Source organism: Quercus robur, chromosome 5 (genome assembly GCF_932294415.1).
Source record: "Quercus robur chromosome 5, dhQueRobu3.1, whole genome shotgun sequence".
In the NCBI taxonomy this organism is placed as follows: Eukaryota; Viridiplantae; Streptophyta; class Magnoliopsida; order Fagales; family Fagaceae; genus Quercus; species Quercus robur.
The window spans coordinates 76,545,280-76,688,761 of NC_065538.1; the positions used below are offsets into that span (position 1 = coordinate 76,545,280).

Consider the following 143,482-nt stretch of genomic DNA (forward strand, 5'->3'; position numbering starts at 1 on the left):
CTGATATATATCAACTAACTTTTTAAAAATTTTATACATAATTTAAATAATATAAAAGGGCTAGTAATATATTAATTAAGATTTTTTTTAATATAATAATTAAGTAAAAACATCATTAACAATAAACATAAACATGAAAAAATTATTTTTTTAATTTGACAAACATGTGTTATTATTTATTTAAATAGAAGCATAGAAAAATACGAAAATTTCAATGTCAACATTTGAATTATATAATGCATGAGCTACAGGCTCATATTATGTGGCTTCGAAATTAGTGGACCACTTCACGATACTATTAGGAATCACATTTAGAAGATCACTTATTAGTATTTATATAATGCACATATGTAAAAGAAGTCAAATGATTATAAGTTCAATATTATTAATGATCATGGATTTACGGTTTTTAGCTTTTTGATATCCCTAAAATAGGATCTAAAGCTTCACCCTAGATTTCCTTACAAATTGTTTGAATTTGGGTGGGAGTTTAAATGTTTGTTGGGATTTTACACAAATTTCTTTAATACATTTAGTACTTCATTTCCAATATCGAGGGTTTCTTCTCTCCCAACAACAAGGATAGTATAGGAGATCAATTAAAAAAACATTTGATAGGATAAATACATACCACAATTGCAATAATAATAGTGGCAAAGTGTACAATTTTATATTTTAATTTAAATAAAATATTACATTTCAGAATGTCATTTAATTTTAGTTAAATAATTATAATTTATTTTATTTTACTTTGTATGTTTATTGTCATGCTTTGCATATAATCGTGATATTTGGCCAATTTTTACACATACCCTTAAAAAATAACACTTGCTTAACAATGCCTTAACTACTTACGTTTGTTTGATTAAACAAAGAAAGCCAAACGACGAAACCAAAATATAGAATAAACCAAAGAAGTCAATTTCGTACTAGAGGTTGTTTTGATTTGGTTAGAGGAACAAAGTATTTTAATATCAATTGATACTAATGTATAGTTTTGGGATCACTACTATTTATATACTTTCAAACATATGTTTTTAATTATGTACATATGTATGCATTTATTTTTATGTTTATAGGAATGAACCTTATCAATGTAGAATTACCAAGCCCTATATGATAGAACGGTTACATATGAAGCTAGATAAACCATATATCACCTCGTGTTTAAGTGGGCATGATATAATAATAATAATAATAAACTCGGCAAGACTACATGTTTTTATCCACATACCATGCACACATGGAGAAATTTAATCACATGAAACGTCCATGCACCCAATAGAAATTAGAACATCATATACTCCCTTTTCTAGCTAGCCATGGGCACACCAAAAAAAGTTTTAGCTACTTATTGTAACCTGAGTAGGTGTTTCAAAATCCCAAAACCTAAAGAATGAAAGGGCCTAAGACTTGTTATTCACCATAAATTTCCTTACGGTAAAAATAAGTAAAAAAAAATATCGTAAATATTGTATATATAGGTGTCTATAAATTTGGTTGTAATATATGTAAGTAAGTTTACTTTGAAAAGTAAAAATGATAGATTGGTTTTGAAATTAAGGTTTTCTTAAGAGTCACTTAAGTGAGCCTTATGTGGTTCATTGTTGATGAAATACTGATTAACCAACAAATCACTTTTTATGGTGTTGATCGGTGAGGAAATAAGCCTGTGTGAGCGAAGTTGAGCGGGGAAGCTGATTGAAACCTAGTCCTGTCAAGCATCATTAAAGCGTGCTTGAGTAGAGAGTAAGGTATGCTTAAGCAATCCCTAGGTAAAAAGTTTTATTTTATTTTATTTTTTTTATTTTGTAGAGTATGAGTTTTTCTTGTCTCAAGCAACTACTAAAGGCCTTAAAATGAATTTTGGGACTTGAACCAACAAAGTTGACTCTCCAAATTCATAATTTTACCAAACTTTTCCACCAATTACCAATAATTTAACAAAATATTCTCTTAAGTTGCTACTTACAGTATTCTTGGCTTAATTGTACCCCACAGACAAATTGGCAATAATCTTTTAGCGACACTTGTGGTAGGGGCAAATATTTTCTAAGAACAACGTTGATTTGTGCCTCTAAGTGATTGTGCAATGGTTGTAATTATAATATCAAAATTTTGAAAACTACTTATACAATCAAGAGTGTAATGAGGCTAACTTCAAAAAATTAACACCAAAATAGCATTGAAATCACAAAATTATGTTTTGCAATTATTTTCAATTGGAATTTTTTGTTGTTAGTTTTTCTTTTCTTTTTTGGGTTTAAAAAGCTTCATAAAATTTAAATGTTACTAAAATGTTTAGATGAGTGACTAAAATATAATCAAATAAAAAAATTAGAAAAAGAAAAAAAATTGGAAAGGTGGTAAAGAGATAAAAGAATTAATTACCATCTATGTAAGGAGAAAATTTTGGGTGAGACGGGCGTATACGACACTCTCACTCTCACCTAATACCTTCCCCTATGTAAGAGTGGGGAATGGAATTGGTGGAGCCAATGCCAGGATTAGGCTTGTACCGGAGGCTAGAGAGGTATTCAATTTATAGGCCTCAATCATTTACAATTCACATTAAGGCTATTCTCTAAAGGAACGTCTTTTGAGTTTTCATTCTGCAGTTTTCTCCTTGCTAGTGATTCATCTCCATCATCTCTCTCGTTGTTGGGGGTGATACTGATTGTTATATTTAATATCCAAATTGTAATTGTTGCATTTACGGTGTTGAGAGTTAAACCTGTGTTTGTATAACCCTTAAATTTAGGATTTTAAAATTTTTGGTTTTACTTATTTATATCCCATGAGTTTCAAACCTGTAAATGAGTAGAATGATGGTATTTTGGGCATAGAAAAGAAAAATTCAAAAAAAGGAAGTTTCTTGAATAGTAGTATAGAGTATATAAGAAAAATCACATGTATACAAAATTTGAAAAACGATAATGTAACGTTTACTCAATGACCAACCCTACTAATAAGTAATAACCTCAGAATATATAATAAAACTTATCACTTCCATAAAATAAAAATAAAAGACTTATCACCAAGTAACAAAAAGAAAATTGATTAATTATTAGTTCTTTTTTTAACTGTATTTCAAGTATAATACAAAACTTATCACCAAGTCACAAAAAGAAAATTAATTAATTATTAGTTCTTTTTTAACTATATTTCAAATATATTACAATTTGAAATGGCACATTAAAAGATTTGTTTTGTTTTTATTTTTTATAGAATAGAATTTCAAATGATGATTAATTTTATCACAAGACTAAGATACTAGTCAATTTTAAATAAATAAATAAAAATTGAGAGATAATTACATAGGCCTCAATCATTTTGTACATGGGAATGTGTAATTTAGCTACAAGAACCTTGACATTATGTCAAAATTTTAAAAACTACTTAGAATTTAAAATCTAATCCTAATATAACTCAGTCTTACCTAAAACCGAAACCCAATAGAAATAGGAAATAAAATCTTAAAGCGAAAAAAATAAGTTTCACAAAGTCCTAAACTAAATGAAAAACTAAACATTAATAATAGGCGAAACTACACTGTTGGTCCTTCAAATTTATCCTATGTGCGCAATTGGTCCCTCAAGTTTCAAATGAGCGCAATTGGTTCCTTAAGTTTTCAAAATGAGTCATATAAGTCCTTCTGTTAACTTCCGTTAGTAATGTTGCTTACATGGCTAATGGAATAATGATCTATAATTTTTTTTAATGACATGGCATTTCTTTTTATTAACAAATTAAAAAAAATAAATTTACACGTAAAAGAAATCTAACCTGTTCCAATCAATTCTATAATTACACTATCTTCGTCTAAATACAATTAGAACAAGAGAAGGTATTACTAAAGTTTATATGCAAAAATGGCCCCAATACCACTGGTAGAAATTGCCAAAACAACTTAATCTAAATAGCTTAGCTAATCAGATTTCTAAACAATACTAGAAATTAACATATTCCTATACCATGCAAAAGAACCTATCAAACTCAACAATCGTTATCCCTAAGACCCTGACTTCTCAACTTCTCAAAGTCACCAAGAGCTTCCATTGATCTTTGCCACAGGCACATATAGCCTTTGACGTAACACATTCTTTCTCTCTACAACTTTTATTCTCTTCATTTTCTTTGTGTCCCAACCTCCATATCTGAACCCCTGTTTTCTCTCTTACGCATACATATGCCTTTTGACACTCCAACAATCTTCAAAAAGTCTCTAAAAAGCATAACAGCACAAGAACCATATTCCTATCCATAGAATCCAGTCACTACCGCCACCACCACCACCACACCTTTGCCCCGCGGCTTTGCCGAAAGTCGAAGTGAGATCCAACCACCCCGCCAAGTCGGAAACTCCTTTGTCTCCGGCCACCGAAAACAATTGTATCGTTCGGTTGTTGCAAACACTGTAGTCATTCTCATCTTCTTCTTCTTCTTCATGATCGATATCGAGCTCTTTCTCTTTGCTTTGAAAGATAATGGCCGGCTTGGAACGGTTCAATATCGCTATTGTGGGTTTTACTTGAATTAGAACAGGTCAAAATTTTTTTTTTTTACTTGTAAATACATTTTTGTAATTTTTTAATAAAAAAGTACCACGTCATTAAAAAAAATGACATATCATTATTCCGTTAAACACATAAGCAACATTACTAACAGAAGTTAACAGAAGGACTTATATGACTAATTTTGAAAACTTAAGGGATTAATTGCGCTCACTTGAAACTTACCGGACCAATTGCGCACACAGAGTAAACTTAAGGGACCAACAGTGTAATTTTGCCTTAATAATAATAGAGTCTTGTCCCAATTAAGTCTGTGTGTCTAGTATCTGCTGTTTATAACATTAGTCTATAACTACAAAAATTAGGTCTTTTGTAGTTATACTCTGATTAAATAATATATTATAAACCCAATTTAAAACACTAATATTACTATTTTCGTGTGTGTTCTAATAAGTATTATTGTTTACTCAAAAAAAATTTACAACATTAAAACCAAATAAAGTAAAAAAAAAATAAATTAAAATTAAAATTAATTTTCAGAACACTCACACAGTCGGTGGAACTCAGTCGGTTTAACTTGCAAACCCTAGCTTGGGGACCAAGCTAACGCAATCTTATAAATTAATTCTCTCATTACTATGTCTTAATTCGTCTAACATAACTCAGTCGGTGTTGTTGTTCTTGTTCTTTTTGTTGTCGCTGTTCTACTCTCTTTGTGAAATCTTCCGATAATCCACCATGACGGATGCGCTGTTGAAGTGGGCTGATCAAGAATGGAGTGAAGGAAACCAAAAGAAAGCCTACGAACTCGTAGAGATGGCCATCAAACTCGACCCTTATTTTGGAGGCGTGGCCAAGTACTACACTGCCTTATATATCCACCATGCCGGCGAGTTCAAGAAGAACAGGGTCGGCGGAGTTGATCTCTACGCAGTCCTCGGCTTCACGGCTGCTGATCACCTATCAATCACTCATGACTCCATCAAAGAAAGGTATTGCAAGTTCGCAAAGTTGGTGCATCCCAACGAGTTTCCCTCCCCAATGGCAGATGGCGCTCTCAAACTCATGGACATGGCGTGGGCGATCCTGGGTAACGAGTATAGCAGAGAAGACTATGATGTTCGTGTTGGTCTTCGTTGTCCAAAGCCAAGGAATATTGATATAGTAGAGGAGACTAAGAGTACTACTACTGATCAGATGCCAAAGGTGGTTTATGTGAAAAGGTGTGCTGTTCTTGCGGCTAATCAGTGATCGGATGGTCCGAGTAAAAAATAGGATTATTGTTTTCCTTGTTTGTATCTGTACAAAGAAAAAGATAGAGTGAACGAGTATCTCGTATACATTTATGTAAACATTCTTTGAATATTCAATGAAATTTTAGATGTTTTTAGCAAATTTTCATAGCAAAACAAATTGTCCACGGTTTAGCAATACATTGGTTATTAATAGTGATGTGCATCTAATACATCAATCCAATTAAAATTTATCCAACCCAACTCAATGTTGATTTTTGTGTATTGATGATCAGTTACGTTGGACCTAATTTCACCCATCATATATATAATTTTATCTTATAACCTTTATTTAAGTTTTCTAGTTTGATTTATTTTGGTATTTTTAAAAAAATTGTTTTGATGATTCTGTAAATTTGTAACATAATTTAGACGTATTATTTAATACAATTTTATTTTTAAAACAACTATGGTGCTGTTGATCATGAATGCATTAACTCATAATTGAGTATGCTCTGAGTCTCTGACCTTGTGAACTGCATTTAGGAAAAGAATAAAATTCCAATATCATGTCTCTCTCTCAAAAGTACAAAATATTTTATACAAAATTTTAAGTGTGTTCTTATTTTTAAGATGGTGTAGAGATAAAATGAAATTTCCCAAATTTCCTTATTTCTTAACTTTCCTCAGTGATTAATTTAAATTCATAGGCAATTTGGCCATAAATAAAACAGATATATCATATAAGAAAGGGCCATATACTCGGAATCTGTCATGATACAAGCCCACCATAACATCACCTGTCACAAGTCACAAGTAAAATTTTCTCATGAGACTTGGTAGATCAATCAAGTTGGAAAAAGGAAAATTATGCTGTTACAGAAACAGATCACTTGTACTTGCTGCATGAATTTGATTCTCAATTACGGATCTTTTAGCTAAGTTGTTTAAAGAAGATTGGGGATACTTATTCCTAATAGCTGAATGGTTCAATAATTCAAGAACTCTTAACTGCATGGTCTAGCTAGTCATCTGCTTGTATATAGATGGTATATGTCATTGACTAATCTCTGCTTTTCATTGTTTTCAATAGCTATTAAGTTTCAATTTATCATGACCAACGTGAAGGAAGATAAAAATCTCAGCAACGAATGACAAAGTTGCAAAGTCTGCATTAATTGTTAGACAAATTTAAAATTTAGCAGGAGACAAAGGGTTCAAATGGCCAGAATGACTTCTAAGATCGCATACTTGGTAGTAGTGCTGAAATTACTGCAAATGGATTCAATTGGCCAGAAAATCTTATGTTCAGACTTCACACTTTACACTATTGGGAGTCTTCTACATTTAGTTTATCTTAAATTACTGCAAATTTGAGTAATCATGTGTTACATGGGAGTGAAGAGAGAGGGACTATTGATCATCATATAAAGATTAGGATTATGAATTATTGGAACATCCCTGAGCATGAGTATGGTCTTGTTCTTAGCGTGAGTAGAGGGTTTGCTTTTAAATTGCTAGCTGAATCATACCCTTTTTATACAAACAAAAAATTGTTGACAATGTTTGATTACAAGACTTAGTCTGTGAATTGAATGGCTTAGAGTGCTACAGAGATAGGTGCTAAGTGTATAGTGCATTGTTCAAATGGCCAGCATTGAAATTGTTCTCCACTATGTTACAAGCTTAAACAGGACTGGAGAACGGAAAATATGTTATGGGGATATGCTCATGTATTTGAGAGTTAGTGCTTAGTGGTCGATTTTTTGCATGGGTTTAGTTGTTAGTGGGTCTGTGGGTGTACTCGGATAATTTGAGCTTTTTCTGGACAAGCTGCAGCATTTAAAATATTTGAGACAATTAAAAGGAAGCCACAAATAGATGCTAAGGATACTAGTGGCCTTAAATTTGATGATATTCATGGAGATATAGAACTAAGGGATGTGTGTTTCAGTTATCCTGCAAGACTTGAAGTCTGAAGAACAAATATTCAATGGATTTCTCTTTCAATGCCTGGTGGTACAACTGCTGCTTTGGTTGGACAGAGTGGAATTGGGAAATCAACAGTTATCAGTTTGATTGAGAGATATTATGACCCGCAAGCTGGTGAAGTTCTTATTGGCAAGATTAACCTCAGAGAGTTCCAACTAAAATCAGAAAATGGATCAAACAGAAAATTGGCCTCATCAGCGAGGAATCTGTATTGTTACATGTAGCATTTAAGACAATATCGCCTATGGGAAGGACAGTGCAACTACTGAAGAGATAAGAGCTGCTGCTGAGCTTGCCAATGCTGCTAAATTCATAGATAAATTTCCTCAGGTTTAATTGTTCATCTAATCTTTCGTTTAAAATGATTTATTAGTCTGCAATTCCTCTTGGAATTTTATATTTTTTATACATGATTGTATTCTCATGTTTGTATTTACTTTCTCTGTAGAAAGATAAACATATATCTGAATTGAGTTTTACAGAATTTAAAGTATTTCATAATGTGGTTTTGTGTCTGACGTATTGAGGGACTAGACACTATTGTTGGTGAGCATGGAACTCATCTATCTGGGGGCCAAAAGCAGAGATATCATCTAGGTAATCATCACTAATTTGTTTTGAAATGTTGAATTATTTCCTTATCATTGTCTTTTTGTATTCTATATAAACCCTAGCCTATTCGGGCTCTATGTAATGCATCTAAAACTATATCAATAAAGTCTTATTTAACTTATCCTACATATATAGTATTAGAGCAGGTTGATCCAGACCTGTGAATAATCTTTCATAGCTTCAGCATTTACATTTTTGTTACCCCCAAACCTCTCATCTAATGAATGCTATATCTATCCTCCCCAAGTCCAACTACACACACTTTCATCCATTCATGCATTCACAAAATCCATAAATGTAATTTTTTTTAATTGTCTTTTCATTTGAAGATTCTGTCATCAATTCTTTGGGCATTACACTTTGAAGTTGTTCAAGTTTCTCTCTTGTTACAACTTTCTAGAAGACATGTTCCAAAATCCGTATCTACCTTATTCTCTCTCTTTGTTTGAATGCCAGCTGTTGAAATGAAGATGATTACTTATTCTCTCTCCAAAATTCATTTTTATTTCAGATACCAAAGTCCACCAAATCTATAGTGATTACATCCTTAGTTTCTCCAAATACCTGAACTCTTTTAAAGAAGAAAAATAGTTGAAAGAACCATCCACTTTCTAGCATTTCCCCTCCTCTCCATTAGGCCAAAATATATACAGAAGAATAGAGGAGACGGCACAATGCAAAACTACATGTTTTAGCCCAACCCACGTACCATCCATACAAGGAGAGATTTAATCACGGGATATGTCCAAGCACTTAATAGAAACTAGAGCAGCATATTTAAGACATCTCTTACTCCATTTTTGGCCAAGGGCACATAGAAAGCAGTTTAAGCCGCATATTTTAAGTTTGTAACTTGAGTAGATGTTTCAATATCCCAAAAACCAAAATAATGAGAGGAGTTGGGACTTGGATTCACCATAGATCTCCCTATGATAAAAGAAACAAACAATAAAAATCCTATAGTATTACAATTTAATCAGCCTACTGGCAGATCCACATCCAAGCCCTTTCAGGTGCACAGCAACCAATACGTAATATGAATTTTGAGCCTAGACGTTCTTGGGAACGAACATTGCATTACACATCACAAGGATGACACTTGAAGCTCACAAAATATATCTGCATAGCTTGAAGGAGTCAAAGCAACCAACACATCAAATTACTTGAAGAGTTGAAGAAACAGAATCACAATAATTGGCAGGATGACAAAGGCGAAAGGTAAATTATGAAGTTAAAAAATATACCATAGTTTTTGATGTGTCAGTTAGCAACAATATGGAAACTTGAGAGTAGTGATGTGTATTTGATTGAAACCCAAAAAGAAATCTATTGCAAAGCTTATTGACCGTCTGGGGAACAACAGTATCTGTTTATAAATTTCCTTTTGCTTATTTAAGCCCCCCTTGATTTGAAACGGTATTCATCAAAAACAATGAATATCGTTATTGTGACTTAAAACATTATTTATTCTCACACATTATATAGGTCTGCGACTAGTATATAATAAAACTTATCACCAACACCAAGTCACAAAAAGAAATTTGATTAATTATTAAATTTTTTTAACTGTAAATTTCAAGTCTAATACAATTTGCAATGGCACAATAAAGGTTTTTTTTTTTTTTTTTTTAGAATAGAATTTCACCAAATAGGGTTCACTTCATGATGATTGATCTTATTATATGACTAAGACACAAGCCAATTTTTGCAAAATATTTAAAAGCTTCATTTATAGTTTAACTGAGTAATTGCTTGGAAAATAATGGTATACTTTTAGCAAAATATTCACAAAGTCCTAACCTAATAAATGAAAAACTAAACATTAATAATAATAGATTCCTGTCCCAATTTAGCCTCTTAAAAATTACAACATTAAAACCGAATAAAGTACGGAAAAAAAAAAAACAAAAAAAAAAATTAATTTCCAGAACACTAACACAGTCGGTGGAACTCAGTCGGTTTAACTTGCAAACCCAAGCTTGGGGCCCAAGCTATCGCAATCTTATAAATTAATTCTCTCATTACTATGTCTTAATTCGTCCAACATTACTCAGTCGGTGTTGTTCTTCTTCTTCTTTTTCTTCTTGTTGCTGTTCTTCTCTCTTTGTGAAGTGTTCCGATCATCCACCATGACGGATGCACTGTTGAAGTGGGCTGATCAAGAATGGAGTGAAGGAAACCAAAAGAAAGCCTACGAACTCGTAGAGATGGCCATCAAACTGGACCCTTATTTTGGAGGCGTGGCCAAGTACTACACTGCCTTATATATCCACCATGCCGGCGAGTTCAAGAAGAACAGGGTTGGCGGAGTTGATCTCTACGCAGTCCTCGGCTTCACGGCTGCTGATCACCCATCAATCACTCATGACTCCATCAAAGAAAGGTATTGCAAGTTCGCAAAGTTGGTGCATCCCAACGAGTTTCCCTCCCCAATGGCAGATGGCGCTCTCAAACTCATGGACATGGCTTGGGCAAACCTGGGTAACGAGTTTAGCAGAGAAGACTATGATGTTTGTGTTGGTCTGCGTTGTCCAAAGCCAAGGCATTTTGATAAACTAGTTGAGACGTCAATGACTACTGCTGATCAGAGGCCAAAGGTGATTTATGTGAAAAGGTGTGCTCCAGAAGAGGTGTAGAGTCTGTAGACTGAGTAAGGCCAAGAGAGGTTTTGGGGGTATAGCAAGTAAAATAGATAGGATTTTTTTTTTTTTTCGTTGTTTGAAATTTTCCTATTAGTTTTCATCTGTACAAAGAAAAAGATGGAGTGAACGAGTATCTTGTATACATTTATGTAAAGATTCTTTGAATATTCAATGAAATTCTAGATGATTTTAGCAATATTAAAAAATAATAATTTCCATGGTTTTTTTTTATTTTTTATTTTTTATAATTTCCATGGTTTTAATAATACATTAGGGTGTTCAGGTTATTACTTATTAACAGGGATGTGCATCTAATCCACAAGTTGGAATCTTATTAATAGTCCTAACTATATATACAACTTTATTTACTGCTTAGTGGTTGATTTCTTCAATGGGTTTAAATATTAGTGGGTCTGTGGGTGTATATCTATCCTCCCCAAGTCCAACTTCACACTTTCATCCATTTGTTCGTTTCTTTTATTATCCCAACTGGGTGATTGGATTCACAAAATCCATATGGTTTTTTTTTTCTCTTGAAAGATTCAATCATTTCTTTGGGCATACATTTTGAAGTTGTTAAAGTTTCTCTCTTATTCTCTCTCTTTGTTTGAATGCCAATTGTTGAAATAAAGATGATGTGTATGAAGCATTGCATTTTTCTTTCACATACCAAAGTCCAAATCTATAGTGGTCACTGGTCACATCCTTAGTTTCTCCAAATACCTGAACTCTTTTAAAGAAGATTATGGTTGAAAGAACCATCCAATTCCTAGTATTTCACCTTCTCTCCATAGGCCTGTCCTACATGTTTTAAACCAATCCACGTACCATCCATACAGGGAGAGATTTAATCACAAGATATGTCCATGCACTAAATAGAAACTAGAGCAGCATATTTAAGACATATCTTACTCTATTTCTGGCCGAGGGCACATCCAAAGCAGTTTAAGCTGCATATTGAAGTCTGTAACTTGAGTAGATGTTTCAATATCCCAAAAAACCAATATAATGAGAGGAGCTGGAACTTAGATTCACCGTAGATCTCCATAGGATAAAAAGAACCAAACAATAAAAATCCTAGAGTATTAGAATTTATTTTACCTACTGGTAGATCCACATCCAAGCACTTTAGGCGCACAGTAACCATTATGTAATATGAATTTTGAGCCTAGATGTTCATGGGAACATAACATTGCATTACACGTCACAAAGGTGACACTTGATGACCCGAAGCTCTCAAAACATAACTGTATAGCTTGAAGGAGTTAAAGTAACCAACACATTAAATTGCTTGAAGAGTCAAAGAAAGAGAATCACAAAAGGTAAATATGAAGTTAAAAAATATGCCATAATTTTTCATGTTTCAGTTAGCCGCAATATGGAAACTTGAGAGCGGTGATCTGTATTTGATTGAAACCCAAAAAGAAATCTACCGCACAGCTCATTGGCCCTCTGGGGAACTCAGTATCTGTTTATAAATTTCCTTTTGCTTCTTTAAGCCCCCCCTCCTCCCTCTGGATTGCAACATATTCATCACAACCAATGACAATCCTCTCCAAAACTGATGCACTCTCAACAAAAATATTTACTGCATTCATCTCATTTTCATCTCGCGGAAATTCAGAAATTTTGATAGTCTTGAGGTGTGTCGCAAAACATGCAGGCACTGGATCCAATACCCAATCATAATTTTGATCATATGCGGGTAGGCAGACCACCTACATGGTTACCAAACAAAACAAAATTAGCTGCAGTGCCAATTCATAAGTGGTCAGGCACAGTAACAAAAGTTGCAGTTCAAACAAAGTTACCATTTGAAACTCAAGAAAGTCAAGACAAGGAGAGTTCTGGAGTATGGTCTGTACTGCTCCACAAGTAAACAAGGTTTCCAGACTTTCCAAGCTGAGTCTCGTCAATTTGTAAAATACAGGCAGATGGGCAAATAACTCTTCTGCATGATTAAGAACCTATGATAATAGAAAACATCACAAGAAGTTTCAAGAGACCCCCTTAAGAAGTGAATTGATAATAGAAATGGCTGCTACAAAGGGACACATTTATTCATGTGATTAGCAGTTGGGAACATACCTGAACAGTACCATCATATATTGCTAGCTTTTCCACACTACTGAGCCCACTAAGAAGCTTAAATACACGATGAGCATCTTGGTAACAATCAACTTCGTTTCTTTCGAAGGCTTCAATAGATGCATCAACTATTGAGGATGAGTTGTAGAAGCAATAATCATTTATGAGTTCACCATCAAAAGCAAACCATTCCAAACTAGTTCCCAAAATCACAACTAGACAACCATTTGAATCATTCTCATCTGCATCAGCATTCAGGTCATCTTTATCATCATTTTCACCATATTTTTTATTGAATAAGTATCTATCACTTATGAACAACCTTCGAAGCATTGGAGAAGAGATACAAACAGCCTTGACATATTTCCAAATGCAATCAATTATAAATAAGTCCTCCAGGATTGGGCAACCCGTAAAGAGCTGTTGTGTTGAATGATCATCAGAAAATATAACTTTCTCAAGAGTCAATTTCTTCAGACAAGAAAAACTAATACTTGAAGGGAGCTTGAGAGAGTGGAACATGTGAAGTATCAATACTTCTAATGATTCACAAGTAAATAAGCAAGGTGGCAATGCTAACGGTTCTTGAAAGTTTCTAAGATACAGATCTAACACTTGAACCTTATGCTTCACAACAGAACGCATCCAACCATTGATGCAAGATGTATCATATTGCACATTACATGACAAAGAGAATCTTTTTATGTTTGAGGGACCATGAAGTGCAAGCACTCTTTCCACAAATTTCATGAACATCATCCTCCTATCCGGTGCCCCTTCATTAAAATCAATTTTGGGGATGGATGTCCATAGGTATTTCCATCTTTTTGATAATATGCTCGTTCTAACAGCTTCTTTGGTTGAAAGGTATGACAAAATGTGCTGAAGAATTGGGTCTGGTAAATTGTTGATTCCCTTTCTGCTCTTATTAGCATTCTGTTTCTTTCTGAACTTTTTTTTCTTGGCCTTGTCTAAAGGAAAACTTACATCCATAATATTGATGATTCTCCTACGACACATAACCCATTGTCAAATAAGTCTCTAGCTATCATAACAGCACCTTTTGGCTTTTGACATTCTGCAAAGAGTTCTAGAGAAAAAAAAGCCTCTGGGTATGCTATCAAAGTATGCATTCGCAAAATAATTTTCAGGAACTTTTTGTGAAAATACCGTAAAGGATTTACAACAACCAATCCTTATTCCCAAAAGCCAAGAGCCTTGTAGCCCAATGGCATCGCCTGCTCTCCTTTATGGGTTCTAAGTCCCTTTCCTCCATTGTTATAATGATCAAATCATCAAAAATAAATAAAATTACTCCCAAAATTTTGGGGTAGGCTATAGATGTATAATGAATTATTTTCCACCATTCTATTCTAAATCCAATCCTCTAACACATTGAAGCTTTTATTAAAAGAATAATAATTATAATAACAAATGGAAAACTAATATTGGAAATTTTCAACATTCTAAATCCAACCCAACCTTTGTTTTTCATTTCTAATATTTTCTGTGCTTCTCTTTTCTCAGAACAGATGGAAGAAAAGCTAAAGCAAACCTAAAATACTAATACCCATAAAAGTTTTCAAGCCCCAAACTTTCTAAGCAAAGTGAGAAAATTTCACTCAACATTACCATCAAAACTAAGTTCAGAGACCCACGAAGCAATTCTTATTCATTTGCGGACAACAAATACAATAAAATAAAAATAGAAGAACTGACCTGAAAGCACTCTTATTTATGGTCTGAATGTTAACCCATTCCCTGAAAGAAAAAAATGAGTCACAAAGGGCCCGTTTGGTACATGTGTTTAAAAACTGAAAATTGTTGTTTAAAAACTTTTGTGGAAATACGTGTGGGTGAAAAAGTGTATGAAAATACGTGAAACGTTGTTTAAAAACTGAAAATTGTTGTTTAGAAACACTCACCAAACACCCCCAAAATGTTGGTTTTGGACTGGGTTTTCACTTTTCACTCTACCCAAGTTGGAGTATCTTTCACAGACCTCTGCGGTACTGGTATGCTTTGAAGTATGGGAGCAAATATACATGAAAATTTTCATATATATATTTTATCAAACCTTTTTTTTTTTTTTTTTTGCTCAAACATGGTTTAGTGAAATTTACCCGATTTATTAATACTTAATAGCATTCTAATCTCAAAATTTTATGGTATTTTTTATTTTTATTTTTTGAGAAACAAATTTTATGGTATTTTAGTTTAAGAAATTACTTTATTTATTTTATATTATATACTTAAAAATTAAAATAATCCAGCTTAGATTATCTATTTTACACTACATTTCATTAAAATATAAATTTTTTTTATTTATTTTCTTTCTTTCTTCATACAAAATACATAAAATAAATAGTGTTAATGCAAATATACACAATACAATGTAATAATCATATATTTTTGCACAACTTTACATTGCTTAATACAAGTGAATTTTGGGTGTAATTAGCTAAAATACAGTATATTTTTTTTTAATATACAAGCACTTACACGAGAATACTCTAATATGGTATCGAGATTGATATATCATTACTAGAACATTATAAGGCAACTATGAATTGTTCTTTTAAATTGTTTTGAAACACAAAAAGGTGTTATGGTATTAAATAAATAAAAAATAAAGGTGTTACAAGTTCAGTGCATTTTAGGTAGTGTGCCCACACATGCATACAACGGGTTTTTCCACACACACAAATATATATATATATATATATATATATATATAAGTTGGTATTTTGTTTCAAGTTACGACATCAACCACATTGTTACTACTAAATATATATATATATATATATATATATATATATATAAGTTGGTATTTTGTTTCAAGTTACGACATCAACCACATTGTTACTACTAAATTTAACAAAACTGTTGGTTAGTCCAACATGGAAATCAGATTGTTATTTAGTCATCATTCGCATAGGAATAGGATGCTCCAAGCCTACGTTTTGGCCCTTTTAAGATGTGAAAAATGGATAAAATTATCGGGTTTATTTCGTGGAATTCATATAGTTTCACCACAATGTTAGATTTTTTTTTTTTTTTTTGAATCCAAACTTCCATCACTTTAATGCCCCCGCATATGTTATAAGTTCACGTTACTGAACTCAGCATATTGTCTAAATTGGGAAATTGGTTTTTATGGAGTTCATGCAATCATTTGATAGAGAAAAACAAATATCATCTACTATGAATAAAATGATAAATTTATATGAATTGAATAGTTTATGTACACTTACATGATTATTTAAATTTAAGGTACATTGCTAAGAGTCTTCTGATTGAACTAGCATATTATAGTGTTTCCTAAAGAGATGTCCAGGATTTAAATCACCCTCCCCTATTGTAACTATCGAATTATCCAATAATAATAATAAGGAATGTCCTTATTTAATAAAATTTCATAAAACTAAATTTTAGTTCACATCCTTAATATTTGAGGTAATTTTTATTTGCTCCTTAGTTTTAAAATTTAGATTCATACCCCTAAAATAATTTACCAATTAAAACTACCCCTACTGTCCATGTGCGTTGATGACTAATCTCCACCCCACCCCATTTTCCTTACCTCTCTCTTTTCACACCAACCAAACAACTAAAAATCTCATTTTCCTCTCCCATTTTCATCCTCTATTTTCCATTCTTTCCCTTTTCACCCAAGAAGGTGAATATTTTTTTTTATCTAAATTGTGTATTTTTTTTTTTCTCATAACAAAATTAGAACATTCTACCAAAAGAAAAAATAAGGGAAAATGGGAAATTAGATATAAAAAGATATTTTAAAAAGTGTTAAATATTTTGTTTATGGACAAAGTTTGGAGCCTTGAGCTCCAACCTCCATAAGAAGATGACAATTGTCCTTATCATAAACAATGCACATGACTATTTAACCCAACCAACCAAGAGAGTCATATGTATTGTGCATAACATGACTTATATCATTTTCCTATTGGTGGTCAAAACTCAAGGCTTCAACATGTTTAAAGAAATATAAAAATATATATAGTTATAGTTATAGTTATAGTTATTTATTTATTCATTTATTGACATGGACAAAATAACATAATATTTAAGAAATAGCTTACCAAAAGATATGGATACGAGGGGCTTCTTCCAAACGTTCACTAATGTTAGGAGTACGGATCAAAACATTAATACTTTAGGGAATAAAATCAAAATTACTTTAAATTTAATGACGTAATCTACAATGTCACCATTTCCTAATTAATATTGTTGTTTTTGGATAAGTACAATAAGATTTCAACCTAATTAATATTACTCTTTAGTGAATGCAAACTCTAACAATTTTTTTTTTTTTTTTTTTTTGGGGAAAGTTTACTCAAATATAGATTTTCTTTTTTAAAAAAAATTATCCATAATTGATTAAAAGTAATGATTAATTAATTTTCTTTAAAAAAAAAATCCATAATTAATTAAAAGTAATGATTAATTAATTTCATCACATTTAAGATTATAATTACATTTTTTTCAAAAAAAATTAACAATCTAACATGATTTTATACTAACTAATAAGCAACTTAACAAAACCTTTCAATTCTTAAACTAATATTTTTTTTATGAGAATTTCTTAAACTAATATGATATTGAATTAAAACTTTCTAAGAGTGATATCATAACTAAAATTATGTGTTTAAGACATTAAATATATAATACACTTTTACTTTGTTAGCCAGCACTAAATCATGATCAACAAAGTACTCTTAAGAAAGAGATACATTAGGGTGAGGCTAGATAATCTTTGAGCTTGGAAAATATTTTAAAGCTTTAAGACACGAAAGATTAGGCCTTCAAAAAAATCTACCCATGCACTATGGGTCAGCTTAATATTTTTTCATTTTTATAAATAGCGTAATAAATACCAACTAACTTGTTTCTATTTTTAAACATAATTTAAATGGGTTAGTAATACATTCATTAAGAATATTTGTTTAATATAACTCTTAATCAAAAACATCATAAATATAAACATAAACATGAAAATAAATATGTTTTATTTGAACCCACAAATATATGTTATTGTTTATTCAAATAGAAGCATAGGAAAATATGGAAACTTCAATGTCATCATTTGAATTTTATAAAGCATAGGCTACAAGCTCATCTGCTCATATCATGTGGCTCCTAAATTAGTGGACCACTTTATGATACTATCAAGAATCACACTGAAAGATCACTTATTAGCATTTATATAACGCATAGGTGTAAAAAAAGGCAAATGGTCATAAGTTCAATATTAATAATGATCATAGATTTAAGGTTGTTAGCTTTAATGTCCCTTGAAATTGGATCTAAAACTTCACTCTAGATTTCCTTACAAATTATTTGGGTTTTCTCCTTATGATATTTATTATTTTGGTTCTCGAAATCAAACCGCCAGGGATATCAATAGAATAAGTATATACCATACAGTTGCAATAACAATAGAGTCCAAATGATCCAGAGTCTAAACAACATACCTACAAAATTAAAATCCCACAGTAATTGTCAAAAAAAGAAAAAATACAACAGTAATAAAATTGGTTTAGCTTATTCATAGACGTACCCTTTATAACATGAACGTTAAATTTTGCAAGGAGAATCGTGTCATTGTATCAACAGATTATCCCCTCGCTTATCTTAAAGAGAGCTGCTTGAAGGAAGTACAGTTCAATTGAGATACTACAGTTTGAGATGGCAACCCCAGCAATTGATGAGTTCCTAGTTATTCTGCTTATAATGATTATGAAGTCATTCAGTTGTAGTGTCTTGGTAAGGCTGAAGTAATCATTGAGGAATAGTCCAGGGTGTATAATTTTATATTGTAATCTAAATAAAATATTACATTTCATAATGTCATTTAATTTTAGTTAAATAATTATATTTTACTTTGTATGTTTATTGTCATTCCTTGCTTATAATCATGTTATTTGGCCTATTTTTACATATACCCTTAAAAAATAACTCTTGCATAACAGTGCCCCAACTTTTATTTGTTTGGTTAAACAAAGAAAGTCAAAGCGAAACCAAAATATAGGATAAACCAAGGAAGTCAATTTCATACCAAAGACTATTTCAATTTTGTTAGTGGAAGAAAGAATTTCAATATCAATTAATACCGATTTATCATTTTGGGGTCACTGCTATTTATATACTTCCAAACATATGTATATGTTTTTAATTATGTATTTATTTATTTTTAATTATGTTAATAGGGGTGAACTTTATAAATGTAGAATCCACCTCTATGTAAGAGAATGATTACATATAAAGCTAGACAAACCATATACCATCTCCTATTTAAGTGGGCATGATATAAAAAAATTTAAAAAAAAAAAAAACACAATATGATAACAGAAATGGAACTTTGCAAGACTACATGTTTTTAACCACATTCAATCCACACATAGAGAAATTTAATCGCATGATATGTCCATGCACCCAATAGAAATTAGAACATCATGTATAAGAAAAATCTTACTCCATTTCTAGCCATGGACACACCGAAAGAAGTTTAGGCTACATGTTATAACTTGAGTAGTTGTTTCAAAATCCCAAAAACCAGAAGAATGAAAAGGTCTAGACTTGGTATTCACTATATATTTTCCTAGGGTAAAAAGAACTAAAAAATAAATATTTTGTATATATAGGTATATACAAACTTGGTTGTAATATATGTAAGTAAGTTTACTTTGAAAAATAAAAGTGACAAACAAGTTTTGAAAATTAAGGTTTTTTTGTGAGTCACTTGAGTGAGCCTTATGTGGTTTATTGTTGACAAAATACTGGTTAACCAAGAAATCACTTTTTATGGTGCCGATCGGTGAGTAAATAAGCTTGCGTGAGCAAAGTCGAGCAAGGAAAGTTATTGAAACCTAGTTTGGTCAAGCATCATTAAAGCGTGCTTCAGAAGCGCTTAAGGCATGCTTAAGCTAACCCTAGGTAGAAAGTTATTTTTTAAAGTTTGTAGGAGACGAGTTTTTCTTGTCTCAAGTCGCTAGCAAAGGCCTTAAAATGATTGTTGAGGCTTGAACCAACCAGGTTGACTCTCCAACTATGCCTTTTGAAGGACCATGCCCCCATTGTTTATAAATAATACTTCCAAACTATTTTTTTTACCAAACTTTTCCACCAATTACAAATAAATTCACAAAAGTTCTTTTAGGTTGCTACTTATAGTATTCTTGGCTTAGTTGTATCCTATGGACAAATTTGCAATAACCCTTTAGTGGCACTAAAAGCGGGGGCAAATATTTTCTAAGGGCAACGTTGATTTGTGCCTTTAAGCCATTTGTCCAATGTTTGTTTCATTGTTAACCATTTGAGTTCCAACACTCAAGTGCTAGCTAGCATTTATTCCACCTTTTGGTAGATCCACATCCAAGCACTTTTTAAGCTCTACTACAACCATGTAATATGAATTTTGAGCCTAGATGTTCATTGGAATGAACGTCGCATTGCGGGTCACAAGGGTGACAGTGACACCTGAAGATCTCAAAACATATACTGTACAGCATAACCTAGTTAGAGCAACCTACACATCAAATTGCTTACTTGAGTCAAAGAAAGAACCACAAAATTTGGTAAGATTACATAGGCAAAAGGTTAATAAAGAAGTTTAAAAATACGGCATAATTTTAATGCGTCAGTTAGCCACTATAACGTGGAGCCTTAGAAATACCCAAAAGGAAATGTACTGTACAGCTCCTTGACCCTCTGGGGAACAGCAGTATCTGTTCAAAAATTTCCTTTTGCTTCTTCTTTAAGTCCCCATGGGAATCGAAATAAAATTCATCACAGATAATGACAATCCTCTTCAAAACTGACGCACTTCCAAGTAAAATCTTTACTGCATGCATCTCTTTTTCATCTCCACAAAAGCCAAAAATTTCGATAGTCTCGAGGTTTGTCACGAAACATGAAGGCACTGGGTTCATTATCAAATCATGATTTCCACAATATGTGGGTAGGCAGACCTGCTACATGGTTACCAAACAACACAAAATTAGCTGCAATGTTGATTCAATAGTGGTCAGGCATTATGATACAAGTTGCAGTTCAAATAACGCTACCGTCCCAAAACTAAGATAGTTAAGACATGGAGAGTTCCGGATTATGGTCAGCAGTGCCTCAAGATCAAATTCTATTGGAAACCCACTTTCGAAATTGAGATGGGTCAATTTATAAAATACAGGCTGATGGGCAAATAACTCTTTTGCATAACTGAGAACCTATGATAACAGAAAACATCACAACCAAAAAGTTTCTGGTGAGCCTCATAATAAGCGAACAGATAAAAGGAATGGCTGCTACAAAGGGATACATTCATTCATGTAATGAGCAGTTGGAAACATACCTCAAGAGCACCAACATCTAGTGTCAGCTTTTCCACATTACCAAGCCCGCTAAGAAGCTTAAATACACGATGAGCATCTAGGAAATCATATTCTGCGTCTCTTTTGAAGAATTGAATAGACGCATCTACTATTGAGGATGGGTTGTAGAAGCAATAATCATTTATGAGTTGACCATCAAAAGAAAAGGATTTCAAACTAGTTCCAAAAATCACAACTTGACAACCATTGAAATCATTCTGATCATCTGCCTCAGCATTCAGGTCATCTTTATCATCATTTTCATCATCTAATAGGTATTTATCAGTTATGAAAAACCTTTGAAGCATAGGAGAAGAGATACAAACAGCCTTGACATTTTTCCAAATGCAGTCAATTATAGATAAGTCCTCCAGGATTGGGCAACCCGTAAAGAGCTGTTGTGTTGAATGATCATCGGAAAATATAACTTTCTCAAGAGCCAAAAACTTGAGACGAGAAAAACTAATGCTTGAAGGGAGCTTGAGAGAGTGGAACATGTGAAGTGTCAATACTTCTAATGATTCACAAGTAAATAAGCATGGTGGCAATGCTAACAATTCCTGAAAGTTACGAAGATACAGCTTTAACACTTGAACCTTATGCATCACGACAGAACAAATCCACGCGTTAATGTGAGATGTATCATATTGCACATTACATGACAGAGAGAATTTTTTTATATCTGAAGGATCATGAAGCGCAAGCACTCTTTCCACAATTTTCATGAACATCATCCTCCTATCCAGTGCCCCTTCATTAAAATCAAGTTTGGGGATGGATGTCCATAGGTATTTCCATCTTTTTGATAATATGCTTGTTCTAACAGCTTCTTTGGTTGAAAGGTATGACAAAATGTGCTGAATAATTGGGTCAGGTAAATCGTCAATTCGCTTTCTTCTCTTCTTAGCATTCTGTTTCTTTCTGAACTTTCGGTTCTTGCCACTGTTTAATGGAAAGCTTACATCCATAATTTTGCAGATTTTCCTACACCACATAACCGTCTGATTTGTCTTTAAATTTCACAGCAGCAACTTTTGACAGTCTGAAAAGAGTTTTAAAGTAGAATAGGCTGCTGGATATGCCATAAAAATATAGATTCCTCAAACAATTTTTAGAGACTCCTTGTAAATCCCTCTAAATCACAATGAAAAATTTTAAAATGGGAAAAACTAGCATTGGAAAATTTTCAACATTCTTCATCCTACCCAACTTTATTTATTTATTTATCTTCTTCCCTCTGCTTCTCTTTTCCCACAACAAATGGATGAAAAGAAAAAGCAAACCTCAATTCTCATTTCTCACGCCCAACGCATTTACAGATTATCATGAATACCCACAAAGGTTTTCAACACCTAAACTTTCTAAGCAAAGTGAGAGAACAAATCCTTCAAAATAGCTCAATAAAAGCCACCATTACCATCAAAACTAAGCTCAAAGCCACAAATTTTAGCAATTTTTATTCATTTGATGCCAAAAAAAAAAAGCATTATAAAATGAAATTATAGCATAGAAACTGACCTGAAAGAGCACTCTTATTCCTCGTCTGAATGTAACCCAATTCCTGAAAGTTCAAAGAAAGTTCGAAATCACGATTCTTGGTTTGGGATTTCACTTTTTTAGTGGCACCCAAGTTATGGAGTAATCTTCCACAGAGCTCTGTTTGGAAACTCAATTCCATAAAAATCAGAACTTTATTTCCTGTAGAGCTTTGAAGTGTGGGAACAAATATACAAGAAAGCCATTTGTTTTCCCGCATTTTTAATTTTTAGGGCTATTCTACTGAGTTCTGACTTATCATTTTTTATTCTTTGAATTTTTTTGAATCGGAAATCAGAAAAGGCCTATAGGAACAGGGTTATGCGACGTTATCTCACAAAGGATCCGTTTGTTTAAAGGCTTGTAAAAATAGCATGATAGAAAATTGTGAGGGGATGAAAAATTGAGATAATAAAAAATATTTTTATTTTCCTCATTTTTCTTTGATTAGAAGTGGAAAAATTGAGGGATAGAAAAATGAGTTTATATAAATTTATCCTTATTAAAAAAATGATGCCCAATTAAAACTCAAAAATTGATAAACAACCAAAAAAATCAACCACCTAAATTTATTAAAAAATAAAATTCATGTCCATAAAAAAATCACATCTAAACAAAAAAAAGAGAGGCAGGCAACGCCTGCCTAGTAAATCAATAGTAAAAAGAAGAAAAAAAAGAGGCAAGCAACGCCTACTCTGCAAATAAAAAAAAGTGTGAAGAAAAGCAACTTGGGTGAAGGCACAATTGTACTAGAGTCTGTTTGGATACTGCTTATTTTGTTAAAAATTGAAAACTGAAAACAATAAAAAAATAATTAAAAAGTTACTGTTCACTCTGCGATTACTGTTCATATGCCTTGGTGCACTGTTCATGGGACATGAACAGTGCACCAGGCTCTGGTCCAAAAAAAAATCTGAAAACGCAAAAAACGCCAGACGCAGGGAGTATCCAAACGCATACTTAGGCATTTTCGTCTATAAATAATGTCCAATTTCTCTCCATTTTGGAGAGAAAACTTTTTAGTGGGTTAGGGGAGAAAACACGTGAATTCCACCATTTATTTTCCTTCCTCCCCACCCCACCAAACACACTCCAAAAAAGTTTTTCTTCACATTTTCTCTCCAAAGTTTTCCATTTACCCTATTTCACCTCCAAACAAATATACCCTAGAACTACATAATTTTTTATATACTAGCCTTTGAGCACGCACTCACGCGTGTGCTCAGAGGCTCTTTTATTATTTTGGGAAAAAATTAATAATTTACATCAATTATAATTTGGAATTACTACATTTTCCAATCACAAAAATACTTAGGTGTGTGATGAAAAATTATTTCACCTGCTAACGCATAATACTCATTACACCTCTAGGTTTTTTTGTAATTAGAAAATGTAATAATTCCAAATTATAATGAATGCAAATTATTAATGTGGGGCCCGACAACAAATGGGCCAGATCCACCTGTTCACAGGAAGGCTTAAGGCCCAAGCCAAAGAAGATAGTAGTCCAAACCCAATAACGCAAAGCATCAATGGGCCAGAGAAGCCGCCGAGGAGGGTACAGCCCTCGGCTGGCCCAGAACTACACTAAGGAAAGGGGCAAAAGTGGCATAGGGATAATCTTGTAAGAAGTCTAAAATATCTAGAAAAGGCTGCCCATACTACCTGCCCTAGACAGAGCTTTGCCTCTCACAGAGTCGTGTTTCTTTAGCCTACTCAACCACTCCCCAACAACTCGGGTCTAAAACTGATGGGACAAGGATCAGTCTTGAAAGGGTCGACCCTACACGTGGACGAAGGAAATTGAATGCGTGCGAGTATAAAAGAAAAAATATGTAACCTAAAGAGGGGTCTCCTCCAGTCCCACGGAGAGGAAAAAGGGCTCCAGAGGCAAATATACTGGGACCATGCATAAATATCTTAACAAAACCATAGCCGGGTAAACACGACTTAGCTTTTCGATCCCACTCTCTACAAATGATATTGTATGGGCCCATTTACGTGTGAACCCAACTCAAACAGCGGTTTAACGCAAATCGTGTCCCTACAATTAACTTTTTCCTAAAAAAATAGTAGAGCTTCTGAGCACACACTCACACTCGTGCTCAAAGGCTAGTATTCCGTAATATCATCACCATCAAAATAGATTGTAGTGAAGAATCAAAGTAAATGGGATTAAAAGAAAAGAAGGAAAGGGAAATAAATATGGAGTGGAGAAATCGAAGAATGGAGGAAATATAGAAATATCGGGTTGGGATCCGAATGTAACGAAACAAAAAGGGAAAGTATAAAACAAGGAGCTAGCTCCTAGTTTTAGGGTCCATTTGGTTTCAGGAATGGAAATGTGAGAGAATAGAAAATAAAAATAAGATAAAAAAGTGAGAGGATAGAAAATATTTTAGTTTTCCTTCTTGGTGTTTGGTTTAGGGTATGTTTGGTTGGAAGGATGGAAAAGTGGGAGGATAGAAAATGCAGAGAGGATAGAAAAGTGGAAGAATAGAAAAAATTTTAGTTTTCCTCATTTGTGTTTGGTTGGGAGGGTGGAAAAGTGGATGAATGAAAACTTTTTTGTTTTGTTGAAAATAAAGTTTGTATAAATTGACCATTATATCCCTATTAAATAAAATAAAAGGTAACACATTATACTTTTTTTTAAAAGGCTTTTGTTAACGGGGTTGTTTAGCACCCGTTAAAATTGATTTTTTTTATTAATAAAGTATTGTTGCTCTTCAGGAGTAGAAAAAAACTAGGTAAAGTAGCAATTAAAGTGTCAGTGGAGCATAAAAAATCGCAAATTTTACAACATGACCGAAATACCCTTTTAAATTTCTTCCCTCTTCCTTTCCTTTATCAACATTTTCAACTTGGTTTTGTACTCTCTTTTTTTCCCAGATCTACAAAACATCCACTCAAATGCCCCAAATTTCAAACCCAAGCCAAATTGTCAAAGCTTTTTCACGTCTCAAATTGAACCCAATCACCAAAACAACCTAGATACAACCAAAAACAGAGGAAGAAAAAAGTAGAAATAAAGGCAAAGAGAAAAATGGGAGGCCAACGGTCACTAGTGGTGGTGGTGGCGCAGGTGAGCACCACTACTAGAAACAGTGGTGGAGCTCAAGGGTTTGGCCATGGCTGAGACGAGAGAAAGAATCCAAGATAGCAGAGAGAGGGAGTGAAACGGATCTGGTTGTGGAGGGTTACAAATTTGGTGGTTGTGGTGGTGGTGGTGTTTTTGTTTCTTGGATTCAAACATGAGAAAGTCTGAAAAAGAAAGGAGTGAGACAAGAAGAAGAAGAAAGAGAAAAGAGCAGTTTTAGACGTAGCAGAGACTAAAGAGAGAAAATTGAGAAGAGTTAAAAGAAGAAGAAGGGTATTTTTGTCTTATAATTAGCAAATTTAACTTTTTAAAAACGTTTTTCTTTCCTCAGTAAAAATACCTCCACATATAATTTATTTATTATTAATTTCCTTCTTAACGGGTGCTGCAACAGGACCCTTTAGAAAAATTATGTATAGATAGACACTAATTAAAGTATTAAAAAAAAAGCATAACAAAATGTTTTCAAAAAAAAAAAAGAGAACAAAAAAAACCAACCAAAATTAATGAGAAAATAAACATATGAGCACAAAAAAAAAAAAAAAAAAAAAAAAAAAAAAAAAACCCTACACATCCAGAAAAAGTCAAAGAAAGGAAAAGAAGCTAAGTTCAGACAAAAGAAAAGAAGAAAAAAATAATAAAAAATGAAAACCATCACTTCAATATCAAAAAAAAAAAAATCAAGGAAAAAAAAAAAGTCAACACGTCAGTAACAAAGGAAGAAAAAATGAAAGGAAAAAATAAAAAGCGAAGACATTGGAGACTTGAAGGTGAATTTAAGGGTATTTTTGGAAGCTCATTTTATGAGTTTCTTTCTCTCAGTTTTCTCTCCATTTTGAAGAGAAAGCTTTTTGGTGGGACAGGAGAGAAAACACCCGAACCCTACCATTTATTTTCTTTCCTTCCCACCCAACTAAACATACTCTAAAAAAGTTTTTCTTTCTATTTTCTCTCCAAAGTTTTTCATTCTCCCTATTTCACCTCCAAACAAACACACCATTAAGGTGAAAAAATGAAAGAATAAAAAGTGCAGTTTGTATAGATTTACTTTTATGTCCCTACTAAATTATAATAAAAAAGGGATGAACTCAAAAAAAAAAAAAAAAGAATAAAACGAATGAAATATGAAGGAAAAAAAAAAAAAAAAAAAAAAAAAACCAAAACAAAACAAAAACCAAAGTAGGAAATGAAATATATTATAAAATATAAAATAAAAAGTAACGGTTGAACAGAAAATGACAAAAAAAAAAAAAAAAAAAAAACCAAAGACAAAACCCAGTTTGCTTAAAAAAAAAATTAAAAAAAAAAAAAAAAAAAAAAAAAAGGGAGAAAACAAAACCCAGGTAACGTTGAGGAACAGTTGGGATTTGGGTATTTATATAGACACGGACCCATCACGGCGTTTTCTATTTCTCGTTTGAGCTTGTTGAACAAAAAATTTAAAAAATAACGGTAAATCCTGTGTGTCCGTTAGCGGGAAACCGTTGAGAGAGAGTGAGGACTGTGAGAGTACTTAAGTTGATCAACAAATGATCTTTTTTTTTTTTTTTTTTTTTGAGAAAAAATAACAAATGGTCTTAAGCAGGGGAGGACAGTAAGGGTCCACATGTCTAGGCAACGTAAAATTACTAAGACGCTGGACTAAAGGTGCCGTTTATTTTGTTGAAAATTGAAAATAATAAAAAAATATATTTTGGTTATTGTTCATTAATAAAATCACTGTTCATTTGCCTAATACTTGTTTTTGGTGAAACTCAGGGCTCTTTTATAATTTGTGACAGTTTCAGTGTTTAAACAATATTATACGTATTTTTACACACTTTTTTATTCACACGTATTTTCAAAAAATACAAATAACGTTACTCGAACAATATTACCGAACAACTTAATATTGTATATTTGGCGTGCGTTTGGATTGAGATTATAAATGAAAATTATTTCACTATTCAGCTTAAATTTGCTATTATTCGTAGGCTCTACTGTACTTTTGGCACTATTCATGAATTTCACTGTACTATTTCAACTAATTTTTACCTTTATCTACCGTACCTTCAATAATCATTTTTCAATTTTAGTAAAATAAGCGGTATTCAAATAGACCTTAATGTTATAAATTAGAAATTATTTATTTGTTTATTTATTTAAATAAATTTAGTTTGTTTTGAATTAAAATATTTTTATTTTTCACAAAAATATGACTTTCTCCAGAGTCAATCTCTTCAGACAAGAAAAGCTAATACTTGAAGGGAGCTTGAGAGAGTGGAACATGTGAAGTATCAATACTTCTAATGATTCACTTGTAAATAAGCAAGGCATTAATATGCTTGTTCTAACAGCTTCTTTGTTTGAAAGGTAAGACAAAGTGTGCTGAAGAATTGGGTCTAGTAAATTGTTGATTCCCTTTCTGCTCTTATTAGCATTCTGTTTCTTTCTGAACTTTTTTCTCTTGGCCTTGTCTAAGGGAAAACTTACATCCATAATATTGATGATTCTCCTACAACACATAATCCATTGTCAAATTAGTCTCTAGCCATCATAACAGCACCTTTTGGCTTTTGACATTCTGCAAAGAGTTCTGGAGAAAGAATACGCCTCTGGTTATGCTTTCAAAGTATACATCCGTAAAATAATTTTCAGGAACTTTTTGTGAAAATACCATAAATGATCACAACAACCAATCCTTATTCCCAAAAACCAAGAGCCTCTTAGCCCAATGACATTGCCTGCTCTCCTTTATGGGTTCAAAGTCCCTCTCCTCCATTAGTATAATGATCAAAAAATCAAAAAATAAAAAATAAAATTACTCCCAAAAATTTGGGGTAGGCTATAGATGTATAAAGAATTATTCTCCACCATTCTATTCTAAATCCAATCCTCTAACACATAGAAGCTTTTATTAAAAGAATAATAATAATAAATGGAGAACTAATATTGGGGAATTTTCAACATTCTAAATCCAACCCAACTTTTGTTTTTCATTTCTAATATTTTCTGTGCTTCTCTTTTCTCAGAACAGATGGAAGAAAAGCTAAATAAAACCTAAAATACTAATCCCTCACCCCCAAGCATTTACCGATTATCCTGAATACCCATAAAAGTTTTCAAGCCCCAAACTTTCTAAGCAAAGTGAGAAAATTTCACTCAACATTACCATCAAAACTAAGTTCAGAGACCCACATAGCAATTCTTATTCATTTGCGGACAACAAATACAATTTTTTTTTTTAAAAAAAAAAAAAAGGAACTGACCTGAAAGCACTCTTATTTATGGTCTGAAATGTTAACCCATTCCCTGAAAGAACAAAATGAGTCACAAAATGTTGGTTTTGGACTGGGTTTTCACTTTTCACTCGTACCCAAGTTGGAGTATCTTTCAAAGGTATGCCAACTCCAAGTATGGGAGCAAAAATATATGAAATTTATTAATAGCATTCTAATCTGCAAAAATTTATGGTATTTTAGTTTAGGAAATTACTTTTTTTATTCTATGTACTTACAAATCAAAATAACTCAGTTTAGATTATTTATTTTACATTATTATTTTATTAAAATTTCTTTTTTTTCTTTTTTTTTTTTCTTTCTTCACACAAGATATGTAAATATATATATATATATAAATAAAATAAATACAAAGTAAACAATGTCAGTATAAATTTACATGATATATTGTAGTAATCACGTATTTTTACACAATTTTGCATTACTTGATATAGTTGAATTTTGAGCCTGATTGGCTAAAAAGCCTAAAATGATACTTTTTCTATTATACAGGCATTTATGAGAGTGCTCTGATATAATAACGAGATTGATATATCATTACTAGAACATTATAAAGGCAACTGTGAATCTTTCTTTTAAATTGTTTTGAAACACAAAAGGGTGTTTCAAGTTGAATGCATTCTAGGTAGTGTGTCCACACATGTATATAACAAGTTTTTCCACACACAAAAAATAAATAAGTAGGTATTTTGTTTCAAGTTACGATATCAACTATTGGGCTTTGTGGAGCCTAGTTATATTTGATCCGGTTAACGACCCAATCCAACCAGAAATAATGTTGCGTGGTTTTTAATAGGAGATTTTATGAGGCTTAGGCCCAAGCCAGGAAAATTTTTTGACCCTTTTTGTAGCCCATTGTGAATCCTATGTGCAAGATATAGAAAACGTTGTTTTGGTGATTGAGGTTTTTTGTTGTTGGTTTTTGAGAGAGAGAAAAATTGTACTACTGCTCTTTGTATTTTTCCCTGATAATAGTGAAATCCCTGCAATTTCGTGGACGTAGGCAAATTGCCGAACCATATAAATATTGTCTTGTGCATGTGATTTTTTTTTCTTTGACGTGTATTTTTTCTCCATTTTTGTTTCTCACAGGTAGGGAATTTCGTGTTAATACTCTACAATCAACCACATTGTCACCACAAAGTTTAGCTTTCCTTCACAACAAGAATGACACGACAGTCAAACAACTTCGTTTGTTATTTACGAGTTGGAAGCTTACTTGGATTTTTAGTTGATTTAACAAATTTTAAATTGGATTACCTAAGTCACATTGTGAAAATTGCAACTTAATAAATTGCAGGTAATATGATCTCCATTATAGCACCTCCACAAACTAGATAATTAGGCAACCTGTGAATTATATTGCGGATAAATTATTTTAGGGGTATGAACCTAAATTTTAAAACTAAGGAGCAAATCAAAATTACCTCAAATATTAAGGATGTGAACTAAAATTTAGTTTTATGAAATTTTATTAAATAAGGACATACCTTATTATTATTATTATTATTATTGGATAATTCGATGGTTACAATAGGTGAGGGAGATTTAAATCCTAAACGTCTCTTTAAAAAATACTAAAATATGGCCGTTCAGTCATAAGACTCTTAGCAATGTACCTTAAATTTAGATAATCATGTAAGTGTAAATAAACTATTCAGTTCATATAAATTTATCATTTTATTCATAGTAGATGATATTTGCTTTTCTCTATCAAATGATTGCATGAACTCCATAAAAACCAATTTCCCAATTTAGACAATATGCTGAGTTCAGTAACGTGAACTTAAAACATATGCAGGGGCATTAAAGTGATGGAAGTTTGGATTAAAAATAAATAAATAAATAAATAAACAATCTAACATTGTGGTGAAACTATATATGAATTCCACGAAATAAACCCGATAATTTTATCCATTTTTCACATCTTAAAAGGGCCAAAACGTAGGCTTGGAGCATCCTATTCCTATGCGAATGATGACTAATACAAATAACAATCTAATTTCCATGTTGGACTAACCAACAGTTTTGTTAAATTTATTTATTATTAACACAATAATTTAACTTTCTCAAAAAAAAAAAAAAAAAAAAAACACAATAATTTAAAATTCAGAATTAATTATGCATTTTCCTCTCCCATTTTCATCCTCTATTTTCCATCCTTTTCCTTTTTACCCAAGAAGGTGAATATTTTTTTATCTAAATTGTGTATTTTTTTTCATAACAAAATTCAAACATTCTACCAAAAGAAAAAATAAGGGAAAATGGGAAATTAGATATAAAACAAAAATTTTAAAAAGTGTTAAGTATTTTGTTTATGGACAAAGTTCGGAGCCTTGAGCTCCAACTTCCATAGAAAGATGACAATTGTCCTTATCATGTACAATGCACATGACTATTTAACCCAACCAACCAAGAGAGTCATGTGTATTGCGCATAATATGACTTATATCATTTTCCTATTGGTTGTCAAAATTCAAGGCTTCAAACATGTTTAAAGATATATATATATATAGTTATTTATTTATTCATTTATTGACACGGACAAAACAACTTAATATTTAAGAGACAACTTACCAAAAGATATGGATACAAGGGGCTTCTTCCAAACGTTCACTAATGTTAGGAGTACGGATCAAAACATTAATACTTTAGGGAATAAAATCAAAATTATTTGAAATTTAATGACGTAATCTACAATGTCACCATTTCCTAATTAATATTGTTGTTTTTGGATAAACACAATAAGATTTCAACCTAATTAATATTACTCTTTAGTGAATGCAAACTCTATTAACTATTTTTTCTTTTTTTGGGAAAGTTTACTCAAATATAGATTATCTTTTTTAAAAAAATTATCCATAATTGATTAATAGTAATGATTAATTAATTTTCTTTAAAAAATTGTCCATAATTAATTAAAAGTAATGATTAATTAATTTCATCACATTTAAGATTATAATTACATTTAAAAAAAATTAATCTAACATGATTTTATACTAACTAATAAGCAACTTAACAAAACCTTTCAATTCTTAAACTATTTTTTTTTTAAAGAGAATTCTTAAACTAATATGATATTGAATTAAAACTTTCTAAGAGTGATATCATAACTAAAATTATGGAGTTTAAGACATTAAATAATACTCTTTTACTTTGTTAGCCAACTCTAAATCATGATCAACAAAGTACTCTTAAGAAATAGATACATTAGGATGAGGCTAGATAATCTTTGAGATTGGAAAATATTTTAAAACTTTAAGACACCAAAGATTAGGCCTTCAAAAAAATCTACACATGCACTATGGGTCAACTTAATAATATTTTTATTTTTATAAGTAATAAATAACAACTGTGGGTACCTAAGGCATGCTTAGGCATGCTTGCAACGTTCTAGGCATGCTTGCAACGTCCTTGGCCGTCCTCGGCATGCTTTGCAACGTCCTCGGCATGCTTAGCAACGTCCTTGGCCGATCTCGGCATGCTTACAACGTCCTAGGCGTCCCACATCGAAGAGAAATCCCCCCACTTTCTACCTTATAAGCTTTGAAGCGAAGGAGTAGTGGTACTGAGGTCGGCCAAGGACGTTGCCAAGCATGCCGAGGACGTTGCAAAGCATGCCGAGGACGGCCAAGGACGTTGCAAGCATGCCTAAGCATGCTTTAGGTACCCACAACAACTAACTTGTTTCTATTTTTAAACATAATTTAAATAATTTAAAAGGGTTAGTAATACATTCATTAAGAATATTTGTTTAATATAACTCTTAATCAAAAACATCATAAATATAAGCATAAACATGAAAATAAATAGTTTTTAATTGAACCCACAAATATATATTATTGTTTATATAGAAACATAGGAAAATATGGAAAATTCAATGTCATCATTTGAATTTTATAAAGCACAGGCTGCAAGCTCATATCATGTGGCTCCTAAATGAGTGGACCACTTTGCGATAGTATTAGGAATCACAGTCAAAGATCAATTATTAGTATTTATATAACACATAGGTTTAAAAGAAGGCAAATGGCCATAAGTTAAATATTAATAATCATCATAGATTTAAGGTTGTTAGCTTTAATATCCCCTGAAATTGGATTTAAAGCTTCACCCTAGATTTCCTTACAAATTGTTTGGGTTTGAGTAGAGCTTTTGAATGTTTGTGGGGGGTTTCTCCAAAAAAAAAGAATGTTTGTGGGGGCCTTCGGCAGTTCTCCTAATGATATTTTATTTTGGTTCTCGAAATCATATTTTGGTTCTCAAAATCAAGCCGCCAAGGATATCATTAGAATAAGTACATACCATACAGTTGCAATATCAATTGAGTCCAAATGATCCAAAGTTAGAACAAAATACCTACAAAATTAAAATCCCACAGTAATAAAAAAAAAAATCCAAGAAAATTGGCAAAAAAAAAAAAAAAAAACTACAACGGTAATAAAATGGGCTGTACCTTATTCGTAGTCGTACCCTTTATAACATAAACAATAAATTTTTAAAAGGAAATCGATATATTGTACCAACAGATCATCCCCCTTTTAATATTAGGGGGAGATGCTTGTGAGAGGTAAAGGGGTGTTGAGTTCTCTACGACTGATATGGCAATTTCAGCGATTGATGAGTTCCCAGTTATTCTGCTTAAATAATTATGAAGTCATTCAGTTGTAGTGTCTTTGTAAGGCCGAAGTAATCATTGAGGAATAGTCTAGAGTTTATAATTTTATATTGTAATTTAAATAAAATATTACATTTCATAATGTCATTTAATTCTAGTTAAATAATTATATTTTACTTTGTATGTTTATTGTCGTTCCTTGCATATAATCGTGTTATTTGGTCTATTTTTTCATATACCCTTAAAAAATAACTCTTGCATAACAATGCCCCAACTTATATTTGTTTGGCTAAACAAAGAAAGTCAAAGTGGAACCAAAATAGGATAAACCAAGGAAGTCAATTTCATACCAGCGGCTATTTCAATTTGGTTAGAGGAAGAAAGAATTTCAATATCAATTAATACCGATTTACCATTTTGGGGTCACTGCTATTTATATACTTCCAAACATATGTATATGTTTTTTATTATGTTTTTTTTTTTTTAATTATGTTAATACGGATGAACCTTATAAATGTATAATCCACCTCTATGTGAGAGAATGTTTACATATGATTATATGAAGCTAGACAAACCATTTACCATCTCCTATTTAAGTGGGTATGATAAAAAAATAAGATAACGGCGATGGAACTTTGCAAGAGTACATGTTTTTATCCACATATAATCCACACATAGAGAAATTTAATCACATGATATGTCCATGAACCCAATAGAAAAATCTTACTCCATTTCTAGCCATGGACACACCGAAAGAAGTTTAGGCTACATATTATAACTTGAGTAGGTGTTTCAAAATCCCAAAAACTAGAAGAATGAAATGGACTTGGTATTCACCAGATATTTTCCTAGGGTAAAAAGAATTAAAAAATAAATAGTTTGTATATATAGGTATATACAAATTTGGTTGTAATTTACGTAAGTAAGTTTACTTTAAAAAGTAAAAGAGACAAATAGGTTTTGAAAATTAAGGTTTTTTTTGTGAGTCACTTGAGTGAGCCTTATGTGGTTTATTGTTGACAAAATACTAAATAACCAAGAAATCGCTTTTTATTGTGTTGATCGGTGAGTAAATAAGCTCGCGTGAGTGAAGTCGAGCGGGAAAAATTATTGAAACCTAGTCTGGTCAAGCATCATTAAAGCGTGCTTGAGAAGAGCTTAAGGCATGCTTAAGCTAACCCTAGGAAGAAAGTTATTTTTTAAAAGTTTGTAGAAGATGAATTTTTCTTGTCTCAAGCCGCTAGCAAAGGCCTTGAAATGATTTTTGAGGCTCAAACCAACCAGGTTGACTCTCCACTATGCCTTTTGAAGGACCATACCCCCATTGTTTATAAATAATACTTCCAAACTAATTTTTTTACCAAACTTTTCCACCAATTACAAATAAATTCACAAAATTTTTCTCGGGTTGCTGCTTATAGTATTCATGGCTTAGTTTTATCCCATGAACAAATTTGCAACAACCTTTTTTAGTGACACTTCTAGTGGGGGCAAATATTTTCTAAGGGCAACGTTGATTTGTGCCTTTAAGCCATTGTCCAATGTTTGTTTCATTGTTTACCCTTTTAGTTCCAACACTAGAGTGATAGCATTTATTCCACCTTCTGGTAGATCCACATCCAAGCACTTTTTAAGCTCTACTACAACCATGTAATATGAATTTTGAGCCTAGATGTTCCTTGGAATGAACGTCGCATTGCAAGTCACAAGGGTGACAGTGACACCTGAAGATCTCAAAACATATTATAACGATCCCGCCCCAACTGTGTAGATATTGTTTGATGGGTCATATCCCTCACGGTTTTGTTCTCCCCCAAAGCACACAACAGTAGAGGAAAAGGCCTCTACACATTGAAAGGAGGTCATCTATATATATATATTAAACTGAAACTTCTGAAACTCCCACAATTTTCCACCTCAGCATTTTTAATTTATATTTTTTTTAGACTCAAATAATCATTAATTAGACTATAATCATTAAAAAGACTCACGTCAGGATTCAAAGCCCAAAACCCTATCTTCCCACCTCAAAACCCTAGCAAACCTATCCCTCTCTCAAGTTTAAAAAATAAACCGACCATTCCTGCAAACTTTCTCTCTCCAAACGTAGGAAAAATGCTCTGTAGCATCACCCAATTATGGCTTCAAGATTTACCACACACCCTCATACACATGGTAAGTATTTTGCAATCAATCTTTTGCTTATCAAATCCTTGAAAGAAAAAAAAAAGAAAAAGAAAATATATTTTCTAGGTTTTTGTTTGTGATCTAATTCAACTAATTAAGATTAATAAAGCTATATTTCTTGGCTGTATTTGCTAGGTAGTGATCTTATTTCGTTATATATTTGCTAGGTAGTGATCTTTTTTTGTTATAATAAAGTTATATATTTCGTTTGTGATCTAATTCAAAAATCACAATTTAGGGTTCATGAATTAGATCACTACCATATCAGATCCCTGAAAGAAAAAAAGAAAAGAAAATATATTTGCTAGGTTTTCGTTTGTGATCTAATTCAACTAATCGAGGTTAATAAAGTTATATTTCTTGGATGTATTTGCTAGGTAGTGATCTTATTTCGTTATAATAAAGTTATATATTTCATTTGTGATCTAATTCAAAAATCACAGTTTAGGGTTCATGAATTAGATTACTACCATCGAGATTAATAAAGTTATATTTCTTGGCTGTATTTGCTAGGTTTTCAGCAACAAGTTTAACTTGGCATTTTGAACCTATGGCTGAAATTTATGCTATTCTTTGGAAGTTCAAATTTGAAATCTTTTCTTCATTCATTGTGGTTTTTCATTGAGTGATTTCTTTCTCTCTTACTCCTCTTGATGAGTTTTTCCTTTTCACTACAATTTTATCAGGTTTGGTATTTGACTAGAAGAAAGTTTTTTAGCATGAAGCACCTATTTCATTCTATTTGTCCTCACCACAAGGAAAACATTAAGGTAAGACACATAATCTATTTTAAAGTTTGAATGAAAATTACCATATCATACAAAGTACAAGAGATAAATTTTTAAAGGATGAGCTTAATTGTTTCTTATATATAACCAAAGCCTTTGACTTTTTTTAGATATCAGCATTATTTAAATAAAAAGAAAACAAAAATTCTGATAGGACTCAAAAAGAAAAAAGAAAAAAAAAGAGACTCACGTATATATATAACTATTGGGATTCAACACAAAAGATAATGGAATTAGGTATTATAATTTTGATATTGTTCCATATTTTGAATTGTCTATATTATTATTACTACGAGAAATTCATATTGCTACTTAAATTTGAAGCTTGGTGTGTCTTTCTCATATCATGGTCTTTGTTTATATCTTTGCAGTTTATATTAGTTTTGAGTGTGTGTATATATATAACTATTGGGAGTTTTGCTTTATTAATTGAAGAATTGCAAATTACTTTATAAGTTCCAGTAACTATGCACTTGCAACTCAATAACGTTTTATATTAGACAATACTTCTAAACTATGGAAAGGCATCAAAGTTAAATACTTCTTCATTTTTAAAAAATATTAACTAGCAAAATGTCTATTTACTCATTGTTGGATTTTTTTTTTTTTTTTAGTCAAAAGCTTTTCCGTGCATCACACGGATTTGTGACTAGTTCCTTAGAGCATTAGTATTGGAGAATGCTAATGCCAAATCTAAGGACAATTTGGCATTTTAAGCCTCAAAATGGTTTGCATCAGAGAATAGTAAACCCAACTATTGCAAATTTTTTTGCAATACTGCTACAGTACAATTCTAAAGTTAGAATTGTACTATAGCAGTATTCTAAAAAAAATTTATTCACTTTTTCTCCCAAAATTTCTCTCTCCTCTACCTCATTATTTCAGTTCTCTTCTCTCTCTTCCTTCTCTGTTTCTCCATTTGCTCTCTCCTCTCTTCAGACCCAAACACCATTCTCCTCCCAACATCAACATCACACATCACAATGACTCATTTTTTTCTGGTGGGTTATGATCCAGTGGTTCTGTGGTTGCTTTTTTTTTTTTTTGCTGTGATCGGTGCCTAAAGGGGTTGTGGGTTGTGATTGGGTCCGATGTTTGGGTCGTTGGTCGTGGTTGGGTCCGGTGTTTGGGTCGTGGTTGGGTTGTGGCTGAAGTGGGTTGTTGGTCGTCAGAGATCGCCAATGTTTGGGTCTGACGAGGTCATGGCGAGATCGGCATAGGTCACGGCGTGGGTCACCGCATGGTTGGCTGAAGCTTCACACGGCCTCTATCTCATCTCTCATCATGGATCGACGAGCTGAGTTTGGATCGGTGGGCTGGGATCGGTTGATGGTGGGTTTGAAACTGTGGATCTTTTGATTGGTGGGTGGATCGGTTGGGTTGATCATCGATAACTCTAATGGTGGCTCCGGTGATGATTTTTTTTGAATGGGTTTACTCTGGTGGGTTTCAAATCAGCAGCATGAGTTTCTGATCGGTGGCTTGGATTTGCTGATCGGTGGCTTAGGTGGTGGGTGTAGTGGCTGTTGTTGGCTTCAACTGGTTTGATGGCCTCTGTTAATGGTTTGATGGTTTATATTTGTGTGTGCGGCTTTGTTGATGGTTTGATGGTTTGTGTGTGTGTGGCTCTGTGTATGTGGTGATGGGTTTGGATAGGTTGATCGGTGTATCATGGGTCTGTGTGTGTGGCTCTGTGTGTTGAACCGGTGCTAGAGGTTGAGGGAGAGAGAAAAAAAATACTATTGGAAAGCCTAGGAAAATCGAATCAAAGTCTGAAAAAAAGTGACGATTGGAAAGAAATAATAAAGAAAGATTAAAAAATAATATTTTAATAAAAATAAAGTTTTGGGATGTTGAAGATATTGTAAAATGATATAGTATAAGTAATAAAGTGGTTTTTTGAAATGGTAAAATAGAATACAGTAGCATTTCTTGATGTTGATGCTCTTATAAACACATTCCCATGTGCGTCCTTAGGCGATGTGGGATTCCATGAAATGTAAGAACACCCTTTTTGGGTCACTACACATATACCTTACAGCATAACCTAGTTAGAGCAACCTACACATCAAATTGCTTATTTGAGTCAAAGAAAGAACCACAATATTTGGTAAGATGACATAGGCAAAAGGTTAATAAAGAAGTTTAAAAATATGGCATAATTTTTCATGTGTCAGTTAGCCACTATAACGCGGAGCATTACAAATACCCAAAAGGAAATGAACTGTACAGCTCCTTGACCCTCTGGGGAACAACAGTATCTGTTCAAAAATTTCCTTTTGCTTCTTCTCTAAGTCCCCATGGAATTCGAAATAAAATTCATCACAGATAATGACAATCCTCTCCAAAACTGACGCACTTCCAAGCAAAATCTTTACTGCATGCATCTCTTTTTCAGCTCCACGAAAGCCAAAAATTTCGATAGTCTCGAGGTTTGTCACGAAACATGAAGGCACTGGGTTCATTATCAGATCATGATTTCCACAATATGTGGGTAGGCAGACCTGCTACATGGTTACCAAAAAACACAAAATTAGCTGCAATGTTGATTCAATAGTGGTCAGGCATTATGATACAAGTTGCAGTTCAAATAATGCTACCGTCCCAAAACTAAGATAGTTAAGACATGGAGAGTTCCGGATTATGGTCAGCAGTGCCTCAAGATCAAATTCTATTGGAAACCCACTTTCGACATTGAGACGGGTCAATTTATAAAATACAGGCAGATGGGCAAATAACTCTTTTGCATAACTGAGAACCTATGATAACAGAAAACATCACAACCAAAAAGTTTCTGGTGAGCCTCATAATAAGCGAACAGATAAAAGGAATGGCTGCTACAAAGGGATACATTCATTCATGTAATGAGCAGTTGGAAACATACCTCAAGAGCATCAACATCTAGTGTCAACTTTTCCACATTACCAAGCCCGCTAAGAAGCTTAAATACACGATGAGCATCTAGGAAATGATATTCTGCGTCTCTTTTGTTCAATTGAATAGACGCATCAACTATTGAGGATGGGTTGTAGAAGCAATAATCATTTATGAGTTGACCATCAAAAGAAAAGGATTTCAAACTAGTTCCAAAAATCACAACTTGACAACCATTAAAATCATTCTGATCATCTGCCTCAGCATTCAGGTCATCTTTATCATCATTTTCATCATCTAATAGGTAGGTATCAGTTATGAAAAACCTTTGAAGCATAGGAGAAGAGATACAAACAGCCTTGACATTTTTCCAAATGCAGTCAATTATAGATAAGTCCTCCAGGATTGGGCAACCCGTAAAGAGCTGTTGTGTTGAATGATCATCGGAAAATATAACTTTCTCAAGAGCCAAAAACTTGAGACTAGAAAAACTAATGCTTGAAGGAAGCTTGAGAGAGTGGAACATGTGAAGTATCAATACTTCTAATGATTCACAAGTAAATAAGCAAGGCGGCAATGCTAACGGTTCTTGAAAGTTTCTAAGATACAGATCTAACTCTTGAACCTTATGCTTCACAACAGAACAAATCCAGGCATTAATGCGAGATGTATCATATTGCACATTACATGACACACAGAATTTTTTTATATCTGAAGGATCATGAAGCGCAAGCACTCTTTCCACAAATTTCATGAACGTCATCCTCCTATCCAGTGCCCCTTCATCAAAATCGAGTTTAGGGATGGATGTCCATAGGTATTTCCATCTTTTTGATAATATGCTTGTTCTAACAGCTTCTTCGGTTGAAAGGTATGACAAAATGTGCTGAATAATTGGGTCAGGTAAATCGTCAATTCGCTTTCTTCTCTTCTTAGCATTCTGTTTCTTTCTGAACTTTCGGTTCTTGCCACTGTTTAATGGAAAGCTTACATCCATAATTTTGCAGATTTTCCTACACCACATAACCAACTGTCAGATTTGTCTTTAAATTTCACAGCAGCAACTTTTGACAGTCTGAAAAGAGTTTTAAAGTAGAATAGGATGCTGGATATGCCATAAAAATATAGATTCCTCAAACAAATTTTAGAGACTCCTTGTGATTCCCTCTAAATCACAATGAAAATTTTTAAAATGGGAAAAACTAATGTTGGAAAATTTTCAACATTCTTCATCCTACCCAACTTTATTTATTTATTTATCCTCTTCCCTCTGCTTCTCTTTTCCCACAACAAATGGATGAAAAGCAAAAGCAAACCTCAATACTCATTTCTCACACCCAATGCATTTACAGATTATCATGAATACCCACAAAGGTTTTCAACACCTAAACTTTCTTAGCAAAGTGAGAGAACACATCCTTTAAAATTGCTCAATATAGGCCACCATTACCATCAAAACTAAGCTCAAAGCCACACATTTTAGCAATTTTTATTCATTTGATGAAAAAAAATGCATTATAAAATGAAATTATAGCATAGAAACTGACCTGAAAGAGCACTCTTATTCCTGGTCTGAATGTAACCCAATTCCTGAAAGTTCAAAGAAGTTCTTGGTTTGGGATTTGACCTTTTTAGTGGTACCCAAGTTAGAGTAATCTTCCACAGAGCTCTGTTTGGAAACTCAATTCCATAAAAATCAGAACTTTTTTTCCTGAAGAGCTTTGAAGTGTGGGAACAAATATACAACAAAGCCCTTTGTTTTCCTACATTTTAATTTTTAGGACCATGCTTCCGACTTCCGAGTTCTGACACTGATCATTTTTTATTCTTTGAATTTTTTTGAATCGGAAATCAGAAAAGCCCTTATTGGAACGGTGATGACCTCTTATGGCGATATTATCGCCACTAAAGCTACATAGTTTTTTTTTTTTTTTTTTCCCTATTATTCAAAAAAAAAATTTAATTAAAAAAAAAATTGCCTAATTTAATTAACTTACCTCTTTTTTCTTTTTCTTTTTTTCTTTTTTGTAGCCAAAATCAACCTTCATCCATGTAGAAATAGATAGGGAATCCAAATACAAAGCCTCTAAGACTAGTGGTGGTGAATCTTTTAACCATACAATATCTTCATCTATTTGCCTAGCATGGCGAGATAAGGAATGTCCAACATTGTTTGCACTTTGTCTAATACTCTTTATTTTCACATGCCTAAGACCCCTTGCAATACATCGAATATCATCATAAATATAGCCCAGCTAAGACAAGTTGATCTATTGTGAGGTGATGGATTGCATAACGTTGATGTTGTCTCCTTCAATGACTAATTTAAAGAAACCAACTTCCACCACGAACTCCAGAGCTTTCCTGCACGCCAACACCTCTGCCTCCTCACTATCAGTCACCGTTGGGCCTTTAGACGATAGCGTTGCCATAACCTCTCCTTTGTCATTCCGAATAACCGCTCCAATTCCAGATGCTGTCATGACTACAAATACTGTTGCGTCAAAGTTAAGTTTGTAGAAGGATCCCTTGGGTGGCTACCACACCTATGTTTGTCCGTTTGACACCCAAACCTCCAGCTAGGTTTATGCCCCTTTATACTCATCTATGTAGATCCTGGCTTTTGCATTAAGTCGAGCTAGTTCCTGTAATTTGCTCCCATGCAGAACCTGTTGGATAAACATAGTTTGTATCGCATACAAAACATACGCAAAGAAAAATTAATGAATCTACTTCATTCGCAATTGATAACATGTACTATGTAAATTTCAAAATTTAAGAATAAGAGAGTGTACCTTGGTACGGTGAAATTCAAAACCAAATATTAGAAGTACTTGAGAACACTTTTAATCTTCACTCCAATTCCACTTATGCCAAAGAAGTGTTGCCTCTCAATCAGTTTATACGTATGTGTTCAAGGGAGAATAAGAGAGTGGTTTATACTCACATACACACCATTTCATTTTCTTATAAAACTCTATATGTTTCTCTCCTTATATATAACTAATTATCTAATTGGACTAGCATTTTGAGCCATTTCAATTGGGCTTTAGTATGTGGCCTGGAATGGGACCAAAATGGACAAATAAGACACTAGCTTCAATGGGTTTTGGGTCTTTCTATCAACTCTTGACAAGCCCAAAATTACCATTAATTATATTTAATACCACTATATAAATATAATTGCATTGTAGTCCTTATTAATAAATTATATCTCAAGACTTTATTATACATTTAACCCCTTCATAAAAATATTTGTAGTAATACAAAGTCATGAATGTTGACTGTTACTTTGAATATTACTATATCTTAATTCTTGAGTATCCGGTTTAATCTTTTAAGTTATTCATCATATATTTATGAAATTGGTACTTTAGTAACTTCTTACTAAAGTGGTTAGCCCTAACACTCTGAATAACCAAACCCATTAAGTTTATCTCAAGAGAATATTTTATATCTCTGTTAAGAGATTATGAATTTCATCTTGAGAATATATGTTTCTTCAACACTAAATGTAGCGGCCCAACATACTGAGGTTTTGATCATGATTTAGATCTCACTCCCAATATATCAAAGCAACCTACACTTCATGACCAGATTCATTATTCTCTCAAGATTAAGAGTTGATGTAAATTGAAGTCGTGAGATTTATTATCCATTTGACAGTCGTTAGTAGAATAATAAATCTCACAGCGATCTAATTCAATATGTCTTGACACTTAAAACATATCAACATATCAACTAGAAGTTTCCACTTCCATGATCAAGACAAATCATCTTAGTTTATATGTTATAGTCTCCGTAGACGAAATGCCCAATTTCATCACTAACTACGAACTAAAATTCTGAGTTTACAAAGAACTTGTAATTTATATCTTCTGTGACTAAATCACATACTATACATACCTATATGATAATGTCCAAATATTCATGTTACAATTATTTTAGATAATAATAAAGCAACTTTATTAATCACAATATAATGTCATACATAGCATCATACAATAGGATTTAAAGGGCACATATCCTAACAGAACCGAGTTACGTTGGTTCCAAAGTAGCCAACAATGAACCACAAAAAGTTCAAAGTCCTCCTCAGAGAGCTTGAGCATTAAATCTGCAAATATTCTGTGATTTATATCTTCTGTATCTAAATCACATAAATCACATACTATGCATCTCATGAACTATATGATAATGTCCAAATATTCATGTTATAATAATTTTAGATAATAATAAAATAACTTTATTAATCACAACATAATGTTATACATAGTATCATACAATAGGATTTAAAGGGCACATATTCTAACAGAACCGAGTTACGTTGGTTCCAAATTAGCCAACAATGAACCACAAAAAGTTCAAAGTCCTCCTCAGAGAGTTTGAGCATTAAATCTGCAAACAGAAGCAAAGCATCCTGTTGGCTAGTGTAGCATTTCTGTATCGTTTGACTTGGACAACTAGCCCACATGTTTTGAGCCGCTCCACATTCCCAAAGAGCATGAAGCACTAATTTTGGAAATCTTTGGCAAATGTTGCAGGTGCCATCTTCTATAATTTGTCACTGAGCCAGGTTCTCATGCGTTGGCAATATATTCTGACATGCTCGCCACCCAAATACCTTTATTTTGTTAAGAATATGAAGCTTCCAAATCCTTGCCCAAACTTACCTTATTCTTAAAACATAAGAAATGAGGTTAAAGCCATAAATCAACAAAAATTAAAAACAAAAGACCTATAGGATAAAAACTCCTTGCTGAATAGTAGATAGATACAAAGTTCCTACCCAATATTTTATCACAACACTAGACTCAATAATGCTTTTTTGTTTTTTTTTGGTTTTTTTTTTTTTTTTTTTTTGGGTTTAGTGTTATAATGTTTAAAAGTGATATATAAATAATCGTGTGCATTTAAAATATAAAAGAGAGAGAGAGAGAGAGAGAGATAGTATCATAAGTCGAATAAAAAAGATAAAAGAAAAGGCCTAAAACGAACAGTAAATTACTCTTTTAATCAGTTTGTGTTTGTGATTTTTTTTTAATTATTTAACTAAAAGATAGGGGTATTTTAGAGAATTTAAGAATTTATTTGAGGCTATTTTAGTATGCAAAGTTGAAAACCAAACAAGAAATCCTATTATTAATAGTATAGAAGATAAATAAAATTCTCACTGCCCATGTACACAACCAAAACTACCCAACTTTTCCAAAAGCCTACCCCATGTTGAAACAATGTAACTTCTACTCCACATTTAAACACTACTTCAACAAAATGTAACTAGTGATGAGGCTCTTTTTTATTCTTGGCCTGGAATTAGGGCTGTCCAGCGGTTCTTTGACCCGCCCAAACCGACCGGGTCCAACCGACCCGCATCCCAACGGGTGAACCCGATAGCTGTAGTGAGTCGGATTCGGGTGTGTTTCTTTCAAAACCCGAATAATCGGGTCGGGTAGCGGTTTAAGGAAGAAAAAACCCGCATTACCCGACCCGACCGATATTTTAAAAAAAAAAAAAAAAAAAAAAGATAATTCAGCACTCAGTTCAGTTTACCCGTGAAGACTGAGTTGCTGTCCAGGACTGAAATGAGGAGACAGAGACTGATTGGACTTAAAGCACTCAGTTTTTTTTTTTTGTTTTACACGCTAAGTTCAAATCAGCCTACTTGCACCTAAGATTTTTACACACCAGGAAATCATGGCCGTCCGATTTGAACGTGATCAACGGTTAAAGGAGCACTCAGTTTTTTTTTGTTTTACACGCTAAGTTCAAACTTCAAATCAGCCTACTTGCTCAGTTGCTCCTAATATTTTTACACACAAAGAAATCATGGCCGTTGATTTGAGCGTGATCAACGGTCTTGATCCTTCTGAAGACCAACAAAAGCATTCCAACTTCCAAGTTCCCAACGCAAAAGAAAATCCCACAAATCTCTCTTCAGAAAATCCCACAAATCTCTCTTCATCTTCAGACTCTCAGAGGTGCAGAACGGCTAACCCTCACCTCACCTCAAATCATAGCCAAAAATTTCCACTTCCCCAAGCCATGGCCGGTTACCCTCTCTCAGCCTCAAGAGACCCTCAACCCTCATCTCTTTCTCTTTTAAATAGATCTGATTTTTCTCTCTGTTCCACTTTTCTCTGCTCTCTAGTCTCAAGGGCTGATTCAAAATCCCTCTTTTATTTTGGAACCCTTGACTTCAATCCAACTCTCCAAGTCTCCAACGGACCAAACACCAAACCTTGCTGCCTTGCTGGTTCATCTTCACACGTATCCCGCGCTGAGCAGAGGATCGGAGTGTTGTCGCTGGTCTGTCGCACCAAGGGCACCGTCCGCCGCCTCTCAGCCTTCAAGCACGACGACGGCGGTTTTGCTTTCCTCGTCAACAGGTTCGTGTCGCTCAAACAAATCTGTTCTTTCTCTTTTTTATTAGTTATTTAGATTCTTCAGTTCTGATTGTTTTTTAAAGCTTTTAAGATTATTTGATTGCCTTATTGTATAAAGAATGGTGAGGATTTAACGAATAATACAGACACCAAACAAAGTTTGTAACTTTTTGAAGTAAAATAATATTTGAGGTGACGGATTGTGATTAGTGCTCAAGCACCTCCTTTCCATGTAAGAACACTGTGATGTTGAGGAAGTTTGTTCAAAAACCATTGGCTATGTTTAACTAAGCAAAGTAAAAAAAAAAAAAAAAAAAAAAAAAAAGAGAGAACTAAAGACAATGAGAGTCTCAGATCACTTCAACTGAAGTTGTGTCTATGATCTCGTTTTATAAAAAAAAAAAAAAAAAAGATTTGGGAAAATGTATTGGGCCTCTATGTTTTGAATGAGGACAATTTCTTTCACATGCTTATAGTTATATCAGTTCTTAGTTTTGTCTTGACTCTTAAACAATGCATACTTGCAATTTAAATGAAATCATGAAGTGCCATGTAATTTACCTTGATACAGAACACTGAGTGTTAAATGAAATTAGTACTAGTGAAATAAATTCTTATGCATAATGATATTTCTTATTTTACAAAGCTCCAATGTATGTGATTTTGCCCTTTAAGAGGTCAACTACAATGATCTTTCTTAGTATTAGTTTTTTTTATGGTTGTTTGTTTATGCTTAAATTTGATGTCTTTAGGTCATGGAACCCTCTACTGATGCCCCCCCTTCCCAAACAACACCCGCTGCCCAAGCTGGACCTGCTGTCCAAGCTGAACCTGTTCCCACTCCAACAAATGCTGAGGCACTTCCACCTAGACCTAGTGATAAAACCAAAGTGAGTGAGATAGCTGCTGATTGTGGTAATAATAGGAAAAAGTCTAGTGCCTGGGATCATTTTGAAAAAATAAAAATGAGTGAGGGTCAATTTAAGGCTGTTTGCCATTATTGCCAAAAAACTTACCGTGCTAATAGTAAGGGTCATGGTACTACTAATTTATTGAATCATACACCAAACTGTGTTAAGAACCCTAATAGAGCTTCACTTAAAGGGCAACAAACCTTAGCATTTGAACCCAAAATGAATGGGGAGGAAGGGTTTAAGCTTGTACCAACAGCCTTTACTGTTGAGGCTTCTAGGAAGGCACTCGCAGAAATGATTATAATAGACGAGTTGCCTTTTAGGTTTGTTGAAGGGTATGGGTTTCAAAAATATTCAACAACCTTACAACCTAAGTTGCAAATCAGGGATTTCCCATCTCGTCAAACTGTGGCTAGAGATGTGATTAGCATTTATGGTGTTGAGAGAGAGAAACTAAGGGAAGCCTTGAAAGGTCGTAGGGTGTGCCTTACTACGGACACATGGACTAGTATTCAAAATCTGAATTATATGTCCCTCACAGGTCATTTTATTGATGATGATTGGAACTTACATAAAAGAATTTTGAATTTTTGTCAAGTGGAAGACCATAGGGGGGAGACTATAGGTAGAAAGATTGAGATGTGTCTCCGTGAGTGGGGTGTTGATGGCATATTCACCTTGACAGTGGATAATGCTTCCTCTAATGGTGCTACCATTAAATTTTTACAAACAGTAACTAAAGATTGGAAGGGGACTATTTTAGAACATGAGTTCTTGCACATGAGGTGTTGTGCACATATCTTAAATCTGATTGTGGGAGATGGTATGAAAGAAATTGATCCGTCCATTGCTAGGGTGCGTGAGGCAGTGAGGTATGTGAAGTCCTCACCAAATAGAAATCAAACTTTTAGGAGTATTATGGAGAGATTAGGTATTGAATCCAAATGTTTACTAAGTCTTGATGTACCAACTAGGTGGAACTCTACCTATCTCATGTTAGATACTGCTGAAAAATTTGAGAAAGTGTTCCTAAGAATGGACTTTGAGGATGATAGCTATTCTTCATACTTTTTGAACAAGGAAAATAGTGGTGGTTTGGGATCTCCTTGTGGGGTTGATTTTCAAAATTGTAGGACATTTGTGGGTTTCTTGAAACTTTTTTACAATGCAACTAAAAAGTTCTCCGGTTCTTTGTATGTGACTTCAAATACTTTCTTTGACGAGATGTTTGTGATTCAAGAAAATATTGCTCATTTAATTAAATCTCAAAATCATCTCTTGAAAAACATGGCAACTAAAATGGAAGCTAAGTTTGAAAAGTACTGGGGGAAAGGGGATAAAATTAATAAGCTTTTGTATGTGGTTGTGGTGCTGGATCCAAGGAAGAAAATGAGGTTTTTGAAGTTTTCTTTTTTTGAAATTTATGGGGATGAAGTGGCTAATGAGATGGTTGACTTGGTGGGGAGTTTTATGGCTAGGTTGTATGATGATTACTCTAGGGTTGATTCACCAAATGTGGTGCTACCAAGTGAGAATGAGAGGACACACATGGAAGGTGATACAGTTGGTTGTAGTGATCCGTATGCAATGGTTAATTCACGATATGAGCGGTTTTTAGAGGTTGAGAAGTCTATAGGGTGTAGCAATGAGATGGAAAAATATTTGGCTGAAAATTGTGAGAGTAGAAGGGATGTGAAATTTGAGATTTTGGGGTGGTGGAAAGCCAATTCGGATAGGTACCCAGTTCTGTCCAAAATGGCTAGGGATGTGCTGGCTGTACCTGTTTCTACGGTTGCTTCTGAATCGGCTTTTAGTACCGGAGGGCGCATACTTGATCCATTTCGGAGTTCACTCTCCCCTCTCATGGTTCAAAATCTTATTTGTGCTCAAAACTGGCTGCAAGCCCGTGTCCCAATTTCTTTTCGCAAGTCAAAGGACGAGATGGAGGCCTTGGAGGATGAATTTCATGAATTAGGTAATATGTTTAACTTCCAATCTTCTTGTTTACTAAGTGTTATTAAATGAGTCATATACTTGAGCAAAATTTAATCTATTGTCTCAATTTTTTCTTTTCTAGTTTTAAATCAAACAACAACAGCAGCAAATTCTAGTTCCTGTTCAAACAAAGGTGGTACTCGTACCACAGTCAATATTGATGAATGATCACTGATTGGGTATGTTTCTGCCTTTATAATTTTTGTTCATATTGGTGTCCCTTTTAGTTATTCTGTATTGGTTATTCTGTCTTTATATAGTATTGATAAATATTTTTCCCCTTGTATTGTAGGAGGATGGAAGGTCGCCTTTTGTATAGGAGGCAGTTTTTTTGGATATATTTTGAAGCTTTTTTGGACAGATGTGTAGCTTTTCTAATTATAATTATACATGAACTCTTGTCTTGCTTAGAGGAAGGAAAACTTAGCATCTGTGTAGGCTTTCCTCTCTATAAGTTATGGACATGTTAACTATAGAAAATAGAGTAGTTCTTTACTGCCTTAGGAAAGCTATTTTTTGGAAATACTTAATAGTATTTCATAGTTGTAACTTATTATATATACTGCTGGGAACTGCCTACTGATTTGGTAGTTTATTGCCTTGTGCAGTAACTGCCTTCTCTGCTGCCTCTATGGCTTTATATATCAAATTATGAAGATGATGTATTTTTAGTAGTGCTTGTAGCCTATGTGGTTCTGGAAATTTGTTTGATGTGTGGAATGGTTGGTAGGTACTAGGTATGTTTTCACCTTGACAGACTGATGAATGTGGAAACAAAATGGTACTGCCTAGGCCTTAAGGCTTAGGCAATTTGGAAAATATTTGTTATAAATTTATAATGTGTGGATGATGAAAAGGTGGTAACAAAAATGGTAATTGTGTTTTATTGATGAATGTGGAAACAAAATGGTACTGCCCAGGCCTCAAGACTTAGGCAATTTGGAAAATATTTGTTATAATGTGTGGAATGTGGATGATGAACAGGTGGTAACAAAATGATAATTGTGTATTTGTGTTTTTATCTATTTGATTAATGCTTAGGTTTTACATTCTATTGATATTTAACATGTATCCAGATTTTACTTTGAAGTCATACTCAATGAAGGCCCATTTTACATACTTTGAATTCATACTTTGAAATTTGAATTGATAATGTATTGGTATTTTACATTCTGGGAAGTATGAATTTGGAGTTTTGGACAAATTATAGTAGAGTTGAAGGCCCATTTTAAAAGAAATTTAGTAAAAAACAGGCCCAATCTGATATGTTAAGATTCAAAAACTCTTAATTCGTAGAAAAGTCCAATAATTTCGGCCAAAAGGCCCAAAAAAATTAATTTCAATAAAATTTACAGAAAAGGCCCAATAAGAGGTCCAACCCGTTCAAACCGATGATCCGATCCGTTCAAACCGATGATCCGACCCGGCGGGTTTAACCCATATTACAGATGATTGCGGGTCCGTTTTTCAGTGACCCGACCCAATCGGGTCGAGTGCGGGTTGGGCCCAAACCCGGGCTGACTCGACCCGTGGACAGCCCTACCTGGAATGGTGTTTCAACAAAATCACTGATTCAACAAAAACTCATATACGAATTTAAAAAGCAAAAAATAAGAGAAAGTAACAAAAAAAGTGGACTTACCAAAAATCACTATGAATCAACCATGGAACCCTTATCTTCTTTGCGGGAGAACTCCAATTTGCTACGTGTAGGCAGAAATCTTTTCAAAATTGAATAGTATTAAAAGAGATGAAGTAGATAGAGATATCTATACTATTTATAAGAGGATTCCTCTTTTTGGACTGGACTTTTAATTGATTCAGAAATACTCATAAACCTTACGTTTAATAAGAGAAAAACTTGAAAACAACCCGGTAAAAATATATTTCCAACTCCACTTAAATGCCTACAAAATAGGACACTCTCCTACTAACCCATGTTTTCAAAACAAACTTATCTAATTTTTTTTTTTTTTAAAGGAAATTGTGACACTAGACCCAAAAAAAAAAAAAAAAAAACTCATTGCACGCGCAAAGCGCATGTGATGAGACTAGTAATTATATATTGGTGTAGTTTTAAATTGTTGAAATGTGGGGTGTTTAAATGAGGATATGTGATAGTGTCAAAATTTAAGGAATATGGATAAAATGTTATAGTAATGGTTTTATAGTAAGAGTGTCTTTAGGTGGAGTTTGATATATATTTTTACTAAGTTGTCCCCAAGTTTTGTCCCTGTCAAAATGTAAGGTCTAGTGGTACTTTTTATCCACATAAAAGTTCAGTCCAAAAAAATGAATCTTGTTATAAATAGTATAAATAAATGCACATATGAAATTTAGTTGTGGGAAGCATGGTTTAAAAAAACCAAACCGGTCAAAGAACCAGTTTCAGGCCCGATTCCCGATTTTTGATCGGTTTTGGCCAGTTTTTGACCGGTTATAGTGATTTTTTCCAAACCGAATTAGTGGCCGGTTCTCGATTGAACTGCCTAGTCTAGTATACTAGAAAGTTAGATGTACACTTCTTACTTCCCATCAAAAAAAAAAAAAACCTTCTTACTTGATTCTACATGTATCTCGATCTTTATCATCTTTTCTCTTTCTATTTTAAAAAACAAATCCAATCATCCACATCTAATTCCGTATTCCCACTAATTTCAAAGGAAAGAAGTCACTCAAAACTCAATTAAGAATGTATGAACATACCATTTGTTTTTAATAAATTTCATTATATTGCTCTCTCTTTCCCTTTTTCTCTCTTTCTCAAATTGCTCCACCGCCTTCATAAAAATAGGCACTGCATCTTTAAATCTCTCATATTACAGATTTCTCTCTTTTTTTTAAGCTAACCTCATAACCCTTCTAAGTGAGCAAATAAGTAAATTTCAAAATTGGGATACCCCCAAGTTATTATAGGGTAATGAAATTAACGAAAGAGAAGGGTTAGTTTTTAAATTTTTTGTAAATCCCATTAGTTTTTAAATATTTTGTAAATCCTAATACATGATTAATGATACCCTTCATTCTTCTAGAAAACATAAATATCATTTTTCAAGTGCATAGTACATACAACTCAATGCTTTATGCCTCCATTTGGAAAGCGCATCTTGCGCATTTCCTAGCACAAGCTTTTTTTCTGTGGATCCCGTGCACCATTCACAGGACCCATAAGTACCATGTTCAGCAACTTTTTCTTTAAAACTAGGTCTCACGACACTATTCACATATTTAAAAATTATTTTGCTACAGTATTTTCAGTTTTCAACAATAAACGATATCCAAACAGGCCCTAAATGTACTTTTCTTGACCGTGTTTGTGTATATTTGCACAAGTACTATAACAAAATACATTTTGCACAATAAGTGCATAAGTTGATTTGGGTGTTCTTTGGGGTTTATTGGGCAAAATTTGACCCTTGTACTATTTTACAATGTCTGATGCAGATGCCCTTAGATCTTTAAAATTTGAGAAATAGCTAAAATCAAATGTAGCAAGAGTGCAAGACAGTACATTGCATTTAAGGACACCCGGCAAAAGAGAATTTGGCAAACAATTTCATACGTTAAGACTTAAGAGCATTGTCCTCTGTGACACTGCATGAGGGCTATAACGCACAATGAACAGGTGGGTGGGAGAGCTGATAACTGAATTACAAGGGTTTTTATGTTTTCAAACCTTTTTAGCAACAAAGATACAAGGACAAGGAATAACCTTAAACCTCTTAGCTACCAACCATCGAACCTCCTAACTCGTGTGGTACCTCTGATCCTTCCCTTAAGAGAGAGTCCGGGTTTGAATACCCTGGGTTCACATGTTCCCATACTAATTGTAGCAAGCCAAAGAAAATAAAGGCTCAAGGACTATTCCAAAACCTGTGCATTCTTTTCTTTAGGTCAGATGGCACTGAAATATTTATCTGTCAGTAATTGGGGAGTCAGGAGAATGAAAACTAAAGAATTATTAATTAAATTAGCCAAAATTGAAGAACAATAGAGGGTCAAGCACTTGGTCTACAATGCAATTTTTTGGCTAAAGCTGAAAACCTAAACAAAAATAGCTACATCCTTTGCATGTTCCGACACAGAAATGACCGAAACCAAAATCGCTCACTGCTCAAGAGAAAGAAATAACACAATTCAGTGACCCTTTTGGAACTGTTAGTAGATGATCATTAACTGCCTTTTGCTTTTGATCTTGCCCTGAGAATTCTTTAGACCAAGATATAACCATTCTTTCTAAGACTGCTGTATTCTGAAGCAAAGTCCTCACCACAAGTACTTCTTCTTCAGTTCCAAGAAAATCACCAATTTTGATAGTCTTAAGTTGTGTTAAGAAGCATGGAGGCACGTGATCCAATTTCCAATCCTCCTTGGTTAGTTCAATACCCTAAATGGTCATCAAATGAAAATATTTTAGCCATGTGGCAATTGTAAATACCTGCAAGTAAAGCTTTCAGATAAAAACAAATGTGTGGTTATAACATAAGTTACCCCGTTCAATTCAAGAGAAGCAAGACACGGCGAGTTTTGGAATACTTTCATTAGTGCTCCAGAAGCCATGTCCACAAAACCCATGTAAAATTCAAGATGGGTCAGGTTATGAAACTTGGGTAGATGAGCAATGAATTCTTCTTTGTAGTCGAGGGCCTAGAAACAGGTTAAGACTATGCATCAGATCCCAAAAACATCAAATAAACCTTTCATTGAACCAAACAGATAAAAGCAACAACTAAACATACAATAGATGCATCAGTTCATTTGGTAAGCAAAAAGGAAAATACCTCAAATGTTTGAGGTGTCAGTACTAGACTTTCTACGTTAGAAAGCTCTTTTATAAGCTTGTTTGCATGATAAGCAACTTCTATCTGTCTTCCATCCACATTAATACAAGCCTCAACCAATGACAATGGATTACAAAAACGATAATCATTCTTTAATCTACCTTCGTAAACAAAGAATTTAAGACTCATCCCAAAAATGATGACTTGACAACGGCTTTCACTGTCAAGGAGGTCATATATGACTAAGCTTTTAAGCATTGGAGCAGAAATACTAATGGCATTGATATTCTCCCAATAGCAATTATCTAGAGTCAACTCCTCCAAGACTGGGCAACCAGAAAAGAGCCGTTGTGTTGATTGGTCATCAGGAAATACAATATGCTTAAGAGTCAAGATCTTGAGACTTGGAAAAAAGATAGAAGAAGGAAGCCTGAGATTATAGCACATCTGTAAATTCAACACTTTGATTGATTCACAAGTAAATAGACTACGAGGCAAGACAAATGATTCTTCATTTAAGAAAAGGCAAAGATCTAACACTTGAACTTTATGTCTTACTGCAGAAAACACCCATGAATTAATGCTACATGCATCACAAAACACATCACAAGACAGTGAGAACTTTTGTACATTTGAAGACTTCCGAAGCACTAGTGCTCTTTCTACAAGATTCATGAACAAATTCCTATTCCAATCATTCATTTCGCTTGGCCCTTGTATAAAGTTGAGATTGGGCATTGAAACCCACAGATATAGCCATCTTTTTGATAACACACTTGTTCTGACAGCATCTTTTGTCCCAAGGAAGGATAGTATGTGTTGAAGAACTATGTCAGGTAAATTGCATAATTTATTTCTTCCCTTATTCATACTATGCTCCTTGCTGAGCTCCTGAGTTTTGGAATCATTTATCGGCGAACCTTGATCCATGGTTTGATTATTTCCCTAGAGTATATAATGTGTCATTAGATCCATATAAAAAGAAAGGGGAAAAACAAAGCTAATCAAAAAAATTTATAGGAGAATGACAGCTTACAAATATTCACGTACACATGAAAAAGAACCTACAACGGTTCTAAATTACGAGCAAAGAGTCCACCGCAGTTCAGTCATCTTCACAAGTAAGCCATGTAAACTTTAATCTCATTTCTATAAAATATTCATCTTATTCCAATGCCGAAGCATTCATTGACTAGCCTGACTGACCCCTAAAATGGGAAAGTAAAGATATAGTGTGCTTGCCTCTATACTCTCACAAAAATTGCATGGTTACCAATTTTTGCCCCATCAAATTAGTGAGTGTCAAGTCTTTTACCTTACCTCTCTAGTTTCCCCTATTCTAGCTTTTCTTTCATTCCTCAATTTGAAACCAAACAGAATGTCAAATTCAAACTTCAAAGGTGTAGTGTATATGGGGGTTTCTGAAAATTCAGGCCCAAACACATTTGACCTTATTTAACACCTTAAACAAAGAAAATGCCTTTCAATGCCTGTTAGTGAGTCACATTTCAAGCTAAATACTTTTTTTTTTTTAATAAAATTCTTATTTTAGTTTTCCTTTCTATATTTTCAATATACTAAAATTGGGCATTCCTTAAAACAAACACTGTAGTAGTCGCCATCAAAATAAACCTCAAAGTCACACCCACATACGGTAATTGGAAATGCATCATTATATTTATAGGACAACAACAACATAAACAAGAGAAATCCCAACAAAGGGTTTAACTTCATAAATTTCAAACGCAAACAAAAAATGAACAAACATAATCTTAATAACTAACCTGGAATAGCCACTCCTTCCTTCGTTTGCCGGCACTGAGTTTTGTATTTTACTTAATTTAAGTCTTAGGTTTTCCTGTTCGGTCTTAGATTCTGTTTGGCGTTTGGCCTTCGGAAGCTATTTAAACACAAAGTACAGTAAAGCCAAGTGTCACTACTGGGGCTCACAGTCAGCACACCACATAGGAGGTTTTTCTTTTCCTGTGATTTGCTCACACCTTAACGAGAGTTTAAGTTGACCTCTTTTTTCCCTCCTTTTTATATAAATTGTTTTTGAGAAAAAGTTATAAATTTGTTTTTTGAGATAATAAATTTGTTAATATGTGGGTAGTGGGATTTTTTTTTTTTTTTTTTTTTTTTTGAGGAAGCAATTAGTGTGGAAATATTTTGTTTTGGATTTCATTATTACTATTTTCATTATTCATTCAGAGCACAAATGAATCATCTTGTTATCAAAAGACAATTTTTAGAAGATTACTGAGAAGACTCTAATGGTTAAATCATAAAAATTTCTGCAGTAGATTCAATATGATAATTTTGATATTTTTAAGTTAAGGGATTGAGTCTGTAATTATACCAGCTCCATCCTCTCTCATTCTCAAGATCCTTGGAAATTGATATTTAGGTGGTTTAATCCCTAAGTTGTAAAGATCCCTTTAGCCTATCAATTGACTAGATGAGTAGTAGGGGGCTCATTGAGTGCATATAAGGCTTTAGCGCGTTTGAGACTCCAATCGACTCTTCTTTTCATAGTTATGCACATATTCTTTTTTGTGGCTGACTTAGCAGCTTTCCCTCTAACTTTTTTTTTTTTTTTTTTTATAAGTATCTTCCCTCTAATTCAATACTTTATTTTTTTCACCGTTAGTGTCCATCTAATATTTTAAAGGGCAACACTTACTTGGTGCAATGGACGGATTTGGGACCAATATACCCTCATTAGGCTGGATAGGATGGTAGCTAATGAGAGATGGATGGAGTTCTTCCTCGAAGCCAAGGTCCACCACACATTGATGTCGGCATTAGGCCATTGCCTATTGACCCTTTTCCTAAGGAAAAGTATGCCATCAAAACCAATGAAGAAAAGGTTTTTCTTTGAGGCAATGTGTACTAGGGATGAAAGATGCAAGGAAGTGATTGAGACAGCTTAGGATCCTTTAAATGGAAACCCTGAGTTTCAGATACAAGACAGATTAAAAAGTTGCCAAGTTCATCTCCAGAATTGGAATTAAAGGGTATTGAGAAAGCCCTAAAACAGAAGCAAAACTGGCTATAGCAATTGGAATCCTCTGAACTTGCTCCATGAAACAGCTGAAGAGATCTAAGCTCTAAAAAGGAAAATCAACAAAATGCTTATCATGGAAGAGATGATGTGGAACTAGAGATCATGTGCTTTGTGGATTAAATGTGGCGATCGAAACACAAAGTTTTTTCATGCAACAGCCAATCAAAGACTCAAGAAAAACAAAATCGAGGGGTTATGGGATTCAAAAGGTGTTTGGCAGGAGAAGCAAGAGGAAGTGGAGAGTGTTATCTTAAAGTATTTCTCAACCATCTTCAATACTGATCCAGTTAATTTCGAGGCTAGTTAGGGAGCAATGAGCACTTGGGTCTCTACAAAAATGAATAACGAGCTCCTTAGGGACTTTAAGGAAGAAGAGGTTTGGAATGCCCTCAAATAAATGCACCCCACAAAATCCCCCAACCCAGACGATATGTCTCCCATCTTTTATCAGAAGTATTGGGATATTGTTGGTCCTAGTGTAGTTAATTGTATTCTTCAGTCTCTTACTTCTGGAGTCATGCCTCGTGGTCTAAATGACACATATATCTATTTGATTCCAAAAGTTAAATGCCCCTAAAAGATCACTGAATTTAGGCCTACTAGATTATGTAATGTGATTTACAAAATTATTTCCAAAGTTCTTGCAAACAAGTTGAAGAAGATCCTCCCAGAAGTAATTAACAAATCTCAAAGTACTTTTGTTCCGGGAAGACAGATTTCAGACAATGTCTTAGTGGCCTTCTAAATTTTGTTCTACATTGATCAAAGGAGGAAGGGGAAAAAGGGATTGATGGCCATAAAGCTTGACATGAGCAAGGCATACAATAGAGTATAGTAGACATACTTGGAGGCGATGATGTGGAAAATGGGTTTTCATGAGAAATGGATATCCTTGATGATGATGTGTGTGACAATGGTCTCTTACTCTGTCCTCATTAATGGGGAACCCAGAGGCCGAATAATCCCCTTAAAAGGGATTAGGCAAGGGGACCCTATCTCCCCATACCTGTTCCTTCTATGTGCAGAAGGTCTATCAGTTATGTTAAGGAAGGAAGAGAATGATGGAAGGATTAAAGGAGTCTCGGTGTGCAGAAGAGCGCCCCAAATATCCCTCCTATTTTTTGCAGATGATAGCACAATTCTTATGTATAGCTACAGCCAATGAGGGATCCAAGGTGATCAAAGTTTTAGAAGATTACGAAAAGGACTTAGGCCAGAAGCTGAATAAAGAGAAAAATTCAGCAAAAGCACAAAGTGGGAGGTTCAAGAAGAAGTGAAAGAAATGTTTAGAGTTCAGATAATTCAACAACATGAGAAGTACTTGGGTTTACCCCCTCTAGTAGGGAAAGGGAAAATGGAGGCATTTAATCAAATTAAAGGTCAGGTGGGTCATAAAATTGTAGGGTTGAAGAGGAAGCTGCTGTCCATGACAGGACGAGAAATTCTCATTAAGGCGGTTAAGCCACCCCCACATACAACATAAGTTGCTTCAACCTCCCAGACACTCTTTGCAAAGAATTAAACTCCATAGCGAGCAATTTTTGGTGGGGGTAAAGGGACAAAGAAAGGAAGATAGATTGGGTATTGTGGGAAAAACTTTACACCTCAAAAGTTAATGGGGGGATGGGGTTCAAGGACCTCAAAGCATTTAGCTTAGCTCTCCTAGGAAAATAGGGCTAGTAGATCCACCAAAACCCAAACTCACTTGTTCATAAAGTATTTAAAACAAAATGCTTTGAAGAGAATACCTTTATGGAAGCATAACTAGGACATAAACCTTCTTTCGCATGTAGGAGCTTAATGGTAGCAAAGGGAGTCATTGAAAAAGGTTCTTGGTGGAACATTGGGAATGGAAGGAGTGTAAATATCTGGAAAGACAAATGGATCCCAATCCCGGAATCTTTCAAGGTTATAAGTTCAAGGCCCCAAGACACAGACCGTGAAGAGGTATCGAGTCTACTGGATCTTGAAAGAGGCATGTGGGATATCGACCTAGTGAGGAGGACCTTTCTCCCTCATGAAGTTGATGTGATCCTAGGCATTCCCATTTGAAAGTTCAAATAGTGTAAAAAACACCCTTAAACGTTTAGACCCCCAATTACAAAATAACCAATTCAAGCTTTATGTCAAACAACTAGTGTGCGGAAAATGAACAAAAGCTATAAACAGAATTGGGAAACAATCTAAGCCAATTAAAAACACATCCACAGCAGAAAATAAAAGGCAAAGATAGAGGGAAGAGAGATGCAAATATAAGGACAACACGCGATGTGTTGTCGAAGAGGAAACCGAAACTCTTGGCGTAAAACCTCTCTGCCGCCCTCCAAGCGGTCAATAATCCACTAGAAAATGTAGTTGGGATACATGAACAGTAATAGACCCTCCAAGCCTAATCTACCCGATGTACCTAAGCCCTCCAAGCTTCTTGCTCCAACGAAATTGCACCGAACCTTTTTCTTTTCTAACTTACCGGATTCCGCTATAATCCATAGCATCCGCCATCCTTGGCATCTTCCAATGCTTCCCAAAACTCCAAAAACACTCAACACTCTAAATGGGTGTGGGTAGTGTTTGGATAGAAATCTCCTCTCAATAGGTATGACAATGAGAGAGGGAATGAGAAAAGACTACAAAGATTTCTCTTTAAGAATGAGTAGCTCTCTCTAATTGGATGAGTGTTTTGAAGAAACCTCTCTTAGGGTTTTTCTTTTTGAATAGCCACACATATTTTGTGAGAATGAGGGGTATTTATATTGGTGTGAGAATAGAATACGAAGAGTCAGTTTTTCCAAAACAGGGCTGGCTGGCAACTTGACCTTGCGACTTAACTAAGTCGCGAGCTAATTGAATGGCCAGTCTGGATTTTTGTCCTGTAGTGCTCCAGCTGGCATGACTGTTCAGCTCCCCTGCATGCTCTGTGCGTGTGCAACTTTTGGCAGCTTGCAAGCCGCGAGCCTCTCGCGAGATCCAGTCACGAGTCTCTGCTTCACTGCACAGTCTTGAGCATTTCTTCACACTCTCTCACACACTACCCTTACATGATTCCCACCTAAATACAGGGTTTCTAAGTACTGTATTACAAGCAAATTTGTCACGGAATAAAGCCAACACATGGTTGATTAAATTCAACCTTACACCATTAGCCCCAGTCTCCCTAATGACTCACTAATCTGGGCATGGACTCAAAATGGGAATTTCATGGTAAGAAGTGTGTACCAAGTTGCTTACAATTGGTTAAAAGATAGGGGGTGTTTCAAACAGCTCGAAGATGAAGCAACTTTAGAAGTCAGTATGGAGCCTAAATTGTCCAAATAAAGTTAAACACTTTATGTGAAGAGCTTGCAGAAATATTCTCCCAATGAATTATTGCCTTAAGAGCGGGAAAGTAATTACGGAGGATAAGTGTTTGATGTGTGGGAAAAAGCAAATCATCTAAGCATATCCTTTGGGATTGTAATTTTATAGTAGAGGTCTGGAGAGAATCAAGCCTCACCTTTCCCAACCTAAATAACCCCAAACGTGTCTTTATAGATGTTGTTTGGAAGCTAAGGGAAGACCAAAGAGTTGACTGGGAAATCTTCGCCCCCACAACTTGGTGCCTTTGGATGAACAAGAACTTGTTTAAGCATGAAGGAAGGTGTAAACAAACAAAGACTATAGCGAGAGAAGCTGAAATCTTGGTTGAGGAGTTCTGTCAATATATCCCCCCCTCCCCTGAGCCAAAAAATCCCCCTAGACAAAACTTGTTGGAGCCCACCCAATCATGGATGGTACAAGGTAAACGTGGAAGGAGCGGTGTTTAAAGAGCTCAACTGTTGTGGAATTTGAGTGTTTATTAGAAATGAGAGACACCAAATCATGGGAGTAATGAGCCAAAAGCTCAAATTGCCCTTGGGAGAACTAGAAGTGGAAGTGAAGGCAGTAGAGGAATGAATCATGTTGGCTAAAGACCTTGGACTCAAGTAAATCATTATTGAGGGAGATGTCTAACTATAATGAAGGCTTTATTACCCCCCCCCCCCCCCCTTTCCCTTGAGCTCCATCCAGAAGGTGATCGAGGAAGCAAGACAATGGATACATGTCTTCTCCACATGGAAATCGAGCCATGTTTGCAGGTTGTGTAATTCAGCTATACACTTGATGGCTAGAAATGCTAAACAAGTCTCTAACTATGTAATTTGGGTTGAGGATACTCCACCCATTATTGAGTTTCAAATTCTAAATAATGTAAAATCTATGGACGTTTGTCCTAATCAATGAAATCTCATACAAGTTGACTATCAATATATATATATATTAAGGGAAGGAAAAAAAATTTTTAAATCAAAGTTTAATAGTCTTTTAACTTCCACTAATTAAAAAAAAAAAGGTCTTTGAGCTCTTGATTGCATCCATTTAATCCTTATAAAAATGGTTTAATATTATTCTTAAATAAGAACTAGGTTGTAATCTATGCTTACACAAATAAAATATTCATCATCACTATTGCTATGTTTTTTTTAATAAAAAAAACATAAAATATTCAACAATAGTGATGATGAGGTGGTCTTATTTTAATGAGTAAAGTGGTGATCTTTGCTTTCATGTTGATTATTGTGAATGAGTCACTTAAAACTAAAATTAAAATTAAAAACTATTTTGAATTCTATTTTACTTTGCTTTTAATATTCCTGTGTGATGCATAACTTGACGAAGATACATATGCAAGCTCGAATTTTTTAAAATAATTAGAACTAATAATTAAATAAATAGTAATAACAAATTATTAAATAATTAAATAATTTTAATAAAAAATTACTTTAATTTATGATTGTTTAGAGTTTAGACTTTATTAGTGTTTATCTATTTTTATATTTTAAAATTTTCTTTGTGCTTTGTGTTAATTTCTTAATATGAGACATGTAATGAGTTTGTTAATTCCTATTTAAGTTATGTTTAATCTATGCCTTAACCAACACAAACAATAATAAACAAAATAGTTCCCTAATACCAATTTTTTTCCTAGTGAAAGTCTAATTGAAAAAATCAACACACTCACAAATTAAATACGATAACCAAAACCAAAAGTCAAAACATACATAAAAGAGTTCAAAAATTGAGAATATATATAATACTTACATAAGATAACCGAGAATTTTTTTTTTTTTTTGGAAGCAAGATAACTGAGAATTTAAATGGGTGTCCATTATTTTACTTCTTTATAGTAAACTTTCTTTGGCATAATATCCTACACACAAATTTAGAAGTAAAAAACAATAAGTAAGATGCATTTTTTTTTTTAAATTCATCTTACTTATATTTAGAAAAAAAAAAAAAAAAAACTAAGATGATTTTATTAGATTTTTTTTTTTTTTTGCTGAAAGATGAATTTATTAGATTAAAACATAAGCGTAAGTTGCATTTTGAAAAAAATAAATACAAAAAAATGGGGTGTATTGTGTGAGATTTAATTATAGGGATGACTTATTGGTTGATAGGGATCGTATAAAAAAAATCATGGCTGAATATATATAAGTTCTAAAAATTTTGATAATAGATTTTTAATTGGAGTAGAATATAAATTTCTAAAACTTAGATGATAAAGTTTTATCTAAATTAAATTATTTTTAAATTGTATTCTTTAGTCAAGAGTTTTGTAGCTTAATATCCTTATAAAATACTAATTTAATAAGATGCAACTTGAGAGAAAAAAAAAAAAAAAAAAGGTGGGTGGTGTGATATTTAAGTTTAGAAAATTTTATAATAGACTTTTAGCTTGAATAGAATTTAAATTTATTTTAAATTATTGTTAAATCATGCAACTTTTTGAAAAAAAAAAGGTGAGTTGCGTGGGATTTAAGTTTAGAAAATTTTGATAATAGGCTTTTAGTTTGAATATAATTTAATTTTTTTTAAATTATTGTTAAATCTATCCCTTATTCAAAATGTGGAGGTTTTTGTTAGAAAGAAAATATGGGTTGTTGTGTGAGATTTAAGTTTAGAAAATTTTATAATAAACTTTTAGTTTGAATAGAATTTATATTTGTTGAAATTAAAATGGTAAAGTTTTACCTAAATTAAAATTGTTAAATATTATCCCTTAATTGAGGAAATATGTTCTCACAAAAAAATATATAATTAATTTATACTAATTAGTAAGAGTAGCAACTTGGTGCAATCACGACTTCTAAACTTAACTTTTATTATATAGTATATGATATGATATGATGTTAAATCATTCAACTTGAGAAAAAAAACAAAACAAAAAACGTGGGGATTTAAGTTTCAAAGTTATTCAATTTAGGACTTTTGTCCAATTTTGTTAAAAAAAATTGCCATTAAATATGCAATTAACTAATGAATTTTTTTTTTTTGAAAAAGAAGTTCTTACATAGAAAATCTATAAAATATTTTTATTAATTTTATATGTATATTTTTTCATGTGAAAATAATACCTTTTTAAGGGAATTGTTTTTAACAAAATTAGATAGAAGATTTGAATTTAATAAAATCTCAGAGTCTGTTTGCATCAGTTTTAGTTTTTAGTTTTTATTTTTTATGTACAACATTTTAAAATCCCATTTTCTCATTATTTTTCCAATTTTTTTTAAAGGTTCAAATATACTTTAGCACACTTTCAGTAAAAAAATTTAAGTAAAAAATTAGATAAGTTGTTTCCAAACGGATACTTAGAAGACTCAATTGAACAGAACACATCACTGTCAGTTTCTTTAAAACATTTTCTCCTCTTTCTGTGTATGTTAAAAATACTTAATATTCTTAAAAAAAAAAAATTAAAGAGAATAAAGTTAAAGAACTTAGATGAATTTCAGCCAAACATAAAGTATACTGTTTACATTTTAACCAATTTTATATTAGGAGACTTTTTTTTAAAATATTTTTTATACCTCGATAATTGGGATGACGGGAAAATTTGAAAAAAAATTAGCAAGTGGCAACTGGTTGGTTTGTCGAATTCCTAACAGGAGTAGGAGAGGAAATTTCAAATATATATTTATTTTTGTGCTGAATAGTAGGAGACCCAAATAATAGTAAGATATTTGTGGCTAATGTCTATATATATCCTTAAGCAGTGCTATTAATTTTACAGCTTAAAATCATTTGTTTCAATCTCACACTTTCTACATTTTGTAAGCGAAAAAAAAAGAAAAAAAAGAAAGTCTGTGACTCTCTCTCTCTCTCTCTCTCTCTCTCTCTCTTTATCTGAGGGATTCCGTGGGCCATCATCGTCAACATGATCATCAAATCCTGACCGTCAAAATACTCCTGATTTGGCAAATCAGCCACAAATCCCAAAGGTTCACACTTTACACTCTCTCTTCTCCGCATTTTTTTATTATTATTATTTGTTTCTCTCTTTGCTTATTAATTAAAAAAAATAAAAAATAAAAAATCGAAAAATTTAAAAATCCTCACGGGAAATTCACCAATAAATTTTCTCTTTCTTTTTCTCTCACTTTCTCGCTCTATAACTTGTTTGTTTTAAATTTCTTCAATCTATGGTGGGAACTAAGAACCCTAACTCTTCGATTCTCACCCTTCAGTGGTGGGGCAACAACAACAAAATCACAACAATCGCAAAACCCTAACCCTAGTTCTAATTTTGCTACCAGGATTTTTATCCATTTTTTTTTTTTGCCATGGACTCCGAAAAGCTCTCCTCCGTTAACCCTAGGGCCACCACCGCGACCGCTACTACCGAAAAGCCTCCTCCGCCGCCGATTCTCGAGCGGTTCAGGGCGCTGCTGAAGCAGCGAGACGAAGAGCTCAGGGCTTCAGCCGGAGGAGGAGTCGACGACGACGATGAAATCGACGAGAGCTTCGTCGTTCCGCCGCCGAGTTCCGAGGAAATTGTGGAGCTCTACGAGATGTTTTTGGGGGAGCTTACTTTCAATTCGAAGCCAGTTATTACGGATCTCACGATAATCGCCGGCGAGCAGAAGGAGCACGGGAAAGGCATCGCGGATGCGATTTGCGCTCGGATTATCGAGGTTCGTTTCGGTGTTTGTGGAATTTTGGGGAGAGGGGTGAGAGAGATTAACCAACAATTAGGGAGGGCTTCTCTGAATTTTGTATCGGTTATGGGGTTTTAGGGTTTTTTTTTTTTGGGTTTGTATTTCATTTGTACTCGGCTTAGTGTTGTGTAATTTTGAAGTTTTTTGAGTTCTTCAAAGTGTAAAGATTAGAATTTGGTACTTTTCTTAGTCTCCTTTGTTTTTATTCTTTGTGTGCTGTTTGGTTTAGGCAAAGGTAAAAGATTCACAATTTCAATGAAGTTTAAGATGGGCGTCTAATCCATCTGAATTGATATTCCTAGTCTAACTGTAATGGTTACGGATTGTTAGGAAATGGTGCTAATATTGTGGTAGAATTTAAGGATGCAACCTATGAGAACCTATGGGAATTTGGTTACAAGTTGAATAATTTTCGAGAATAGGGCCAAGGGCCAAGAGCCTTGTATCTTAATAGCACTTCCTGTTGTTTTCAACGGAGACGTCTAGGGTTCAATCCCTTCTCCCCTAAGTATCAAATTATCAAAAAGTTATTGAGAACAACGGGGAGGTTTGTGGATGATACCCTTGAGTTTAATATTTCACATGATATGTAATCATGTAGTTCAGTAAATTATAGACTGCTGCGGTTTATTTTGAAAACAAAACCTAAAGCCTTCCAAGTTTTCCTCTATATGGGTTTTTTTCCCTGTGTTTTCCTTTGTAGTGTTTGATTTTGTGCAAATTCATTAGAATTTGTATGTCTTGAGAGCCCCTTATATTTTACCCCTAAAGTGCATTCTTCAAATTTCTACCTTTATTGGTAATTTTTATTTTGGTGGAGCTACTTTTTTGGGAAATAGGGGAACTATTGTTTGTTGTTTGTTATTCTTATGTCATCCCTTATATGTCTTCTGCAGGTCCCAGTCGAGCAAAAACTTCCTTCACTATATCTTTTAGACAGTATTGTCAAGAATATTGGCCGTGATTATGTAAGGCATTTCTCTCCCCGTCTGCCTGAGGTGAGTTTTGCATAATCATTTGCATATATTTTAAGTCCCTAGTTTTCTTATCACATGATTTTGACAATATTCTTATTTAATTTTTTCCAAGGTTTTCTGTGAGGCATACAGGCAAGTTCAGCCAAATCAGTATAATTCTATGCGACATCTCTTTGGCACCTGGTCAGCAGTATTTCCACCTTCTGTCCTTAATAAGATTGAGGCACAACTGCAATTTTCTCCTTCAGTAAATAATCAATCATCTGTCTTGGCTACCATGAGGGCTTCTGAATCTCCACGACCAACACATGGCATTCATGTTAACCCAAAGTACCTGCGTCAGTTGGAACATTCAACCCTGGATACTGTAAGCTCTCTTTCTCTCTCTCAAAGGACATGGGTTGGACTGCTGCCTTTATGTAGTGCAGTAGTTGAAATTCTGGTTACTTGTCAAGATGTTTTATTCTAAATTCTTGCAGTGGGATATCTGTAGTAACTACAGTGTTGCATCTTCTAGTCAAGATGTTGCTGGACTAGCAGTAGCAATCTATATATTTCACCAGAATTTGGAATATACTGACATCTATGTCTTCATTCATTATAAAGTTCTGCAACTCAGATATTTGGATATTTTGTAGGAGGTGTGGCTGACCATTATGATTAGATGTGGAAATATTTTCTTCTTAGATCGTATTCTATAATTGCTGATATGATATTTGAGGGCTTAGCAATAGCCTATGTTAAGGCTTTATTGTACTCAATTACATTCAAAGAGGGTGAATTTATTAAAATTCCAGCAGCTTATTTTAAGCTTTGAGGGTGTGAATGCCATCTTCTTCTTTCATGTGATTGCTTTGGAAACGTAGGTCTGATGTCTTAGGGTTTATTTTTCTTTCTTTTTGGATCTATTAACTGTTTTAACACCAAACTCATTCAATATCCAATCTTTTATTACCTAACACTACCTAAATCCTTTCACATCAAAATCTATTCAAGAACCTAATTTAGTGATGACTTCTTAAAGATCCTACATCATAACAAGTTTTGTAAGAGAGATTTTCTTGTGTTTTCTATACTATGGTGTGGAAAAGAAATAAAATTACTTGATTAGATGGCCAAATGAGTGATGCCTAAGACTTGTGGAGTAAACATGTTTGATTTAGTCAAGGCCTACTGGTGCCTTCCCAAATTCGTTGCTGAGGTTTCTTTAGGCACCAAATGCCAATTAATATTTCGATGTAAACAACACTAGAATTCATACAGCATTTATAACTCCTAGGCCCTAGCCATCATTTGGGGTCCACCCCAAGGATTCCTCGTAATTACTTGATGTGAGTGGGATGGGGGGAGTACAAACGCTTGAGAGAATAGTCAAGTGCTCGAAGAGCTCTGTATACTCTCAATAAAGGAAGAAAAAAATAGAATTCATACAGAACTGGTAGGAACTCATGAGTTACCGTACCTAAATCACTTGGGACCATTTCATTATCTGGCTTGTGCCTACTTATAAAAAAATTACCTGGCTTGTGCCAAATGTGCATTGTTTGTGTTTAATTACTGATGGTGTAGAATCAGATGTACCTAAAAAAAAGATATTTTGGCTGGCTGTGGTGCAGTTGTTTAATTTGGGCATTTCACAGGGGCCTGTTTGGTTGTCCTTGAAATTGAATAGCTCTCCATCCCTATTCTGTATGTCATCTATTGTGTTAAAAAGTTTGAAAAACTGTGGAACTTTATGGAATTCAAGACACAATCTATGTCTTTACTTTTGCTGAGAACTGTTAACTTTTCTTCATTGTCCCTTTCAAGATGGTTGAATTGCACATAAGTCCAGAATAGTTTGCTGATGAGCTTTAGCTCCTACAAGAATTTGAGGGTAGGGTTGGGGGTAGAGTAAAGTTGTGGCTTCAAGACCCACTAAATATGTGTTACTTACTCACCAAAAACATTTTATTAAAAACAGACCGTGAGTAGAACGATTTAAGTTTCTTATGACATCCAAACAAGCCCTTGTAGATCATGGTGTTCTGTGAAAAATAGTTTCTACTTAGGGTGTGTTTGGATATTGCTTATTTTGCTGAAATTGAAAACTTATTATTGAAAGTACTATAGATAAAAGTAAAAGTTAGTTAAATTGTACAGTGAGGCCCATGAATAGTATCAAAAAGTGCATGAACAGTACTGTGGGACCCACCATTTTTACAGCAAAATGCAAAATTTTTTCATCCCCAACGCAATCCAAACGCACGCTTACAAATGCATGTGATATATTGTGAAACAATGACACACATATCATAGGCTAGAGGATATGGAAAAGAAGTGCTATAATGAGCCCAAAATGATGGTTAACTTAGAATTGTTTTGGGGGGAATGGGATTCTGTATTCTGATCTCCTATCAATATTTTCAACTATCTTGGTTCCAGATATTAATTAAATCTAATTTTTTATTTTTGTGCACTTGATCTGCTTGTGTGCATTCTTTTGGTCTACATCTTTTATTTTCCTGTTTTTATTTTTTCATTTATTTCATAAATGTAGGGAGAAATCTGCTGTGCAACTTTATTTTTTTTGGTTGTCCTTTATATAAGTTAATTTCAATGTTATTGTTTCATCATCTTATTGTAACTGAATTTAGAAACCTGCCAAGACGAACTGTGTTACTTTCTGTTGTTGCTCAGTTGTGCATGAAATGGACAGCTTTGGAATTTAAAATTTGTAATTTGTTTGTAACCCTTGCAGAATATTCGGCATCCTAGAGGAACTTCAGCTTTAAAAATGTATGGTCAAAAACCTGCCATTCCATATGATGAGTTTGATCCTGGTCATGCAGAGGTTGTATCCTCACAGGTTGGAGCCCAAAGATTGAGCTCAACTGGAGATGCAGGTCATACACCTTTTGCCTTTGGGGCTAATAAGGTGCATCCACCTTCAACTGCCAGACTTGCAAGACCCTCTTCGCCTTCAAGAACTGGGCCTGATAGGTCTTTATCATTAGCAGGTGATGAATTTGCTGCAGAAAATTCTCCTAGAAGGTTTGTTGATAGGGCCTCTCCATCTCATCCATTTGAGTATGGACTTGGTAGAGCAATTGGTAGAGATGATGAAACAAGTGGCTGGCAGAGAAAACACTATTCTGATAATAATCAGAAAACTACTGCTGTATACCACCTTGGTAATGGACATGAGCACCAAAGACCGAGAGCTTTAATTGATGCATATGGAAATGACACAGGGAAGAGATCTTATAACAATAAGCCTCTGCAGGTTCAACGCCTGGACACAAATGATATAGACACTAAGGTCGCTCCAGCATCATGGCAGAATACTGAAGAGGAAGAGTTTAATTGGGAAGATATGAGCCCCAATTTAGGAGACCGTGGTACAAGTAATGATTTCTTGTCATCAGCTGTTCCACCATTTGGTAGCTTTAGAACAAGGCCGGGTTTTGGAGTGCAGAGTGCTGCCCCTTTGGAGCCTGATAATAGGAGCAGTTGGTTGAGTCAGGCTCAGCTTCCTGCAGTTGATGATTCTTCTATAAATACTGAAGATCCAGTCTCCTTATCAAGTGTATGCTTCCTCCACTTGTTTGCTGTGCCATTCTTGATTTTTAGGCAGCTTGCTTAGTTAATCTTGAATTCAAGTGATATTCTTCTGGCAACATAATCCGCAGTTATGCCAAGTGGTGTGATTTTTGTTAGTTAATTTTCACTTCCTACCGTATCTTTTTCCTTTGCTATCATGTGATTAGAGCTTTCCTTGGAGTATTGTGGTTCCTCTATCGCAACCCTGTCTTTTCAGCTGTTTACGAACATATTTTGGGGTCTTGAATTGAGGGTGAATACCCTTATTTTTTCCTTTTTAGTAATTAGAATCCAATCGTGCATATTATAATTTATAAACACTATTTGCTATAGAGGGGATTGGTGTGATGCAAATATTAACAAGATTAAATACCATAAGATCAAGTCATATTCTTAAGTTCCTTTAACTTAATATGCTGTTCATCATGTTTTATCTTCTTCTGTTTTTTTTTTTTTTTTTTCCTGTTGAACTTTAGCAGTTAATGGTATGTCATTAAGACTTAAAAAAAAATGTATTTCATTAAGAAAAAGAGAGGGAGGGGGTGGGTAATACATCTTTCTAATTTCTGGAACTTTTGGGCATTGGCTATAGTAGGGTTCATGATTTTATGTTTTTGGTTATTATGCCTTATGTGTCCACTGTGCACTAGTTTGAGTTTTATGAGTCAAGGTTTCCAACCCCAATAATTTTTAAATTTGTGGTCCCGGTCAAACTAGTTTCCTTCTCTCCATCTTCTATAATTCCACTCCTTCAGCATCGTTACTTTAAACTGCAACTGTAAATTTTAAATTATTCTTCCTTAGCTGAAACACCCTGCTTTTGATAATCCTTATGTTATTCTTCATCAAAATATAATACCCAAAATGTCAAAAAGAGCCTTTAATCTCCTTTCACACAAGACAACTGCCATTGAGAACCGTTCATGAAAACCTTCTTGTTGCCAAATTTAGAACTCAAAATGTGCCCTCTTGCTCCTTCACAAACCAGAAACCACTGATTTTCCCAACCTTTAGCCAATAGTAAAGTCATGGTAGAAAATTATAATACCCTATTTAGTGCTTTCTGACATCATTTGATGTTTTTGATCACAGTTTTTTTTTTTTTTTTGACTTGTCTCCAAAATGCCAACTTCCCTGAAACTATTAATATGTTCCAGGAATTGATAATGATTAGAGAAAATGAACTTCCAACCTTACATTTGAATTTCTGCAATTTTGACTGCAGTTTGGTCGTGGATCAACGCGGAAGATATCTGGATTCCGAACTGAGAGAAATCAGATTCGGGATTCTCGCTATCCTCAGGAGGCCTGGAATATGCCTCCCCATCTTGCCAAAGGAAGAGAGAGGAATTTCCATATGCCCTTATTGGCAAGCGGTACATCTCCATCAGATTGTGAAAAAATGTCTCCTCTTATAGATAAGCTTCCAGATGCTGACCCACAAATTTGCGGACCCCCTACAATTACATCAAGAATTGGTCCTAGTCTTGACTCTTTTGGTGTAGAACCTCGGCCTGGTGTTGTACCCTCATATATGGGGGTAAGACCTCCCCTAAATGTGCATAACTCTCACCCACCACATCTGCTGCCTAATTTTATGCAGCAGAAACATATGAGGAGCCAATTCCAGTCAATAAATACTAGCAATACTGTCAATAATCTAGGTCCAAATAGGTCTTTTTATATCCCTGAGCAGCAGATGGATGGTTTTGGAAACAAGGAGCTGAGTTCTACAAAGCTGCAACAATTGCCCAGTCAGCATGCAGGACTAATTCCTCTAAGCCAGGCACAAGTCACTCCTTTACAGCCACAATTTCTTCCATCTCAGGATGTGCATCAATCTGCAGCAGCTGTGTTGCCACCTCATTTTCTGGCAGCCCCTTTGAATCATGGATATAACTCACGAGGGCACGGTGCCACTGTTAGTACAGGTCCATCAAATCCTGTACCTGGTGTACAGTTGAATATCCTAAACAGGCCTTTACATTTACAGGGAGGCTCATTGCCACCTCTACCTCCTGGCCCCCCTCCCGTGCCATCACAAATGATGTCTCTCACACAAAATGCTGTTCCCGGTGTCTCTAGTCAACAGCCGAGCACTGCATTTCCTGGATTGTTTGATTCTCTCATGGCTCAGGGTTTGATCTCATTGAACAAACAGGCTCAGGTATGCATTAATATTTCACTTTATGCTTTAAATGTTGAATTTTGATTTTTGTTTTCTTTTCCTTGAAATGCAGTTGTTAGATTGTTTCTCAACCAAGTTATTTGATATGTAGGATTCTGTAGGAGTTGAGTTTAATGCGGACCTTCTCAAGGTGCGTCATGAATCTGCAATAAATGCCCTGTATGCTGATCTCCCCAGACAATGCACAACCTGTGGCCTTAGATTCAAAAGCCAAGAAGAGCACCGTAGTCATATGGATTGGCATGTAACTAAGAATCGTATGTCTAAAAACCGAAAGCAGAAGCCTTCTCGTAAGTGGTTTGTAAGTGTGAGTATGTGGCTCAGTGGTGCAGAAGCATTAGGAGCTGAAGCAGTTCCTGGGTTTTTACCTACTGAGACCGTTGTAGAAAAGAAGGATGATGAAGAAATGGCTGTACCTGCTGATGAAGATCAGAATGCATGTGCATTATGTGGAGAGCCTTTTGAAGAGTTTTACAGTGATGAGGCCGAAGAATGGATGTATAAGGGGGCTATTTACTCAAATGCACCCAATGGCTTGACAGTAGGCATGGATAGGTCTCAGTTAGGCCCAATAGTGCATGCTAAGTGCCGGTCTGAATCTAGTGTGGTTTCCTCTGAAGATTTTAGACAAGAAGAAGGGGTATGCATTTCTTGTTCAACTCTTTCAGAATTTCCACTTATATACATTTATCAAAAATAAAAAAATAAAAAAAGTCTCTTATATACTTTCTTCTGAAAGTCTGTCATTGTTTTATGGTTAAAGCCATAGTATTTTGTCTGAGGACTGTGTTATGCATTCATGTATCTATCAATGAGCAATATATTACTCAAGACCAACGCAATTATGTGAGTATTTTCATTGTATTCTTATGCCTAAAGCTCAACAAATGTTTCATATACATTCTTTTAATTGTTGTGTGCAGGGAATTACTGCAGAGGGTAGTCAAAGAAAACGTATGCGGATTTAACTTAGCTAGATCGACTTCTATGTCATCTGTAACATAATGTGATTTTGTTCGTGTTAATGGTATGCTCTTAACTAATTTTTACAGTAGCATTGGAGGTCACAGTATCTTGTACATGTATAGTTGTACTTGTAGCATGCAACATTGCGTTTTGCAGCAGAGGTTACAAATTCTCTTGCAATATTACCTTTCTGGCATTCTTTTTATTTTTGCTGTCAAAACTTCAAGAGGGACATAGAATATTTTCTTTATTGCCATTGACAGGTATTCCTGTGGTTCCTTCACCGTCTTAAGGGCGTTGTTTTGTTCACCTAAAAACAAGGAAAAGAAAAAAGAAAAAAAAAAAGAGGTAGGGGGAGTGGGGGTGGGTGGTGCTAAGCATTGTGTCCATTTTTTTTTTGTTTCTAAATATTCTGCAGGTGGAAGCATGAATGGTCGATCTGTATGCCAAAGCTTCTTGTTCTTATTTCTCATTAAACCAATGGATCAATGGAAGTGAAACGGCGATCAGAGTGGAAATTCAGTATACTTGAGGGCTGGAGCCTTAAAATTTTTTTTTTACCCTGGATTTGGTTTCAGGATCATTGATATATTGTAGAATTTCATTTTCTTGGTAATTTTGGTAGAGCTTTAAGAATTGTGTTTATGATATTACTGTTCTTTCCATTGGAAGGGATTTTTTTTCTTCAGTTTAAATAAATTTACTCTCTTTTTATTAAATGAATTTGTCTTTAAACCCCGCTCTTATCCCGTGCCTGCCATTCAAAGTTGCAATGTGTATACCTTTAATGATAAAGATGCTCTCCCTCTCTCTCTCTCATGTGTGATTGAACTTAGTTGTGACTTCTGAAGCATGTCAAACATATGTGTTTTGTGAAGTGTTGCTGCTAGGCTGCAAAAGATGCAGCAACATTCACTTTCATGACTTTTCTTATAGAGAGTTAATGTGCTTCTCTAACTTACTGCGTGTGGTTGAAGTTAGTTGTGACATCTGAAGCATGTGAAACATCTGTTTTCCGTTAAATTCTGCAAAAGATGCAGCAAACATTCACTTTGCATGACTTTTCTAATGGAGGGGCATTATGCGTTTATGCTTTTTCTCTATCCTAAAGAGAAATGAGAAATCCGTTTTTAGTAGATCAGGGAGCTTTGTAGTGTTACGCAAAGCAGATGTTTCGGCATCTTTCTTATTTGGGTGTTTGTTCTCAATAATATTAATTCTGCAACATTGCGGGCAACAGATATATATATATATATATATATATATATATATATATATATATGGTTGTCTGAACACTTAAGATTGACAAAGACAAAAACATCACAACGAGTCTACAAAGGGTAGTTTGGATCATGATGGTTCGAAAAATATATATTATTTGGTGGAGTTGGAAGTGTTGCAGAGATATTTTGACCACTAACCACTCATTACCACCATATGAGAGCTATCTTCTAATTAATATTGATTCATATAGATCATAAATATTATACGAGTTATAGGGTATGGGTTAAAACTTAGAACACTTTTTAAAGTGATACTATAAAATAATTTTCTAAAACCGTGCAGTTTTTCTGTGTGTTAAAATTGGTAGAAATTTTATTGATTTATATAATAAAAATTTAACTGCACACCATTGGATATAACATATAAGTACAGCCAATAATGAGGATCTTCAATTCATAAAAAACTCTCACATTCCATCCTACAGTTAAGCTTATGCATAGCTCTATTGCTATTATTCTCACGAACTTAAAATATAGGTCACTAATTTCCTTTCTCTATAAAGTGACCATGCAATATATATGGGTCCAATCGGTATGAGATTATTTTAAGCATTTTTAGCACTTAAACATAGGTTCCTAAATATAAAGCACTTGTTTGGATACCACTTATTTTGTTGAAACTGAAAAATTATTATTGAAAGTACTGTAAATAAATATAAAAATTTGTTGAAATAGTACAGTGGGACCTATGAATAATTCTAAAAAGTGCATTGGAGCCCATAAATAATAACAAAAATAAGCTAAATAGTGAAATAATTTTAATTTTTAATCCTAACTCAAATGCACATTAAAATGGTGCCACAGCCACGCCTTATTTGCTTGTCATTGCACATATCTACAAGTTTTGAGAAGCAGGGAACTGTTTCTCCATTGGGTAATATTTGTGATTTAAAATCATTTCCGCATCCTTATCTCCACGCCCACTACAATTTACCACAACCTTTGTACCAGTAGGCAAAGTGGGGCAAAGTTTATTCAGAAACGCCAATGCATGAGAGGCCTCCAACGATGGAATTATACCTTCCAATCTGCATAACAATTGGCAAGCTGCAAACAATAGGGAACCACAAATTAATAGTCTCAAGTTTAGAAAATAGTATTCTCCATAATTTCATTTTCTTGTACATATCAATTATTATATATGAAAAAAAATCTTGTTGCGCACTCAATAATGTACAATCCGTACGTATCATATTAAGAATTGCATATGTGATATCCACAATAAAATGTGAATAGTAATAGTGTGTACGGATAATATATATTAGTAAGTATGTGATAATCATTACTCATTGTATAATTGCATCATCACATACCATCTAGGGCTTCCTTGTCCGTGACACTGTAGTATTCTGCACGTCCTGTGTCTTTAAGAAAGCTCAGCTCTGGGCCAACAGCTGGGTACTCTAGCCTGCATTTATTTGTGGATTAGGCACATCTACATCACACTAAAAAGTAGCCATTACTATCATCTTAATTAATTTATTAATGGACAAAGTTTAGCAACAAAATTAATTGTACCTTAAGGCTAAAAACTCACTCAATAAAATAAATACTACAACATATTTTGAAAATCTAACCGTTGAATTGCATGTTTTTTACGCCCTTAATACACATGTTAAATTTTGTGTCAATCGGATATCATTTACTATATGATCTATAAACTTATATTTTGTACATAATTTTAAATTACAAAAACTTGCAATTTAAAAAATTTATTGATGACATAGCTATTGATCTTTAATTTTCTTGAAATTTTGCAAGTATGGAGGATATAAGAAGAAGATGTAATCCAATGGTGGATTTGTCAAAATTCACATCCAATAAAAAGATATTAAGTAAGTTTATAGCCTAAGACTACAACTAATTTTGTAGCTAAACTTTGTCCTTAATTAATTTAATAATTGGTCTAAACTAGTATTAGCAACTTGCATTAGACGTGACAATATATATTCATACGTGGATTAAGTGAAAGGAAGGTTTAAAGTTTAAACAAATTGGGTCTTAAGTCTTAACCCGAGAGTCAAAAATCACTTGTCTCAAACATTATCTTTTTTTTTTGGTAAGCTCAAACATTATCTTTGCTTTTTACTGTTAAATATAAATTTGATTATTTTTTGGGGTCAAACGTTATCCTACTTTATTATATATATCACGTTGCATCTTTCTTTCGAAAGTGCTGATTTTGTAATCATTTTTTTTTTTTTTTTATTCTTATAAAAATATGCGGTGGTTCGACCTTGGCCTATGCTCTATTGTCTATAGTGTAAATAAAAATGCTACTCCTACTCCTGTTTCAATTTTTGTATATAAGTTTCTCAAAAAAGTTAAAAAAAATTGTATATATGCACTTTATGCTGTGTATACAGGTAAAAAGTGTGCACAAAACTGTAAATTAAATTAACCATAGGGAGTTTTGTAGCTTGTTGACATATTTTGGTATTTTCAATGTAAATATTTAAGATTCAAATCCCTTAACCATTAAATATATATATAAAAAAAATGTAAATTGACGAAAGAAAAAATTTCTCATTGTCTCCTCATTTATAATTAAAAAGTCTGTAAATATGTTATTGAAAATAATGATTTTTTATCATAAGATCAAGATATCAACTAATTTTATGGTTTAAGTGGGTTCGAATATTAAATCTTTTATTTCATAACAAATTTTTTTACTAGTAGAGTTAATTGTAACTCATTGTTATTGTGTTAGTTTAATCAACATTTTATATTAGAATTGTACTAAAATTATAATTTTTTATATGCTAAATGAATTAAAAATTTGGTGCTTTGGTTCTTACCCCACGCCAACTGAGTGTGGCCTTATAATTTGGCCTTCCTCATCTTGCAACAAGTAGCTCATGGTTCCATGGTAAACTCCCACATAACCTTTAGCCAAAGTTGCAGAGTGCTTGTCACTTTCCAAGCCAAACCCACCAGCCTCAACTCCAATCAACCTCACATCTTTTTCTTTAATAAATTCATGGAACAACCCCAATGCGTTAGAGCCACTCCCTACACATGCAACCAACACATCAGGCTTGCCACCCCATTTCTCCATTGCTTGTCTCCTTGTTTCTTTTCCAATCACTGATTGAAACTCTCTGACCATGCTTGGACATGGATGAGGCCCCACTACTGTTCCTGTCAAGTAATAGCTGCTCTCTAAGTTTCCCACCCATTCCCTGAAGGCCTCCGAGGTTGCATCCTTAAAATTTCCATCAACTGATTTAACCTATATATTAACAGCATTCATGTCAGTTTTTGCAAAAGTTTATGTCTATTTAACATAAAAATTTATTTTACATACTCATCTTTTTAAAATATCACATATCAAATTATTTATTTTACACTATATTTTATTAAATTAAATTTTCTTATCATTTATAATTGTTTCTTTTTCTTTATACACAATAATCAAACATTCACTCTCATTTTTAATTCTTGATATTCACTCTTGTTTTTCATTTTCGAGATACATAAAAAAAAAATAAGAAATTAAATGTATAAATTTACATAATTATTGTAGGGTCACGTTCCAGAACGAACCGAAATTGTAGTTGGGTCAGGACGTGAGTGGGCCCATACAATATCATTTGTAGAGAGTGGGATCGAAAGGCTAAATCATGTTTACCCGGCGGTGGTTTTGTTAAGCTGTTCATACATGGTTCAGGTGTATTCACCTTTGGAACCCCTCCCTCTCCCCGTGGGACTGGAGGCCCCCCTTGTTTAGGTTACATATTTTTTCTTTTATACTAGCATGCGTTCAATTTCCTTCGTCCACGTGTAGGGTCGACCTTTTCAAGACTGATACTTGTCCCATCTGTCCCAGACCTAAGTCGTTGGGAGAGGCTGATAAAGCCAAGGAACACGGCTCTGTTAGGTGCAAAGATCAGTCTGGGAAAGGCAGTAAGGTCAGCCTTTCCAAGATATTTCAGATTTTCTTTTAAGATTGTCCCTATGCCGCTTTTGCCCCTTTTCCTGGTGGAGCTTTGGACCAAACCGAGGGCTGCACCGTCCTCGGCTGCCTCTTTGGGCCCATGTGTGCTTTACACTAATGAGCTTGGACTAACATCTTCTTCGGCTTGGGCCTTAAAGCTTCCCATGAACAAATGGGCCTAGCCCATATATTGTTGGGCCCCACAATTATTATAACAAATTTATAAATTTACATAATTATAGATTGACGGATGTAGATTATTTTTTAATTAAAATTTTATAAATTTTACACATTTTTCAATTATACGCCAAAACAACAATTTTGATGGTCAATATTTACCTCTCTACCGTACTATTTTGGAGCTATATTATATTTCTTGCATGTCAGAAGTGATTATTCATGAAGGGACTATTGGATTGGTCCACTGTCCTTTTTTCGTTTTAAGAATCATGCCAACAAGCACCATATAGCAATCATCGAGAGGTTGTGTCGTAGGGTTCTCCTTCAAATATGGTCCCAGTTATAATAAATTATATCCACAGCCCACAGATATTCCTTTGTATTAGGTTTTGTTTTTGGGAAAGCTTATTTATTTATTGAAAATTCGTAAAAATATAGTTACATAAAAAATAATGAGACTTTAAAAATTGATACCTCAAATTTTCAAGATTTGAATAATTGAGTGTGTGTTGCGCAAATATGTAATAAATCTCATATTATATGTTTACCATGTAAATTTTGAGTTTATAAGTAATTATAGAAACTCTAATAGTAAATTTATAACATTTGACGCATCTAATATATATCATAATAGTTTGTATGTTTGTTGAATACACAATTCACTTTTAAATGTGAACTAGCCTCTATTATATGTTAATTATGTAGACTCTTCCTTATAGCCATTAAAATATGATCTAAAGAATGAAGTTACATCATTTTGTTACAGGTACAATATATTTGTCTAGTCTTTATTGAATATGATATCAAATCAAATCTTTATAAAAATTATCATTTTATATTAGAGAAAATAACTCTGGGAGTGAAAAAGTTTTTGAACGTTTCAAAAGCTTGTACCTGAATTGAATTATTTAACCATTATCTATAATAAAGTTTGAACTCAAAATCACTAATTCTTCAAAAAAAAAAAAAAAAAAAACTCAAAATCACTGTTATGATACCACAGTAAAATCATAAAACATGACTGTCAGAAAAATGTGAATTATTGTAAGAAATAAAGAAATATTTATGTATACCTCAGCGCCCAGCAACTTCATCAACACCAAATTAGAAGACTGTTTCTCCATATCTTTGGTACCCATGAAGATTGTGCACTGTAAAGAAAGTTTGGCACATGCAGCAGCTGTGGCCACACCATGTTGTCCAGCACCAGTGGCTGCCACAACACTTTTTCGGCCTAGACGTTTGGCAATCATGGCCTGGGCTATGGCGTTGTTGATCTTGTGTGCTCCACCATGGTTCAGATCTTCTCTTTTTAGATATATATCTGGGCCTTCTCCATTATTGTTCTTCTTGTAGTGATTTGTGAGCCGCTCGGCAAAGTATAGAGGTGTTTCCCTCCCAACATAGTCTCCTAGTGCCGTTGCTAGCTCAGCCTAAAATAAATTCATCCATTAAAAAAAAAAAAAAAAAAAAAAAAAAAAAAAAACTCAGCTTTTGCATGAAGAGTCATTTTAGCATTTTTCTTTCCCTCTTTTGGTCATGCTATATATGAATAATTAGTCTAATGACACAAAAACTTCCACAGTATTATTTATAATTTTTTAAGTGGTATGTTGTGATTAGTGTACAATAAAAATGACATTCATATTAGAATGATATGAAAATAATATTACATCAATTATAACTTATCACATTTTTAAAATATGAAAAAGGTCAGGAAATGATGTGTATTTAGAGTGTTTAAGAGCTCAAAAAGTTTTTTTTTTTGGTTGGGCTAGCTTCTAGCTAAAATCTAACATTGGTTTTAAACTCCCACAACTTTCTTCCGGTTAATGAAAGAAGAATAATGTCATTCACAATGGATTTTTAGTATTCTTAGTTTGTGTAGCGCTTAGTTGTGATTGTTTAATGCAAACCTGAAACTGGGCGTCATGCAAAACCAAATTGAATTCAGCTTCAAGATCGCTCAAGCAAGAAATCAATGTCTCTGGCACGAAATTCCCTCCAAACCTCCCAAATTTTCCTTTACATCCTTTCCTTTCATGATCAGTTTCTTCAACTAGTTGTGGCTTTGGCAATGTCGGCCTCCTCATAATCAAACTCCTAGTCGAACCGATAATATCCTTAACCAAAGTGTTGTGATCAACAACTACAGCACGAACCACAGAGGCATTGCCTATTCTTCTCTTAACACTAACATGTCCACTGGTTGGACATATTTGGGAAATAAGAAGATCAGTTCGCATATTACAAGCCATATTTGTGTAAGGGTGAGAGAGAGAGAGAGTTATATTTGGGTGTTTGTTAATACTCAGTACTTGTTGGAACACTTTGAGTTTTTTTTTTTTTTTATAGAGGCATTATTCTCAGACAAGTCAAAGGTAGTTAACAAATACGGTACTCAAAACGGCCACCAAAACGAGGAACACGAGGAGGTTTTATGAAAAAACGAGGTTCACAAGTGTCTAATTCGCAGGGACACAGTGGCCACCAGTGGCAGAACTAAAGCCCAGGCTGTGAGAAAATACACTCTATTACGGATGTATGTTTCTCTCCTCTCACATCTGGTAGGACTCACCAGCTTGTGAGAGGGAGGAAGCATATACTTCCTCCAAAGCTGGTGGGGCCTCAATTTTTTTTTTTCTTTAAATCCTTTATATTACATATAAATATTAAACTTTTCTAAAGATATAGCCTATAAAAATAGGGGTTGGCCTAAGCAAAAATTTCTAGTTCCTCTCCTGATGGCCACAATCCTCATTTGCTTATCAGTTTACATCACATGAACCCAATAATCGAAAGGGAAGTAGTGCAATGGTTCTACCGCAAGTGTTGTCCTTAGTGTGTGCAGGTACAGAATTAAAAAAAAAAAAAAAAAATCTACTTTTCATGTGTGGAAAATGGATATTTGTCCCCTAATTTACAAACTATGTATTAAAATATTCATGTTATGAAACTATTTACCAAATGCCCTTCTTTTTTAAACTCGATCATAAAAAAATTGAATTCTGTGTAAAACTCGATTTTGAGGATATCGAGTTTTATATATATTTTTAAGAAGAACTCGACATTAGTAATGTCGAGTTCCATTTAAATTTTCAAAAACATTTAAGTGGCAAAATATGCATAAAACTCGACATTGTTAATGTCGAGTTACACAGGTAATACGATTTTGTTAAAATCGAGTTTAAAAAATCGGGGTATTTTGCTAAATAGTTTCAAAATATAAACATTTTACTACATAGTTTGTAAATTAGGGGCAAATGCCCATTTTCCCCTTTTCCACATAGGGCAATTGACTTGAGAAGGATGTTGATATAATATATCTGTACAAGTTACCCATTTTATATTTTTGGGCATAAATAAATAAAAAATTCTTGAACATTACGTGTGATCCATATTATATATATATATATATATATATATATATATATTTATATATATATATATATTATATTGACAAAATTTGACTCCAAATCCCCTTGAAATCATGGACAAGTCAGAACTTAAAGTTAGGAGGGACGGTTTTGCTATTGGTTGCATGTGGCTGCTCCAGCCTTTAGCTCTGTTGCTTAACCACTAAGGATTTTTTTTTAATTAATTAATTATTTATTTTTGTATTTTATGTGTGGCTTTGATATTAGTTTGTTTAAAATTTAATTTTTTTAAAAACTATTATTGATAATTTTTGTTGTTGTGCTTATTTTATTGGGCTTGTATATTTTGTTTTAGATTTTAGGTTTATACATTTTTTATGCCCTTTAAATTGAGGAAAATGCGAGAGTAAACTAATAAAAATTTACTACCTCAACAGTTTGTAAAAATGTTATAGAAACATTTGTGGCTATAATATTATTCTTAAAAGAATCAATGATATTGTTAGGGGAGCAAAGTGTAATTTTATATAACAAAATTACTAAAATTTATAACTATATATATACTAATATTTTTTTACAAAAAAATTAGGGGGACAATGGTCAAAGTCTCCCTATGTTCATGTTTGAAATGATATTTTCTAATTTTGTTACATGAAAAATTATAAAAATATTCATGTGTATTATTTAAACAAGTTACAAATTATAAAACTATATATATGAATGATTTTTTTCAACAACCGCATAATATGCTAGAATAAGATAGTTTGAAACGTGCTCGGAGTCAACTTTTTTGATATTATGTAATCTCAAACAAAATTGTATATTATACCCCATTTTTATGTAAAGTGGTCCATGTCTACCTAAAAAATAAAGAAAAGGAAAACCTTATATTGTATGTACTCTCCTCCCATTTTATTTATTTATTTATTTTAAATTCTAAATTAAGAAAACGTTTTCATAATTCACCAGAGACACAATTTTTTTTTTAATGTTTAAATAAAAGAAGAGAATTAAAGGAAAAATATTCAGAATACAGTCTCTATATCTTGAACGATGTGGTGATATATAAAGCTACATATATATGCATACAAAGCTTGGCATGTGAGGTTGTTTGTCAAAAAAAAAAAAAAAAAAAAAATGAAGAAAAAAGAAAAAAGAAAAGGTTAACATATGCTAAATGTAATACCACATGTACTACTAACACAGTAACACCATCAAACCTCTCTCTCTAACCAATAACTTTCTAATGTGTCAAATTTAAGGTAAATAAACTTAGTCCATTTTGTTTTATTTTACATATTATGATGAGGAAAATTTTTATTTAAAGTAAATCCATCATAGCTTGTGAAGATTGAAGTTATTAGGTTATATATTGTTAACCGAAGCGACAATTGTGTTTTTGATAAATCATATTCTATTGTTATATCTTTTAATATTTATTAATATAGCTATTTTTTTTAAAATATTTTTAATTATAAATGTCTACTTCAACATTGAATTTTAAATGAGAGAGAGAGAGAGTTCAAAAAGAATCTCTTGAAAAATATGTTGCTAGTAATAAGAAAAACAAAACTTATATAGTAATTTTATTTCACAAAAAATCAAGAGGAAGGAATTATAAACAAAAAATTATAAAGTAAAATTAAATAAATATTATTTAATTACTTTTTAATTTTTTTTAAAAAATACCTCATATGTTCTAGCATTTCATGCGGCCATAATTTTGCAAACTATTGATTCAGTCCTTTGTTTTTCAATCAAGTGTTTGTTTAGGTATTCTATAGTTTCTAATAGCTTATTTGCTAAATATGATACAAAAAAGATATACGAAGTAGGATTATAAATGAATTAAGCCGTTCATAAACAATTTGGGCTTAACTTGATAAAAAGTTTACTCATGTTTGTTTGTTTATAAACAACCCAACCTTTAATTTTAGTTTTAGTTTTGTTAATAAAAGAGCCAAACTCAAGCAATTTTTTTTTGTGTGAACAAACTAGGAAACAATATAGCTTGATAAAAAACAAGTTGAGCCTAAGCTCATTTATGGATTTAGTAATAATTTTGATATCGACTTGAAAAGTTAAGTCATATCTTACTAAGTTTTCAATTAATTAGGAGTTAGGTCCACTTGTCCAAATCAAATGAGCTTAATAATATGTTTAATATGTGCTTGATAATGTACTTGTATTGTATCACAAGCTCAAGAGCTTGATATCGAAATCAAACTTGGCTTGAATAATAAATCAAGCTGAGTCAAGCTAAACTTAAGCTTCTGAACTTTTTGATGAGGTGAGCTTGGTTCAATCTTGAACTGCGAGCTTGAATATTTTATTTTTGTTGTTGAGATGAGCTTAAACATTCAATAATCATAAAATCTTGATTCATTAACAGCTCTAATATAAGCTAGAACATTAATGTGTAAAATTCAAATACTCCAAATTTTAGGAAATAAAATTTAAATTTGAAAATTTTAAACTTTAAAATTCAAAAATACTCCGACCTTTAAGAGTTGCAAAAATCCAAACTTTTTGTGACGTCAACTTTTTTATTAACACGATTCAATCATTCAAACGCTGTGAAACATTTTAGTATTTCTAAACATGTTATTCTGGATATTGACCCCTGGTCACATCGGGTGGATGCCGTAAGGCCTTGGGTTAATAAGGGCCACTCGTTAGAGTACTGATTGAGCTATAACATGTGTAGCTTGTGGTTAGATACAAGGAACAACAACGTTTAAATGGCACCATCCCGGAGTCCCGGCCAATGGTAGGGACAACAAATTTTTTTGAGATATATAATAACTAAACAAATTGAAACTTTAGTACAATATATAATAACTAAAGAACAAGAAGAAGAGAAAAGACGTATCAAAATGTGAGGAGCTTTGTGCTAAATTTTAGCATCACAAGCATCACGTGGGTTAGGAACTCCCAGATATTTTGAAAAAAAAAAAAAAAGAGTCAACAATCAAAAGAAGTTAAATGGGGAATTGACGGTTCAAGCGGATAAAGTAAAATCCACATGTTTTTTTTTTTTTTTTTAGCTTTAAAATCCACATGTTTTGAATGTGTTTTTATTATGCACAAATAAAAGTGACACCCATCTCTTTTTCAGCCTTCTTTTATCATACAATAATTGTTAGTTTCTTGGTTAATACTTGACTAGACAACATACTAGAGGGTTTGTTTAACAAAGACTTTTAACCTTTTTCTATTGTTTTATTAATTTTTTTAAAAAAATAAAACTAAAATTTAGAGTTGTTTGAATTTTACTTTTTAAAGTTTGGAAGCGTTTGGATGTTGCACTCTAAAGTTTCAAAATTTGTGGATATAAAATCCAAACACTTCCAAACTTTAAAGGTTCTCCAACAGTCAAGCTATCTCTATTTTTTCTCTAAAAAAGTCACTGTTCACACAAAAAAAACCCCTCCAACAACCTCTCCATCTCCAAATTTTTATTTAGATTTGCTACAGTAGCTCTCCAGGCCTGGAGAGTTACTGTAGCTTATGCAAAGAATATTTCCCCATAAAATAATATCGGTTGAATTAAAAAAATACTTTTTTCTCTTTCCTCCCTTTCTCTCTCCTCTCACGGCTACAAACACAACAGCTACAAACACAACCATCTTTCTCTCAAACATCTCTAAACTCAAGCATAATCAAAATACAAACACAAAAACATAATTTTAAAATTAATCAAACCACAACAATAAAAGCAAAAAAATTTTTGCTCTCATAAAACTGATATAATTTAAACAACAAATCTAAAATCAAAACAACAACAACAACAGATCAAGAACAGAAAAAAAAAAAATTAGAACAACAATAAAAGATCAAGGAAAAAAAAAAAGAAGCCGATCTGACAAATCTAAAATCAGAAACAACAACTAATCAAGAATAAGGAAAAAAAATAGAAGCCGATATGACCCCTGGTTGCATGCACTTTGCAGTGAGGAGGAGGAGCAACGGTGGCGGTGTGGTGGAGCAAAGACTATTTCTCCTTTCTCTCCATGCGTGTCTGTGTGTGTTTGAAGATAATGACACCAAAAGGCAAGCAAGATTATGCGAGAGCTAGAGAATTTATGGAATCAAGTAGAAAAAGAAAAAAAAAAAAAAAAAAAAAAGAGAGTAGAAAATGAGAGAGCTAGAGAAAGAAAGAGAGAGGGAGGTTTTGGAATCAGGTGGAAAGTAAAAAAAAAAAGAAAAAAAAAGAGGAGAGGATGGAATCCTATGGGTGTACGTGTGTGGTGGACAAAATGCAAGAGGAAAAAAAAAGAAAAAAAAAAGGAAACGTATGGTTGAAAGAAAGGCAAAGAATAAGAAATCACAATTTAAAATTACTACTACAATATTTTCACAATAAATTTTAAGTAATTAGCTAATATTGGTGAGTAAAAATATAATTTCAGTGGTGGGTTCAAATTAGAACTAGTAACAACTTTCCATATAAGATTTTGTTATGATTCTTGTGAAAGTATTGCAAAAAATATTGTGGATGTAACACTTTTTGTTGAAAAATATAATTGTTGAGAATGAATAGAGGAAGAAAAAATAAAGATTAAAAAAGAATAAAGAATGAATGAAGAAATATTATTTAAATGAGATGGAGAAAAGATAGAGAGTCTGTTGGAAGACATTTTTGAAAAAGTGAGTAGGCAAAAGGTAAATGTTACTGTTGATTGCCCAAACAATACAAAAATTTGCCTAGTTTGCTGGAGATACTCTTAGGAGGTAAAATCTAAATTCTGAAACGTCAGGATATAAAATCCAAACACCTCAAACTTCAAGGGGTAAAATCCAAATTTTAAAATTTCAAAGTGTGAAATTCAAACACTCCCAAACTTTAAGGGTATAATATTCAATTTGCCTTTTTTTTTTTAAAGAAGTACAAAGTCATGTACTTAAATTTAGAATAGCTATTTAACATATGAATATTTATTTACTAGGTATGACAATTTCTTAGAATCTATTTGCTAAAGGTAATACTCACTAAAAAACTATACTAAGAATGATAATGAATGTCATTATCTTCCAACAATAAACAGCTAAATTTTGATAAGGCATTCTCACAATATTTAAAATTTTGCAATGAATGATAATATATGCTACAATTTAAACTCTTCATCAAATGAAATACCTGCAACCATTTACAATGAAGATTTTGTTATCCATGCTTCCTTCTTTATTATCTTATTTTATGAGCACAACTTCGATGTTTAGCTTACTTAATTTTTAATATGAAAAACCCTTTTAAGCAAGAAAATAAATAAAAAAAGAAAATGATAATAAAAGACATATGTCATCAAAGTTTCCGTTAAGATAAAATTATAAGTATAGAAGATTTAAACTTAATAAATTAGTGTTTTCTATGTGACAAATAGAACATATATTTTAATTCTCACTTTCCAAGCATGACTACCACGTAAAATTCAAAATACACGAAGAAAATTTTTAGGACATTAAAATTTAGTGGAGTTTATTTTAGACATTGCACAAGAGAATATTCTAGAAATCATAAGATTTCATTAGGGTTTATCTAAGAGTGTAATAGGTGGGGTATATGCTCCTTTAGTTTAGGGAAGGAATGAAACTATCCCAAACAGGGTTTATCTAAGAGTGTAATAGGTGGGGTATATGCTCCTTTAGTTTAGGGAAGGAATGAAACTACCCCAAACATAAAGGGTGAAAGTGCTTTTTTGCCTTTGTGTGCGTATGTGTTTTTATTTTATTTTTACTTTAAACAATGTGTTAAAAAAAAAAAGCCATCCCAAGAAAATTGTGCATAAAAGAATGAAATTTGGCTCAAAAAATTGACTAATCCAAATATATATATATATATATATATATATATATATTGTAGGGATACAAAAAAATATCACAATATTTTTACAATACTTTTATTTTTAGTTATGGTGGGTCCTAGTCTAATATTTTTATATTTTATTTTAGAGTAATGCTATGTTTACAAAATTTTAACAACAAATCTTAGGTGGTAAATTGTTACTGGTTTTATATTTTGCATTAAAAAAAAAAAAACAAAAAAGGCCAGTTGAATAAAATAGTGCTTGAAATAATGAATTTTCGCTCAACAAATTTGACTAAACCAAAAAAGAAGCTTAAGAACACAACAAAATATCACAATATCTTTTATTTCCAACAAACTAGTTTGATATTTTATTATTTTATTTTTTACGTCTACAATATTTTCACAACAAAATTTAAGTGACAAATTGCTACTGGTTTTAAATTGGAACCACCACTTTGAATTGTGTATTAAAAAAAAAGAAAAAAAAAGCCAGCACAAGAAAACTTTGCGTGAAATAATAAATTTTGACTCACCTAATTTGACTAAAATAAAAAAGAAGTCTAAGAACATAACAAAATGTCACGATATTTTTACAATATTTTTATTTTTAGTTGTGATATGTCCTAATATGATATTTTATTTTAGAAAAATGCTACCTTCACAACATTTTCAAGAAAAATTTTAGATGACAAATTGTTACTGATTTTAAACTAGGCCTATTATTGATATCATTTTTTTATCCACTTAAGATTTGTTGTGAAATTATAGTGAAAATTTTGTGAATTTAGCATTTATTATTTATTTATTTATTTTGATCTATAAGGAACTGAGATCTCAACAATTGTGAAAATATTGTGACAACAATAAGATGTTATAACATTTTCACAATACAATTAATTTTAGTTGTGGTTGGTCTTAGTCTTATATTTTATTATTTCATTTTGAGCGAATTATCATATCAATAATTGTGAAAATATTGTAAGAATATTTTATGCTAGTATAGCTATATTGTGTCCGCATATTAAAAGAAAAAAGAAAACACAAAAAAAGCTAGCTCAAGCAAAATGGTGAGTTTTGCTTCACCAAATTGAATAAACCAAAGATTACTGTAGATTAAGTTGTTGGCTCTTTTTATATAATTAGTAGATAGAGAAAATTCAATTAGAATTAAAATTATATTTCAATTGGAGTTTAATTTTGTCTCATGTGTCTCATCTAAACTTCTTAATTTTTGTGTCAAGAGAGTAAATTTAGTACAAAATACAAGGAGTTTAATATAAATGAACCATAAGAAACTCAACCATATATCTAATTATATATCTAAAATTAGAAGAAGAGACGGTTTAAAAGGTTATGCTTTCCAATTCCATTTGTTTGTCTAGCTAAAAATAATTCAAATTTATGAAATTTTTACATAATACTATGAACAATCATTATTTATCAGGTAGAAACTTATATATATGGTGTATGTGTTTTTTTCTTTTTTCTTTTATAATTGTACTTGTGCATATGCATAGAATTCTAAACTAATGTTTTTAATGGAGACATTTAGGATTTCAAATCACCATCTCCTAAATTATCAAAAAAAAGAAAGGAAAAAAAAATCCGGTTCTAATCTTTCTAAATTATTATATCTCTAATCCTTTAATGGCCCAATTGGTCACACTCACAAGCCCAGGTTACTAGGCCTGGCCCTCCACCAATGAAATTATGTGCTAATCTATAGAGCTTATTATGTACCATGACTGCTTTCTATTGGACCATTTACAGATAAAAACGGAGGAGTGGGATTGAAATATTGAAATGCAGCCATACCTTTTTGAAGGCTAATTTAACCCAATTCAAGTACAATCCAAGCTTTGGTTATTTCCATGACTTGGATCACATCTGCGAAAGAAAGCCCAAACTGCCAACGCTCGGGTTGGGCTTCAGCTGAGACATCTTACGGCCGACAGAGCCCAATCTCCAATTAACGTATGCTTCTATATTGTTGCCATCTTTTTTAAGGTTGGGTTGGGCTTCAGTTACATTTTAGGCCTCAAGTAAGACTCCTTTTTGAAAAATGCAAAAGACAATTATTTATTTATTTATTTATTTTTCAAAATTTGATAAAATTATATATATTCACACACATAGGCTCATCAACATGCCGAAGTACAACCAGGCAAGACCTTTCCATTCTGCTTGAAACTCGTCCTCAAAATGGATCTAATTTCATTTCACACTTTGCGTTCTTTATGTTTTTTGGCTCGCTACTAGAATTTGACTGAACTATCAAGATACAAGATAGCAATATTCACAAATGCCTATTCAGATTACGTGTGACAAACCACTTTTTAATGAAAATTAAAGTGGGAAGGATTTTTTTTTTCCTCTAACAAAAAGTGGGATAAGAAGATTTGAACCACATTTTTACCTATAGAAAGAACTAACTATTGTCATTGAACTACAAAGAATATTTTTGGATGGAAGGGAACGAGTTGAGAGTATAGGATAGATAATAAAGATGATTTTTTTTTTTGTTGAATTTAAGATTGAAAAAATTTATAGATGTAAAAAAAAAAAAAGGCTCAATTTTATAGATGAGTCAATACAAAATCAAACTTTGCCATTTTTCTGGCCTCACTATTACTACTAGAGGGAGCTGTATTCCATTGTATTTGCTAAAACTTCTCTATGTCAAGTCTGGTTTCCTCCATTGATTTCCATTTTCCACTAGGCAACAAACATGGGGCAGAAGAGAGCAACTCTGTAAGGAGATTTGGGCTTGTAACTTCTGTGGCAATTCTGACGCAAAGCAAGCTGAATCCCTGCCACCATAGCTAATATCTGCCCCTCCATTGAAGTCTTTGCAGGTTGCACCTTAATGCTCTGCGCAGCAGTAACTACATCAAGAACATCCCTGATGACAATCCAAATTCCTAAGCAATTCCGTTTAGTCCACATATCACTTCAAAATTAACTTTATGAAAATTATCTTCTGGTGATATCCATCCTTTCAAGTTCTGATGAGTTTGTTTTCTGTAGTTACGCTATTAAAAGTATAAGTTTATTCATTTAGTTTTATTTTGAATATGCGCTAAGTTCAAGCTTTTTACCAAACAAGATTACATTTTTAAACTTAGCACATTTTCTTGTTGAAAAAACTTGAGCTTGTTCATAAATTACTTGATTAACTTATTTTTTCTATTATGTAGTAAAACCATGACTAAAATTTTACCCTTTACAATTTTATAAAATTTTTACTACAAATGAATTGTTTGTATATAAACTACAAATGATAATTTGATATTATATGGACTTATCTACAAACTTACACAGTTTGATTTCAAGTCTATATAAATTTATTTTTGTACAAATATACATATAAAAATGTACTATTATATATAGTTAAATTAAGTTTTGTGTTCATGAACACATTATTATGTTTAAACTTATTTGTTTAATAGTCGAGCCTAAATTTGAGCTTGAGAGAAAGAAAAAGAGTTGTGCCATTTTAAAATTTTATTTTAAGAAATTTTTTATAATACAATTTGACCACTTTCCATTGCTCATAATAGATGAAAGTGAGACAAAAGGGTAAATATACCATTTTTGATAACTTATGGATTGACAATACTAAATTGAGAGTACATATCATCAGTTTAAGATTGACTCAAACATCATGGATCCTTTTTCCATTGAAAAAACTACATAAAATTTTGGAGGGGATGACCCCCTTCTTTGTAGTGATACCTAATTCCATGACAAAGTTTACTTGTATTTGTTCAAAAATATTCTATTGTAATAGTAAGGTGTAGTAGAGGTTGAGGATTGAAAATTGCTATTCAATGTACATGTTTGAAGAATTCAGTCGAGTGAATTGCTTGATTAGTCTACTGACTAGAATGTTAGGCATAAAGGTTTATGAGTCATTTGCGAGACATTTGGTTGGGTGAATCCTTACTATAAAATTTATGATATTAGTTTTTCATGGTTATTTTGTAGTCATTCAACCCCAAAACTCTACTTAAATAAAATTTCAACACTAATCACCGGAGAGGAAGACAAATACGCTAAACCAAAAAAAACCTAAAAAGAGTGATACTTCTTTGAGAGGTTCATACTTTCAAAATCCAAGATCACCATGAAAACACAAAGAGACATCAAATCTTCAAGAAGTCTTGGAGTGATCGAGAGATTAGTATTGTAGTTAGCGAATTGACTTGTGGCAACAACATTGAAGGCACAAGGCAGGATTTGTAGTTACTAGCAAGAGCAGAGAGTGCGAGTACTTAGTCTAATTGCATGTGTGGTCATGTGAGTATCGTTTGTACCACAACAACATTCAATAGTGGATTTGTTGAGCCAAGCTTGGCCCTAGAGTGTTTTTAGCGGTTTGGATTTTCATTCCGTGAACAAATTTCTATCTCGATGTGGGTGTGTGTTTATTCTTTATTGCATTAAATGCGTTTATCCATGATTTAATATTGTGATTGAATATTGACTAATTAACTACCTGATTTACGTCTTGATAAATCCTCAAATTTAACATGAATTGCATGTATCCTTAATTAGTCCCTGTCAATGAAGTTCCTCCTCTCGCCTTTCTTCCCCCAAAGGTTCACGACCGTAAAAGAACTTGTAACAATTAAAGCTCAACCACATGAGCCTCGTAAAAGCTAAGCAAAAACCTAACCACCTTCATTCTCTCATGAACTCAATAAAAGCACAACGGTAACTTCAACTACTTTCACTACACCAAAATAAGTCTATTACATCAAGTGTTAATACAACAAAATTAGTATAGTGGTATTAGACATAATATCACATCTAAAAATTAAAAGTTGTTGCAATAGTAACTTAAAAATAGTAAATTATTACATTAATAATAATTAGTTGTAATAATTTAAAATTTTCAATTGCAATAGAGATTTTAATACTAAATTGAATTTAGAATTTTTTTTGCAATAACTTAAATTGAAGAAATCAATTTTTTTTTAATAACTTAAATTGAAGAAATCAATTTTTTTTAATAACTTAAATTGAAGAAACCATTGTAATAACTTGATACCAATTATATATTTTGCGATATATTATAATAGATCGAAATTTCAAAGAGATGGCTTATTGCAACAAATTTAACATTGCAATAACTAAAATATCAATTATTTTACAATCTATTGCAATGACAAACATGAAACTGCAATGAATATATTATTACAATGATCTAATTCCAATTATTTTACAATCTATTGTAAGAAAAAATATGAAAAATTTAACTATTACAATAAATATACCGTTGCAATAATTTGAACCCAAATTATTTTTGTCAATTCTTTACAATCTATTGTAATAAAATTCATGAAATAATAGCCTATTGCTACAAGATATTCGAAGTAATAAATTGTATATTGCAATTGCAAATATATTATTACATCAAAATTTTCATTAAAATATTTAAGGTTTATTGCAACAAAATTTTTTTGTAGCACAAACTTATTATCTCAAATTTTATTGCAACACTTAGCATAAACTATTGCAATGACTTCGATGTTATTGCAACGATTTTTTTTGTTGTAATAAACATTTTTTGTTGTAGTGCTTCTATTTCTATCTGCGCCTTTTTCTGTTTTTCCTAACATAATAGATAAGAAAGAAGAAGACGAACAACAACAACAACAAAAACAAAAACAAGCACAGGAAAAAGAAACAGAAACAGCAAAACAATGCAGTGCCTGCAAAACATAATAAGGTGTTAATTCTCTGGCAATGCCATAAATGCATATATAGTTTTCTCTCCCGACTCTTTTGCTCTTCCTGCTGTCTTGGCCATGATTAAATACTATCAAGGTATCTACAATACATACACTGTATAATCTTTTATATTCTGCTGCTACTTTTTTGATACCGACAAGTTATAAAATATTGGTAGCAAATTTCTTCCACAAAATTAAATGTCTTGCTGCTATTCACAACGTTGCGTTTTAAATTAGGCTGCATCTATAGTAATCTATATTATGACAATTTAATACTGTTTGGTGGCACTGAATCAATGACTTCGTATACCGTGAAGGTGGCAGTGCATGCATGGCTATTACAACAGCAGCATTGTTTTCTAAAATTGCCAGTAAGTCAGTAACCTTGACCAACAAGTCTAATTATCATCTCATCTCATTGTTAATTAAATTGTTTTCAGGTGTTTTTTTTTTTTTTTTTGATAATTCGATAGTTGGGGGTGAGGGTAATTAAATACCGGAAGGTGTTAACTAATTAAGCTACAAGAATCTAATAAGTTCTATCAATCTTGTTCCTTATAACCTTTTATAAATCAAGACTATGCCCATTGTGTTAGGATCCTCTCCTTTTAAACTAGATCATTTTATGATCTAGATTAAATTTTATAAATTCAAAAACATATCTAGTGTCATATTATTTAAGATTTTAATTTAAAGATCAGATTCGAAAGTAATTAAATAATAGTATGAGGTAACTTTTTCTGTCTGTTTGAGAACAACTTATATATTTAGCTTTTTGCTAAAAGTGTATTAAAGTATACTTGTACTTTAAAAAAGTAAGAAAAAAAATGAAATTTTAGAAAACTGTACATAAAAACTAAGAAGCAAATAATTAGTTTATAAGCTAGCCCCATTAGATCCAAGTCCTATTAGATCTAAGAAATAAAATCTTAACAATAAAATTGATTCTCTCCGTTTCAAGTGAAATGGAGAGGATTGTATTCCATGCCAATAAGCAGCAATGGAGTTTTGTGTTTCTACTCTCCATATTTGTTACCATTTATTTTTTTGGCGATGCATGCTATTAATTACTGTTGCATACATTTCATCTTGTTTAAGGAAGTTGAAGTTTTTTCTGCCGAAAAGAGGTGGAGGTTTAATTTGCATAGTTAAACTTACTGAAGAATTGACACCTCAAAGAAGCTGCCCCTAATTTGTGGTTACTAACGCAGCATCTTGATACTAGGGACTCCAGAACCTTATCATACACTAGCTGTTGGAATTAGATTTAGATATCTTAGTCAATTCTCTACCTTTCTTCTTGAAGAACTTTTGCTATTGCAACATAATAGGAGATTTAAATTCTTTTGAGAGATTTGCCTAATTGGCAGATGGAATCTAAGCGTTGAGGTACGAAATCAAGGACAAAAATTGAAGGCTTTGCTGAAAGTCACAAAGGTACGTAAAATAAAATCAATGCAACATTTGCAGTGATGTTCATGGTACTACTTCCCTCTCTTCGATGTTGGTGGCACAAGGGCTACACTTCTGCCAACATTACTGCTCGGGAGCAATGAAGACCACCCAACTCTGGAGAGTTCTTGCTATACATATTGATTAGTTTCAACAACCCAGTGTTCTTTCCATAAAGATTGCCTTAAATATTTCATACGAGTAGTAGTAGTGATTTTGGAGTACGTCAACCATAATGATGATTATTGTCCCCCTGAGGATTTGTTCATAGGGAGGGTGAAATAAGCGCAGCTGCAATCCAGTAGGTACACTGTACACAGAACTCTTCAGTTGTTATTTTGAAGATAACTCTAGTTAAAAATGAGTATATATATACTTGGGCTCTTCCAAAAACTAAAAAATATATCATGCCTAAAATGTAGTTCTCTAGACCAACCTTAACTTGATCCTCATGAGTTTCATAGAATGACAGGAGAGAACTCATTTCACAGTTCAAATTTAATTTCTGGAATATAATAGTATATAATAAAATATTATTTAAAAATTTAAATGATGTGTAACAGATACACTTTTTAATATGTAATATCAAATATAGACTATTTAATATTTATTTTAAATAGAGTGATCATTTTTTAGGAAAATTATTGAATACTCTGAGAGTACCATAAATATATACTCTCCATTCTTATATGAATTGTGGATTCTACCATGAATTTAATTAGTGGGTCTCACTATTATGTGAAAGAGAGTATTTTATAATTACTCAATTTTTTAAACTATGGAGTACATTTGTAAAAAATGCAATAGCAATTCATGGGGCTTAATTAATTTAAAACTTCATGCCTTTGTTGGTGCCATTCTCTGTATCTTTCAGGTGGCACCATGTGAACTAGAGGCAAAAGCCTTATTAAGATGTCTCTATTTTATAGTCTGTAATCACCATAGTTTGCTAGTTTGCCAATTACTTCCAAAATGACAACTACATAATACGTTGTACCATAGCATTCTAAGTTATAAGAACAGTTGTCTGTATTGAAATTCTTGGGTTCTAGGATCCAGCAATGCATTTTAAGTTGCAATTGATTTGGAATTTTTGGTGAAGCAAAGGAAGAGTTTTGATCGGTAAGGAACGGTTGGCTTTCTAATCTCACTTTGTACTTTGATAGCTGGATTAAATTATTTGGATGAATGATTGCTTTGCCAAGCTGTCATATTTGACTTCAAAAACGAAAGCATACCCTTTTCAGGTTTAATCCTTAACTCTCACCACCGTTTTGAAATAGCCCACCTAAATAATTCATTAGTCAAAAATGGATTGCAACTAGTTTTTTTCCTTGCTTTGCTTGTTACTTTGAGCTTGAGCAGTCCACCACAGGAAACCAACTATACCCTATAATTGAGATGTCTTATAATATTAGGATAATTGCAGAGAACAAGAATTCATTCATTCTAAAAACTACTAATAGAGGAAAGGAAAAAACAGCTGATATTTGTTAGCCACTGAACTTCAATAGTCCAAGTAATGCCTCTTTTAAGAGGTACATTTGAAAATGATTAGACATTATAAGGTAGCCCCTCCTACAAGAAAACCTAAACCTAAAGCCCTAATAGAAATTTAACAAAAGCAGAATTGGGATACTTCTTCCAACTTATACCAACAAAGTTTGGTTGTACTTTCATCTTGTTAGGTGAAGTCAATACCCGAACCTATTACCCTTGCAAGGTGGTGATTTGCACTTTTGCTTCTCTGCAGGAACAAACACCACGGGGCAAGGATATTTTGAGGTGCGTTCTTGACTTCTTCCCTCTGTTTTGAACATTGGATTGCACATCACCTTATTGGTTCATTTCTTCTCTTCCCTTCTTTTCTTCTTGCTGCACCATAAAGAGGGAAAGAAAGTTAGGTCCTTTCCAACTTAAGCCCTACAATGAATAAACTAACACATTGGATACAAGATAAAACATTATGATGATTCATATATAGATGTTAATATCCAAATGTGTTAGCTTCTATTTGTTGTACAAACATATCTAGTATATTTACATTTCTATTACGCTATTCCCAAAAAAAAAAAAAAAAAAAAAAAAAAAAAATCCACAATGATTTAAATACTCTCTGATCAACAACAACAACCACCACCAATTTAAGTTGAAATCCGATACTAATGAATGGGGAAAATTAGTAAAGAACACTACCAATAACTATAATTACCCATAAAATACTTAGCCCCACAAAAGTACTCCTATTGTAAGATCGAAATGCTTTATAAGTTCATATATAAAATGAGTTTGAACATTTTGTTCACCTTATGTGTAAGGCTTGTGGATCATGCATTGTCACACATGACTGCAGCCCTTATCCTTTCAACTGTGCACTTTATTAGACTGTTAACTGTTGCCACTGATCCGAGGGAGAGTTTTGCAGTTGGAACTGAATCTACTAAGATCTGAAACGCAACTGTCAATAGAGAGCCACCAGACCCAACCTCAGCAATTCCTCCACCATTTAGACCAGGCCCATCAGGAAGTATAGCAAAACCAGATGGTAGAAGGGCAACGTAATCTGGATCCCCACCACTTAAGACCACATTCATGGCAACAATATCAACTGGAGCATAAATTACATATGAGCCGGTAGAATCAGTGCAACTCTCTTGTAGTATCAGCATATTGCTCTGGCTTGAATTTGCACTCTACATTTTATATTGACACATAGAATTCCAATTATACAATGTTAGCTTCAATTTGGTGAGATGAATTTTCATTTAGATTAAGCAGTAGATATGCGCAACACAGCTAAACCTTACATTTACCCGGAGTAAAGAGACACAGTTGCCTGGATCGCGACCATTAGCTATATGTGCCATTTCTTGAACTAGTCCACCATTTGAAAGGATATCCCACTGTAAACAATATAAAAATTTGTAAGCTAGTAGAGATTCAATAACTTCAAAGATAAACATTCAAAATACTAATATTTTTAAGATGGTACAGAAATGCATGTTCTCTGAAGGACAATGACTAGTAGGATACTTCAATTTAAACATTAACATGCTATATTGGCTGTGAGCTACATCACACAAACTACTTCAATTTAAACTTTTGAATTTTCTTTAGTAGGAGAAATACAACAATTTACCAAGAAACATCATCTATTGAATTAAAAATGTATCATCAAAAAAATCAGCAAGATCCTTTAACATAGAAGGAGAATGGTATGCAAATTTCTAAAATCTTCATATACCTCACTCCGAGAGTTCTCATCCCTAAGGAAATCAAAAACCCTCTTTGGTGGAACTCGAATCCAAAATGAAGTTGCAGCACTCAGCACAATACCAGGAGGCCTGCCTGGATCATCCATACTCTTCCTGGTCATAACCCTTACATCATCCGAACCAGCTGCTGATAACGTTGTCCATGCATGTGCCGTAGAAGCACCCACACCAGTACAAAAGCTCACCACCATTCTTTCTGCCAGCTTTAACATACTCTTCCTTCCTTCTGCGCTTGTTATTACTGAAAATTAGAAATGATTTAGAAAGGGCTGGACAAAAAAACAGGGTGAAGGAATTTTCTATTCTTGTAAAATGAAAGATTATAGGCCGACAAGCTCTAACTCAACTGGAAGCTCCTTCTCTTATAAGTGTTTGGTGAATGAATTTTCTATTCATGTAAAATCAGAGAACAATTCTTACCACATAGATCTCCTGCTGGAATATTATTAGCCATTGAACTTGCAAGACGTTCACATTTTCTATCAAGGGTAGCCACCCAACGTTTTGCTCCAAAAGCAATACCAGAATTAACCAGTGGTCTGTATATATTGTGAACGGTTCTGTCATCCACCTCGACATGTTCCACCCATACAACCTAAAGAATCAAGAAAAAATTGTACAGTTAGTCTTGACTACATTATTTAGTATGAAAAAAGTGCACTTGGTAAGTGATAATTACTTTTGCATAACCATTTGGCAATTCTTGGATTAAGCAACCAGATGGCCTTCGTCGACTCCTTGAAATTGGACTAAGGCGTAGATTATCCAAGGAAACATCAACAACAGCCCATGTTCCATCTGCATTCTGTTTACAATACCTCACAAAGTAATTTTCACGAGTTGGGACAAGCGGTGAAGGGACTTGAAATTCAGCAGTCATCTGTAGGAGAACAAAGTTAATTAGGTACATATCTTCTCTTGCTGAAATCACTAGCTTTCTTTCCAGGGAAAGCCAATTAGACTCATTTCAACCATAACTTTAAGAACAAATGAAATTCTCAAGTACCACTTGCAAGGCTCCATTATAATTCCCTGCCACGCCGGTTGATAGGACTTCTAAAGTCATTGCTCTTGAAACAATACCGCAAAACACAGATGACCATCGATTCTGAAAATAACATTAATGTAAAAAACATTTCAAATATGTTTATATAATCCAATAATCCGGTAAAAACTATAGGAAAAGTTCCTACCACATCCATTAGAATCTCAACAAGGCTAATATGATTCATTATAACGACCACAGACTCCCTTGAAGCTTCTGTCTTTAGCCCCAAAGGTTTTGGGCCGATTCCTCTAGGGAAAGTCCTCAAGTATTCTTCTTCATTTAGTATCTCAGTTGAGTTGTCACTGGAAACCCACAAAGGCTCTCCAGCCTGAGCCATTCTTACTAATTCTTCCATTGCTGCAACAGCAAGCTCAACAATCATGGGCTTATCGGCATCAGTGGGACCTGTAATTGATCTGAAAAGATCATTCCCTCCATACATCTCCCCCACAAAGCCTGACTGTGCCCCAAAATTCCCAACCCCAAGATCAAGCGAGCGGGAAGGCACATGAGATGAAAGGTGAGAATATGAAGTCGAAGGCTTGCCAACATATTTTGCTGCAATTCCAGATATCCTATCAATCTGCAACCAAAAAAATAAAAAAAAAAAATTTCAAAATCACAAGCCTGTGACTAAAAAGAAACTCCAAGAAGTATGTCATAACACGTGTGTCCATTTGTGTAAGATATTTTTTCCCAGCTTTTTTAGCTTATTCATCTTATTTAGTTTATGTACAATTTTTTAAAATTTTATTTTTTCCATGTAATTTAGGTACAGTTACACTTTTATCAACTTTTTAAGCCCAATAAGCTAATGGAAATAAGCTCTCTTAAAGCCATTTATGCTGGTTACCTCTTCTCTTAAACGAGCATTCTCGATCCTCAAATGTTGCTCGTCAAATGACATCTCACCAAGAGCTGCGGGTCCCCCACAGTTAGGACATGTAGCATTGCTTAAGGCTTCCTTGTACCTATTGTTCTCAGCACGAAGTTTTTCATTCTCCGATTTCAAAATTGAATTCTCATGACGTTCATGTTGGGCCTATAATAGAGTAGATTTAGTCATTCACAACTCAGTAATGCTACACAAAATATATCAAAACCTTTTCAACCAGTATAAGCTTAAATGCTTAACATACCGCTATGATTTAACCTAGTAATGACAAGTCCTTGTCAATTAGAAGGGGAAGTCCATATGAACTTTTTACACACACCCACATTAAATATACATTGGGAATCACATAAAAAATTTGAAAATTTATACTTTATATATATAATATGTGTTACCTTCATTTGGGTCCGCTTATTTTGGAACCAAAACTTCACTTGTAAAGGCTCTAACCCTAACTCACGGCTAAGCTCTTTCCTTTGCTTGTCATCTGGGTGAGGGCACTCCTTGAAGAATCTGATATAAACCCAAGTTACAAAAATCACTAAACAAGATGATATAAATATATATCAGACATCAATAACATAGTGAGAATGTTTATGCTTACGCTTCCATTTCCTGGATTTGACGCTGTGTATGGCGGTGGTACCGCTTCTTTTTGGCGCGTTGGTTGGGGTCTTGATCATCCCCAGATGGAGCTTCCATGGTTTCAGTACCAGATTTAGTCTCAAAATCATCATCTCTAAGCTTTCCCAATTCATCATCATCATCATCAGACTTGTGTGGCATATCCAACAAATGATGGTGAGTTTCGAACATATTTGGCTCAAACATTTTACAAATCTTCAAGATTTTGAAGCTAAGATTTTTAACCTGAGAGGGAAAATAGGAACTAAGTAATTAGGTTCACACATCAAAAAAAAAAAAAAAAAAAAATCTAGAACAGTGGAAACGATAATTAATATCGTGATAGTAATATATAAAACTCCCTAAAAAAGAGTACAGGATCTGAGAGAAAGAACAGAACCCCATATTATTATTATTAAAAACTGTGCACATAATAAATAGGAGATGAAATCATCTTGGGCAAGTAATCTGTTTACCACTGTCAAAGTTGATATACATGAAGTACAAGGTAAGGCTGTGATTGTAAACCTCTAAAAATGTAAATCATTAATACCACCACTCTCTCCCTCACACTCGTTTCTATCGACACAAGAATTTTTCTTCAACATTATTACTATCATATTGCTTAGACACTATATTACAACTCTAATTTTGCTCACTCAGATATGTGACAAAGATTAATGAAGTGAAATTATCAAATAAACCTAAACCAGCAAAACATTTGAGCTCTCAAATAGTTAAATTTTGTATATCATCTAGTACTAAGCATATGAGGAGGGGAAAAACCCAAAAAAAAGAAAAGAAAAAGAAAAAGAAAAAAAAGAAATAGAAGAAGATAAAAATAAGGCCAACCTGATTGTTGCTTAGCCACGAAGAAACTTCTCTATGTTCCCTTTAACTCAATCACCAGAAGCATTAATCCGGTTGGCATATTTGACTTTCACACAAACCCTAGACACCATACATTTGTTCTTTTTCTCTCTGTCAAGAGGAAGAGGTTTTGAGTTTGGTTTCTTGTTGAGGTTAGTGGGGTTGGTTTTAATAGATTCTCTGGCACTGTCTGAGAGAACCTAATAAGAATAGGACATGTAGCAAGAGGCCAGAGATGGCTACGGTTTTGGGCTTCAAAAGGGGACCAAAAAGTCTTTCAGCCTTGGTTCTCTTACGTGCCAACAAACACTGTCTTTTGGACTAAAAGTTGATGGAAAAGAGTTGACAATCAAAGGGGACTTTTTGACACCCCAAATTTCAACACAAACAAAGATTTATAACGCTTACTAGGATCTCGGTGAGCTCCCCCAACAACACACACACACTCTCTCTCTCCCTCCCTCTTTTTCTCTTATGTGAAATATAACGGAAAAAATTGTTTGAAAATATGGTTTAAACAGACATATATGAGTTGTTTTGAGCTTGAAGACTTGAAGCACAAAAACCCTTTTGAAGCTGTAAGGAGAGGACCACGAGAGAAGGGTCAGATCTGTTTTTGGAGACTTTTGGGTCACTGAAAAACTAGTTTTCGGGGTTTAAAAAAAGTGGGGTTATTTACTTATTTATTAATTTTTTTTTCAATTGTTAGGGCATTCTGATTGGTACTGTAATACTAGTACAAAGGGTTTAAGAAGAACGCGGCTATGTAGGATGAGAGAGAGAGAGAGAGAGAGCGAGCGATAGAGTGAGAGAGAATGAAACGGACGAGAAAAAAGAGGAGATAAAATCAAAAGTAAAAGAAGGCCTTGAAGAGGGTGAGAGAGAATGGAAGAGAAGAAAAGGGTAGGGAACAGGTGGAGAGGATGTGGCAGCAGGGAGGAGTTATTGCAGAGCTTATTGAGATGATGTAATAGCATTTATGGAGGGAGAGAGAGAGCCTCTAGGGTATGGTGAAAGAAATTACGGCTTCTTAATTCCATCAACCTTCAACCGTTTCACTGCCACAGAAAGCTTAGAAAATTTTGAGAAATAATTAATTCACTCTTATGGTGTGTACGGGACTAGAAAAAATGGTCCAAACCATTGCTTTGCTTTTTATATATGAATAAGTTTTCTTTTGAGAGGATTAAATTTCAACTCATACAGTAATACTTATTATAATACATATAAAAATTTCAACTCATAAGTATTACTGTTTACTAAAAAAAAAAAAAAAAAAAAAAAATTCAACTCATACATCATCAAACAAACAAACAAAGACATCAATTGAATTTTGGTTTGGATTGTAAATAAGTCGAGTAGTAGTTGTTTAAGTTTGGCTCAACAAAAAATGTTCGAGTTTAGCTTGATCTTGAACTAGGCCTAAAAATGATGTTTGAGTTTGAATTTGGCTTGGCTTGACTTGATTCATTAATCAAGCCAAGTTAAAGTTAAATGTAAACCTCAAACTCAAGCTTTTGAACAAAACATCCAATACAAGTACATTATTAAGAATATATCAAATTTATTATCAAACCTATTTGGTTTAGACGAGTGATCACAGCTGCCAATTATTTAAAGTTTTAGTAAGATATGAGTTTTATTATCAAGTTTATATCAAGCTTATTATCAACCTCATAAGCATGCCTAGGCTCAATTTATTTTGTATCAAGTCATTGTTTTTTAGTGTGTTCAAGAACAATTTTTTTTTTTTTTTTTTTGGGTTAGCTTGTTCATTAAACAAGTCTAAATCTAAGGCTTAAGCTTGGTTTGTCATATTATATATGCCCAAAATATTACTTCAGTTTAATTAGATTTTAATTCTATCATCAACCATAAAAAAAGGTTTATTATTCCTAGGAATGTTATTATATACAAAAATAAAATCAAAATGTGTATATATTTTTTAATCTATGTTAAACATCAACATTTTCATATTTTTATTAAACTCTTAAATGTTTTTTTTATCTATTAATATTTTACCATAAATATTACACTCTTAATTCGATCTAACCGTCATACACACACACACATATGTGTGTGTGTTTGTTTGTTGAATTTTAAATAAACAAAAAATTGATTCATTTTTAATTATAGTAATATGAGATAATAAATAATCTAAGGAAGTGTTAATTAAGTTACAATGCTCTTTATTTTTGAAATTATATTAAGACAATATCAATATGCTATTAAAATTGAAATATAATAATATAAGTATGCTATATATATAACCATTCTTTTGGTCCCAAAATTTTCAATCAAATTCTTTGTATACCCATGTGTATATCTACTTTCATTTTCGTTTTTTATGCAATTTTTTTTTTAAAATATTTTAAAACTTTTAAATGAATAAAACATGCATGTACATATTCCAAATCATATATAATCAGTCCGTCCATGTATTACCAATTATGCTCTTAATTGAGTTATTAAAGTGTCTAATTTGATATTCAATCATGGAAGAAAGGTCTAATTTGATAAAAATTTGTTTATGTGACTTGTAGTTAACTGATTGTGCACCTAAGCGATGACATAAAAGAACTTATTATCCCTTCGTCTCATTCATTTATTTTTATTAATCTTTTTTTTTATAGGAAAAAATAAAATAAAATAAGATTTGAACTTATAATGTCTTCTCCATGATAATTATTTTTTACCATTAGGATAAGACATCAATTAATTTCATTTTGATTTAGATAAAATTTGAATTCAAATTCTTTATTTGATGACAAGAAACTTTACAAACTAAGCTAATTAAAAGTAGCCTTGTTTTCATAATCAAATGACTATATGTCACTCGCTGGTAGAAAACAAAGGCTCTAATGAACGCCTAATGGCCTAGGAGTCAAAAGCAGCAACAAATAGAGTTACAACATGGTACCACTACACTTCCTTTTGCTACAAACTTGAATGAAGATATCAAGGAGCAACAAGTGTGCATAGCAGAAGTTTGTAGATATCACAGGGCTAAAGTGTTGTTTATATGGGCTCGATTTGTGTCCTTGGAAGCCCCCCTAATTGCAGAGGCAGAGCTGCACCTTTAGCAAAGAGAGACTAACAATCTTATTTTTGAAGGTGATACAATTAATGTTGTCCTTCCCTTTTAATCAACCTCTTGTACTGCTCACTGATCAATCGAACCACTTTTTGCTGACAATAGACCCCTTTTGCATAGTTTTATAAACAGTGAACCATGTTTTTAGGGAATCAAACTTGCTAGCTCATTCAATTGCCATATGGGTTCTCTCTTGTAATGCTGTTTTGGACCAAGATGATCTCCACCATTTTGAGAAGGGTTTTGAGCTCTAGTGATGAAGATTGAAATGCTTTTCTTAGTTAAAAAGGTTCTAGTATTACTTATAAAAAAACAAGATGAGAGCAAAATTAGAAGATTGTATACGGCTGCATGACATTATAATGCTATGTATTTTAAGGCTAAGATGATAAATTTTACTTTTTAATAATCATATTAAGTTTTCTGTGAAATTTAAGGGTGAAAAAAATTTGAATTTTCTCTCACCAAAAATGGTATGAGGTTTTGAACATAATATATAGGCACATTATGATGCTTCTTAATGCACGTGTCACGTTCAGGCATTGTGAAAGTTGTCTTAATTGACCTAAAGAACCTAGGAGCTGGAGGAACGGTGGCCTTTAGAAAAAAGACAAACTACACCATTAACAGACAGCTATTACAAGCAGTATTTAAAAAAAAAAAAAAAAAAAAAAAAAAAAAAAAAAAAAAAAAAAACCAACAACAACAACAACATTCAAAGTTTTCTCATTGTAGTGTCAGCAACAACGAATCTTTAACTTTTTAAAATTTTAGGATAAGTTATGGAATCTCAATCAACTAATCATGGTCAATGTTATGTGATTGTAAAGAAATAATTCAATGTGATTCATACTCTCATAATTGAGTATGAATCACATCGAATCAAATGCAACTAGTAAACACTTCATCAAAAAACTTTATAAAAAAAAAAATGCAACTAGTAAACGCTTGCTAAATCACATAATTCGATCCCAATAAAAGAGGGTGGTTGATACTGTCTTAAATTTTAGGCAATTTATGATCGTGTTGCACTTTTTGTGGGTCAAAATTCCGGAAGGACTTTGTCTAATCCAGTCATTAGTATCTTCTTTCTTAAGAAAAATTTGATTGATATGACCAGAAAGAAATGAAAATTTTATGAAAATATCATTTCACTTTTGCTCTGTTTGGTTAGATGTAATAAAATATTTTCAAATGTTTGGTTTGACAAATAAAATTTTTCAAGTTAACCACAAAAACCCATGGTTTAAGACCAAAGTCGTTGGTGCCATAAGTCAAATGACTGGACTAATGGAACTGATAATTAGAGTAGTGGTTCTGGTGATCGGATTGCCAACGATCACTATTGAAGCGAAATTTTTGGTGACCAAACCATCGACACCAATTGACAAAACGATGTCTTTGGCTACAAGACTTTGGCGTTGGTTGCGGTGTGGCTTCTCTGGCCATTGGACTGCAAACATTGGTCGTTGGTGTGACGTCTCTAGCCATTGAACTGCTGTCACCGTTTGCTAGAGTGGAGTCATCAACCATCGGACCGCGGCACCGGTCATAGGAGTGGAGTCTCTAAACATCGGACTGGCACCACTAGTTGTTGAGCGAAGTCATTGGACTCTGAACTACTGTTACTGGTTGCTAGAGCGGAGTCTTTGGCCACCGAATTGCTGACATTAGTCACTAGAGTGGTGTCTCTTGCCACTAGATTAGTGACCTAGTGACCAGATGGGAAAGGGGAAGCCACTGTGTGTTTTTGGAAAATATTTTACCAAATTTTCAAAAGTTAAACATTTTACAACTTTTTATATAGGATTTTATGATTAACGAAAAATATTTTACAAGTTTGACTATATTTTACTTGCAAATAAATACTTAAAAATGATAAAATATTTTATTTAAAAAAAAACTGTGCATAAATTGAAAGCATATCATATATATAGAGAAAGCTGAATTAATTAATTTACAAAATAGGAAATAAATGAAGTTTTTCATAGGCACGTAAGAGATTGAGAGGAAGAGATTATCATAGGTGTTAATTGTGGAAATATTTTTATTTAAAATATTGTAATTTAAGTTAACCTTCCGTTTATTTTGCTATAAAATATGTTTTCCATCATTTTACTTTATTTGTTTCATTCTAAAATTTGGTCAAATTTGATATTGCTTTCATTAACCGTAAAATCTTTTGTAAAAATTTAGTAAAATGTCTATAAATAAAAAAAAAACTTGGTAAAGTATTTTACAAAAATTCATAGTTGTTAGAGCTGTCTATGGTGGCTAGGAGATACCGACTTTGGTGATTTGTGCTTGAAAATATTTATAGCATACTAAACATTTAAAGTTGTTTTTACTGAAAATATTATTAAATGTAAAGTCTTTTACTAAAAACATCTTATAGTCATCATTGGTACTTGATGTCAAACTCTCACAATTAATTTGACCAATAATTGTACAACGGTACAAGTCATCCTGAAGTGTTTAACTTGAGCAAGTCAGTTTTTGAAGGGCTACTCAATCAACTCTACCATTGTTTGTGCATGTAAGCACGGTGTGAAATTCCTTGCTACTGTTTTTCAATTCCTTGCTACTGTTACTAAAGCGAATGACAAATTTTCAATCTTCAAGTTCTGCTTTTCTACACTTATCAATCCTCCGATCGTGTAATCTATGGGCTTTTACATTCCCTTATCAGCTTATCTTCTTGACCTGGCTGACCTCACAGCAGATTAATGACATAGCTTAAGTCTAGGAACAACCCTACACCTGACTTTGTTCTGCTAAGTAGGGGGTTTACAGAAATATCCCTCTAGATTTGTGAAATCTTGCTGATTTTTTTGTCAAAGTTTGAGATAGTATATATGTAACATAAAGAAAAAAAAGAAAAAGAAAGAAAAAAGAAAAAAAAAAACATGGTTCGGTCACTATGATCTATGTCTACAATACCTAGGCCAAATGCTACATATTGCATTCATTTGATTGATAATACATTACAAAAAGAATCCATATTTTTAATGGAATGTACAAAATTTTAAAATAGGTCAATGATTGATTTATTCTAAATAATCAATTCCATGATTTTTTTTTCTTCAATTTGTGGAGAGTAAATCATACTTTCCAACATTTTTTTGTCCATTAAAAAGCTTTCCGGAGCACTTTAAAGAATAACAAGCATTTTTTAGAAGAATCCAAACGGTTTGGAGTAAATAATGTCACGTGTATAAATATCTACTAGAGATTAGGGATATGAGTATATCCCAATTGTAAAGTTCAATTATAAGTAGTAAAATTCTTTTTGAGGTTAGGGTTATCCTCCATAGTAGTTTTTCTTGTAAATGCATTCATAGTTTTTTCACTTTGTCACCATATACTCATGTTATTTCATTTATTATTTTATTTGGTGACTTGTTAAATCTATGGTTATTTTTTGAAAATCAATTTGAATACATAATCGGTTAATTTTTGAAGTTGATTAAATTCCACTTAAAATCAACTAAGGGGTCAAAATTTATTTTCAACATTTATGTCTTATATGGATATTTTTGTTTTGTTTTTTTCCTTTTTCTTTTTGTGTGAATACATTTTCACTAGATTGAAAGTACAAGAGGTCATCCTTTGGGACTACTTCATGATCACTACAAATAAAGGAGCATGGGATATTTTGTATATGGTTCAATTTGCAAAGCCATAGAAGATCCATCTGATTGGGGGGGGGGAGAAGGAGGGGGGAGGGAAGTGAAGACAATATGAAATTAGGATTTCACTAATAAGAGGCAAAATTATTGAAAACCAAGTTGGATTTGGTGGTGTAAAGTCCAAATATTTGATGGTCACGGGCCCAAACAAAGATCACCTAGGGTTTTAGTCTTTTATATAATTCATAGATGGTATAGACCCATCAAGAGTTTGTTTAATAGGCATTTCACGAGGAATCATGAATTGGTAGGGTTTTATTGATATTCTTGTTGGGACAAATATTAAAATTATTAATTGGACCATGTGGAAAGTGAGACCTGTAGGATTGCCAACCAACAATGGGCTAAAGCCCTTTAAATAAATACAAAAGGAATAAATCCATTGGGTAAAGAAAGCAATTATCTTGAGTTGATTTGCTTAAAGGAACACGTGAGCAGCACATGCAAGTAGGTTTGCTTAAAGGAACCCTAAGACTGTTATTATAAGACAAGCAGGGACACAAGCTAAAAGATCACTAAAAGCATGGCACAGACACCTCAGACAGTTGATAGAGGTTATCGAGTTGTAATGAATGTGGAACATCTTGCATACGAGAGGAGTAAGTCTATTACCACAACAATTTTTACAACTTACCTGTGTGGTGAGTTGTAAATGGTGGAAATAAAGTTGTTGGTTCATGTGAGTCCATGATTTCATCACTCATGAGTCAATTGCCATATGACAAATTTGTAGCAAAGTTGTGAAATTAGTTGTGGTACTAGACTTACTCCATACAAGAGATACTAGAGAATGACAAATGGCATAAAGGTTGATAATAACTACTAGTCCCTCAAATATAAATAGAGGTCTCATTCAATAGAGAAGGATTCCATGAACATAACAAAGCATATATCATAGCACAAATAGTGCTCTTTTGGGATCAATAGTTTAAATTCTTAGGAAATAGTTTGTAATCAAGTAGTTCTTTAGGCTTGTAAAAGATCATAGTTTATGTTTCCTTGTACTTGTATTGTTATTTCAATCAATTATCTAGTAGTATGATTCATCCAAAAGTTGTTTATCTTATTTACAATTCGTTTCAAAGTAATTTAGTGTTAGTGCAATTTAGTAAACTTGAATCCTTTGATTTCCTGCAAATTACATTCAATCGAGATGATTAACAGTATTTTAATTGTTTCAATTTGAATGATTTGCTTTGAGCTCTTTAATTTCAAGATAATGCATTTCAAGCCAATTCACTTCGATTAGGCACAATAACTTAGTCAATTAGGAACTTAAGCCACTTAAAATTTCTTATTCTCATTATTAATTTGTGCATTTATAAAAAAAATCCTATTAAGTTAGATGTTTTCGAACCCCATACCATAGTTTAAGAAATCAGATAATCACTTCGATCTAGTTGAAGCATCTTGAAGTTCATCTCGAGTAACTTGTAATCATAATTAAAAGGACAAGGGTAATATGTATATTCTTATTAATTATTTTCCCCCCATTTAGATTAATGTTTCAAAGGAAAGTGATGGTACAAAATAAATCGGAAAAACTTAGTATAGGTGGCGTACACTGAGTTAGGGCCCCGCGGCATCAAGGAGCACAAAACATGAGACAGACAATTTTACTCCAAATTTAACGTTGTATCTTAAAAAGGCTTTAGGTTGAAGAGATTAATCTACAATTCATGCATGAAGTGAAAACATCTCTTTCTCGATACATCCCTATCATTTCACTGTTGCCCGAAAAGATCGATATGTTTGACGCTAAGATTATTGATCTGGTACCCTTTGCTAGTTGCTGCCTTTGCCTACAATATTTGAGACAGCACGTAGTTGTAGCATTACTGATTGTAAAGTCGTCATCATCATCATCACTCCTCTTGCTCATCATCCCCATCCAGATTTTGTTGTCTTCAACATTTTTTCATGCGATATTTAAGCGTACATATGGTTCTCTTAAATCCCCTTTTGAGACATGTTTGTCATTATCTGCATAGAACATTAATTGACGATTGGTCTTTATGTCACGTAAATGTAATAAATATGGTTGATTAGTGATGAAGATGATGGGATGGCCCACAAATCACTGGAGGCTGGAGCTCTTTGAGCAGATCATCAGACGCACTTACCATGTGACCCCATCTCCTACCAGAACTCACCTTAGCTCTTCAATGCGTTCATATTTCCAATTTTGAAGTAGAAACTGATGGGAGTGACGAGAATGCATTACCTTGATGAAGTCAACACTAATGATGAAGTCATCCCTAGTGACGAGGAAATCAGCCATCACTGACGAGGGAAGGAAAGTCATTCAATGATGCCAGCCAGTAGCCTGAGCAGTTACGAAACCAGCAAAACAGACCGTTGGGAGCCTATTGAAAGCCTCATTATTGGGCTGGAGGCGTTACTAAGAAAGGCATTAACACTCCAACGGCTAGCAACCAAAATCACATATATAAAGCCCTTGCATTGGCAGCACAAGGTACACATACTGATATTCTAAGAAAATACCTATTACTTTTCTAGTTCATTCATTCCCATTTGGCGAATTGCTTTTCTGTTCTAACTTTGGTACCGAAGGCATTGTGGTAGGCACCACACCGGTGACCCTTTTAGAGGATACATTGGTGCTGACGGGGAGTTTCATTTGCCTATTTCGACTGACGAATTCACACTTCATCAGTTTGGCGCCGTCTATGGGGACCGACATTCTCAGATTCATATTTGAAAACGTAGTTTCCATCAACCCTCTACATTCAGATGGAATCCAACCCAGATTCAGCAGCCTTGGCCCAGCAAGTTCAAGCCCTTGCAGCCACCATTGAAGAACTCACCAAACAAAACCAGGAAATAAAGCTACGACTCCAGCAGATTCAACAAGAAGAAAACCGGTCCAAAGGCAACCTGGAAGGAGAAGGGGATAGCCACAGGAGAGGTACCCCTCAGAGGCCAACTACTCCGGACGAGCAGAACTTAGATCTCCTTCGAGAAATAAGGAAGGAAATGGACGAACTGAGGAGCGCCATTAAGGAGAAGACGGACCGGAGCGTAGACAGAATGGTAAAGGCTACGGACTCGCTTTTCACCACGGCGGTACTTGAATGCCCTGTACCATCAAAGTTTCGCTTACCTCAACTTGAGCCGTTCGATGGACTCAGAGACCCTCAGGACCATCTTAATACATTTGAGACGACTCTAGGTCTTCAACAACCACCTGACGAGATACTATGTCGTTCCTTTCCTACCACTCTCAAAGGAGCTGCAAGAGAATGGTTCACGAAGTTGCCAACCTCATCCGTAGACAACTTCGAGCAATTAAGTAACGCTTTCTTGCGCCATTTCATAGGGGGGCAACGACCAAAGAGGCCGGCAAACTACTTACTCACCATTAGACAGGGAGAAAAGGAAACCCTGAGATCATATGTCAAACGCTTCACCTGGGAGACTCTGAAGGTGGACGAAGCCGATGACAAGGTGCAGCTGATGACTTTCAAAGCAGGACTGAGGTCCAGAGATCTTGTGGCCTCCCTCGCAAAGAACCCGTCAAAGACGATGGCAGAAATGCTCCTGAAAGCACAGAAGTACATGAACGCTGAAGACGCTTTAGCGGCCATAAAGGATGCAGAGAAGTCAGGAGACAAGGCAAAGAAAGAAGACGACCGTAGGGGGCAAAAGAGAGAGCGACCGGACCGTCGGAACAATGACAGGAATAGGAGGAAGGATGATAAAAGTCCTCGGACGGTAAGATTTACTCCTTTGGTTATGCCTGTTGACAAAATTTTCACGCAGATCAAGGATGAGCATTACCTCAAATGGCCAAGACCATTGCACTCATCCCCTAATGTCCGCGACAAGAACAAGTACTACCAGTTCCACAAAGATCACGGCCACAACACGGAAGACTGCAGAGACCTAAAGGAGCAGATAGAGGAGTTGATACGTAAAGGGAAGTTACAGAAATATGTGAAGAAGGGAGAATATAGTAAATTCAGGGACGATAATAAAGGCCAGCATGAATCCTTTTCACGGGACGACGATCGTCCTTCCCAACCTTCGCACAAAGTGATCGGGGAGATAAAGACGATTATAGGGGGGCCATTCTCGAGAGGATCGTTTAAATCACTCAAGAAGGCATACCAGAGGCAGGTAAACAGTGTCCACACTGTACCCCCGTCTAAGCACAGACGGACATACCAGGACATGTCCTTCAGTGAAGGAGACGCCATGGGAGTGAAGCAGCCCCATAACGATCCCTTAGTCATAATGCTGAATATAGAAGGGTTCAATACCAAGAGGATCCTCGTCGACAATGGCAGCTCCGCAGACATCATCTACCTCCCAGCCTTCCAACAGTTGAGACTAGATCCGAGAAAACTGCACCCTTTTGATTCTCCACTCGTCAGCTTCAGCAGAGACAGGGTCTACCCCAGGGGCATAGTGACATTGACGGTGACGGCGGGGGCCTACCCAGTGCAGTTGACCCGTCAGGTAGACTTCTTAGTGGTAGATTGCCTCTCATCCTACAATGTCATCACTGGGAGGCCCACGCTCAACAAGTGGAAGGCGGCGATGTCAACCTATTGTTTGAAGGTAAAATTCCCAACAGATAATGGCGTCGGTGAAGTGAAAGGAGATCAAGTCCTGGCAAGAGAATGCTATCAAGCTGTCTTGGCTGTGAAGGAGAACCACACATGGATGATTGAAGAAAAGGAAGAAGACAGGATAGAGGCCCTGGAAACGATGGAATTGGTAGAAGGAGAAGCGAACAAGACGACCAAGATAGGAACGACGTTAAGCCCCGAGATGAGAACAAGACTCATAAGGTTCCTTAAAGAGAATCTAGATGTCTTCGCATGGAGCCACGAGGACATGCCGGGCATAACTCTAGAAGTCATCCAGCATAAGTTGAATGTGAACCCAGAACGGAAACCCGTTCAGCAAAGACGAAGAACCTTCGCCCCTGAACGAGATCAGGCAGTTGCAGAGGAAGTTACCAAACTCCTAACGGCAGGGTTCATCCGGGAGGTGTACTATCCTGAATGGCTCGCGAACGTCGTCCTAGTAAAGAAAGCAAACGGGAAATGAAGGATGTGTGTAGACTTCACCGACCTGAACAAGGCATGCCCAAAGGACAGCTTTCCTCTACCGAGAATAGACCAGCTCGTGGACTCCACAGCCGGGCACAAGTTACTGACGTTCATGGATGCCTTCTCAAGGTACAATCAGATAAAGATGGCTGAGGAAGACCAGGAGAAGACCAGGAGAAGACCGCTTTCATCACAAGTCAAGGACTCTATTGTTACAAGGTAATGCCTTTTGGATTGAAGAATGCTGGGGCTATGTATTAGAGGTTGGTGAGCAAAATGTTCAGCCAACAGATTGGCAGGAACATGGAAGTGTACGTGGATGATATGCTCGTCAAGAGTAAGGAAGAGCTCACACATTTGGACGACCTGAAGGAGACGTTTGCAACCCTTAAAACACACCAGATGAGGTTGAATCCAAGTAAGTGTGTTTTTGGGGTAGCTTCGGGAAAATTCCTGGGATTCATGGTGTCCCAAAGAGGAATAGAAGCAAACCCAGAGAAAGTGCGAGCCATCATCGACATGACGTCACCCAGGACAGTCAAGGAAGTTCAAAAACTCACAGGAAGGATAGCAGCTTTGAATAGGTTCGTCTCTAAGGCTACAGACAAATGCCTGCCCTTTTTCAAGACCTTGAAGCAGGCTTTCGCCTGGACCGATGAATGTGAAGCTGCGTTCCAAGAACTAAAGCGTTACCTGAGCAGTCCACCCCTCTTAAGCCCGTCCAAAGAAGGGGAAGACCTATACTTATACTTGGCAGTGTCAGTCTCGGCAGTAAGTGCAGCCCTGATCGGAGAATAGGGCATGAAGCAGCTCCCAGTTTACTACGTCAGCCAAGCCTTCCTAGGGGCTGAGTCCAGGTACCCAAGGATCGAAAAGATCGCGTTTGCGTTAATAGTAGTCTCGCGCAAGCTAAGGCAGTACTTTCAGGCAAACCCCATCCTCGTAATGACGGACCAACCGATCAAGAAATCAATGAACAAGCCTGAGGTAGCCGGAAGAATGGTCCAATGGGCGATTGAACTTAGTCAATTTGACATCGAGTACCATCCCAGAATGGCGATCAAGGCGCAAGCTCTGGCGGACTTCATCGCAGAGTTCACTCTTCCGGACGAAGACAGGATTACCGACGAGGTAGATAGATGGACAATACAAACTGATGGTTTGTCAGCTCAGAGGAAGGGGGGAGTAGGGGTCGTCATAACCACCATCGACAGAGAAGTGCTGAAATATGGGGTCCAACTAAAATTTCTGGCTACCAACAACGAAGCTGAATACGAGGGGATACTGACGTGATTGAGGCTTGGAAAGGCACTTGGAGCTAAGAACCTGTTAATCCAAAATGATTCAAAACTAGTAATCGGGCAGATTAGAGGGGAGTACGAAGCAAAGGAAGAAAGAATACAGAAGTACCTCAGGCTAACGAAACACTTAACTCGGGAATTCAATACAGTGGAGTTCGTGCAAATCCCAAGAAGCCAGAATATGGGGGCAGATGAAGTCTCAAAGCTAGTGTCATCAAGAAAAGAGGAGAGTAGCATGGATTTGACGATGGAAATCTAGAAACACCCCAGCATTGAAGAGGTCTCGACATTTACCATCCAAAGCGCAAACAGCTGGATGACACCTATAATGTCCTTCCTTCAGGACGGGCACCTCCCTCAGAACACAGAAGAAGCTAAGAAGGTCAGGAAGAGGGTAGCCAGGTTCACAATCCTTAATGACGCCTTATACAAGAGAGGCTTCTCCATGCCTTATTTGAAGTGTGTCGACGAAGAAGAGGCTAGATACATACTGGAAGAAATCCATAGAGAAGTTTGCGGCGACCACGCTGGTCCCAGATCACTGGTGAACAAGGTAATACGGACAGGATATTTCTGGCCAACTATGCAGGTGGACGCTGTTGAGATCGTCAAGAGGTGCGACAAGTGCCAGCGATACGGGAACGTGCAACGGCTTCTAGCGGAGAAACTAACGACCATATCCTCCCCGTGGCCATTTGCACAATGGGGGATCGACATCGTCGGCCCACTACCCCAAGGTAAAGGTCAGGTAAAATTCCTACTTGTTGCTATTGATTACTTTACAAAATGGGTTGAAGTAGAGGCCCTAGCAACGATCACCGAAGTAAGAACACGGAGCTTTGTGTGGAAGAATATAATATGCAGGTTCGGGATTCCCTTGATGATCATATCAGATAATGGGAGGCAGTTCGACAGCTAAGGGTTCAAAGACTTCTGTTCAAACCTTGGGATCAAGAATCAGTTCTCGTCCCTGGGGCATCCCCAAGCAAATGGATAGACGGAAGTGACAAATCGAACGCTGCTCAAGATTATCAAAACCAAGCTGGACGACGCAAAGGGTGTCTGGCCAGAAGAATTGCCTAATGTCCTGTGGGCCTACAGGACCACGGCGTGAACCCCAACAGGAGAGACCCCCTTCAGGCTTACCTATAGTACGGAAGCGGTAATTCTAGTCGAAGTGGGAGTAACAAGCGTCAGACGAGGGGCGTTCAACTTAGGGTGCAATGACGATGAACTGTGACTCAACTTGGACTGTCTGGATGAAATAAGAGACAACGCAGCCAGCAAGATGACGAAGTACCAGCTGAAAATGGCTGAATACTACAACAAGAGGGTTAAACTCAGACGATTGGACATAGGAGACCTCGTCCCGCGCAAGACCACCGCAGCAACCAAAGATCCTACCCAAGGAAAGCTGGGTCCCACATGGGAAGGGCCTTACCGAGTTACTCACTACTCGAGGCAAGGCAGTTATCATCTGGAGACCATGGACGGACAAAAGCTCCCCCAACCATGGAACATCGAGCATTTAAAAAAGTACCACAAGTAGATGTAACAAACGGACATGTTCATTCTTGAAGTCAATAAAAGAATCATTCCTCTAATGAATTATTCCTCTGATATCTTTGTGTAGGCAGGTCTAGCCAATCTTAAGGCATAAAAAAGCTAAGTAACAAGATTCCGCCTTGACGGATGTAAGTTACTGACGATACCCCCAACGGGTTTAAGGCATAAAAAAACTAAGTAACAAGATTCCGTCTTGACGGATGTAAGTTACTGACGGTACCTCCAATGGATTTAAGGCATAAAAAAAAGCTAAGTAACAAGATTCCGCCTTGACGGATGTAAGTTACTGACGATACCTCCAACGGGCATAAGACATATGAAAGCTAAGTGATAAAATTCCGCCAAGACGGATGTAAATCACTGACAAAGCCTAAAGTGACAAGATTCCTTAAATGGATGTAAGTCACCAAAAAAATGGCTAAGTGATAAGATTCCGCTTTGACGGATGTAAGTCACTAACGAAGCCATATAAGCAGCAAATATCCCCAGAATAAGCACAAAATCAAATAGGAAGGTCCCCCCTTCAACGGGAACAAGCTATTGACGAAGACACAATCCTTAAGCCTGTGCAAATGGCAAAATCCCGCTTAACGGATTCAGGCTACTGGCGAATCCACAAGAAAAAGGATAAAGAGAAAAAGAAGAGGGACAAGAACCTTGCAACAAATCAAAACAAAACTCAGGTTGTATTCAAGCCCTCCTGAAGGATCGAGAGTGATAAACAAATCACTGACACAGCTAAGAAGTTTATGCTAAGTATAAGGTACGGACGAACTTAAACATCACAAGCACAAGCATAGTCATAAAAACAGGTAAGTACAAAATCATAAAACTAATTAAAGCCCAAAAACAGCGGGCAATTATCCTTGTTCTTCCTACAGACCCATAAAACACAGGGCCAAGAAAAATTGTTCTCAAAATAGATAAAAAAAAAAAATATATATATATATATATATATATATGTATATATATATATATAAAATAAATACCACCAAAAAGCCCAGAACATAGAGGGCATACATAACAAATAAATTTTCATAAGTATCAGGTCCGGGTGTCGGTAGGAGCGTCAGTAAGGAGATTGTCAGCAGCAGGAGCGTCACCAGCAGCAGGTGCGTCACCAGCAGGAGTGTCACCTTCAGGGGTCGATGACTGAGCAGCCTCGTCAGCCGCCATCTCTTGATCTACCACTTCTAGATCCAGGCTTGGCAGATCAACCCTGGTAGGATGCTTGACGAGGTACCTACGCAGGAGCTCGAAGCCCTTGAAGTACCAGCTAAAGAGCACTGTGGAGTACTCCTCGGTTTGCTAGAAGGCTTCGACGGACCTAGCAGCGATCGTCTTTAGCTTTTTTTTGCCACCTATAGCTAGTCATCCTTCTCCAGGTTCAGCTGGCGCTCAACCCTAAGATCGGCATTCAAGGCCTTGACCTTCTCCTTCAAAGCAGCAGCCTCGTCCATCAACTCTATAAGATCCTTCTTCAGCGTGGAGTTCTCCTTCTCCAAGGCCTCCATCCTGGACGCCAAAGAAGCCACCTTAGCCTCTTGAGTGAGACACTCAGAAGCAAGGTGAAGGCTCTCCCCCAACACCTGAGAAGGTAAATTAATTTCATCAGTAAAAAAAGAAAAAGTGGGGAAATTTATGTGAAAGGAGACCAAGGAAAATGCAGAAGTGGTTTTACCCGCACGATCTTATGTACATGCTGGCTTGCAACCACGTTGAGAGGCACTCCAGAAAAGACCTTAAGGTCCTTAGCCTTTACAACGTCATGTGCCCGCTCCACGGCCACATCCTTATCGTCCCAGACGGACGAACCCACTTTCTCCTTCTCCTTCCCCTTAGCCGACAATCGCTGCCTTTTGGATGAAGGGGTAGGGATCTCCACAACTGAAGTAGCCGGTGAAGCCACCCGTAGGCTCTCAACTCCAGAGACGATGGGAGTGGCGTTTGCAGAAGGGAGGACGGACGAACCCTTCCTCGTGACGCGAACCCCCTTTTTGCCAATATTCGCCAAAGGTTCGTCCTTCTTGGACCTCATCTTAGCGTACATATCTTTGTTGAACCTGGTCGTCATCTCTAAAAAATAAAAAAATAAAAAATAAAAAAAGAAAGAAAAGGAGAAAAACTAAGAAATCCAAAGTACACACGTGAAGATCAATACTGACGGGGTAAAAACTTACTCTTCTTCTCCTCAATGTTAATGCTGTGCAAGACGTAAGGAGATGGGTCCGGGCCTAAACAGTAGAAAGCAAGCGTCTGTGGGTCAACGAGGTCGTCTCAACTCTCAATCGACTTAGTGTATTCTATCGCCTTCTCAATACGACCTTGGTACTTGCTCTTCAGTTTTTGGCGTCTTTTAACTGCAAAGAAAAGTGAACAAGGGGTTAGGGATGACCAAATATGCAAAACGAGGATTAACAGACAAGGAGAAACATGGACGCACCTAAGTTTGGGGTCCCCCACCGACGGAGTAACCTTGGGATATCACCCCAAGCCTCGCTAGAAGGGGTCTCAGAATCGTCCCCGGACACGAAAAAGAAACCTGACTTCCAGTACCTGAATGACGAGGCTAAACCCTTAATGATTCTAGTCCTCCCCGTCCAAAGGACTAGTTCATAATACCCATACTCTTTCAATTCCTTTAGGCGGTAAAGGTGGACGAGCTCACTCACTTTGATCATATCCTCGTTGGCATCCAACCATATCTCCATACAGTTAATCACTATCCTCTATGAATTAGGCATGAGTTGCCCGGAGGCAATGCCAAAATAACCCAAGAGCTCCATCACCAAAGGATGGACGGGTAGCCTAAGCCCAAAGGTGAAAGCAGTCTCGTAGAAGCATACTTCACCAGGAAAGAAGTGGCAGGCCCGATCCTCAGGACCAGGCCGACGAACGCGGACTCGCGCAGGAAATTGAAACCTATCCTTGAACCTAGCCACGGTGTCAGCATCCAGCCCACACTCTTCGTTAAGGGCATAAAAAGCCCTAACCTGACGAGGGATGGAGACAGCTGTATCGCCTTCAACCGGGCCTTCACTAGACGACAACCCAGTGTCTAGTTCGCTGGATCTCACCTCCGACATCCTCCTCGTTTCTCCCTCAAACCAAGCTAGTGACTGGCCTAAAATTGGAGATAGTTCCCCTAAAACTACACTCAACCCACAACCTTCAAAAATATAGTCCCCAACCAAAGGGAAAAAGTCACCGGAAACACCCAAAGCCGCCCCTAAGCGAACAAAAAAGAAAGAGACTGAGAGGCAAGCTACCCAAACCTCAGAAGAACTAACCATGAAAAGGGTACACAATCCTAAAAACCCAAATATCAAACACAAAAACAACAAAAGCAAAAGACAAAGGAAAAATCAGGAACTCATAAGAAGACCGTTAAGAAAAAGGATCAGAAAGAGAATAAAAGAGTAGCGTACCTTGAAGAGCGAAACGGTCGAAGTCGGAAAAATTCAAAAGAAGCGTCGTCGGAGCAAGGTCGGAGTCGCCGGAGCAGAATCGGGGTAATCGCAGAAATAAGCAAGAAAGATAACACTTAGAGCAAAAATCAAAGTAAAGGAAAAAGAAAAGTTTCGAAACCAAAAATCCAAGGAAACTGAAAAGTAGCGGGAAACCCAAGGGTCATGCCATCAACGCCTTCAATCAGCACGTGCCACGTGGCCACGTTGCGTACTGCGCCGCCGTCATGCATTAAATTCGGAGCAGAACCCCAAGCGTCACAGACAACTCAGGAAAAACCTTTCACCTTCTGTGGCCCTCATGACACGTCACTGACGACCACAGAACCTGGGGGGCAACTGATGGGAGTGACGAGAATGCATTACCTTGACGAAGTCATCCCTAGCGACGAGGAAATCAGCCATCACTGACGAGGGAAGGAAAGTCATTCAATGATGCCAGCCAGTAGCCTGAGCAGTTACGAAACCAGCAAAACAGACTGTTGGGAGCCTATTAAAGGCCCCATTATTGGGCTGGAGGCGTTACTAAGAAAGGCATTAACACTCCAACGGCTAGTAACTAAAATCACATATATAAAGCCCTTGCATTGGCAGCACAAGGTACACATACTGATATTCTAAGAAAATACCTATTACTTTTCTAGTTTATTCATTCCCATTTGGCGAATTGCTTTTCTGTTCTAACTTTGGCATCGAAGGCGTTGTGGCAAGTACCACACCGGTGACCCTTTTAAAGGATACATTGGTGCTGACGGGGAGTTCCATCTGCCCATTTTGACTGACGAATTCACACTTCATCAGAAACAAATAACAATAAATAAATATTCAGGAAAGAAAAAAAAAAGAAAAAGAAAAAAGAAAGAAGGTAAAACAAACTTTAGTAAGTGCCTTAGCATTAGGGGTTAAAAACTCCTCAGTTGCTATTTTTACTACCTAGACCCCTTAAAAACATGCTACATTCGAAGTGAGTATCTAAAAAATTATCATCCAAGAACAATAAAGTTGTATATATACAACCCTACTATTCATGAGTTGTAAAAATAAAAACTAATATTTTATTCGATTTGTTTATAATATTTTGAAGTAGTAAAAAGAGGGAAGAGAGATGTTAGGACATATGTGATTCACTTGTTAGGAACATATGTCACTATTTTATGTAATTGACTTATCCTTTGACAAAACACACTTTACTTGTATTTGGGTAGATCTAGGATGTGTTTAATACTTCAAGAAACTGTGTTTCAAGATCAAGTGTTGAAAACATGCAAGACTGTCCAAGATTTAAGCTGAAGAAGTGCTGTTCATTAAAGCTCGACAGCTGCTCGACAGCACCTCGACAGACAGCTATCTGTCGAGCTTTATGAAAAACAGAATTCCAGTTCTACTTTGACTCTAATTCGGTTTTATGTGTTTGGGCTTTCTTTTCTTCTAACCCTAGACATATAAAATGATTATTTTAAGGGCCGTCAAAGTGTTCACAAGTTGCACAAGCTTTGAGAATAGTTCGTTCAAGCAAATTGTGACCGGAGACAAAATTTTGTCCTTGTTCATCTCTTTTGAAGAAGTTGCTGTGTATGTGCACCTTAAGGTTTTGTGATCAAGTATCTTCTTGATCTTCATTGTGTGGATGAACTGAAAAACTTTGCAGTCAACAACCTTTTTTAGTTGGTGATTGAAGTCGCGTACTGGGATCTGCGCAATTGGTTAGTCACGTACTTGGGAGTCGTGCATCGAAAAGGGAAATTGTCACTACAAAATAAGTCTAATTGGGTATCGGGGTAAGGGTTCAACTGTAGGTTGGTATAAGGTACTGAGATTCCTTTACTTGTAACCGCTTGTTTTGATAATAGTGGAATTTCGGAAGTGGTGACCTGAAAATCACCCGGTGGGGTTTTTGCCGTTAGGTTTTCTCCATTTGTAAACAAATCACCGTGTTATTTATTTTCCACTGCATAATTAGTTTATTGGTGATTTTTTTGTGCTACCACGCATTTGCATGTTAATTTGATTAATTAATAAATTTGGTTAATTAATCAATTAATTTATCATAAGGGGTCATTATTTTTGGTCTATCAAGTGGTATCAGAGCAGACACACTCTGATTAGGGTTTAATCTTTGTTGTGTTGATCCATTGACCCCTGTTTGTCATGGATAGAGGACAATCGTTAATCATACCTCCTTTATTTGATGGCACTAACTATGCATACTGGAAAGTACGCATGAGAGTTTTCTTGCAATCTTTAGATGAGAAAGTGTGGCAAGCTGTTGAGATAGGCTGGACCAAGTCGAAGGAAGCGTCGGCCGACTGGGATGATGCCAAGATAAAGGCACCAAACTTCAATAGCAGAGCGTTGAATGCCTTATTCAGTGCAGTCACCAATGAGGAGTTCAAGAAGATATCCTCCATTGAAACTGCTAAGAAAGCATGGACCATCCTCCAGACAACTTATTAGGGAACCAAGGCTGTCAAGGATTCAAAGTTATAGAGGCTTACTACAAGCTTTGAAGAGATTAAGATGGAGGAGGATGAGTCATTTGATGAGTTCTATGCCAAGCTGAAGGACATAGTGAACTCTGCTTTCAATCTTGGGGAAATCATTCCTGAACCCAAGATTGTGAGAAAAGTGCTTAGATCTCTACTCGAGAGATTCCATGCCAAGATCATCACAATTGAGGAATCAAAGGATATTGACAAGATTCCTTTGACAGAGTTGGCTGGTAATTTGCAGACCTACGAGCTAGGGTTATCAAGGATTGGCAAGATGGGTAAAGGCAAGAGCATGACACTGAAGGCCATGAGTAGTGAGACAGATGAGTCTTCAGATGATGAAGATTCTAAGATGAAGTCCTACATTACCAGGTAGTTCAAGAAGTTTATGAAGAATGCCAATGGAAAGGGCTTCAACAAGGACTGTAGGCAATCCAGTTCTTCTCAGTTTAAGATCCAAGACAAAGGGAAGAAGGATACAAGGGATGGCGGCCAGTACACTGTTTCCGCAGGACCTAAGTGCTTTGGGTGTCAAGGCTTCGGTCACATGAAACAGGAGTGTCCTACATATCTCAATAGCATTGGAAAGAGCAAGGCACTTGTTGCTACCGTGAGTGACACCGAGCTTGAGGATGATTTCGACAATGAGGATGACGGAATCTTGAATGCCTTCACTGCCACTGTTAATCCTACTAATGGGATTGTTGAAGATGTGGTTGAAGAAGAGGAATTGGTGAAATCCAAGTTTGAGAAGATGGATGATCAAGATGATATCCATACAGCCTATGAGAAATTATACAAGCTTTCTGAGAAACATGAGAAACTTTACAGGCTAATCACCAAGAAGCTCAGTGATGTGGAACTTGACTGTAAGGAGCTTTTCATAAAGTTTGATGAGGCTAATCAGACTATTGGAGCACTGAGTTATGAGAACAATTTCTTGGCTGAAAAGACCATGAAGCTTGAAGCTGAACTATTTCAAGTCAGAGCTCAATTGGAGAGGACTTCAAGTGCTAAGCTTGATGAGATGCTCAGTCTTCAGAAATCTGCTTCTGATCGAACAGGTTTAGGGTATGGTTTCTTTTCCTCTAATACTGCTTCTACTAGTACTACTGTTTTTGTTCCTCCTAGCAATAATGTTGAAATTGAGAATAATAATGTTAAAACTAATTTAGCTAGTGAGAACTTAGACAAAGGTAAATCTATCTTAGGAGCACCTCTTAAGCAAGATAAGAAGGAAGTTAAGAACCCTAGGGCTAAGAAGTCTAATTTTCAAAAGGCTAAACAAAAGAAGCAGCATCTTTGTCATTATTGTGGAGTCGTCGATTATACTCGACCAAATTGCTATAAGTGGCTTGCCACTCAACAGAGCAATGGCATGATAGCATCTGGAAGCCAGAATCAGCTTCAATCCTCTCTTGCTCCTCTTGGAGATCTTCTTAAAGCTCTCATGTTCCTTTCGAACTTGAACGGTTTTAATTCTTCCCCCTCACCGCCGGTTCAAAGGTTTAATCAAAGGAAAGGTTCTTCCAGGGTGTGGAAGGAAAAGGGCTTTAAGTGATTCTATCACTTTTCTCTTTTTCTCGTCTTGTTTTTGTGTGTGCATTACTTGTGTGTTTGCTTTCATGTTTTGAGTCAGTCTAGTTTTTATGCTTTGCTTTGTTTAACATGTTTTTTTTTTTGTTATTTTTCAATTTTGCTTTGTTTTATTTTTTTCATATAAAAAAAAATTGAAAAATCAGAAAAATACAAAAATAGTGTGTTTTGTGTACATTGGTACTTGTGTACCTTGGATGACCATTAAAACAAAGTTTTCTAAACTTTGTATCTCCTGTAGTTTAGATGAGCATCTCTATGCACAATTAAGCAAGTGAACTTTGTGGCTCTTGTTTATGATGAGTAAGATTAAGTGATCTCTTGTACTTAACACTCGTATCACTCTTTTTGACGGGAAGGACTAAAAAATCCTAAGAGAAAGACATAAATAACCATCTCACCACTGTTGCCTGCCAATCATAATATGACACCTGTATGCTTCTGCATAGCAAAAGTGCAGTATCAATGACATTTGTGTGCTTCGACATAGCAAAATTGGAATGTCAAATGCTTACCATCATTGGGTATTTTATTTTCTCTCTCTTATATGCCTATGCATGATTTACTTAAATAAAAATATGCAAAGAAAATGAAAAGCAAAAAGATAAAAAATGCTTTAAATATGATTGCAAGCGTGTATTCTAGGAGATGTGGGAGTTATAGGATGTACCTCAAAGGTGGTAATCCTCATCAAGCAGTTATGATTGTGTGTGAGTTAAAGTGATTTTCTCATATCTCAAATCATCATAACATGTATACATTTATGCAATCTTGTGATGTTTTTCATACACAACACACAATATTCTTTGCTACTCTTGATACATGTGCAGGTATAATATGATTTGGCCATCACAAGGTTTTATATATGTTAATGTATGCTCACTAAACTGTCTTGACTTATTTTTGAAATATAAAATTGGTTAGACTTGTTTAGTGTGTGTGTGTGTTTTGGGATCTATGTGCTTAACATTTTTTTGTTGAGAGATGTTTTTTGAGAGCTTAAAATGATTGAATGGATCTTTGGTTGAGTTGCATGCTTGATTGCATTTATATCTGTATTTTTCACTTCTTGAAAAACGGTTTTTAAGCAATCTCGACATCTCCTCGACACCTGGCTTTCTGTCGAGCTCTTAAGGTCTTCTCTTATCGCAATCGCGATAGATCTTCGACAGCTGGTGGATCGAACGAGAAAGTTCTTGGATCATCGATAGCTTCTCGACAGCTGGTGGGTTGATCGAGATTCTCTTCTTGTGTCTGTGCTTTGTTTCTTGACACCTTCTCGATAGCTGTATCTGTCGACGTTGTTTTTCTTGACACCTACCTCGACAGATGGCTCGACACCTGTAACGCCCCAGCCAAAAAAAAAAAAGGTGATGGGGGGATCAGATTTTAAGGGGCCACACGTGTGACCCCACCTACCCTTTTGCTCCCCACCACTCATTTGTAAATTATCTCTTTTCTCTCTTTGCCTGGCCACACACTCATTCTTTGCTCTTCTTTTCTTTTTCATTTTCTCTCAACACAAAACACCTCTTTCTCACACTCCCTCACTCTCCCATTGGAACCTTCACTCCTCATCACCTCCACCATCTTTTTCCAGCGAAGTATACTGGAAAACTCCATAAGACTAAGGTAAGGCTCACTCATCTCTATTTATTTGCTAATCTTTTGGTGGTTTATATGCTTTTGCTTGAGGTTATGTCTATCTAAGCTTTAATAATAATACCCATGTGATTTATGAGTATTAGAAGTGATATTTATGTATTTTTATGTATGGGTTTTGGTCTTGGTGGATGTATTTGATGAGTGGGTTTATAATTTTTGCAATGGTGGTTATCTAAATTGTGAGGATTTGGGGGTTTTGGCTTTTTAATGTGAAATAGATTGTGAATATAATTTATTGAGTTTATTTGGAGCTAGTAAAAGATTTAAATGGTTGTGTTGGAGGATATTGTGATTTTGGTTTCATGGGTCTTTGATGATTTTGTGTAAATCTTATGGAAGCGACTCATAAATTGTTAAGATTTTAGTATTAGGGAGATGATATTGAATGGGTAAATTTTATAAATTGGAATCTATGCCTTGTGAGTTAATTTGTTGAGAACTTTGGAAGTGGAATATATTATTTGTGAGGTTAATTACTAGGCTTGCCTAATTAATTGCTTAGTTAGCAATCTCTAATTCATAGTTAAATACAATGTGAAGCTTTATGCTTATTGTGATAGGTTTGCTTGGTGTTGTTTAGGTTCTAGCTAATCTCTTTTGGAGCTTGGAGAGTTAGGTTTTTTGCGGGTTGCAAGGTAAGTAGTTTTTTAATGGAATTTTTGGAAAATAACCATGTTGCATAAATGTTATTTTTGGGACAAACATATTTTGGAAAATTATTCTTAGGATTATATTTTCTTAAAAACGTATTGTGTTGTGACCTTATTGTATATGACTATTTATGAGACATGCATTATATTTGGTAATGCGAATGGGGAAATGCATAAATTGTTAGATTGGAAATGATAAGCATCTTTTATAAAATTCTTGGGAATAGATTTTATGGATTTATTGCATTATTTGCAAATTCTAAAGATGTTTTATCTTGACTTGTGATATTTGGGGAATTGATAGAAAATCTTATTGACAAGAAACGATTTTGGAAAAATTTGAGAACCTTGTGAATATATTGGGTATTTTAAGGGTTTTTGTGAAACTACTTGAAATTGAACAGTGTTTTGATTTCATGTAAACTGTGAGCTCTTTATGCTTTTACCCTTGGACTGTGACATGTGACTACCCGGTGATTACCCAGCTAGATGTCGTAGTCTTTGTGACGTTGGTATCTTTGCACCCCGTCTTTGTGGCAGATTGATGTCTTTGTGGCATAATTGATGTCTTCGTGGCATAACTTGATGTCTTCGTGGCATAACTTGATGTCTTTGTGGCATACCTAACATCTTTATGGCGGCTTATCATGTGGCCTTGGGTTGGATTTTTAGGTTTTAAAAAGAGTGTTTTGATAGCTCACAGTAAATTGTACATAGTTTCATGTTGGTATACTTTGAAAAAGTTTGGTGCTACATTCTTTTAATCATTCTTGTCATTTTATTAAGGAAAATGGATTTGCTGGATTTTTTTATGGAAATTCCTAAATTATGAAACGTTTTGTAAAATGTCCATTATCATGAAACTTGCATTTACCCCACCCCCATTAATTGTGCTACTTATTGGGCTTTGTCTCATTCCATTATTTTATAAACTTTTTCAGAGTAGGCGACTATCTTTTTGAGACAGCTTTTTTTTTTTGGTGGCTAGTAGTAGTTAGACTAACTGTTGATGGAGGCTGACTTTTGTGATGGAGATAATTGATGATGTATAACTTAGAGTAGGGTTGACCCAATTCTTTTGTATCTAATAGTGGTTTTGCCTCTATTTCCATTAATGGGACAAGTTGATGATATGTAATTATTTATTTAGACCTTTATTCTTTTGTGGCCAATGGTCCTTGTAATTATTGCTTAGAGTTCTGACTTACTTTGTGAGTATATTTAATGGAATTATTATGATAATTCTTGATGTTGGCACTTGATATGATTTTTGTGGATTGGATTGCCAAAAAGGAAAAATCTACAGGTACTTTGAGACGTTTTTCTCATGCTTCGGACCCTTTGGGGTTTGGGGTGTGACAACACCTCTCGACACCTCTATCTATTGAGAATTACTGAGGAGCTATATATTTGTTCGTCGCGATGCAGTTCTCATTTCTTCGATCTCTCTCGATCTGTTCGCACTTGTTCCTCTCCCAAGCACCTTCTCTCTCACTCCAAACCTCTTCCCAAGTGATTTTTCAAGCTTTTTCAAGTTTTCCTTCACTTGGTAAGCTTCTAATCTCCTTCATTTACATGCATTCATGTTTTGTAACCTAGGTTTTGGGGTTTTTTTTGAAAAATTTGGGGTTTTTCAAAATTGATGAGTTATTGTTGAAATTTTGGGATGGGTTTTTACTTAAATGAGTTTCAAATCTCATGCATTGCATCACATTAGCATAATAACATTATTATAATGCATCTCAAATTGATTATGTGTTGGTAGGATTGGATTGGGCTGAGCCCATGATGCAATTTCTTTTGTATATCACATGTTCATGCATTCTCCATGCATACGTACTTTCTTTTCAATATACTTGCTATATTTGAACTGTTTGGAGCTTTTCTGATTGTCTCTTTCTTCCCCCTTTCTCTCTTGTTTACGTTAGTCGTGTTTATAGCATTTAAGCGTAAGTCAGCTCCGTCCCAGAACCTTTTGCGTTCTAGGGCATCGTTTTCGTCTGATCCTACTCCTTCTCACATTTGGTTCCGTGATGAGGATGCCTGAAAGGACTTTTCGGAGAACTTTTCTCGATGAGGTGTTCATTTGGAACGTTGAGTCATTTTGGCGGACTTCGCCGACACTGACCTTTCCACTGTCATTCATAGTCGGGGATGGGAGTCACTATGTGACGTTCCAGTCACTTATCCTATTGTGCTGATCCAGGAGTTTTACTCCAACATGCATGGTTTCAATTTTTCAGTAACTCTCTTTTCTACTCGCGTTCGAGGTATGCGCATTGTAGTCACACCGCAGCTTGTTGCGAATATGCTTCATGTTCCGATGATAGAGCATCTTGACTACCTCGGTTGTGAGCGTCTGCGGACTGTGTCCAAAGACGAGATTATTTCCGCTTTCTGTGAGTGTCTCGTAGATTAGAGTGATCGTCAGTTTACACTATGTCGGCCTTTTGCTAAAGGTCCTAGATTCATGAACATAGTGATGACTTTTGTTTTGCACCCACTATCTCACTATAACTCTATCATAGAGTCTCGTGCTCGATTTTTGCTTTCTTTATTAGAGCACTTCACTATAGATTTTCCTTCACACTTTATTCTTTCTATCTTAGATGTGTATAGGGATACGACTACCCGTGATAAGCTTATTTTCCCTTCGGCTATCACATGGATTCTATGCCATTTTTCTGTTCCTTTTCCCTCTTTCGACCATTTTCTTGTCATGTGTGCCATAGACTACACTACTGTTAAACGTAGTGAGGCATAGTTTAGGTCTCGGCAGTCAGATTCAAGAGCTCCTCCATCCCGTTATACTTTGTCTCGTTCTGCTCCATCCATATCCGCTCCCTCCTCTTCTTCGAGTGATGTGACTCTAGGAGACATCATGGCACAGTTGCAGCGCATGGATGCTCGCCTTGATACTCTCTCTACGGAGTTGTATTAGGTGAACATTTGTGTCGGTTGTATTGTACGACGACAGGCGACCATGGGTGGTTTTGCTCCTGAGGCTTCTCCTCCACCGCCTCCTCTAATGGCTTCTGATTCTGAGGATGAGGATGATGATGATGGTGATGACGATGATGCTTTAGATGATGATGATGAAGATGCTAGCTCTACCGATGAGATGTCTACTTGATACTCTTATCCTTTGTCACTCGTGACAAAAAGGGGGAGTAGTTTTGGATATATGAGATTAGTAATTCTTAGGGGGAGAGTTAGTATATGACATTTTTGTTAGGGGAAGTATTGATATTTGAGGGATGTAGTGAGGATTACATGTATCTTTTTCTTTTCTCTATTTTAGATACATTTGTTCTTGTACATGGGTCTTGTGACCATTTGTGACAATTTATATATGTGATGTATGTTTTTTTCACGTACCCTTACATGTGTTGTTTCTTTTCTCTCTTTATATACATGCTTCTTAATACTTGTATGCAATTTATTATTTCTGTTTCACACAAAGATGCCTTGATGGGTTTTGTTTGAAGTGTTTCAGAAATACAGGTTGTCAAAGTCTTTTTGCTATAAACTTTCTTCTTGCAAAGTTTTTCTAGAGTTTGTGTTAGGATGGATTTTATTGTATTTAACAAGTGAATATGAGTTGAGTGATTTATGACTTCTCTCATATGTTCATTTGTTTGTTGTGGTTTTTTCACGTATTGTCAAAGGGGGAGATTGTTAGGACATATGTGATTCACTTGTTAGGAACATATGTCACTATTTTATGTAATTGACTTATCATTTGACAAAACGCACTTTACTTGTATTTTGGCAGATCTAGGATGTGTTTAATATTTCAAAAAACTATGTTTCAAGATCAAGTGTTGAAGACATGCAAGTCTGTCCAAGATTCAAGCTGAAGAAGTGCTGTTCATTAAAACTCACCAGACAGCACCTCGACAGACAGCTATTTGTCGAGCTTTATGAAAAACAGAATTCTAGTTCTGCTTTGACTTTAATCCAATTTTATGTGTTTGAGTTTTCTTTTCTTTTAACCCTAGATATATAAAAGGATTATTTTAAGGGCCGTCAAAGTGTTCACAAATTGCACAAGTTTTGAGAATAGTTTGTTCAAGCAAATTGTGACTGGAGACAAAATTTTGCCCTTGTTCATCTCTTTTGAAGAAGTTACTGTGTATGTTCACCTTAGGGTTTTGTGACTAAGCATCTTCTTGATTTTCATCGTGTGGATGAACTGAAGAACTTTGCAGCCAACGACCTTTTCTAGTTGGTGATTGAAGTCGCGTACTTGGATCCGTGTAATTGGTTAGTCACGTACTTGGAAGCCGTGCATCGAAAGGGGAAATTGTCACTACAAAATAAGTCTAATTGGGTATTGGGGTAAGGGTTCAACTGTAGGTTGGTATAAGGGACTGTGATTCCTTTACTTGTAACCGCTTATTTTGATAATAGTGGAATTTCGGGAGTGGTGACCTGAAAATCACCTAGTGGGGTTTTTGCTGTTAGGTTTTTTCCATTCGTAAACAAATCACCATGTTATTTATTTTCCGCTGCATAATTAGTTTATTATTGATTTGTTTGTGCTATCATGTATTTGCATGTTAATTTGATTAATTAATAAACTTGGCTAATTAATCAATTAATTTATCACAAGGGGTCAATTTGTTTTTGGCCAATCGAGAGAGATGGGAGAGAAGAGAGAGAATTGATTTGTTTATATTATTTGTAGGTATAGTTTATATTATTTTAATGAGTTGTATGTAAAAATAAAAACTAAGATGTTGATTGAGTTGTAAAATAAGATGATAAAATAGGTTTTGAGGATGTATAATAAACATTTTTTTGCATCTCCGGATGCTAGATTAGTAAACTATTTTAAGAAACTTTTTATGAGAAAATAGAAAAATGACTAACTTTCACATAAAAAGTTTCCAAAAAATAAATTACTAATGTAAGGGCATACATTAATCCAACTCATAAAACAAAAGGAAAATTAAGGAAGAAAAATTTGGGGTTCATTGGCATTGGGCCATACAATTGGCCTAAACTAACATCCATATGGCCGGGTGCCCATTGATGAAGTTCTAGCATTTAAGGTTACTTAAATATTGTTTCTAGAAAGTAAAACCTGCATGCTTTTGCTTTGCTGAGACAAAGTGGTCACCCTGTAGAAAAATTCAAAGTTCTCATGTGTGTATAATGGAAGACAAATGAACCTCGGCTTCTTTCTATGTTCTTCAAGCATCACACCCCAAGCTCTATAAGAACGTGCACTTCACCAGGGTCATCAACCAGATCAAACATAATTAGGCTCCACAAAACCCAACAAATCTCCCACTTGGAGACTAGTTCAATCACCAACATCAACCGCAATCCTCCAAAACACAATCCCTCATCCTTGCAACTCATCCTCCTGTCCTCAAGCTAGAAGGCCAATTGAAGCTGCACACAGCTTCAGCTTCTCAATAGTGACGCCCTTAGTTAACATGTCTGCCAGGTTCTTAGATCCACAAATCTTCTCAAGTATTACCAATTTATCTTCAACAAGGTAATAGATAAAGTGATATTTTGTCTGTATATGTTTCGACTTTGAATGAAAAGCCGAATTTTTGGCAAGAAAGATTGCACTCTGACTGTTATTGTGTAGAATGCCTATCTCTTGCTTCTTACCTAATTCATCTAATAAACCGTGTAGCCAAATCATCTCTTTTCCAGCTTCAGTTGCTACAACATACTTAGCTTCTATAGTAGACAAAGTGACAATCTTTTGTCGATTTGAAGCCCATGATATAGCTGTACCACCCAGAGTAAAAACAAACCCAGTAGTACTCTTTCTACTATCAATATCATTAGCAAAATCAGCATCTACATAACCCTTCAGTTTCAAACTTGCACTGTGAAGTAAAGACATGTGCAATGTCCGACCTTGTACACACCATAGCATATACCAAGCTGCCAATAGCTGAGGCATGTGGCACCTTACTCATATGGTCACTTTCTTCTTCTGTCTTTGGTGACTGTTCTTTGCTTAGTTTGAAATGACTACCAAAGGGTGTGCTCATCGGTTTAGCTTTATTCATGTTGAACCTGTTGAAAATTTTCTTCACATACTCTAACTATGAAAGCTTCAATGTATCATTAGTCTTGTCTCTAATGATTTTCATACCAAGGATTTGCTTTGCAGCTCCCAAATCTTTCATTGCAAACTATTTTAACAATTGCTTCTTTAGATCATTAATTTCCTCAATGCTAGACCTTGCAATGAGCATATCATCTACATACAACAGTAAAATGATATAAAAATTGTCAAAGAACTTAACATAACAACAACGATCAACTTCACATATCTTAAACCCAATTCTATGCATAAAATGTCAAATTTCTTGTACCACTGTCTTGGAGCTTGTTTTAGGCCATACAAACTCTTTCTCAGTTTATAGACTAGATTCTCTTGTCCCCGGAAAATGAAGCCTTCTGGCTGAATCATGTAAAGGTCTTCCTCCAAGTCACCATGAAGGAATGCCATCTTCACATCTAATTGCTTAAGATGTAAGTTTTCTGCAGCCATCATTTCTAGTACCAGTCTAATGGTTGACATCTTCACAACAGGAGAAAATATCTCTGAGTAGTCAATGCCCTTCTTTTGCTGGAACCCTTTAACAACTAATTTGGCCTTGTAACGCTTGCTGCCATCATGCTTATTCTTTATTCTATATACCCACTTGTTATGCAAAGCTTTCTTTCCTACTGGCAATTTAGTCAATTCTCATGTCTGATTCTTTAACAAGGAATCCATCTCATCCTTCATGGCTAACTCCCACTTGCTTGAATTTTCATCCTGCAAGGATTTTTCATAACATTCTAGCTCACCACCATCAGTCAACAGGAGATAATTTAGAGTGAGTGAATAATGATGTGGAGGTCTAATGGTCTTGGAAGATCTATGGACTTCAGCTACTAGTGTACTCTGATCTACCTGTGAATCTATATTCTCCTTATCTTCTTCACCCTTTTTCTGGATAATACTTTCAGTCAATTCATCTAAGTTGACAAACTCATATTTCTTTTGATCTATCTCTGTAACATCTGACACTACAGTTGACTTGTCTTTGTACATAACCTGTTCATTAAATGTCACATTTCTAGTTCTGATGATTTTCCTGTTTTGTTCATCTCAAAACCTATAGCCAAATTTCTCATCACCATAGCCAATGAAAAAACATATTTTAGACTTTGCATCAAGTTTATTACAAGCATCAGAATCAATATGAACATAAGAAACGCAACCAAAAACTTTTAAATGTGAAAACTGCTCCAAACCTTCTCAGGAAGTCTGAACTCCATGAGAACTGATGGTCCTCGGTTTATTAGGTAAGCTGCAGTGCTAACAGCATTAACCCTGAAAGTTTTTGAGAGTCCAGCATGCAACCTCATACTCGTAGCACGCTCATTGAGAGTTCTGTTCATGTGCTCAGTCACACCATTCTGCTGTGGTGTCCCAAGAATGGTTTTCTCCATCCTAATTCCATGTGCAGCACAATACTCACTGAACCCTCCATCTATGTACTCTCCTCCATTATCTGACCTCAAACATTTTACTTTTAAACCTGTTTTTATCTCAACTATGGCCTTCCACTTCTTAAAAGTTTCAAATACGTCAATTTTTTTTTTTTTTAGAAAATAAACCCATACCTTTCTGCTTGAGTCATTAATGAAAGTGATGTAATACCTTGAACCTCCAAGGGATGCAACCGAAGAAGGCCCCCATAAATTAGTGTGTACTAACTCCAATTTTTCAGCCTTCGGTGTCCTGCCAGTTTTCAAGAAGCTCACCCTTTTCTGCTTTCCTAAGATGCAGCTCTCACACATGTCAAAATCAACGGACTTCAATTTTGGTAGTTTCCCTTTTGACAGCAACATCTTCATCCTTTTCTCACTCATGTGGCCAGGTTTGCGGTGCCATAGGCTTGTATCAATACTTGCTTCAGCAACTGCAATTGTGTCTCTTGGACTTGAGGTCATATATAGAGTATCAGTCTTCTTTCCACAAGCCAATACTCTGGCTCCCTTTGTAACCTTCCAAGTACCACCAACAAATAGTATTGCATGCCATTATCAAGTTGTCCAACAGAAATCAGATTCCTCCTCAAGTCAGGAATATGTCGAACATTCTCCAGTAACCAAACAGATCCATTAGACAACAATATCCGGACGTCTCCCATACCCACAACATCCAAGGCTGAACCATCAGCCAAATGAATCTTACCAAATCACCTGCAACATAATTCTATATGATTTCTCGGTGTGAAGTGGTATGAAACGAAACTCCTGAGTCCAAAACCCAACCATCAAGTGGATTGCCTACTGCAAGAAGTAATGCGTCCTGTATCTCTTCTGTTACAGCATTAGCAAAATCATCTTCATTCTTCTTCTTAGGACTTTTGCATTGTCTCCTAAAGTGACCCGTTTTCCTACAGTTCCAGCTTTGTACTTGTTAGCTTGATCTAGATTTACTTCTATTTTGGTTAGAATTTCTAGATTTTGATCTGTCTTGATTTGAATTTTTGTCATTGTCTCTGCCTCTTGTCTCAAGCTTTAGGGCAGAATTAGATCCTAAGGTTTCACTTGCATCTCTTCTGCGAATCTCTTCAGCCAAAATTAAATCCCGTATGTTATTGTACTTCAATTTTTCCTTTCTTGTAGAATTGCTTACTACCATCCTCATTACCTCCTAACTGTTTGGCAAAAAAGCCAAAATGATCAGTGCATGGATCTTATCATCAAAGTCAATTTCTACAGACGATAATTGATTTGTGATAGTGTTAAATTCGTTCAGATGTTGTGCTACTGATGCATTCTCTGCCATCTTCAGATTGAACAGTTTCTTTATCAAGTGCACCTTATTGTTTACTGACGGTTTTTCATACATACCAGACAAAGCCTTCATCAGATCTATTGTGGTCTTCTCCTTTACAACATTGTGTGCAATAGACCTAGAGAGATTTAACCTGAAAATTCCCAGTAATTGTCTGTCAAGAAGAGCCCATTCCTCAGCCTTCATAGTCTTAGGTTTTGTCCCCAAAAGAGGCAGATACAATTTCCTCCAATAGAGATAATCTTCAACCTGCATCCTCCAATACGCGAAGTCTATGCCATCAAACTTTTCTATTCCAGATGCCTTTCCAGCTTCCTCTGCCATTGCTCCCACTCAAACCTAACCCTAGGCTCTAATACCAGTTGTAGGGAATTAACCCGAAATTTCTAATTTGTGAGAGACAAAAATAGAGAAAATACATGCCAAAGAAAAACAATTACACGCACAAAACAGTATTTACGTGGTTCGGCAATTTTTCTACATCCACGGAGTTACAGGGATTTCACTATTATCAGGAAAAAAAATACAAAGTGCAGCAGTACAATGTTTAATCTCTCAAGAACGACAACAAGCAAAACCCTAATTACCAATAAATGGTATTTACATCCTGTGCACAGGATTCAAAACGGGTTGGCCCAAGCCTTCACTCCATGGACTAATCCTCAGAAAATCTTCTATTAAAAACCACACAACATTATTCAGGTCATCAACCAGATCAAACTTAACTAGGCTCCACAAAGCCCAACATCCTTTCTTTTTCTGCATAGCATGTTGCCTTCATGCTGGTCCATTTCATCGGTGAGAGGTGGACCGTACCTTTTGATGAACAAAAGCTACAGAACATATTACTAACATCAATCGTAGTCACTATAAGTACTTCCTTCCATCTTCTCCATTTTTCTATGGTCCCTCCGAGTGCAAAGAAGGGTGGACCTAGAAATAAGTACAGATTGCGATTTCACAAGCGTGTAAAGAATGTTCGTAATCAAATATATAATGGAAGGTTAGTTGATAACCTAAGAGAGCCAAACAAAGAAAGAATGCTGACTTGGACCATGGCGAGGTGCATGACTAGGGTCCTAATTCATGAATCCTTCACCAAAGAATAGGATAAAGTCAAGCTTACTAACCCAATGTTGCCCTACTCCAATTTAGACTCTATCTTCAATTAACTTATACTGTACAATTATATATATATATCTGTATATATTAAGAGGATTCAGAAAGTTAGTTATTGCTTTTTTTCCTGTCAAAAATACCCCTAAATTAATTAACCAACAACTTAAAAATGGGGTTAAAATAGTAAATTGGAAAACGAAAGTTAGTTATTGCTTTTTTAACTGTCAAAAATACCCCTACCTAAGTTTTAAAAATGGGGTTAAAATAGTACATTAATAAACTCCTACTTCTATTCAATAGCATAAAAAACTCCCCACGTGTTGTCAAAAAAAAAAAAAAAAACGTGTACAATAAATCTTCCCCAATTTTCTCCTCAAGAAAAGAACTTCCCACTACTCACGTTTGTAAGAAATAACTACCCCTCCAATAAAAAAAGCAAAAACCATCCCACTTAAAAAAATAAAAATTTTGTCAGTACATTTGTAAGAAAATAACTACCCCATACAATAAGCAAAAACTATCCCACATTAAATAAATAAAAAAAAGTGTCAGTTGAAATAATTTTCATAAGAACTTCTCATAAAAAAAAGAACTTCTCAGTTGAACCCACGTCTACTCCTACTATTCCGGTTTGAAATAGAATTTTTGTTTGCACATCAACAAAAACTCTTCTCAATCATTACCATTCCTATTCCTAATTGAAATACAGTTTCTATCAGGTGGCTACATCTTTATATAAAAGGAGCCTGCATGTAGTTTAATTGAATATATAGAAGAGAAAACACATGGATCACATTACTTTTTATTAATGCCGTGGAACTTTTCAAAATTCTGTCCTTCAACAAGAACGAACTAAGGAACGGGAGGCGACGAGCTGAAGAAGAAGATTTTTCAAATGGTAAGATTTTTCTTTTATTTAATTAATCAATTAATTTATTTTTCTTTGCTTAGTTTTGTAATTCACTCTGCTCTCAAATTGAACTTTCACGCTTCTCTACAAGATTTAGGTAATCCGTTCATTAAATACTTATTGCAATTCTCCACTGATTTAGATAGATTCACTAACCGTTACATCCAACGTAAGATTTCAAAATCGTTTCTAAATTAACATTGGTGCCTTTACAAGTCTGAGTAGAAAGAATTGTAGTATTCAGGTTTAGCAAATTATAAGACAACTGAAATTTTGTATGATATAGGGTTTTTTTTTTTTTTTTAGTCGTGTAGGTGTAAGGAATTTTTTTTTTTGCTAATACCAGCAGATGTGTTTATGAACAGTTAAAAGTGTCCAATTTTAGATAAGCTTTTTTTTTTTTTTTTTTTTTTTATAAATAAATTTTAGTTAAGTTAAAATCTAAGATTTAGGTAATCCGTTCGTTAAATACTTATTGCAATTCTTCACTGATTTAGATAGATTCACTAACCATTACATCCAACGTAAGATTACAAAATCGCTTCTAAATTAACATTGGTGCCTTTACATGTCTGAGTAGAAAGAATTGTAGTATTTAGGTTTAGCAAATTATAAGACAACTGAAATTTTGTATGATATAGGGTTTTTTTTTTTTTTTTTTTAGTCATGTAGGTGTAAGGAATTTTTTTTTTTATTTTTTTTTTTGCTAATACCAGCAGATGTGTTTATGAGTTAAAAGTGTTCAATTTTAGAAAAGGGTTTTTTTTTTTTTTTTTTTTTTTTTTTTTTTTTTTAGAAATAAATTTTAGATAAGTTAAAATCTAAGATTTTTAAGTTTTTACTTATCTAAAATTTTAAAAGGAGTAACCGAGTAAGAACCATGTATTCCGGGTGACTTTTTCATTTTATTTTTTTAAAAAAGTGATAATTGATTATCCTAACCAATTTTTATTAAGCCATCAACGTGCAGGTGTAAGGATTTTTTTTTTTTTTTTTTGGCTAATGTTAGCAGATGTGTTTATGAACAGTTAAAACTCTTAAATTTTAGATTTTTTTTTTTTTTTGAGAAAGATATTTTAAATAAGCTAAAACTTAAGATTTTTAAGTTGATACTTATCTAAAATTTTAAATTTTAGTTAAGGAGTAACCGAGTAAGACAAATTTCTAAACAATTTTAAAAGTTTTATTTTATTAAAAAACTTTAAAAAAATAAAAGAAATGATAAGGATTAGAAGTTAAGACTAAGAGTACAGCTTGAATTGCCCACTTCAAATGGGAGAACGTGTGTGTGGCGGTGGTGGAAGTTTGTATTTGTGTAGAAGTTGAGTGTTTTAAATTTTAAATAGTTAATGGATGTCTTTCCTATGTGAAAAAAAATAAAAATAAAAAAATTTCATGGTTATCTTAATCTAAAAAAAAAAAAAAAAATAGTGTTTGCTATTTATTCATAGACTGTTTAAAGTCTATCTATTACTTTTTTTTTTTTTTCCAAATTGTAATAAGTCCGTATAATATGTCACTTTTGTTGTCTCTTAATTCACTGATGGGAAGCAATGATTTTAATTTTTAATCAAATTTGTATTAACTAGATATGAGTTCCGGAAATACACAAGCACATTCTATAGATAATAGAGATCGTGGAACAACAGACATTGAACGCAGTCAAACTGATTTAGAGACAAATCAAATGATGGTATTATTCCCACATTTTACTAACTGAATGGCATATACCATTTTTGAAATCATTTTGTTTACATTTTACTAACTGAATGGCATATACCATTTTGTTTGATTATTTTCTTTCTTTCATTTTAGAATTCTTTTCATTTTTTATGTTGCATTATATTCTTCATTTTTTATTTTTTATATTATTCCCTATTTATTTTTTTATTTTTTGTCATTTGATAGTGCAAGTTAGCTAAGAGTGATATAAATAATTCTGAGTATATTTTAGTAACCATTAAATTTGATTATCCAAACATTTTAGTAGGGAGATTGTGAAAAAGAAAAATATATGGCAGATCAAAATTTTAGTAACAAATAAATTTTATGAAGCTTTAAAAAAAAATTCCAAATAAAATGACTACAAACATATCAAAAGGAAAAACATTTTAGGTGGGTTTGTGGGAGACATGTAACGACAGTATAGGAAACCCACACATAATGTAGGAGAGAGGTTTCATAAGAATCTCTCATAAGATAATTTTCCTCTTTTCTTATTTATTCATTACATATAACCTTACAAAATTTATTAGCAAAAAACTAGCCTCTGAGCATGCGCGTGAGGGTTAATTTAGAGCATTTATTATAATTTGGGATTACTACATTTTCCAATCACAAAAAAAAAAACTAGGGGTGTGATGAATGTCATGTGTGGAGAAATAATTTTCCAATCACACCCCTAGATTTTTTTGTGATGAAAAATTATTGTGATTGGAAAATTATTTTTCCACACATGACACTCATCACACCCCTAGGTTTTTTTTTTTTTTTTTTTTTTTTTTTTTTTGTGATTGAAAAATGTAATAATTCCAAATTATAATAAATGCTCTAAATTAACCCTTACTCAAAAAATAGAAGAGCCTCTGAGCATGCGCGTGAGCGCGTGCTCAGAGGCTAGTATATATATATATATATATATGTGAAATACCTTGATAAATAAATGAAAGTAATAACTCTTTGCTTGTTGTTCTCTTGCCACATAATTTTATAAGATAATATTTTACCCTTTCTAAATATTTCACCATTGGATCCCGAAAGAAAAGAAAAGAAAAGAAACACCATTAAGATCAAGTGTGTTTGGTTGGGATGAAATGATAGAAGGGGAGAAAAAATAAGAGAGAAGAGTGTTTGGTTGGAGGGAAAGAAAATGGAGAGTGGGGGAGTTTTCTCCCCTAGCCCACCATTTAAGAGGAAAAAGTTTTCTCCCCAATTTGGGGAGAAAACTAGAGATAATTGGGGAGAAAACTAGAGAGAAAAGTGGAGAGGGGTTGGGTTTAATGTGAAATTACTTATCTATCCTCTTTTTTTTTTTTTTTTTTAATAAAAAAACCCTCCCCTTATTTATTAATTTAATGTTGCTTTTTATTTTTATTTTTTTTTAAATTTAGGAAAATTACTGCTGCTACGCCACTGCATTCTTCTTTTTTTCTTTATTTTTTTTTTCCTTCAGGTATAGACAGTATAGTAGTGCACACATTGTTGTTTTTTTTTTTTTTTTTCTCCTTTTCCTAGGTATAGTAGTGCATGTCTTTTTTTTTTTTTAATATCAAATGCAACTTTTTTTTTTTTAATTATTATTAGCTTTTTTGTTTTTTTGTTTTTTTTTTTTGTTTTGCTAGATGTTTTAATAGTTGTGTTAGTTTGAAATAATTAAAAAAATAATTTTTATAAACTATTAAAAAATTGATTTTTATGTACTAAGGGTATGAGAGTAAATTTATACAAACTATATTTTCTATCTTCCTACTTTCTACTCAACTAAATAAAAGAGATTTTTATCTCTCTTCTTTTTTACTCCCTCAACCAAACACATGGAGAGAAAACTAAATATTTTCTTTCCATCCATTTTTTCGCTCCTTTCCTATTTTATATTTTCCAATTTTTCCATCTTTCCAACCCAATAAACTCTAAGAGATGAATTACCTTTCAGTTTATATATATATATATATATATATATATATATATATATATATATATGTCCGTGCAATCTAGCTATTTTGTCGATCTCTTTTAGAGTTGTCTTAACTCCTATAGCAATGATGATGATCATAATAATATATCCAGAGATACGTCCATGCAGTTTGACAGAACTTTTTTTTTTTTTTTAAATTTGTTTTCTTGCCACTCATCTGTTTAACCAAGGCTGGCTTATAAATTATAACCCTCCCCTCAAGTCGACCCCATCCAAACCCTGGTCGCTCATAAAAGTTATGTACTTTAGACGCTTTATTATGAGTTTTTCTTTATTTTCAAACTAAGATCTATCTTGAGACCTTGAGTGCCTTTGCTTGCCATTGTTTTTTACTGTCATAAATTAATTGTGCAGTTCTCAATTTTCCACATTAGGTAAGGGGAAGCACGTAAGTCTTGTTCATGACTTATGGAGAGATCTTGAAATTCATAGAGAGGTAGAGACTTACATGAGATGGGGAGATCATTAATTGGCTGCATATGTGTGAGTGAGGTCTCACATTGAATAATGATAAGAAGAATGAGTGGTTAATATACATAGTTGAACTTATACCTATTAGACTTAAGCTTTTTGGATTAAGTGTGTTTCTATATATTATATTAACTACTCAAGGAAACTCTCCAAGGTGTTTAGAGTCTTTAAACACTATTTCACGGTTAAAATCCTTCATCCTACCCCCACCATAACCACCTAAATTGATGATTAAAAAAAAAAAAAAAAATTAGTGAAGGAGTTTGACTCAAGGTTCTCCTCACATAGGAGAATTAATGTACCAATGAATTAAAAAATTCTTGGTATAAGTATTTATATCGTATTTAATAATGTTTGGGAGTTTTAATCATATGAAAGGCAAAATAGAATGTCAAAGTTTATTTCATTTCCTTGTCTTTTTAAAAAAAAATTAATTTGTGTACATTGCTTGTTAAATGATAAAGAAAATTTTACATATATAGGTTGTAACAATAGTTTGTGCAATTTTATTTCAATTCCTTGTCTTTTTTTTAGAAAATTAATGTGCATGCATTGCCCGTTAGATAATAAGAAAATTTTACATATTTATAGCTTATTTGGATGGAGGGGGAGTAGAGGAGAATAAAGTAGAGAGAGGGAGAGTAAGTTAAATTACCTTGTTTGAATGCTTTTTAAGGGAGGAGGAGGAGGGATTTGGAGGGGTTTGGAAGGGTTCTAATTACTTCTAACCCCTCATTTTTAATTCTCTCAAATTGGAGAGATTTGGAGAGAGAGAGAGTAGAATATAAAAATACTTGACCAAATAAATTATCAAATTTACCCTTTCCATATTAATAAAATTACAAATTATGAAAATACTAATTATTCACCTCTCCCATACTTAATTTTAAAATATTAAAAAAAAAGAAGAGGATAACCATTTCCCTCTACTCTCCTCTTCCTTCCAACTTCCAAACATAACATTAGGTTGTAACAATAGTTTGTTCAATTTTAATGGATATGCTTTTGTCATCTTAGGCTCTTAATTAGCTTACTGCAAGTCTGATTGTCTATTTCAAAGGAAGTTCATCATCTCCCCTCCTTTTTTTTTTTTTTTTTTTGGCTGGCTGAGCGTTTAAGATCTGTTTTGCATGTATAAAGTTTCTTTTCCGTCCAAGACAATTTTCAATGTACGTTACAAAGATAATTTGTAACATCAACATGCAATTATGTTCAAATGTGCAAAAATATCAAAACCATTCCCTTGAGATGTAAAAGTCGATCAGAGACATCTATGTGCATCCAATATCAAAGAAGCAGGCTTGCTACAAGTGGCTCGATCGTTTGACTGAATGGTGGAGTACTATATCACCTACCATGCCTCTTAATTTCTATGAAAGATATCTCCCATATCAACCTAGTTGAGGTTTGAAGTGGGATATGACATGCATGCATATGCAGCACAGGAAATGCCCTAACCACACAAAAGGCACTAGTATGCGTTGTGTTGTACTGTGGAATTCTTCTTGAATGCATATTGATCTTTAAAGTTTAGCACATGACCAAGTTTAGTTCCTAAAAATTTAAAATGATTGTCGACATGAGATTAAATATTGACTTGTGGATGTTTGTGGTCCCTAAAAGAAAAGCTCTCGTTTTGTACAATTTGTACTCAGACCAAATTGTTGGGAAAAATCACTTTCATCAATTAATTTTTTCTACGTATCTGAGACCAAGTTTTGAATTTGGTTTGGAAGATTGAAGTAATTGATCTGATCATCCTAGCCCATGTGGGAACGTACGACGTACCAACATTGTCTTTAATTTATTACCCAGTTTGATAATTTTTTGTCCCCCTGAATCTTTTCAGTCAGATGCCATGCTTCATTACCCTTGTTTATTTTGTTGGGGTTCTTTGTTTTTTGAGGTCCCGCTGGGTCTTGGCTTTGGAGTATTCTTTTGTATGATTCAATCCCATAATTAGAGTTTTTAATATCGTCCTTATGTTTTCTTTATTCCCAACTTATTTCTTTGGTAAAACTGATAAGAACCTTAAGAGAGAGAGAGAGAGAGAGAAGACTGAAGGGACATGAATTCTCCCTGGTCGTCAAGAACTCCCTCAATTACACGGCAAAGCGGAATCTAGGATTCTCATTGGCACATCACAACCACAAGAGTCACGTAATAACAAGTTGAGTAATGTTAATTACACACCAATTTGTAAATACGTCCGTACACACATATAAAAAAAACAACTGAAATCATGTATTCGTGTGTTGATTTTAGTTGTTTTTCATCTGTATGTACGAACGTGTGTACAAATCGGTGAACACACGATTTAAGTTGTTTTCATCTGTGTATACGGACGTGTGTGTAACAAGTTTCACCGACATTGATTTGAAATTTTGAACTGAGTTTTTGTTAGTTGGGGCCCGAGATGAAGATTGAACAGCTGATTTGATGTTTTGGTGAGATAGTAATGGCTGGAACACCTGGTGTCAATTATAATATATTATTCTTCTCAACAGTTATTGTTCTCACGTGGTTAATTAGGTCACGTCACAAACAGGCCCACTAATTATAAGCCCTCTTGTGGTCCTTATTTATTTTATTTTTTGAATAACTTGTGGTCCTTATTCTTCCTTAAAAATGTCACGTACTGGATCAAAAA

General features: G+C 34.4%; 10 protein-coding genes and 1 long non-coding RNA gene across 20 annotated transcripts; 5 read left to right on the top strand and 6 right to left on the bottom strand.

The window, feature by feature from the left end:
- Positions 1-12,167: 12,167 nt before the first annotated feature.
- Positions 12,168-29,475, bottom strand: LOC126727161 (F-box protein At4g22280-like). Of its 2 annotated transcripts, none has more exons than XM_050432697.1 (4): positions 29,352-29,475; positions 13,081-14,089; positions 12,804-12,959; positions 12,168-12,710 (listed from the first exon to the last, which is right to left on the bottom strand). In XM_050432697.1, exons 2-4 carry the CDS (start codon positions 14,071-14,073, stop codon positions 12,465-12,467), a joined length of 1,395 nt encoding a protein of 464 aa, XP_050288654.1. In that variant the 5' UTR covers positions 14,074-14,089; positions 29,352-29,475; the 3' UTR covers positions 12,168-12,464. The 2 variants fall into 2 exon arrangements, with proteins under 2 accessions (XP_050288654.1, XP_050288655.1); XM_050432698.1 differs by lacking the exon at positions 29,352-29,475 and adding an exon at positions 14,800-14,860.
- LOC126727159 (F-box/LRR-repeat protein At3g58900-like) lies at positions 20,684-23,229 on the bottom strand. 3 transcript variants are annotated; one of them, XM_050432693.1, is made up of 4 exons: positions 22,986-23,229; positions 21,449-22,509; positions 21,165-21,323; positions 20,684-21,068 (listed from the first exon to the last, which is right to left on the bottom strand). In XM_050432693.1, the coding sequence occupies exons 2-4, from the start codon at positions 22,460-22,462 to the stop codon at positions 20,742-20,744; spliced, it is 1,500 nt and encodes a 499-aa protein (XP_050288650.1). In that variant the 5' UTR covers positions 22,463-22,509; positions 22,986-23,229; the 3' UTR covers positions 20,684-20,741. The 3 variants fall into 3 exon arrangements, with proteins under 3 accessions (XP_050288650.1, XP_050288651.1, XP_050288649.1); XM_050432694.1 differs by having other exon boundaries at positions 20,684-21,071; positions 21,449-22,451; positions 22,986-23,228; XM_050432692.1 differs by having other exon boundaries at positions 20,684-21,071; positions 22,986-23,228.
- Positions 29,476-39,112: 9,637 nt separating the features above from the next.
- On the bottom strand, positions 39,113-41,661 carry LOC126727160 (F-box/LRR-repeat protein At3g58900-like). Of its 2 annotated transcripts, none has more exons than XM_050432696.1 (4): positions 41,396-41,661; positions 39,859-40,861; positions 39,575-39,733; positions 39,113-39,478 (listed from the first exon to the last, which is right to left on the bottom strand). In XM_050432696.1, the coding sequence occupies exons 2-4, from the start codon at positions 40,843-40,845 to the stop codon at positions 39,152-39,154; spliced, it is 1,473 nt and encodes a 490-aa protein (XP_050288653.1). In that variant the 5' UTR covers positions 40,846-40,861; positions 41,396-41,661; the 3' UTR covers positions 39,113-39,151. The 2 variants fall into 2 exon arrangements, with proteins under 2 accessions (XP_050288653.1, XP_050288652.1); XM_050432695.1 differs by having other exon boundaries at positions 39,113-39,481.
- Positions 41,662-45,673: 4,012 nt separating this feature from the next.
- On the top strand, positions 45,674-47,199 carry LOC126727162 (uncharacterized). Its single transcript, XM_050432699.1, has 2 exons — positions 45,674-46,237; positions 46,987-47,199. The coding sequence occupies exons 1-2, from the start codon at positions 45,678-45,680 to the stop codon at positions 47,126-47,128; spliced, it is 702 nt and encodes a 233-aa protein (XP_050288656.1). The 5' UTR covers positions 45,674-45,677; the 3' UTR covers positions 47,129-47,199.
- On the top strand, positions 47,200-49,817 carry LOC126728734 (zinc finger BED domain-containing protein RICESLEEPER 2-like). The gene is made up of 3 exons (XM_050434519.1): positions 47,200-49,123; positions 49,226-49,322; positions 49,436-49,817. The coding sequence occupies exons 1-2, from the start codon at positions 47,200-47,202 to the stop codon at positions 49,309-49,311; spliced, it is 2,010 nt and encodes a 669-aa protein (XP_050290476.1). The 3' UTR covers positions 49,312-49,322; positions 49,436-49,817.
- Positions 49,818-53,087: 3,270 nt separating this feature from the next.
- On the bottom strand, positions 53,088-55,881 carry LOC126727163 (F-box protein At4g22280-like). 3 transcript variants are annotated; one of them, XM_050432700.1, is made up of 4 exons: positions 55,709-55,881; positions 53,925-54,869; positions 53,635-53,790; positions 53,088-53,530 (listed from the first exon to the last, which is right to left on the bottom strand). In XM_050432700.1, exons 2-4 carry the CDS (start codon positions 54,852-54,854, stop codon positions 53,258-53,260), a joined length of 1,359 nt encoding a protein of 452 aa, XP_050288657.1. In that variant the 5' UTR covers positions 54,855-54,869; positions 55,709-55,881; the 3' UTR covers positions 53,088-53,257. The 3 variants fall into 3 exon arrangements, with proteins under 3 accessions (XP_050288657.1, XP_050288658.1, XP_050288659.1); XM_050432701.1 differs by having other exon boundaries at positions 53,925-54,371; positions 55,709-55,877; XM_050432702.1 differs by having other exon boundaries at positions 53,925-54,354; positions 55,709-55,874.
- An 8,252-nt stretch (positions 55,882-64,133) lies between these two features.
- Positions 64,134-72,924, top strand: LOC126727164 (polyadenylation and cleavage factor homolog 4). 2 transcript variants are annotated; one of them, XM_050432704.1, is made up of 7 exons: positions 64,134-64,289; positions 65,903-66,004; positions 66,096-66,350; positions 68,724-69,551; positions 70,791-71,732; positions 71,845-72,393; positions 72,677-72,924. In XM_050432704.1, exons 3-7 carry the CDS (start codon positions 66,144-66,146, stop codon positions 72,719-72,721), a joined length of 2,571 nt encoding a protein of 856 aa, XP_050288661.1. In that variant the 5' UTR covers positions 64,134-64,289; positions 65,903-66,004; positions 66,096-66,143; the 3' UTR covers positions 72,722-72,924. The 2 variants fall into 2 exon arrangements, with proteins under 2 accessions (XP_050288661.1, XP_050288660.1); XM_050432703.1 differs by lacking the exon at positions 64,134-64,289 and adding an exon at positions 64,382-64,982.
- Positions 72,925-74,795: 1,871 nt separating this feature from the next.
- Positions 74,796-80,420, bottom strand: LOC126727165 (tryptophan synthase beta chain 1-like). The gene is made up of 5 exons (XM_050432705.1): positions 80,036-80,420; positions 79,193-79,552; positions 76,801-77,234; positions 75,316-75,410; positions 74,796-75,049 (listed from the first exon to the last, which is right to left on the bottom strand). Exons 1-5 carry the CDS (start codon positions 80,375-80,377, stop codon positions 74,838-74,840), a joined length of 1,443 nt encoding a protein of 480 aa, XP_050288662.1. The 5' UTR covers positions 80,378-80,420; the 3' UTR covers positions 74,796-74,837.
- Positions 80,421-92,964: 12,544 nt separating this feature from the next.
- Positions 92,965-94,838, top strand: LOC126729189 (uncharacterized). The gene is made up of 3 exons (XR_007656533.1): positions 92,965-93,137; positions 93,361-93,414; positions 94,414-94,838. It is a non-coding gene; the product is annotated as an uncharacterized LOC126729189 (long non-coding RNA).
- A 1,132-nt stretch (positions 94,839-95,970) lies between these two features.
- Positions 95,971-102,013, bottom strand: LOC126727166 (homeobox-leucine zipper protein MERISTEM L1-like). 3 transcript variants are annotated; one of them, XM_050432708.1, is made up of 12 exons: positions 101,187-102,013; positions 100,315-100,580; positions 100,106-100,223; positions 99,672-99,860; positions 98,964-99,401; positions 98,777-98,878; positions 98,450-98,650; positions 98,191-98,365; positions 97,740-97,996; positions 97,303-97,398; positions 96,802-97,188; positions 95,971-96,370 (listed from the first exon to the last, which is right to left on the bottom strand). In XM_050432708.1, the coding sequence occupies exons 2-11, from the start codon at positions 100,539-100,541 to the stop codon at positions 96,823-96,825; spliced, it is 2,169 nt and encodes a 722-aa protein (XP_050288665.1). In that variant the 5' UTR covers positions 100,542-100,580; positions 101,187-102,013; the 3' UTR covers positions 95,971-96,370; positions 96,802-96,822. The 3 variants fall into 3 exon arrangements, with proteins under 3 accessions (XP_050288665.1, XP_050288664.1, XP_050288663.1); XM_050432707.1 differs by having other exon boundaries at positions 97,309-97,398; positions 97,740-98,011; positions 101,187-102,010; XM_050432706.1 differs by having other exon boundaries at positions 97,740-98,011; positions 101,187-102,008.
- Positions 102,014-110,984: 8,971 nt separating this feature from the next.
- LOC126728735 (uncharacterized) lies at positions 110,985-113,066 on the top strand. Its single transcript, XM_050434520.1, has one exon. The coding sequence runs from the start codon at positions 110,985-110,987 to the stop codon at positions 113,064-113,066; it is 2,082 nt and encodes a 693-aa protein (XP_050290477.1).
- The last annotated feature ends 30,416 nt before the right edge of the window (positions 113,067-143,482 follow it).

Bases quoted from the DNA above. Each gene is read 5' to 3' on its own strand.
- LOC126727161 (XM_050432697.1), bottom strand. From the start codon at position 14,073: ATGGATGTAAGTTTTCCTTTAGACAAGGCCAAGAAAAAAAAGTTCAGA. The intron at 12,960-13,080 runs GTATGTTCCCAA...CTATTATCATAG, and splicing joins TATATGATGGTACTGTTCAG to GTTCTTAATCATGCAGAAGA. The intron at 12,711-12,803 runs GTAACTTTGTTT...GTAACCATGTAG, and splicing joins ACTTTCTTGAGTTTCAAATG to GTGGTCTGCCTACCCGCATA.
- LOC126727159 (XM_050432692.1), bottom strand. From the start codon at position 22,462: ATGTGGTGTAGGAAAATCTGCAAAATTATGGATGTAAGCTTTCCATTA. The intron at 21,324-21,448 runs GTATGTTTCCAA...CTGTTATCATAG, and splicing joins TAGATGTTGGTGCTCTTGAG to GTTCTCAGTTATGCAAAAGA. The intron at 21,072-21,164 runs GTAGCGTTATTT...GTAACCATGTAG, and splicing joins ACTATCTTAGTTTTGGGACG to CAGGTCTGCCTACCCACATA.
- LOC126727160 (XM_050432695.1), bottom strand. From the start codon at position 40,845: ATGGATGTAAGCTTTCCATTAAACAGTGGCAAGAACCGAAAGTTCAGA. The intron at 39,734-39,858 runs GTATGTTTCCAA...CTGTTATCATAG, and splicing joins TAGATGTTGATGCTCTTGAG to GTTCTCAGTTATGCAAAAGA. The intron at 39,482-39,574 runs GTAGCATTATTT...GTAACCATGTAG, and splicing joins ACTATCTTAGTTTTGGGACG to CAGGTCTGCCTACCCACATA.
- LOC126727162 (XM_050432699.1), top strand. From the start codon at position 45,678: ATGGCCGTTGATTTGAGCGTGATCAACGGTCTTGATCCTTCTGAAGAC. The intron at 46,238-46,986 runs GTTCGTGTCGCT...TGATGTCTTTAG, and splicing joins TTTGCTTTCCTCGTCAACAG to GTCATGGAACCCTCTACTGA.
- LOC126728734 (XM_050434519.1), top strand. From the start codon at position 47,200: ATGAGTGAGGGTCAATTTAAGGCTGTTTGCCATTATTGCCAAAAAACT. The intron at 49,124-49,225 runs GTAATATGTTTA...TTTCTTTTCTAG, and splicing joins GGATGAATTTCATGAATTAG to TTTTAAATCAAACAACAACA.
- LOC126727163 (XM_050432700.1), bottom strand. From the start codon at position 54,854: ATGGATCAAGGTTCGCCGATAAATGATTCCAAAACTCAGGAGCTCAGC. The intron at 53,791-53,924 runs GTATTTTCCTTT...ACCTGTTTCTAG, and splicing joins TGACACCTCAAACATTTGAG to GCCCTCGACTACAAAGAAGA. The intron at 53,531-53,634 runs GTAACTTATGTT...ATGACCATTTAG, and splicing joins CTTCTCTTGAATTGAACGGG to GGTATTGAACTAACCAAGGA.
- LOC126727164 (XM_050432703.1), top strand. From the start codon at position 64,632: ATGGACTCCGAAAAGCTCTCCTCCGTTAACCCTAGGGCCACCACCGCG. The intron at 66,005-66,095 runs GTGAGTTTTGCA...ATTTTTTCCAAG, and splicing joins TCTCTCCCCGTCTGCCTGAG to GTTTTCTGTGAGGCATACAG. The intron at 72,394-72,676 runs GTATGCATTTCT...TGTTGTGTGCAG, and splicing joins ATTTTAGACAAGAAGAAGGG to GGAATTACTGCAGAGGGTAG.
- LOC126727165 (XM_050432705.1), bottom strand. From the start codon at position 80,377: ATGGCTTGTAATATGCGAACTGATCTTCTTATTTCCCAAATATGTCCA. The intron at 77,235-79,192 runs GTATACATAAAT...GTTAATATATAG, and splicing joins TGAAGTTGCTGGGCGCTGAG to GTTAAATCAGTTGATGGAAA. The intron at 75,411-76,800 runs GTAAGAACCAAA...AAATAAATGCAG, and splicing joins CCACACTCAGTTGGCGTGGG to GCTAGAGTACCCAGCTGTTG.
- LOC126727166 (XM_050432706.1), bottom strand. From the start codon at position 100,541: ATGTTTGAGCCAAATATGTTCGAAACTCACCATCATTTGTTGGATATG. The intron at 99,402-99,671 runs GTAACCAGCATA...TTTTGGTTGCAG, and splicing joins ATGCTCGTTTAAGAGAAGAG to ATTGATAGGATATCTGGAAT. The intron at 98,366-98,449 runs GTAATTATCACT...TTGATTCTTTAG, and splicing joins TGCCAAATGGTTATGCAAAA to GTTGTATGGGTGGAACATGT.
- LOC126728735 (XM_050434520.1), top strand. From the start codon at position 110,985: ATGGACGAACTGAGGAGCGCCATTAAGGAGAAGACGGACCGGAGCGTA.